General features: G+C 45.7%; 2 protein-coding genes across 2 annotated transcripts; both read left to right on the forward strand.

Moving 5' to 3' along the window:
• Positions 1-2,739: 2,739 nt before the first annotated feature.
• UBE2J2 (ubiquitin conjugating enzyme E2 J2) lies at positions 2,740-25,391 on the forward strand. Its single transcript, XM_032779992.2, has 9 exons — positions 2,740-2,958; positions 6,869-6,999; positions 7,249-7,289; positions 8,288-8,390; positions 8,516-8,654; positions 9,384-9,464; positions 11,118-15,434; positions 20,553-20,672; positions 24,363-25,391. Exons 2-7 carry the CDS (start codon positions 6,869-6,871, stop codon positions 11,400-11,402), a joined length of 780 nt encoding a protein of 259 aa, XP_032635883.1. The 5' UTR covers positions 2,740-2,958; the 3' UTR covers positions 11,403-15,434; positions 20,553-20,672; positions 24,363-25,391.
• A 77-nt stretch (positions 25,392-25,468) lies between these two features.
• C1QTNF12 (C1q and TNF related 12) lies at positions 25,469-64,577 on the forward strand. Its single transcript, XM_032779990.2, has 8 exons — positions 25,469-25,661; positions 41,484-41,603; positions 43,157-43,268; positions 44,762-44,943; positions 50,239-50,347; positions 52,021-52,111; positions 62,775-62,853; positions 64,479-64,577. Exons 1-8 carry the CDS (start codon positions 25,491-25,493, stop codon positions 64,575-64,577), a joined length of 963 nt encoding a protein of 320 aa, XP_032635881.1. The 5' UTR covers positions 25,469-25,490.
• The last annotated feature ends 79,602 nt before the right edge of the window (positions 64,578-144,179 follow it).

The raw sequence follows: 144,179 nt of genomic DNA on the forward strand, positions 1-144,179 counted from the left end.
GTCACAGGAAAAGGATAAATGACTACTACTAAACTGAGCTGTGAAATAAATATACACATTCAAAACATGTCATGCAATATATACTGAGCTGAAATACCTCAAGGCTTGGCAAACCTCACATATTTAGTAACAAAGAACTATCATTCAAGCTACATTTATCTCAGGAAGATGAAAGGAAAGGTAAAGATACAAGAAGTTAATAAGTATACAGTAAAATGGAAAAACAGCTAGCCTGAAGAGCTGAAATGAACTACCAAAATCCTCTCAAATTAAGTAGCTGCTCAGCTTGGGATAAGAATAAATTATTCTCCATTTTTCACTTCACTCTCCTGAATGCAAAAAGCTGCAGAATTGTACTTCTTAGATCCAGAAATATTTAATTGTATTCATATAACAACTCCGGTTTTGCATTTCACTTGGAATTGTATTTACTATGAGAAATACAAAAGATAGCAAACATATCCCATTCTTTCCAGGATTTTCTGTTCTATGGCTTACAGAGGGTGGGACAATACTGTATTTTATTCCTTATGTCTCCTGAAGAATTTACCCAAACAATGGATTCTGTGGCTTTAAACATGTTACTTAGCTCCTTTTCTTAGTCATGTGTTGTGAGACAAGGCACTTTATTCTGAAGAACAAGGAGATTGTTTATTTTCACTACAGGACACAACCTATCTTTGCTCTTCTTTAAATCTTAGGCTTCAACAGGGGAGTGCTGCTGCTTATGTATTTAAAATCTTAATAAAAAGAATGTTTAAAAAATGTAACATTGCTCATTAAAGTTAAGTAGATTTAAGGTTTCTATTATATTTAAACCTTCGGTTAAGTTTAAGCATTTGTTTTTCCTTAAGAAAGCTATTGTTTTATGATTGTAGGCATATTGGATCTCTTTGTGATATTATATATTTGCTCCTAGCAAGGTTCAAGTGCACTGGCATTGGAGGTGTCTGTCATATTGCTGCCTGACAAAATGCAGCATACATGGGAGAAGTTGCATTTGGTTCTTTTCCAGGGTTAGGCTTATTGGTTTTACTCTAGGGAAGAAAACTAGAGTAAGAATGTATATCTGTCCTTGTCTTGGCAGAAATGATGGGTGAAATCCTGGCCCTATTGAAGTCAGTGGCAGTTTTGATATTGATTTCAACAGGAGCATTTCACATGAGAAGTGCCTCTCATGAGGTTATCTGATTGAGCAAAATCTTAAATAAATATTTAAATCTTCCTTGGATTAAGGAAGATTTCAATTCCTGGTTAGCTTGTTTTCCTGTTGACAAAAGAGGAGTTGTTTGTATGTGGTTTATTAAAGCATGTTTTCCTGTTGACAAAAGAGGAGTTGTTTGTATGTGGTTTATTGAACCATTTACATGTTCTAAGAAGTCCAATACTGTGGTTCTTTATATTTCTATCCTTTATTTAGAAATGTGGCTGTCCTGAGAAGTTTTTGCATATCCAAAATAAACTGACACAGTAAAAAATAAAAAGTGTTTTTAAGTGTATTTTCTGCTCTGATGCACTAGTATAAATTATGCCTTGAAGTTATGCATAATTTCAGGTGGTAATTATAAAATAAATGTATTCTAGAAATTATTCAGTCACAGAAGCACTAAAACCTCATCTCTTAAACATCTATATTATCAGATATTGTATTTAGGAAACATATATTCATTCTGTGAAGGTATTAAGTGTGTAAATGGTGATTGTGTTAATTATGTCCTTAAAATACATAAACAGACCAGTATCCTTAGAACTATTGTTTTGTCAATTCATTTTACATTTTTGAAGTCTTTTTGGTTTATATTACATTTTGCCCTATTGATGTGAGCTATTTGCACAAGTATTTTAACTGCTTTTGCTCTATATCCAGGTCAGTAAAACACTTCATCTTGCATCAAGTTTTGTAACAGAGTCCCGGTTACTGCATCAGGTCATGTACAAATGTATCTGTACAATGACAACATAGTGCAACAGCACCACAAATCAGTAGACACTGCATCACCTGAAAATGAAATTACACCAGCCTGCCACAGCAGCATCATGCCAGAGAGCAATTATGGCCATGTAATGCACAATGAGGTAATGGCATCTTTTAACGCTATGATACCAAGGCCAAATTAATGCAACACCACTGGGCCACAGCACAAATGATGCCGCACATAACAATGACATCATCATGGCAAAGGATCATGCAAATATGGCAACGCTGCCAGGATTCTGATTTTCTTGCAAGTCTTGCCACGTATGGAGCTTTCCTTAAAGCCCCAGCCCCTGGAGTCACGTTAAGTGCGATTAGGACCTTTTCTTTAAAAACAGCTAAGACCCTAGTTTTTGTGCTGGCAGATGACAGACGGGGGCCCGGCGGGCTCAGAAACCCGATGGCAAACTAACAAGCGATCCCCCCGCCACGGGGTACTGGTCAGTCCCACTCCTGCTGCGGGGGCCTGGCTCGGGCCCGGAATGGGCAACGCTGCCCTGCGGCAGATCCCTGGCTCGTGAGGAGGAGGAAGCCCGAAGCTGGCGGGCCGGGACAGGCTGCCCGACCCAGGCCGGGCTCCCCGCGCCACGGAGCCTACACCCCCGCCCGACACAGGCCGGCCCCCGCAAACAGCGCCTCAGTTCTAACAGAAGGGGAGCGGAAGCGGACGTAGCTATAGGCCGGAAGCGGAAGTCGCTGGGGCGGAAGTTACAAGGCTTTCTCACCTTTCCCGCCACTGGCAGCACCAGAGGCGCGCTCGGTCCCGCCTCCCGGAAGGGGAAGCCGGCTCTGGCCCGGCTCCGCCTCCCTCTGGCGGCCATCTTGGATAGTAGCGGCGGTGGAGGGGGGCAGCGGACGGACCCGTATCCCGGCGCTTGCTGTGTCCCGCCTGAAGTTCCTTCTCCCGCCTCCCCGGCGTCTGCGGCCGGACGGAGCTTCCCCGAGGGACCGCGCGGCCGAGGCTCCCGCCTGAGCAGCGAGAGGTAGGCGGGCTCCCGGCCGGGCCGAGGGGCCTAGGGCGGCTCGCAGGGGAGGGATCGGGGAGCTGCCGGCGCTTGGCCGGAGTGTGGGGCCGGCCGGGGGGAACGGAGCCCTTCGCGGGGGTGCGGGGGGGAGGTGCCGACACCAGCCAGCTGCGCCCTTCCCCAGCAGAGCCCACTCTGGGCTAGGGGAGGCCCGTTCTCCCAGGGCCTCTCCCGGGGGGTGCGGGGCTGAGCGCCCGCTCCCCGATTCTGCTGGGTCCTTGGTGGGATCGGGGAGCCGGTCCCTGGGAGTGGGCTGTAGGGGAGCAGTCGGTTATTTCCGCTGGCAGGATTTGGCTGGTGGTGACCCCCCCATCGCCGGTCTCTGGGTAGAAGAAGATGAGAGGGGTTAGGCCAGCCGTAGCACGGATGCTCCTCACCGGGATGTGTTCATTTACTTTCCCCTGGTCTTGTGGTGTCATTTCCGCCGGGCTGTTTAATCTTTGTGGGGGAGCGGTTTATTCTCATAGTGAATTTTTTACGGGGATGGGGTAGGAGCTGTTTTTCAAGGAAAACTGTCAGGTTAGAAATAATAATAAAAAAAAGTTGTATCTGTTAGCAAAGATCTTTTAAAGACCCGTTAACTAGCATTAGTCACCCTCTCCTTGGTTATCTGCATTCATCAGGTAAGATCCTGCAGACCCATATCCAAGTGAGTAAGAGTTTTCAGGAGTGGGTCCCGCTTTTGGTGCTTAGGCACACAAATGTCTATGTAAGCTATCTAGAAACGCTACAAAGGAAAATCTGATTCCAAACAAAAGCTATTCCCATTGAATGCGTTTTAAAACATCCCAGATATGTTTCTTTTCAATTTTGTAAATGTTTTCCTTTTAACTTAAGGGAATTACAAGTGTCTCTATTTGCGAGGGAGGACAACAATACTGTATAGAAATATATTTGTTGTTACAATATATTTTTTTTATTTTTCATGCAACCTATAAGCAGTAAGTCACACCATTCTCAAAGATTTCTGACTGCCAGACACAGTACAATTATAATTCCTCACTTAGCCAGCTTCATGCAAGTTCCTCTGTGTGAGTGAACCCCCATTGACTTACACTGGGGCTTCATGGGGGCACAGAGGTCTGCCCATGTAGTGCAGTTTGCAGGAACAGAAATCTCATTTGGTTTCTGGGGGGAAGTTGCAAGAATAAAGACAAAACAAAAATCCACAGTGTGAAAGTCAGTTTTTTAGCAAATATGTTGAATAAGATTTTGAATTAAAGTATGAGATGTTAATTTTTTTATTTTTAATTTCTTCCATCCAAAACTTCATTTGCCTCCCCTTAACGCCTGTCAAAAATAGGGTGTTACCACTTGTTGTATAGTCATAAAATTCATAATTAATATCCATATTAGCTGTCTTCAGACCTGGAGGAAAAATTCTCTGTTTAAAGCTGGGATCTAACTGCTCATTTCATACATGAGGTATAACCCCAAAACAGAAGTTTACTAATTTGACCAGTATTTCTCCCTGGGCTGTACTGTAATTGGCATTCACAGATAAAGAAAGCTTAGTAAAAGCTAACTCTGGTAGCCTGCATCCTTACCAGCAATAACAGTTCTTTAGGTAGAACAGAAATTTTCACAGGCTTTCTTAACCACCCTTGGAATGCAGCCTAAGAGTGATATATCCTTGAGTACTGATTTGTTCATCCTTAGCATCAGTAAATTTCTCTGCTCATTATTTTAATGAGATGTTCCCAAAATCGGGGTTTCATGTCCAACCTATAGTATAACTTTACTCTCCTTTTTAAAAAAGAGACAAACAAAACCCACCATGCCCCACAGTTATTTTCTCTGTATTTCTTTTTTCTTTACCCTAAGGCACATAAAACTGATCTTTTGGGAGAATACATCTATTTGTACACTAGTCAGATTTCAAGGGACACCATGTGATAATATGGTCCTAATAAAATCTGAATGTTGTCTGTGGGATTTTTTTTTACTTCCATGTCTCCTACAGTGTTAAATGAGCTTTGTCTCATACCTTTATAAAAGTTGTCAAACTTCCAAGAATAAGGCCAAGTGACTTCCTTGATTTTGTGATTTATTGTATGAAAAAAGTTGAATGGTAGGCTTTTAATTGGTGTATATTCTAGAGATGTTAATTGAGAAGGGGTGTTGCTTCCCTTCTTCCCAGGAGAGACACAAGACTTCCCTTTGTTACTGACAGCTTTGATTTCAGTAGGAGCTGTGTGTACATCGGAGAGCACATAACTTGATTTGAAAATGCCTTTTCTGTTGATTTAATGGGTCTTAAAGCAGACAACATGATTCTTATATTAGCATCTTTCACCCAAAAGTCAGTATGCTTCATAATGGGTTTCTCAAAGTTTTTAGAGTCATAGCACAGATAAAAAATAATTTTGCTTTGAACACATACTGAATCAAGAAATGAATTCAACTCTTGAGGAATTTAGTTGCTAAAAACCCTGCTCCAGATGGCTGGAGGTTCAACTTTACGCAAACTGTGTTCAATAAAAATGTAGGTTTTGTTTTTCCATTTCCAATTCCAATTTTTAGATAACATTGAATGTGGAGAGAAAATAGGTCTATGTTAATTAATATATTGTCACACTAGTTAGTTTTTATGAAACTTACTAGGATAACCAATTACAAGTAAATGACTGTCTTTTCTCTCCTTTGGGGGGACATTATTTTAAAAATCAAAGTACAAAAAGGTAGGCAAGAGCTTGAGTGCATAACAAATGTCTTAAAATTGATGTGCACAATGTCACTGAGTAGTCTTTCTAGTGGCCCTGCTGTGCGAATCTTCTGCTTAGCGTGTCAAGAGTGTCAGCCATCACAATCTGTTCAGTTGGTGCTCTGGCACAAAACCAGATTGATTTTTCAATTCTGCATAATGCAGAGCCATTCATGTCGTGTATTTTTGTTTGTCTTAACAGTAACTGCTACTCTTGGGTAACAGTCTTCTCTGGTTGATTTTAATGTTTAGAGAAACCTCTGAGCCATGAATGCATTATCTCTGGAAACTGGCTGGCTAACAGGATGTTCTAAATTTGCCATGTGTACATACAGTGTGGCGGTGATATTTAAGAATCCACCATATGTACAGGTTTGAGTGGAACTTCTTTTAAAAAGCTTTTGGGTCTGAAAAGTGGGAAATCACTGGAGAACTAGCTATTCGAAAGGAAGTTGCTTTGAAGTCGGCTGAGTGTTTTCCTACTTGGAAGATGCAAGGAGGACATGATGGACTGTGAGGCAGGTTGACTGGCAGCTGGAAATAAGGAGGGTTTGGAGAGGGAGGTGTTCTGCAAAGGGGAAACTGGGAAGAAAATGTATTGTACTTTTGGAAGGTTACTTTTTTTTATCTATATCTGTCTTGTTTTTGAGTTAGGTACTTTTTGTATTCTATATTTGTGTGGTGCCTAACACTTTTGATGCTACCAGAATATAAATAAAAAATAAAATTAGTTTGTGCAAAGTAGTCCTTGGCTCAGAGTTCAAAAACATTAAGAGGAGTGTTTTTTGTCCTCTTTGAAAAAATAAACATACAAAGCAAATTATTTCTCGGTACTGGAAACAATCAAATGAAATCAGGGTCAGACTTGATGTTCAGGTGTATTTGTTGTAACATAGTGCTCTTGAATTTCTGATACATTGTTCAAACCAGCCTTTGTATCCATTAATCTGTTTAAACAGAGCTAACTGCATTGAGTCCTTGGGATCAGAAAGTCTAGCACTAGTTGACAGAAATTGAGTTTGCTGCCTGCAGTCTGTCTTGTTGGTGGGTCAGCAAGAACAAGTTGTGACCACCATTTATTTGAGGGGGGTTGCTTTCATCAACCATGTTATCGGTAAGATTACATTGCTGTCATGTCTATTTATAATTTTTTTTAAAAACTAGATGAGCAATAACAGTAATAAGAGAGCACCAACAACAGCAACGCAGAGACTTAAGCAGGACTACCTTCGAATTAAAAAAGATCCAGTGCCTTATATCTGTGCTGAACCCCTCCCATCTAATATCCTTGAATGGTAAGAATCCAAATGAATTGTTCTTACGATCATAGAGACCCAGACCATCTGGGTTGTCAAGTCTGAGCTTCATATACACCTTCATTTTTGTATTGGAATCTTTTTTTGATGTGAGGGGTAGTAAAAGGAGATGGATATGAAGCTGTTGAGCTGAGATAACACAAATTATAAATGGGTTTCCCTTTGAAAATTTGATACACAATGTGTTGGGTTTCCCACCTCTAATACAAAATTCCTTTGTTCCTTTAGGCACTATGTTGTCCGAGGACCTGAAATGACTCCATATGAAGGTAAACATTAGCTTGTTGCAAAAGCATGCACATGCTGTATATTGCTATCTGTATTTGATGAGTAGTAGTACATAATTGTGTGAATGGGTCTGTCTTATGTAATAGAAGTGGTTTTCAATGTATGAGCACAACGATTTACTTCAATCATAAAACTGTAATACTTGCCTTTGACTCGTGTAAGCCTCTTGAAATGAGATAGTATTAGCATTGTCCTCTGATTCCCTGTAGCACCAAGTAATTCTAGGAAATCCCTTAGCATTCCTCAGAGTCTTAGCACAGTTCTCTCTGATCTTTTTTATGTGGCACCCTTAGTTCTTTGTTTAAAGAAGTCTGATTTTTAGCGATTGCCACAGATCGTCTGGAAAACAGAAGGAGCCCAGTTGGTTGGTAGCCAAGATGAACAGTGTTAAAAATAGCCAGTTTTGTCAGATTTTACTTTAAAAAACAAACTGAAAGTTCTAATAACTTATTTATGGCTTATCATATACTCTGCTCTTATTAGAGTTGAGTCATGCACGCTTTTTGGTAAAGGACATCCCTGGAGAGGCTGAGTATCATATCTAATTAATTTGCCTAAATATAATAATTCGCTGTATATTCCAGCCTCACCCAAAGGATCTGCTTCTGAAATTGGATTTTTCGGTGGGCTTAAAATGTCCAGCATGATGATAGCGGGCAAGACCCTGCCATTTGTACAGATATGTGTTTAAATATATTTAGGGAGAACCCTGTGTAGATGAAATAAGGACTTGACAATTAGAAAACATAGCTTGCCTTATGCAGATGTCAGAATAATATTACCTCCAAAATATGTCTTTCCCAGAGGTGCTGACCATCATTTGTATCAGTGAAGGGCCTAAGTTGATTCATTTTTAAATGTTTGGAGTGTGTATATAGTAAATGTACCTTTAAATCTTATTTGCTGCAACATTGTAAGTATTTGAGGAAAGCATTTCCTTAGTGCAGAACAAATCTTTCCTTTTTTATATACAATACAGGTGGCTATTATCATGGAAAACTAATTTTCCCCAGAGAATTTCCTTTTAAACCTCCTAGTATTTATATGATAACTCCTAATGGAAGATTTAAATGCAATACAAGGTAAGGATTGTCTTCTAATACTTTTAATTAACATCTGTTTTGAAACTTTGTATCACATGTAGTATTATTTTCCCTTTTTACTAATGGCAAGGAATAAAGTGCACTGCTTCTTTTGCTTTTTGAAGGTTGTGTCTTTCAATCACTGATTTCCACCCTGATACATGGAATCCAGCTTGGTCAGTCTCAACAATCTTGACAGGCCTTCTTAGTTTTATGGTGGAAAAGGGCCCCACATTGGGCAGCATAGAAACCTCAGAATTCACAGTAAGCTTCTAATATATCTTTTATTTAATTTAAATTGTTGTTGTTGAGGTCAGGGTATGTTGAGCACATCACAGTGGTTAGGCACAAGACTGGAATCCAGCAGTCGTGGGTTCTAAACCTGGCCCCTCCTTTGAATTTAGTTGTAGGGCAGATGAGAAAATGAGGATGTTTAAAGGAGCATAGAGTCAAGGGTTTGGATCACAGGTGGGAAATGTAACTTGAGTGCCACAGCTCCTGACTACAAAGCTAATTTTTTACGTTGAAATATTTGTTTTATTAATAGGTTAGCTGGAATTCAACATTGGGCTAAATAGATCGGTCTTTCAGATCCAAGGGAGGAATTTTGTAACCTTTTCTTCTCGCCCTTCTGGACAAGACCTTTTGATTGTTTTGAAGTGAAGGTTCTCCATAAAACGTAGCTACTTTATTGGGCACTTTCTCCCCGCTGCTCCCCCCCTCTTGCCCTCCAATTACCATTGGGCAGACACAGAATGGAAAAGCATTCAAATAAAATGCAGCTAGGAACTTCTGAAGAGTGGGATTTATAGAAAGTCATTACCAATGAGTCTGTATTCACAAATGTGAAGTTGCTACAGATATTATAAAGTAGTAGGTTAGCACCTTTTTAGCATTCTTCTTATGTGAAATATCCTCCAGATGCTTTAATGCTTAATGTATATTTTAAAATTTAATTTTCAAGCTGACGTTCCTTTTTTCTTTCCTTAATAGAAAAGACAGCTTGCTGCAGAAAGCTTAGCATTTAATTTAAAAGATAAAGTCTTCTGTGAGCTGTTCCCTGAAGTGGTGGAGGTAAGAAAGTTCATTTGATTATTTCTGACTTCCATGTTTTATCACTATAAATATGCAGATTATACAAATTAATTGGCCAGGATTTTCAAGAGACTGTTCACTTTTAGGTTCCTCAGTTTTGGGTGTCCAATTTGAAACCCATCTAAAAGCAGCCTGATTTTTCAGTGTGTATAAAAATTAGAAACATGATTCTCTAGATAGAAAAATCTATATTTAAATACCAAGATCTGTTGCTTGGGGAATCAAAAGTTGTACATTTAGGGACAGATTCCAACGGTCCAATATAGATGTGCTAGAGAAGAGAGAGAATCTACAGAAAGCACTTCCTCCCATTGGACTCATACAGGGGAGACAGCCATAATTTGGATGCAAGCCTGGGGAAGAACAGAGCGAGCCTGGCTAATGCTGTTAGCAGTATTCACAGGCACAAAGGGAATTGCTGGGCTGAGTAATCAGTCAGTAGGTCCAGACCTCCCGTCAGGGCTTTTGAAACAGTGCATCAAATCGATCTAGACTTCAGAGTTTGATTACCTACATTCTCCATTACACATCTGTATACATTCCATAGTGTAGTGTGTAGCCTTTTTTTTTTTTTTTTTTTCCTTGGGGCCTTCTGAGCTCTGGGGTCTCATTTTCACTTCCTCCTCCCTTCATAATTAGTCTTGGACTGGAGCATTGGAATCTGCTTTCCCTATAATCAGCTAACAGAGTTACCAGAGAACATGAGATCCTCTGTCCTTCACAGTGCTCTCTTCCCAATAGCCCCAAAATGATTAAGATGTGCAGTTTGATAACCTGTAGTGGTAATGATATTGTTGTCAGAACCTGAGTATCTATACATTTAACTTGTAAGAGATTTACTTGGGGCCTAAACATGAGACAATGCTCTGCGGATTCCTTTTTCTTCCATTTCAGTTCTTTGGGAATTGCTGGGTTATTTGTAACTCTTAAAGTACTTGAATTACATTTTCCCACTCAAGGGTCTTCATAGTGGCAAATATAGAGGCAGTCTTAAAAGACATTTTCTGAATAAAATGTGTCCCAATTATCAGAAAAAATTCAAATTTTAAACCAGGTATAGAAAATGTACAAGTGAACATTTAAAAACTAAACATAGTTTGGCTAAATGACGACCACGAGAAGGTGTCGTAGTTAGTCTTCAAATATTTGAAGGGGTAAACCTCCAAAGAATGTGAAGAATTGTTTTAGGTCTTTTCAAATGGATATAAATAAATAATGGGGTTATATTAAGAGAGAAGCATTTAGGGTGAGTATTATGGAAAGGTTGCTAATAGTGAAGTTCATTACTCTGTGAAATAGTTACCTCGAGAAATTGTGCAATCCCCATTTTTTAGGACATTTAGAGTGATACAGAGCATTCGAAAGTATAGTATACGGAACAACAATCCAGGACTAGATGGGACCTGTAGACTATATGACCTTCCTCTCTTAACTTTTATAACTTCATTATGGATAAAAAATGAACAAGAAGCTGTCTCTGTGGAGCTGCCCCTGGATATACATGAAGAAGGAATATCTTCTGTATCAGTCTCTTTCTTTGCCTGGATAGACTTTTTGATAAGACACAAGGTGACTTGCCAGACAGCTTAATCGACTTCACTTCCAATGATTCCTTTCATTTTTTTCCTCCAGGAGATCAAACAAAAACAGAAAGCACAGGAAGAGCTCAATAACAGACCTCCACCCCTCCCGTTACCAGATGTTGTCCCAGATGGGGAAGCACACCATGGTCAAAATGGGATACCGCTCCTTAATGGGCACGTACCACTGGCAGCTGCCAATCACCCAGGTCTTCAGCAGGCCAATCGTAACCATGGACTCTTAGGAGGAGCACTGGCGAACTTGTTTGTTATAGTTGGTTTTGCAGCCTTTGCCTACACAGTCAAGTATGTACTGAGAAGCATAGCGCAAGAATGAGGAACATAACAGAAGTCCAAGACCAAATTAGTGGTAGTTGCAGAATGAGTGGGACTCTGGTCATCAGACTTTGACACTGGGATAAATATTTGTGCTACCATGATGCAGGTAATATATTGGTTGGCTCATGGGTTTAGTTTGGAAAATGAAGCAGGTCTGATTTGTTAGGGAAGAAAAAGGTGTTCTGCTCACATTTCCTTTGTCCTCACTACAGTTTTAAGTGATTCACTAGCAAGTCAAAGCATTATTGATGTGAAACTGGCATTTTGAATGCTTTGATTTTTATAGCACTTACTCCTTGTTTTCTGAAATTAGAAATCTTTTAAGTAAATGAGGCTTTTTACCAGATTGAACAGTTTTTAAAGTATGACACTTGAAGATGCATATCATATGTTCAGCATACATTTTCAGCTGAGAATTTCATTTGCGAAGAGTCAGTTGTACAAGTTTGGAATGAGTAAAATGCAAGTTTCCTCACTGACTTTACTTCTGAAAGACCTGGTTAATGTGAATGTTGGTGTTACAGAAAGCGGCTAGTTCACTTTATAATAGAGAATGAATGTCATTGCATATGTAGTCAATAACAATGATTAGATGAGTTGGAAAGTAACACAATGTGTGTTGGTTAAATGTTTTGTCTAAATTGTTACAGTAACATTTAAGAAGGTTTAGTTTGGCTACAAGAACTGCAGTTGCAGCCTTTGAAAACCATTTACACGCAAAAAGCATTTAAAATGGGTTTAGTGGCGGTGCTCATGAGCAAATTTTTTTTAAAACTTTTTGGTTTTGTTTGCTTAATTACAATTTTCCATTTTGGAAATTAGTGTGATTTCAAAATGAAACAACTTGTGCTCAAAAAGAAAACATGTTTGCCACTGTTCTGTTTAAAATATCTGCAAAGAACAATGAAGAATTGTAGTCTATATTTCAGATGAAATATCCTTGGATTCTGGGTTTTTCAGTGAGTGAAATGGCATTGCCCCTTCAGGGCCTAATGAGGAAAGAAAAAGGAGACTGAATACTGAGCCAGCTTTTCAGAAGACTAGTGGATTCCTCTGAAGTGCTCTAATTACAGTAAACTTAAACCATTTATTTGTAATCAGTTCTATTTAAATTACTTGACCCTGTTTTCAAACTCCATTACAAAAAGAGCTTATTCTAAGATTTCTTATTTTGCTTGACTTATGGAAGCCCTCTGCTTCTATTAAATTAAATTCTTAGGCATGGTTCCATGCATATGATCACTGAATGAGGATTGCATTCCAGTGGGCGGTGCCAAGGTTATGATAGCATGGATATGCACTAAAACTATTAGCGTAGTTTACGGTCAGAAATGCTACTTTTACAGCTCATACCTTATTACAAATTGTAATTAAGAGAAAATCCTTATGACTTTATTCAAATGCTTTGACTTATCATAAAGGCAATCTTACTGTGTCTTTCATAATTGGCGATGACTTTTAGTCACCCAGCAAATGAAATATTATTCCCTGTCATGATCTAACAAAGACTGTAAAAGAAGTTGGCAGAATGGAAAGCTCTGCACCTAACCACATATTGTGTTAAATGTTCTGAAGAGCCCAATAAATGTTACCTCATGTATTTAAGAATGTGTTTTATTTGGGCTGTTTTGTTTTGTTTTTCTTTGGCAGGTTTTTGATGTTTGATTTTTCTGCTTCTGTTTGGTATTTTGAAATTACTGCATTGCAAAAAAAAAAAAAAAAAAAAATGTTAAACCCATGAGCCATGTAGCTTAGATAATCAGAAAATATGTGCTGTGACCAATTCTCTGAAATAGGTATGGGTTAGCAGAACTAACGGAGTAGCTCCAGACTAAAGACATTTTAAAACAGACCTTATTTGGGGGAGGGCGGGGAGCGTGTGCTGGGTTTGATTTTAAAAGGTATTTATAAACTGTTTCAAACTTGGTTTTGTTTTTGATCAAATTTTATTTATAATTGCTCTTTAATTTGCCTCTTGTTTGTGCTTAATCTGTTCTTGTAAAGAGAAGCCCCAGTTGTAACTTTTGTTTCTAGAAACTGTCCAGTTCTGTCAGTCCTGGGAAAAATAAATGTCTTGTCTGTTTTGCAATTATGGGTTTTAAAGACTGGTTTGGAAAGCATACAGATCTGTAGCAAAGGTTGAGATGCCTCTTCTATCATCATAACACTGAAATGCGTTTCAGGCTTCTCATTATGTCTTCTTTTGCTGCTATTGTCATTCCCTATAGGCAGACGTTTAAGCAGACTGCTACCCAGCATTTTGTATCTTTCTCTCATGAAGGCTCTTTGGGCCACAGGAATGAAGATGAAGGCAAGGAGACCTTGGCTCTGGTACATTCATGCCCTGTGTGAATGTATGTACTGGCGGGGAAAGGATTAATAACCTCAGGAGGACATTGTTCAAAAATCCACCACTTTTATTGCATGGCAGTAAGTTGGCCTTGCAGTTAGTCCTGGGTATCTGAAGGTGGAGTCCTTTTTATTAAAAAAGTGCCTCAATTGAGAATGCAAAATTTATACTATTATAGAATCCTGAATATACTGCATTTTTTTTTAAAGATTAATTGTTGATTTTTTTGTTTAAAAGTGGAACTCATCTTCAGTTAGTGATTTTTCTTTAACGCCCTGAAGAAGGATAAAAAGACTTGGCAGTGATTTGGGGGCCATCCGTGAAAAGCTAGCAGACTTGCTGCACCCTCCCAACATTTTGGTACATGTCTTTGCTCCTTGCCTTTGGTAGCAGAATATTTATCCCTTCCTGTGTATGTTTTAGTAAATTTAAATAGTGTTTACTATGGTATGCAGTATCCGAACTTTGATTTTGTTACCAAAGTCAGTAGATGGAATTAATCATTCTTTGCCATGCAAATATGTTGATATCATGCCCTGAGGCAGTATGTTATCTTAATGACATAATAAACCTGAAAGTTGTCCTTTTGTGCGTCATACTGGAACAAATGATGTCTTGACCCTTCACTTCTATGCTGCATTTCCTTAGTTCTGTAAGATTGCAGTGCACAGTTGGTGGAAAAGATTTGCACCTCTCTTGGATCATGAGACATCTCAACTGTAGCCTTCTTAATTTTTTCAGAATTAGTTTTTGGACTAGTGTGTAGTTAAATTTTTTGCCAATCTTCAGTTCAAGGAAGTTACATCACTGCCTATTCTTGATGTCTCAGCTGCAAACTTTAAACATGTTTTTGAGGAGTAGAAATGACTGCATTGTAAAGTTATCCATTCATAATAAAAACGAAATTACTCATGTTTAAAATGCATGTTTTTTCTATGGGACTTTTTTTGGGAAAGGGAACATTGGGAGAAATCAAAGCTAGAGATGTTGGATGGATAGGAAAACTATTACTAAGGCAAAGACGGCTGACCTTTTGCTACTGAGGAAACAAGTGCTGATGAGAACATCCCCACTTAAATATCATGACAAAACATCTGGCATACTATTTTCAATGATGACTTTGGAGGAGAAGATGTTCAATGAACCAATTTAGAAATGGCAGGTGCTTGGCTTCAATCTGGTGGTTTATTTGACATAGGCTGTTCAGGTGTATTAGTTTCCATGGAAGTAGAGGAATTAATGTTTAGCAGCTACTTTAGTTTGATGAATTACTCTGCCAAAAGTGCATTGGCCTGGTAAACCCAGGGTTGTGAGTTCAGTTCTTGAGGGGGCTATTTAGGGACTTGGGGCAAAAATCTGGGGATTGGTCCTGCTTTGAGCAGGGGGTTGGACTAGATGACCTCCTGAGGTCTCTTCCAACCCTGATATTCTGTGAAAAGTAATGTTTATGGCTAGCATCTCAAATTTATTACTCTCTTCTGTACATTAGGTAAAGCATCTTGTGTTTAGTTACAGTAGAGCATGAAGAACAACGATCTGGTTTTAAAATACAGATGTGCCAGCTTATATTGCTGATGCACATTTAAACCCTGAAGGGGAATAACCACAAATGAACGTAAGATGCGCAAACTGGTGTTGCATCTGCATCTTTGAATGCCAACAGTGTGTCGCTTTGTAAAGGTAAGGAAGAAATGTCTTATTTAGGCTGGGTTTGGGAGAGAAAACAGCATTTCAGCTTTGTGCTTCATTCCTGTTTAGTCAATGTCAGCCTGAACACTTCCATATGAAAACTTCTGATAAACCATATACTTTCCAAGTCCAGTTAATACCTTGTCCTCTAATCCAGTGTTTCCCAAACTTAGGGCGCTACTTGTGTAGGGATAGCCCCTGGCGGGCAAGGCCAGTTTATTTACCTGCCACATCTGCAGGTTTGGCCGATCGCGGCTTCCACTGGCCGTGGTTTGCTGCTTCAGACCAATGGGAGCTGCTGGAAGTGGTGGCCAGTACGTCCCTTGGCCCGTGCCGCTTCCAGCAGCTCCCATTGGCCTGTAGCAACGAACCATGGCCAGTGAGAGCTGCGATCGGCCGAACTTGTGGATGCGGCAGGTAAACCGGCCTGGCCCACCAGGGGCTTTCCCTACACAAGTGGTATCCCAAGTTTGGGAAACAGTGCTCTAGTCCACTTATGCCTGGAGGTGCCTCAATTCCTCTGCAACCTATATATATATCCAGGAGCGACTGGATAGCGTAGTGGTTAAGAGTGCCATAGTGGTTAAGAGCGCCGCCCTTTGATACGGGAGACCGCCCTTTGATACGAGAGACCGGGGTTCAAATCCTGGTTAGTACCCAACTTTCCAGTAGGGGTCCTTGGGCAAAAGACCCCCTAACGCTTCACCTGCCTACCTCAAATATGAGAGTGACACGAACTAGGAGAGTCATGCCGGCTCGGACGTCGCCCGGATTAACAAGGTCCGCGCCAGATGTTGAGGAACCAGGACAATCTGACGATAAGTGGGCTACTGGAACAAACCATTCATGGACGAGACAAGAGAACCTGGAATTGATGGAATGCTACTACAACAGTAGACCTAATGAGAGGGGATATATGAAACGTATGAGGGGACTGTGGATGGACAAAAGACCTACATCCACACTTACTGAGAAACAGCTAGTTACCCAACGCTTCAACATAGTAAAGAGGAAGCTGCTCTCACAGCTTGAGATAGACCAACTCCACATTACATCCCAGACTCAAGAAGACCTGGAAGAACAAGTGGATGTGCAGCCCACACCTGAAGCTGAAACTTCACTGCCACCTCCTCCATTGCAGAGCACAGCAGCTGATATGAGGCATAAGATCATGGAGAAACTAGCTACAGTCAATCCTCGAGACCGATTACCAAGGCTCAGTGGAGAAGTACCATCAGATAGTATGTTAGAAGATGCCAATAGAGCCCTCATGACAATCCCTACTACCACCATAACTCAAACCAATGAACTGGTATATGCTACAGCCTCTGTAATCCTGGAGATGCTTGGCTACACGATCAAGAAGAACAACAGTATGTACCCACCCTGGAAAATGAGGTTGGAGGATAAGATCAAGGCGACTCGGAGAGAAGTTAGTCAGCTGGTGGAACTACAGAAGGGTGTAGAGATTAAGGATAAGACTCGGCTACTGAAAAAATACAAGGGCCTGACTCCATCTGAAGCCCTAGAGACTGCTAAACAAAGGCTCACAGCACTAGCTACCAGGCTAAGGAGATACACTAGAGAAGCAGAGGCCAAAAAAGTAAATGCCCTGTTCTCCAAAGAACCATCCAAGGTGTACTCCCACTTGCAGTGCAACAACACAATAACAGCAGAGCCACCAGCAGCAGAAACTGAACAGTACTGGAAGAACATATGGGAGAAAGAGAAGACTCATAACACCAGTGCAAAGTGGCTGCAGGACCTGAGAACAGAGCACAGCAATCTCCCAGAACAGAAACCAGTCACCATCACAGTAGAAGACATCCAGCAGCGGGTCAAGAACATGAAGAGCTGGACAGCACCTGGACCAGACATGATCCACACCTACTGGCTAAAGAAACTAACAGCAGTGCATGAACGCCTAGCAGCACAGATGAACCAGCTGCTAGCAGCAGGCTCCCACCCAAACTGGCTAACACAAGGAAGGACAGTGCTGATCATGAAAGACCCCTGCAAGGGGACAGAACCGGCCAACTACCGGCCAATAACCTGCCTCCCCACAACATGCAAAGTCTTATCAGGCATCATAGCTGCCAAGCTACAGGACCACATGGGCCAGTACATGAGCACAGCTCAGAAGGGCATTGGGAACAACACCAGAGGCTCAAAACACCAGTTGCTCATAGATAGAGCAGTCGCCCAAGACTCAAGGTCTAGACAGACCAATCTGAGCACAGCCTGGATTGACTACAGGAAAGCCTACGACTCAATGCCGCACACGTGGATCTGTGAATGTCTGGCGCTATACAAAGTCAACAGGACACTAAGGACCTTCCTCAAGAACTCAATGGGACTATGGAAGACAACACTAGAAGTCAACTCAAGGCAACTTGCACAAGTGGCCATCAAGTGCGGCATATACCAAGGTGATGCACTGTCCCCGCTGCTGTTCTGCATAGGCTTAAACCCCCTCAGCCAGATAATCACAAGGACTGGATACGGGTACAGGTTCAGGAGTGGAACTACCATCAGCCACCTCCTCTACATGGATGACATCAAGCTGTATGCTAAGAATGAACGAGACATCGACTCGCTAATCCACCTGACGCGGATCTACAGTGAGGATATCGGGATGTCATTCGGACTGGAGAAGTGTGGCCGGATGGTAGTGAAGAGAGGGAAGGTAGTCAAGACTGATGGGGTGGAACTACCAGCGGGCCACATAGCAGACATACAGACCAGCTACAAGTACCTTGGAGTCCCACAGTCACATGGAAACCACGATGAGGAGGCAAGGAAGACAGCAACATCCAAGTATCACCAAAGGATAAGACAGGTCCTGAAGAGCCAGCTCAGTGGGAAGAACAAGATCCACGCCATCAACAGATACGCCCTGCCGGTCATCAGATACCCTGCCGGTATAGTGAGCTGGCCAAAGGAGGACATGGAGGCTGCCGATGTGAAGACCCGGAAGCTCCTCACAATGCACGGAGGTTTCCACCCCAAGTCCAACACCCAGAGACTGTATACCAGCCGGAAAGAAGGCGGGCGGGGCTTGGTGAGCATCAAGGCCACTGTCCTGGATGAAACCCGGAACATCCAGGAGTACATCAGTAAGATGGCCCCCAAAGATGAGCTGCTGAGAGAATGCCTGAGGCAGCAGCAGACATGGGAGGAAGACCAAGCAGAAGAAGTGCCATGGCAAGACAAGACCCTGCATGGGATGTACCATCGACAGATAGCAGAAGTGGCTGACATTGGGAAATCCTACCAGTGGCTGGAAAGGGCTGGACTAAAAGACAGCACTGAGGCACTGATCATAGCAGCACAGGAACAGGCACTGAGCACCAGATCCATTGAAGCAGGGGTCTACCACACTAGAGAGGACCCAAGGTGCAGACTGTGCAGAGAGGCCTCAGAGACAGTCCAACACATAGTGGCAGGATGTAAGATGCAGGCAGGAACAGCATACACTGAACGGCACAACCAAGTGGCTGGCATTGTGTACAGGAACATCTGCACAGCGTATGGGCTAGACCCTCCCAAGACCAGATGGGAGATTCCACAGAAGGTTGTGGAGAATAGCAGGGCTAAGATTCTGTGGGACTTCCAGATCCAGACGGACAGGCAGGTACTGGCCAATCAACCAGACATCGTGGTAATAGACAAGGACCAGAAGACAGCGGTGGTGATAGATATAGCAGTGCCAAGTGACAGCAACATCAGGAAGAAGGAATATGAGAAGCTGGAGAAGTACCAGGGCCTGAAAGAGGAACTAGAGAGGATGTGGAAAGTGAAGGCCAAAGTGGTCCCAGTGGTGGTAGGAGCACTCGGGGCTGTGACTCCTAAGCTGGGTGAGTGGCTCCAACAGATCCCAGGAACAACATCAGAGCTCTCTGTCCAGAAGAGTGCAGTGCTAGGAACAGCTAAGATACTGCGCAGAACCCTCAAACTCCCAGGCCTCTGGTAGAGGACCCGAGGTTGAGGAAGACACATACCACCCATAGGGGTGAGAGGGGAATTATTATATCTATATATAATCACTATCCTTTCACCACTGTAATGCAGCCACCACTGTGGTTGGAGCACAACATCCAGCTAGACATACCCATCAGTCTTCCATCTGAGAAATTAATCAAATGGTGCACTAAGAAAAAGGACAGTGAGTTCTAATTTGTCTTCTGTCTGAGGCAATTCTTCTGTATAGTGTGGAGTAGCATAGGATTAGATGCTGAGCAGAGTGGTCCTAGGTGTCTAAAAATAAAACTTGAAAGCTTGTCTCTCTCGCCCACAGACGGTGGTCCAATAAAAGATGCTACCTCACCCATCTTGTCTCTCTGAATACACAACTGTCTCAGTCTGAAATAGAAAATATTTCATGTTCCCAGTATTCCCTTCTGCATCTATAGTAGATGGCTATTTCCATCTTTGAGTTGAGTGCTGGATAAAACAGGTTAATGGTATCCTGTCAGTTATCTTTTAATTCTACTCTATAGAATTTAGCCTTTTGTAATAATGGGCTAATTCTAATATGTTACATTTGTGACTTGAGAAAATCCGTGGAAGTCAATACATTTGATCTGGATTCACACCAGCTCTTACTGCAGTCCATTTCTATGTTCCCCAATTTTCTTAAATTAGTTCTTTCCTCTTCAAGATATCTGCATTCCTAACTTTTGTCCAAAGGATTGTGTAAAGAGCACTTCTGAACTTAAGTTGTTTAGAAGGACAAGCATCCATCATTTCAGCTGCCCTAAACAAAGGATCCAGATCCTGACAGTATTTGTGAATTAAATAGATAAATTAATGCATCCAACGGGTCATTAGCCACATGCCAATAGCCACATGCCACATGCCAAAACATGTGGCCTGCTTCTGGGATGAAATGTGTAGTCATAACTATATCACTTGCTGTAGCCTCCCAGAATTTTGTGGTCTTGTGTGAGGGATAACCCCTCATGTCATTCTTCAAAACTGTCCCCCTCCTTGCCACAAATGTGGGGAATAATATTCCTTTGGCTGCAGCTGTATGAATGCTTAGATGTGAATCTAGCCAGTAGGGGGCATTGGTGACACATGACTAGAACATAACAGGGCAAGTTTCAGTTGCAGGAAGAGAGGAAGTAGAGGATGTGAGAAACTGATCTTCACCCACCTGCCTGCTGCAGAGAGGAAGAAAACCGTTAGGATAAGGAAGCTGCAGATGCCACAAACTGTTCCTGCTTGGTAAGGACAGTCTCAGTTTTAAGAAAGAATGGTTTCTTGCAGTGACACTGGAAAATCCATCTATTTCATTGCATTTCAGAGGGGCTAAAAGTGTGGCCATCTTCTACCTTCCAATTATCCCTGCTAATTGCTTTCACCTGTTCGCATCTATGGAACCAAACAACAGCAAAGGAACTGGTATAGAAGGAAAAGTGCCTCACTGTAAATTCCTTGTTTGTAGGTTGTGCGTGCTCCCATCAAAAGGCCGGAATTTAAAAAAAGTCATAAAAAAATCATAAAAATAACATTCACCAAATGCTGAAACTGTTCCTGTTTATCAGAGAAATCTCTGCTTAGGTAATTTTTTTTAATATGTAATACATCCAGGAGATGGGAACAGATCTTTTGATCCTATTCTTGTTTAATGAGTAAATGTTTACACAGGGTTTTTAACCCCCTCCCTTCGTATTACAGGATTGTTCCAGTTTGGTTAATGGTTCAGTGAAGATGGAAAGACTCAGTGGGAGTTGGACTGGGCCCTAAATATCCCTCCCCAATATGTCCCATTTCCATAATGAACCATTCTGACCTGTTGTGTAATGATGTTTTTAGTACGTAATTGGACTATATAAATGAAATTTTTCTTGATCTTACAGTAGCTTTGAAATTGAGAAATTGCCAGATTCTTTCTTTCCTGTAACATGATAAAAGCCATCGGACTATGCTATTCATTAATTGCTTGCAAATGGTCCCTTTATTTCTTTTATTTAAATCAGCTTTTTTTTTAAAGTTACTTGGGAACAAACAAAAGCGATCACAGCCCACCTTTCCCTACTGTTCCTATAACCTTTAAAAACATCCCATCTGATTTTGTTAGCTTCAAAATTGGTAATAAAATAAAAATGTGGAGCCCTTCACTGAGATTCTCTAAGTCAGTCCTTCTCCTTATGCCACATTCCTGATCAGATTTTAAGGGAACAGAATAAGAGAAACTCTAGAGTAATGCCAAATATAAGATCAAGTCTTGGCTTAGATGTGCCTTTTGAATTGTGGTGCTTTGTCATCGGGTGGCGCTGTAACACCATCTAGGCCTTTGTAAATGAGATCTGGAACCGGATGGCTGGAGACTATAAGCGTGTTAATTTAGAAGTGTACAAAGGATCCATGGAAGGAGACTTCCCAAAATACTGAATGTGGCGTATTCTGTCATGTTAAAGTATGTTATGAAAGGCAATTGCAGCAACCCAAACCCTTGACCTTTCTTTAAAACTGCTGTTTGTTTCTGACTTTTATCTATAACCCTTAGACCTAGTTCTGTGAAGCTGTTTGTGTAAGCACACACATTGTGACTGGGTTTAAACAATGGGATATGTCAGTTGGTAAGCCAAAGACCTGAGCACTGCTTTCAGGGCTGATCTAAGTTGTTATCCTCTAGATCTATATAGTCCGTGCAGCAACAGTGTAACCTGGCACCTGCAGAAGTGTATGGATGGGGCCCACTAGCGCATTAGCATATGGAAAACATGATCATTAGCACCCAGGCCTAGGGTCCAGGCCTCATTGTATATCTGGAGCAAGCAGTGCCTGGGGGATTCCAAATGTCTTCATACCTTTTGAGATTTGGAAATTGCCACCCTGTTGTTGCTGGCAATATAAAGTCACTTTGAAAGTAAAGGTGAGTCCCAGAGGTAAAGATTCATATGGTTCAGGGATGGGGGTGTGGTGACCAGAGCACATGACTGTCCGATTTCTGAAGGGGGTAAAGCTGGGGAAAATTCTCCCTCTCAACTAGTTTGCATGGCTTTAATATTCAGTAACCTACTTGTCTGACAGTGCACATTTGTTGCTTGTCACTTGCTAGCTACGTTTAGCTACGCTCTTTCTAAGTTCCCCAACATTTGAGAACCTAATGTGTCTCACTCCAAATCCTCACCATTAGAAATCCCATAGATAATGGCTGGGGACCAGGAGCCAGGACTCCTGGCTTCTACTCCTGGCTCTGCCATTCACTCACTACGTGCCAGGGCATGGCTTCCTTCACTCTTGCGTGTGAGTTTCACCCAGTGTAATGTTGGTATAATGCTGCCTACCTCGTGGGTATGAGACTTTGTGTTTTCAAGTGCTTTGAGATCCTTGGCTGGAAGGTGCTGCGAAATGCAAAGTGGTTCTGTTTGGATGGGTGGCATGGTGCTGTTTTGAGTGGACACTGTCCTGTGTCTGCCTGGGTGTACAAGGTTCATGCGATGGAACTGCTGGGGTGCTCTTATACTGAGTGGGGCAGGCTGCTTGTGTCTCTCTGCAGCAGCAAGAGAGGTTGGTTGTGGGGGTGGGGTCAGTCCATTGTGGAGAAGGGCCCATAGGGGGTTAGGAGCATCTGCTGATGATCTGAGGTGGGAGAGTAGGATTCCTTTTCCAAGCCCTTAGCAGATTTCCTATGGGTATAGGGTGCCCTTGGCATCTGGCTCTTGGGATGAGAAAGGGGACACTGCATGCAGCCCAGCACAGCCTGCACCGGCAGACCAAAGAAGAAATCGCCCCACTCCAGCCTCGAGAATGTCATTTCTTGCCATGGTGTGTAGATCTGTCAGGGCTGTTTAGCTGCAATATGACAGATTGCCCTATTAATGTGTCATCAAGTGCACTTTTACAAATTCATGGCTTGTCTACAACTAACCTGAAAAGGGGGCTTAAGTATGAGAAGGCGCCAAAGAAAGTTAAATATTATTAACAAATAAAGACTGCCACATAGTTTTGATGGAATGTGAGCCCTGGGGTGGGGGGTGTTGAGGGGGATAGGTGATAGGTTGTTAACTGTTTAGCTTCTCTATCTCTGTGTTTCAAAGATCTGGGTTTGTGCTCCCAGCTCTGGCATTGACTCACCATCTGATTTGGGGTGGGGTGAGGTGGGAGGAGAATGTTGCTTTGATGCTCTATGCCTCAGTTTCCCCATCTGCAAAGTGGTGAGTAAGGATCCTGGCCAACCTTTGTAAAGCTTTTTAATATCTGTAATTAAATGTGCTGTATAAGTGCTAAGCAGTGTTACTTGGGGGATAAGCCCAGTCGTGAAAAGCGAGATATACTCAGCAAAATGGAAGTGCCTTATGGTCTAGTGGATAGAGCAGAGGACTGGAAGTCGGGCATCTTGAATTTTATTCTTAGCTCTGCTGCTGCCTCGGTGTCTAACTTTGTGCCACTTTACTGGTCAGTCCCTCAGTTTCCCTATCTGTAAAAAATAGAGTGGTTATTCCCTAGCTCGCACGGCATTGATTAACACAACATGCTCACACATGTATTCCAAGTGCTTTGAGATCTTCCTCAGGAAGGCAATGGGGAATGGTGACACGGCCTTTAATAAAGACACGGTGAATCCAGGGTGGTCTGGAGAAAAATGTTCGCATGGAGTGAAGTTGAATACAGAGTAAAAGAGAAGCCCTGACATCTGGATGTGTGTGTGTTGTGATGCTGAGTGCATATTCAAAGCCACATACTTCTAATGCTGCCGCATTCCCAGGGGCAGTTTTGCGATTCCTCTGAGATAATGAAGGGGAGTGTGGTGGTGGTGGTGGTGGGGGGGTTGGTGCTGATTTAAATCTTCCCTGGCACAAGGGCCAGGTCCACTTACAGGGCGTCTCTAATAGGAATCTGAAGAGAATAGGCTTGACAGCTCATTAGAATGATCCCTCCCCCTTTTTTTTTCTTTCTTTCTTCAAGTTGATGGAAACACTCTCAGGAAAGAAGTACTTATTTGCTGAGGTAGAGCAAAGGCTGAGGAAGGCTTTGCCAATTTGCAGCTGGGAAAAGGAGAAATCCAAGATGATTGAAACTTAGAGAGAGAGACCTGAAGTCTTGCATAGAATGGAAAGGAGCTAGGATGGGAGACACAAGACTCCACATCCTGACAGCTGTTTACAACACAGGAACTGATTGCTCATCCTCTTCTTAAAGCCAAGGAAAGATAAAGCCAGACAGGGTTTGGCTTGGGACAAGTTTGTCTGCTCCTAATAGACCTAAGTACCTCCTCGGATTCCTTGTCTCTCCCAGTTTTAACTCTTGATATGTGCGAGAGATCAATTCTTTCCCTAGAGGACTGAGCCCTTGGTTGGATTCTGCTGCGTTCTGCTTCTCCAGGAGAAGAGCTATTGTAGCAGCTTTGGGTTTTCGTCGTCCAGCATTGATGAAGGAAAAGAGAACTGATGGGGGCTGGTGTTTAAGGAAGGGGTCCCATCACTAAGCTAAGGATGGGCAGACCCCATTGAGCACCCTTTGAGTCGTGCGCAAGGGTTTAAATGATAGAAGGTGAAATCTCCCATTGAAAAGGAACAAACCCACAACCCCCCTCCTGGGCTTATGTGCTGTCAGCTCTGGCCTGATCAGTTGCCCTGAGCCATTTGACTTTCTAGGTTTCATAGCTGAGTGAATTTTGATTGAGATCTGAAGACTTGGTGCAGGTGGGGTAAAATTTTAAAGGCAGAGTTGGGGGGAAAATCTCCTAGTCAGTTTCCATTTATGAAAGCTCTGCGGGGCTGAGCAGACTGACTTCCCTTTCCCCCCACCCTTTGCCTGATCAAACTGCGGCTGTGGATCAGAATTTGCAAACAAATAGATCCATGTCGGTTCAATGTATCCAACTTGAACTGAGGATCTCTCCAGAGACAAGCGCGTTGGCGCGTGCTGATTATTTGACATCGTCTACCAGAGTGGATCATCTTCAACAGCAGTAACTTCAATAAGAAAGAAAGAGAAAGGGAGGAAAAAAGAGCCATCCGTATTTATTATTTTGTTTTGCTCCTGGAGAGTATTCAGCCTCGACTCAACACCCCCTTCTAAAAAGAAGCCAAAATGAGGGGCTGGATCTGGCTACTTGTGGCAACTTTACTGTGTCAGCAGCTCTCTCTCTTTAGAGTGATGGCAGCAAAGAGAGAGAGAAAGAAGATGAAAGAGCCCAATCAGTATACAGAGCCCTTCAATGCAACCCTGTCCAACAGTGAAGAGCTGCACGGGCATCCCAAGGTATGTATTGAAGTAACCTATGTGTAGTCATTGCACTGAGTAGTTTCTGGATATAATGTGTGGTTGGATTATTTTTTCATTGATCCAACCAGTCTTTTAACAAATTTCCTTCCCCTTGTAAGAGAGAGGTGTTAAGCTTCTTTCTGTGGCATGACTTTTCATCCTCCCGCCCCCTGAAATGACCAGAATACTAGGGATGAGGATGAATTATTGTTTTATTTACTTACATTACTAATATGCCCATTCTGGTAGTCTCTGATCATTTATTAAGGCACCTGGTTTGCAGGAAGTTTATGTACAAATTATCCTTGCTCAAAAACAGCTGTTAGCTTCCAAAGCGATATCTGGGTAGCCCCAAGTCAACATTCCAATATCATTAATGTGCGTCTGTTGCACGCACACTTTTTGAGCGTGGGATGCGATACCAAAGCAGGCTTAGATGACACAGTGGTCTGAGCACCTGAGTATGTCTGAGCCCTATTTGCACTACAGCTTCCACTGGGGAAAATGCACACATTGGGAATTACAGGGCAGAAAAGTCCTAGTGTAGCTAGACAATCTCTCTCAGGAGATATGGAATAGCTGTGTGTGTTGTCAGGACAGATTTGAGACTGTTGTAGTAATGCCTGAAGGCAGATGTATATGGTAGGGTCCTTGTGTGAAAGGACAGCATAGACTCTGTCTAATACACTAATGCCTGCTAATGCTGTACCACCAGGCGTAGCAAGTGAACCAGTCCTGCAGGGTAGACCCTTTCCAGTAAGTGTCAGTGAGAATCATTCCAGTCTGAAGGCTGCAAAAAGTTGTAGGTCAATTGTTCAGGGATCCCAGAAACCCTTTAAGATACAGCCACTGAGATTTCACATGGAGTGATGGGGGTGGGAGGGTAGCGGGGTGGAATTAAAAGCAGGCCTTGGGATTAGGAGCAGGACAGAATGAAAGGGAACTGCAGCAGTGAGAAAGGAGGGAGTAACCTCCTCCATCACGCAGCCCCTTTCTCTCTGACACACACAAAAATGTCCCTTGTTTCAAATGTAGATGACCTCTAAAAAGTGACTTCTTTGATCACAAGCATTAGGGGCGGCAGTCACTATAGCAATGGAGGAACAAACCTGTCAAAAACTGGGGGATGGCTAGGAGAGTGAATTAGAACAATCGGGCTGACATTCTAAATATCCCATTCAAAGCCATTGTAAGAATAATTGGTTAAGGTTGGACAAGTCTGGGAAACTGTCTTCTATATTAAAAAGCTGGCGGCTGCTCTTAAGTGATCATTAGGGGAATATAGGCTGTATTTCTTCTGTTAACCTTGCACTGCTTATTGTGGACTTTGTCACCACAAACTGTGTGACTGTGTTAATTCTTGGCAGGCTCATGCTCCTGATCTCACTCACTTCTCCAAATGTGTCCTCTTTCTGCATGCTGGGCAAAATTCATCCCTGGTGTAACTACAGCAGTCCATTCAGGAATGAATTTGGCCTACTGAGTAATTTATGAGACCGTTAGTGTGTGTCTTAATTTCAAACTTAAATAAAATCTAGTCCGGGTCGAAACTGATATAGCAGTGTATGCATTATTGCTAGAAGCAGTGTAGCTGTTTTGAGGCTAACACACATACATAGTAATATACATTGTTTAGAAGCTGCAGCTTCTCAAGTTGAACTACCTTGCTGCTTCCATGGCAAACCTTTTGGCTACTGTAACAGGTTGGTGGTGCAATGAAGACAGAACCTCTGAAATAACGATAGTGCTGAAACAAAATTCAAATGTTCCTGACCTTGTTTGATACCCAGATCCAAAGTTTGCACCTTGAACTTCTCATAGGGTGAGATCTTATAAGGTGAAGAATGCTCAGTTACTAGTTAAGGATTGTTTCGAAATATATCCAGACTGTGGCTAGAGTGTATTGTATTTACATTTATATAGCACCTTCTGAGCCAAGGGGTTTTAGACAAACTATAAACATAGAGCACCACTGAGCTGCAGCCACCTCTGGGCTGAAAGTCAACTGCCATCTATAACAATGAGCACTTTGATCAGGGACACCAGGGCAAGCAATTAAGTAAATTCCTACAGGGCCATACAGGAGCTGGGTTTTTAAGGTCTTATCTGAAAGACCCCAACACAATAAACAGTTTGAACTTTACATATCTACTTCTGAAGCTGACCTTATCAGGCTTTGAATCTGTGGTCCCAAGGAGTCTAGAGGTTTCATACCTGATCTCGAGATCACAAAAATGCTTTACAAGGTGCACTGTGTGTACAGTGCCATTGAAATGAGTATCTCCACCTCTGGAGTAGAAGGCTCTAGCCAACCAGCACACAGCTTGCTGCACAAGGTGTATGATACAGGTATTAATACAGACTGTGAATTAGGCAGCTTAGTACAATTTATGCATGAGCAGCTCAATGCAATTAGGACTAAGTAGCCATTTGTTAAAAATATTATCGTATTTTACAGCCTGGTTAAATTGCCAAAGCTTTTGTTTAAATCTGCCTTTAAAATCTGGTGCTGCCTAAGTGTTTGATCCCAGAAGAAGTTTGCTTTTTATGGAGAATTTGCAAAAGTATACTTTCCCCTTAGCCATGGAAATGCGGATCCCAGCACATGCGCAGCAGAAAATATCAAGATGAAGTAACAGGCCCCTGGTTCTTCTTTCTGTTCAAAGTGATTGACTGTTGAAAGAGAGCTGTTTAAATACTCTCTAAAGAATATATTAGATGAATAGCCAGTACTTGTAATTCATACCTTATAGTGCATGGTAACTGGCATGGTTTGAAGAGGTAACACAGCTACCACTCTGAAACCTGTCTCCTTAGCTAGTTGAGTGTAGAGATCAAGCAGCATGTCAAGGACTGCATGATTTTTCTGTATTGTTTAGAACTCAACATATTAAAACCCACTTCAGAAGTATCCCTTCTCATGCTGGGTGATGATATCACTACCTCCAGGTGTGGGGTGTCAGAAATCAAAGCTTCCAGATCTCACTCATTTAGCTTGATCACTTGCTGCTGGGAGTTGCTTTTCCATGATGACTGACTTAGCCTCTCTGGCCACTACTAGGATTTGAAGATATTACCTCTGAGGAGTCTCATTTGGTAAAGGTGATCTGACAAAGAAAAGAAAAAAATGACTGCTTTTTCCCTTTGGTATTGTGCTTAACTGTTTGTTTTTTGTTGTTGTGTGTTGAAAATCTGCTGTCTTTTTTTACCATACAAATGAAGATCTTGTTTACCCTTGAAGACTCTGTGATCACCTGGAGAAGGCTCAAGGAAGTGAAATCTGATTAGCCGAGAGGGGAAGTGATTTTTATTTAGGCTGCTTAAAACTCAAGTGTTTGTTTTCGTGTGTTTATCTAGATATCTGAGAGGTCCATCTTTGTGGTGAGGCCACACCCTGGCCTTTTCAATTAGGGGCTGAGAGAACCCTGAACATACATGGCTTCTGAACATACACAGCTCTCTTGAGTCATCCAAGGAGACCTCTAACTAAAACTGGGAAGTGGAGCATTTGACACTTCTGATATTCCTAAAGAGGAAAGGTTTGTGCTTCATGGTCTCAGAGAGACAGACAAGGTTTTCATCTCAGGGCCAAAAGACCAAACACATCAGACACTTGATCATAGCCATTATACTGTACATATTAAAAAAAAGGCAAAATCCCATTTTTTCCCCTCGCTAGGTCATTTTTAAAGTGCTTGTCTTGCTCTCCTGGAATTGATACCTCCTCATCTATTATTGGGAGTGGACTACATCCACTCTGATTGAATTGGCCCTGTCAATCCTGGTTCTCCACTTGTGAGGTACTCCCTTCTTTTCATATGTCATTATATTATATGATGCCTGCAGTTGTAACTTTCACTCCATGCATCTGAAGAAGTGAGGTTTTTTACTCACGAAAGCTTATGCCCAAATAAATCTGTTAGTCTAGAGCCTGAGATCAAGGAGCTTTGGCTAACAAAACAGGCTCTTTCAGCTCAGCTAGAAGAGGTTCATGCTTTAAGATCCAGAAGCCCCGGGTTCAATCCCTATTGTTGATCCATCCAAGTTCAGCAATGAAGGGATTCAGGAATAGTCACTTGTCTGATGGGAAGCTAGCCTGGCAATGCCAAAACAGACATCAAGAGGTAGTTTATTGACCAGTGCTGCTCTGGGCTGGATCTGAACTGGCTGCCAAGGGGAGTTAATGCTTTTTATCCTATTACCATGCCATTGAAACTTCTAGTGTCCCTCTCCTAGCTCCTGTCCCAAGAGAACGGCTTTACATTAGAACAAGTAACTGATCTATTATTTTCCCCAGAAGGAATCTGTTATTAAATCCTTTATTTTAGGCAGGATCTATTGTAAAAGGTTTTTTTTAAAAAATACTTGAATGCAGCTAGTTCTGTAATTAGATTCAACTGCTGGAAACCAGAATTGTAGCTATATTGCAGCACTCGGGTATAACTGGGCTTGAAATCACAACCTCCTGGCTAGGCTTGTTGTCCTGTCTGACGGTTTTAAAAATTTCCTTTGGCAATTGGGCTAGGTGCAATGGAAGCCTTTTGTGAGCTAATTTCTGCCTACTCTGACCACCTCAAGAGTAACAGGTTATACTAAAAGCAGACTGTTATTTTCACACACAACGCATGTGAATAGTAATGACATGTTACCTGACAGAGTTTAGTGTTCAATCAGTCATCTTCTTTTTGCCCTCATTGGCATCCAGCTAAAGCGCTGCCCTGGGAGTGCATGAAGCAAGCTGGCTAGGAAAGGGGTCATTTCTAATAGGGCATTTCAGATGGGAGTGCTTTACAGATTTGGCCCATGCAGGAGTCACATTCTTCTCATCACTGTGAAGCATCCACCTCGGGGGTTGAACACCTCAGCTGTTCAGCAGCAGCAATGTAGGATGAGGAGAATATTGTGTGTCACACTTAAATTGTGGGAAGGATTTGAGGTAAGCAGAATTTTACCCTGGTTAGAGTTGGTACCAGAAGTGTCCATGTATCTTTTTAGTAGTCATGAAGTGCTCAGGAGGTACCTGGTTTTGCATCTCCCCTGAGTGCTATTTTGGGGCACTCATTCAACACCACCAGCACCACTTTCTTCATCATTTTGGTCTTTCCCTGGCAGTCCCCCAAAGAGGTAGCGCCTAGGTGTGAACCTGCTTATCTTGTGAGATCTGATAAGATCAGAGCTGCAGGCAGAAAGCTGATTATCGTTGCACTCAGCTCCCCTTAAAGGATGTTTGGGAAGCCAAGAGTGGGAAAAGGATGGAGGTTGGAGCTAATGGAGTTTGTTTTCTTCCATCAGCCGTAGGAATCGGAACTGACTGCATCCTAAGGTTAAAGGGCAGATGTAAGCTGAAGGGCAGGTGTGTTACTTTGCTCAGCTTCCTAGTAGTCTTTGGAGCTTAGTTTGTCCATGACAAATTAATAGGATTCACATGGATGGTAATTCCAAAGGTCTGAGGAGTTTGTGTGTAAAGGGTCATTCTCCCCCATCCCCTGCATTGGTTCATGAACAACGTAAAGGCATGTCTGCGAGAAACTAGACCTTGATCCTTCCCATGGACACTATTAGCTACTGGAGCCTCATTTTGATCCACCTGAAGAAGAGAATCCAGGGGAGCCTTTTGATGGCAGAACCAAGTCAGGCTTTCACAGCAGCCAGCAAAACGCAAATGTAGCGACCAACATCGTGGGGCCACTAGCAGGGTCTGAACTTGGGATTTCCGACGTTAGACTCACCAAATTTATATTTTTTAATGTTTCTGGTTAAAGGTTTGATTCAGTTCTTGTCTTAGCTGAACAGATTCACCCATTCCTGAAAAATAACTAGGGCCAGATCTACCCGGGCTTTATCTCATTTAATCTCCCCCTCCAAACTTCTTCTATGCCACTTTTTTTTCCATTTGAATCCTGACCAAAAACCAACAGTCCTTCCAGTTAGCCAGTCCATTGGGGTAGCACAAAGCACATACCACCTCTGTTCATGAGATCTTCATGTTTGCCTCACTTGGGAGACTGTGCACTCAATTCAAATTCAATTCAAGGAGACTTCATTGGCATGACATGCTCTACGGGTATAACCAAAGCTGTCTGTCAGAGATGGGTAGAATCCACTCATTATCGTCCATGTCTGACCGAGTGTGCTGGGAGCTGCGACAGAGACGAGGGTACATGCTGTTCTTCACCCATTCAGGTCAGCTTAGAATGGTGTTACCAGCATAGCATAGCCCAGCCCTCAGCAAGTAATTCAGAGCAATGAAATAGTTTGATGTACTTGGTCTTTCGGTCTGCAAGCAGCCTGCAAGATTTTCTTGAACTAATATGATTTATTTCCCAACGGGCCTCACTTGGATTTCTATTCAGGAGCTGGAATCCTATGAGCACAGTGTGGTAAGGCTCTGTCAAAATTGTCTAATGCTTCCCTTTCTACAGTGCCTTGCTCAACGCATACTCTGCCTGCAAGTTCAGGGATTGCTTCACCTGCCAGTTCACTACAGTTAGCTCAGAGTCCATCTAAGCCACCTTTTTTCACCTGGAGTAGCACTTTCTCCTGCAAATAGGCTACTGACTTCAGTGGGATTCCTTGTGGGTGTAATGGTGACAGGTGCATGCCCTCGCAGTGGATTAAGGCAACTTTCTGAGTGACACAACAGTTTTGGAGCAGGGGGAATGAAGAATTCCTCCAATTAAAAGCAGAGGGCCATTTTAGAGAGGAATTTCAGTTGGGATTTGTCTAGGAGGCTGATCTTAACACCTCTGCTGTAGTGAAAATTCTCATGCGATCCTTAAAAACCACATGTGGTCAGGTCCTTGGTTTTACATCTCGTTAATAACCAAGTGTGTGTGTAACCATGAGTTATTAGTAGCTGCCATGGGATTTTTCAGGCTAAAACATAGTGATATGTCATTTCTAACAGTTCCAGACAAAATACATTTTTGGGGTAAGTCATTTGTTACGAATTATACAATGGGCCTGATTACACTTTTGCTAGTGTAAATCGGGAGTAACTCCACTGATGTCCAGGGGCTTCACACTGCTGTAAAACTGGTGTCATCAACAGCAGGATCAGGCCCAATTTGTGGCTTGTCAAAGCTTAGTTAATTTATTAAAAGAGCAGGGGTTGTTTTCCTAAACCAAGAATGTTAAATGTACTTCAATTTATCACAAGAGTGACACAAACTATAGATACAGGGGACTGCGCAGGCTAGATACAGAGGGGAGGGATAGCTCAGTGGTTTGAGCACTGGCTTGCTAAACCCAGGGTTATGAGTTCAATCCTTAAAAGGGCCATTCAGGGATCTGGGGCAAAAATCTGTCTGAGGATTGGTCCTGCTTTGAGCAGGGGGTTGGACTAGATGATCTCCTGAGGTCCTTTTCAACCCTGATATTCTACGTTACTGTGGTTCTTCATTGAGCAAAATGCTTGACTGCAGTGAAGAGTAGGACAAAGGTGGCCAGTGTGATTTCTGGTGGGAGATAAGTTCATTAGCCTGTTCAAATAGGAAGGGGCACTGCCACTGTACAAACATTGTCTCTCCCTCCCCTCACAACCCTTTCCTGTGCTACTGATGATACATGATGTTATTAAGAGTGGGAATGTATTCAATGCCATTGACTTGTCTACCATGTAAAGTACTTGGTTTACTTATTTTCATTTCACTCACTCAGCACAGATGCTGAAATGACACTAGTCGGTTTCATTTTGGTTTCCAATAGAGTTGCACCAACCAGCTGGATCCCAAATGCACTTTGGCTTCCAGGAAGTTCATATCTTGCTCAGGATACAACCTTTGCCGCTGTGAGGTCCCTTCCAGTCCTACATTTCTATGATTCTGTGATTCAACCTGCAGTGCTAACGACAGTTCATTCCATGATGGGTGAGGCCAGACCAGATTTTAAGGCCTATGTGGTAAGAAGGGCTGCTCAGGTTATATTAGTCAGTCCCAGAGGTAGAGAGCCAGGGGAATCCCGTCACCCAATTACAGCCCAGTCTGTTTGTTATCAACCATGAGGGACACAAGGGAGCTTTAGTTTCTTGTCTGTTTCACAGGCTGGTTCTCATGCACTAGCAGAAACGCTTTTGTATCTGGGTTGCAAGGTAATGTTAAAAGGTCTGATGCAAAGTCCACTAAACACTTCCACAGACCTTTTGGATCAGGCCCCTAGAACCTGATTTTCATCCAAGTCAATAAAAAAACTCCCACCACCTCCAGTGGGGCAGCTTTGGGCCTATAAACAGCAAACCATGATGCAGGAGCCATGTCTTGCAGCAGCCTTTGCTTTGCCTGGATTTTGAGAGAGAGCGCTCTCAGTCCTGGGCGATACCTGAGTTGGCTGCAAGCTCTTTCTGGCTGCTGGAGCCTGCCTCTGCCAAGAAAAATAAAGAGGCTTGCATGCTTATTCTGAGGATTGCTCATGCATGCCATAGTAATTAAATAATAATACCACAAGGATGGAACATTCATTTTAACCGTCAATCACCCTCACGCTGGAAAAATTGGGGAGTGCCATGGCTGCCTCGCAGAGGGATTTGTAATTCAAGGAAGCTGCTGGAGTTTTTTACTTCAGGAGGGTTTCTTTGTCATTTCTTTTGCTGGGATGTGCCATCTGGGCTTTTTTTCTGGTAGGGTGTCTGCTTTCTGGCTGACTTCCATTCAGCACATGGAGGGCTGAAGACAGTCATCCATCTTCTCTGTAAATGGATGGGTTAATTCAGGACCACCTGCCTGTCTGTTGATTATTTAAGCAGCAGGGAGAGGGCTTTGCCCCTGATCTGCAGCCCAATGAAGTTAATGGGCATCCTTGGGTCAGTCCCTTATTTGCTAGCATAGCCCAGTGTATTCTGATCCCGAGGGATCAAGCCTGTAGATGACATGATTGAGCTTCTGCCGCATGAGCCAGCCCTTTCCACCAGGGACCAAATAATCCTGCCATCCTTTCAACTGGAATCCAGTCGTTCTCTTGTTTTATTCTGATGCGGGCTTGAGGGAATGTACCACATCCCCTGAGCCAGGCGCAATTATTAATAGGCCATTTCCTTCTGCTGCATGAGCTGCACCACAGATCCACAAATCCCACTCACTGGGGGAAGAAAGGCACCAGTTTCCCTTGGCCGAATGTCAGGCAGACACTTGCCAGCCCTTTCATAGGGAGACTTTAACCTCCAGAAAATCAATAAACACACAACAGCTGGGCACAGCCTTGAGTAAGATGCAGAGATGCTGCATCCACTCAGTTCTGAGATGGGCTTGAACTGGAATCTCAGCTCTGAACCCCCTTCCACGCCATGAAGTTCAGATACAACCTTTGTCCCTATTCTTAGACGAGAAGGAAGCACAAGCTCTGTTCTAAACCCTGCCCCCAAACGTTAGGGAAATTTGCATCTGGATCTTTGCAGCTTGGGCTGACCCATGGTTTTAGTGGGCCTGATTCGTTCCTGAAAGGAGCTGAGCACCAGCCAAGAACCTGCAATACCCAGCAAAGTCAGTGGAAATTGCAGCTGCTCCCTTGTACAATTGCGAATTTTTTGTTTGGTGATGGTCTCAGAAAGTTAAAATTTGGCAAATACTTGTGCAGATAGAAGTTGGTGAAAAGATATAGACCAGAAGTTTTCACAGGGCCTTTCTGCCTTTGTTCCTCCTGTTTCAAAAGGGGCTACACAATGTAACTACTCAGCTCCCATTGACTTTCAGTGGCCTATTTGTGCCTAAATCCCTTGGGCTTCTTTGACCATTCCAGCCACGATAGCAAATAGTCGAAGGCATAGCTGGAATTAACAGTTTGCTAGGAGCTGATAGGCTTAAAATACAGCATGCCACTGAACTGCAAGCCAGGTTGAAAAATCAGAGTCTGCTCATATATAATTTGCGAACAGAGAAAAGTACTAAGTTCACTGAATAAACAAGCTCTTATGAATAGTGAGTCCTGCTCTCATTTCAAAGATGGCTGCTAAACCCGAGTATGTGGGAGAGTGTACCTGGCAGCTGTGACTCTGACACTAATTATCTGATGACTGTGGAATTCATGAACAATATGGAAAAATGATGCCGGATGCCCACACTTTGGCTGAGAGTACAGGCACCAGCTATTTTACAAGTGTCTACCTGGAGGGAAGGTGGGCTGCCGGAATATAGCAATTCTGTGGGAGTGAATTCTCATGCCCCAACAGACAATCACCTGCAATCGTTTGTTGAGAAGACAGAAACATGGATTTGGTGCCAAGGTTTTCTGAGACACTGCCTCTCCCCCTCCTCCCCCAATTCCACAAAACATTTGTCACTTTCTGATTGATTGCTGTCTAGCAGTTTGTAAATCTTCTGTTGACTCATGATGTTGAAATAAAAAGAGTGACATCATCCCTCTGATCAATGGATGGATGCACCCAGGTGCCAGGATTCCTGCCTGGGGGCAATAGCTTTCTGGATATGCATCAGGTTTGAAACACCATTCGTAATAACCACAAGATGAAATTCCATCAAGCTCGACTCAACCTGTCATCCTTCTGAAGGAGATGAATTGAGTTCCAGACAGTTTACTTTTCAGGGGTCTTTCAGATGAGATCTTACAAAATGTGGTCTTCTCTCAGGGTGGATATAAAGATAGGATTTTCCCTGATGTCTTTAGTCAAAAAGTTCCATCCTCTACTTCCCTCTTCTACTGCTGTTGTGGAGCGTGCTGGATTCCAGTTATCTTATACTGTCCTCCTCAGAGGTGGCCAGGGCTGGCTCCAGGCACCAGCACAGCAAGCAGGTGCTTGGGGTGGCCAAGGGGAAGCGGCAGCATGTCCAACTCTTCAGCGGCAATTCAGCGGCAGGTCCCTGGGCTTGGTCCCTCCTGGAGGGAAGGGCCTGCCATCGAATTGCCACCGAAGAAGAATGCGGCATGGTGGAACTGCCATCAATCACGATGGTGGCGCTTTTTTTTTTTTTTTTTTTTGCCTCTTGGGGCGGCAAAAACCCTAGCGCTGGCCCTGGATGTGGCTGCATTCTTGGCAATGTGTTTCTGGATTCTTCAGGGTGAAAAACAATCTGTACATGTAAGACAATTATGTACCGTCTCAGGTTAGTACTCCAGAAAGTGCTTGTTGTGTTAGACAAGGCAGGCGAGGTAATATCTTTTATTGCACCAACATCTGTTGGTGAAAGGACAAGGTTTTGAGCTCCACAGAGCTCTTCTTCAGGTTTTAGGTAGCTAAATAAGATGACGAACTGAGCAAATGGATGTTTTGCCAATGTCAAGCTATTTCCTATAGAGAGCAAGAATACTGCAGATATTGAAGCACCCATATCTATTAACCCTCGGTAAAGCTGGCATATCTGATCAGTACCACCCCTGCATATAGCATCACAAATGTACACAGTGCTTAGCAGACATTGACCGAGCGCTGGTCCACACTACAAAATTACTTCAGTGTAACTATGTTGCTCAGGGGTGTGAATAATCAATAATATACTCACCTACACACCCGTGTTGGCAGGACAGCTTCTCCCAACGACATCGCTACTGCTTCTGATGGATGTGGCGTTGTTAAGTCAATTAGAGAGTTGTCTCCCATCAGCTTAGAGCGTCTTCACTAGACAAATAAAGTGTTGCAGTTGCATCGGTGCAACTCCGCTGATGTACATTTCTAGTGTAGACCTGCCCTAAGCAACATTTCCTGAATGGAAGATTTTAACTCTGAAACGTTGAGACACTTCTGCTTTCCTCTCCCCTACCCCCGTTCCCAGTTCCCATTTGTCCCTTCCCACTCTCCGTTATGTTGTCCGATCTGCTACTAGATACAGTAAATAGCTATTTACTTGTTTCAAACTCAAATGGACTTTTAGTGGTCTAGGAGTTCTGTCTAATATCTTTTAAATTCACTGCTGTGTTTTACTGGTTTCCTTGTCCACACCCTGGCTTCCACCTCGTTGGGAGGGGGAAGCAAAGCGCGAAACCACTTACTTCTTGGATGAATTCCCAGGATTGACAATACGCATTTTTTTTTCAGATTTGATGCATTCTTTCCAGTACTTCCTCTCTTCAGCTCTTTCATTAAGAAGTCAAAATGCCAAGGCATGATTCATTAATCTCTGGGCTGTCAGTTTGCTCTAATGGGGGCTGAAAATATTGGGGCTCAAGATGGACTTGTATGTTCTCCTCCTCACTGTGATGGAAATTTGCCAGACTGATATGCGAAGGGATTGGGACCTCGAAAGTCAACGTCCAGTTGTTCTGGACGGGATTGGGCAGTGTAGAAAACTTGTAACAAATGGGCCACCGGGCCAGCCTTTCACAATGCAGCTAAAAATTCAATCCCAAGTCAGCTGAGTGTCAACCAACAAGTGAGGCCATCTGAGGGCTGTTGGGCAGGCAGCCTTTGCAAGATGAAAGCGAAAGTCTTACTCTAGCTCCCAGGAGACAAGGGCCCAAATTGCAAAACCCTCCACCAGGATAGATCCCATTTCCTAGACTACAGAGGATCCAGGATTGGAACTGGCAATGGATATGATCCCTTTTAGCCTCTCAAAGTGATCCCTCACATTCATGACTGAAGCCCGTTGGCAGGGAGGTTTATGTTGCTGAGAAGTCTTATGTCACTTCCCATAGTGTATATGTTGTGTGCTGTATAAACGGGCTTCATTGTTCTTGGCTCTCAGTCCTAGCATCTTTCCTTACAAAACACCATTGCTGGGGGGGGTTTAAGTTAAAAAAGACGATGGACCATTTCAAATAAGGCCATAGAATCTACCTCTCCATAATTCTGCATGGAACCAACCAGGCCGAGTAGGGTACCATCCTGGGGCTCAGAACCATAGCACAGAGGTCAACCATCCTGGGGGGCTCCTCGGAATTTTCACATAGTAACCTCATCCTCATCAGCATGACATTTATAGCTTGTGAGGCTGATTTTTAGCCCAGGATCAAAATACCAACCGTGGCCCAGAAGGTGGAAACTGTATCCGCCGCTTGTTAAGAGCGCTATGTAAACAGCTGCTTGGTGGAACTCAGTTTGCAATGCGCGACTGATTTTATTGGTCCTATAAAACCCAGGAACTGAGCTACACGTTCTTAGTATCAGAGGGGTAGCCGTGTTAGTCTGCATCATCATCTTCTCCATGCATCTGAAGAAGTGGGTTTTTTACTCATGAAAGCTTATGCCCAAATAAATCTTAGTCTTTAAGGTGCCACTGGACTCCTCGTTGTTTTTCTGCATGTTCTTGAGCTCCATCTACTGGCACTGTATGTGGTAACTAATTATATGCCTATATAAAGACACAGAGCCACTCCTGTAATGCGACTGACGTGTCAGGCATCAATGAATCCTCTAGTGATATGGCTAGAATGAGACTTGTCCAGTAGGTCTTTGATTGCTTTTTATTTGTATTGGACTCTCAGAAATGTTGTGTGTGTTCTTGGAAGCCTGCTGTTCGCTTTCTGTCCCAAACAGTTGGGTGAGTCCCTTTCCCCCACTCCAGCCAGATTAGTAAGGGATCTAGACGTTAACACATCCCAATCAGTTTACCCTCTCCTTTTTGACACTGCCTTATTTTCCCCTTGAATTGACATTTGCACCTGGGCAAAGTGGCTGCTAAATCAGAGGAGTAGCATTTCACACCTACTTCATACTCACTCGGGTGCAGGTGTCAGTGGTGTCACAAGGCAGATGGCAGTGGAGGATCAGAGACCAAGGATTATTAATGGCTTGCTGCAGAGGTAGCACAAAACGTTGTTTCAGTGTAGCTCCTGTCTGAACAGTGGCAAGGTTGAAAAAATTTCCCAGTGACAGAATGATAAATATATATGTATATGCATATGCTATTTGGAATCCAGAAGACATTCTGCACCAGGACAATTTTGTAGTCAGATTATAGGCCTGACCCTGTCTCTTTAAATTCAGCCTTGTTAGCACTAAAAGAATGCACATGTGTAATTGGGCTTGCCTGGGGGTGGACAGTAGCAGTGATTTTCCCCAAACCCATTTACTTATCAGCACCAGGTAAAGCCATAAACATTCAGCTTTGTCCACTTGGTGCTAAGTACAAATGATCTGCATATTGCTGAAATCTCTGCAGCTCATGGCATTACTGCAGTGCCACAGCTTCCCAGCCAGATGAGGGAGGGAGGAGTGACGCAGCTGGCTGTACATGGCCCTATGTGCTGTTGTGTTTCTTTGAAGCCAATCCATAGAGGCCATCTTTGACTCCGTGAAATAAAGCAAAACCAACGGACTGGTAAAACACGGGTGGAAACTGGGGTCAGGTCAGTCATTCTCGAATAAACCTGTGGGCTTTTATTGGACTCCTGTCTGGCTACTTGACTGGCAAGGGGCTAGGTCTAGTCAGCTCTATTGCTGGTTGGAAAGTTTAGGGAGAAGATCCTGTGATGGCACCAGTGAACATTCAATTTGAATGTGAAATGTCATTTGTATTGTATTGAGTGTGTGCGCATTACATGTATATGAATATTCCTCTGCATATATGTGTCCATATACATATATGTGCAGGCATATATATCACATGCATGTATGTACATTTGTGCATGTGTGTATGTGTCCATGTGAACAGGCGACATGGCTATTGTATCCATGCACATGTGGATTACTTAGGTGTTGGTCACAAGGGGATTGGCAGTGAGTGTTTTATTTCTGGCAGTTACTGTGGGGCAGAAGGATGTTGTTGTTCCATCACCATCACTGACTGGTGGGTGACATTTGTCAGGCCAGCTAACCTCTCTCTCCCAGTGTTTGGAGACTGGTGGGTGAAATGCCCTTGTGAACCCAAACTATCGTTGCTATTTTAAATAGCAAGGGGTTCTGGCTCTGGCTTTGGGATTTTATCTTTTCCGAGGTCCAGTGTTTACTTTTAGACACATTATGGCCCAGGGGGAGTTGATCCTGATATGGGAAACTCTATGCGGATTCCACAGTGGATCTGCATGAGTGTAAAGGGATGTTGAGCCAGGTCTAGAAGGGAGAGTGTCTTGCAGGCCAGTGCTATGCAGACTCTGCTCCTCATTTCCAGCTCTGCCAATACAGTTTGCTCCTGACATTGCTATTGTGGCAATGGACCTTCCCTGAGTTGCTTCCTTGTGCAGTGCGTGTGAGGTGTAGACAGCAGAGAAGCTCCGTCTCCAGAGGTTAAGAGAGAAGCCAATGTTAGAGATTCACTACACCACATGGAGTCCCCGCAAGTGCAAGTTCAGTAGGAAATGTTCATGCCTGGCTTGGTGGTCAGAATTATTTCAAGTATCCAAATGGACTCTTCTTCATATCTCTATCCTAGAAGGACCCAGCCAAAGGTCAGCACCCTCTCCTGCTAACCCAGGGTTCCTGAGACTCAGTCCAGCCTTAACCACTGGACCACACTGCCTCTTAAACTCTGTACCTTCCTCCCACGTTGTTCTTTGCATTAAAGCAAGGAATTTCTTGTGTTTAACAATTTTTTTTTTATTCCAACACTTTGTAATGCAGCTTTTGCAAGCTGCAGCCTGCAGGCTCCCTCTCTGCTCTTATGATCTGGTCTGGAGCCTTTCCCCACCCTCCCTCTTGACCTCTGCAGCCAGCCCTACATCCTTCCGCAACCAAAACTACCTCCTCACCCATCCCAGCTTCAAGTTCTGACTTGCTCTTTACTGGAGCTATGCCTTGAACTGCCAAGTTCAGCTCCATCTCTGAAATAAATGTCCTGCAAAGTTCAGAGTGTTTGGATCCTGGGGGTTGGTTCAGGCCCCCTTTACTCATTAGGGCCCCTATTGGATACCAGCCAGTAGCGCAGTATGAGTTTGGGATTCGTGTCAGTGGATGAAGACGCACAATGACTTCCAATCTTTGTTCTCATTTCTCTTTAGATTCTAGAATCTCCAGATCCTCGAATCACAGATCCACGGCGCACCTGGATCTCATTTGTACATCGCCCGGACGATGGCAACAACTCCAAAAGGAAATGCAAAGGGAGAGACAAGAAATTAGTAGGTTACTGCTAGATATAACACCAGATCACAAATATTTGTGTCCTGGGCCCCAAATTTCCCCTCCTGGGCTGTTGTAAAAGGTGCTGTCTGTGTGCCTTCCCACCCCAGAGATGGCTGAATTTTAGTGGTGCTATATGTATTTATAGTTTATAAAGCGTTTTGGGAAACTAGGACAAAATGTGCTATATAAATGTAAAGTGATAGTTGTGTCTGTATGCATGAGCGTGTGTTTGTGTATCCATATATGTGTTCTGCTATTCTCAACAAATCTTTTAAAATCACCTATGTCTTGTGCTGAGACTTTCCCTTTAACTGACAGATATTAAGGATCCATAACAAAGCGTTTTAGCCTCCACAGGTGCAAGATATAGCAGTATGGCCTAGTGGATAGAGCACCGGACTGGCAGTCAGGAGGCCTAGGTTCTATTCCTGGTTTGACCACTGCTGCTCTTGGGAGCTTGGGCAAGTCTCTTTACTGTTCAGTGCCTCAGTTTACCCATCTGTAAAAAGGGGATAACGATCCTGACCTCCTTGGTAAAGTGTTTTGAGATCTACTGATGAAAAGCGCTGGACAAGAGATGGATATTATTATTATTTCGGAAGGTTGTTGTGTTAATCAGTTTAGGACCCAGGTCTCACATGGAGACCCTCTCTGGGGTACAGAATAGCTATTTCTCCTTTCCAGGAGCCCTAGCTAACATCCTCAACAGTCACACCAAACGCACAGCCTCACGTACTTATGCCATCCTCATGTCACTGCAATATTCTTAGGCTTGGAAGGATTTGATTTGTATCAGTAAATGCCAGTAAATGTCAACTTCACCATCCACACACAGATCGAGGAAAAAATATTTGCATCGATAGTGACTAAGATTTACAGATAGGCACCGTCAGAAAAATGCCACTTGAGAACTAGTCCCACCTTAACGTGTATGAAACGTATCGTAGTGCTGGTGTTAGTGGAGCTGGAGCAGGGGTGCCCGTTAGGTAGCTTTGACTTTTTGATCTCAACATCTCCTGCCGTTAAATAATTATGGTCGGACCCTCTCCATAATTTCCCACAACCGTAAAAATTGAAATAGATTAAAAATTCTGCCACGTCTAATTGCTTTTATTTAGCTATGTAATAGGGTGGCTCTGCTGCTGCCCCAGGGAGCCAGCAGGTGGCACACATGGAAATTAACAAAGCCAGCCCCCAAAAGTCTGATGACATGCTACCATCAGTGATGCTCGAAGGTAAAAACAGAAGCAGCAAACCCAAGTTCCCCTCAGTCTCCAGAGACCCAAAGTAAGGGCCTGGCCTTGCAACCTCTTACTCGCATTGCTAGTCAGGTGAATAGATCCCTGGGTGGCATTACCTGCTGGGCAGAAAGCCAGCACAAGATCGTGGTGCCACACCAGACCTTTAGTTGAACCTGTGGTGAAGGTCTATTCAGGTGACTGATAGCTTTGCAGGATGCAGCTCTTCATTTCAAGGGGGCCTTTGGTGTGTTGCTGAGAGTTACTGCCTGGATCTGATTCCCATTGTCTTCTTTTGGCTCCTTTCTTAGCGTGGCCTTGTTGGGCCCCCAGGGCCGCCGGGCCCCCAGGGACCTCCAGGAGCACCAGGGGCCGAAGTCACCCAGGAAGTCCTGCTGCAGGAGTTCAAGGAGATACTAAAAGGTAAAAGCGATTGGAGCCGCATGTCTGTCTCTCCTTCTTGCCCGCAAATGTGGCACCTACAGCCGAGTCCCAGGTTAGCGGGAGCTCCTCTCGTAAGGCCCCGTTTCAGCACAGTGCTTAAGCGTGTGCTTAAATACCGCTAACATGAGTTCACAAAGCCAGTGGGGCTCTGGGCAGGTGCTCAGCTCAGCTTGTGTGCAGAAGGTTGCAGGATCTGGGCCTAAGTCGCTCAGCCTTTTCCCCTCTTCCCATCAATGTTACTGGGGAGAGGAATGGGTTAGGATGGTCCAGTTAAATCAGGGGTTCTCAAACTTGGGGTCGAGACCCCTCAGGGGGTCATGAGGTTATTATATGGGAAGTCATGAGCTGTCAGCCTCCACCCCATACCCCGCTTTGCCTCCAGCATTTATAATGGTGTTAAATATGTAAAAAAGTGTTTTTAATTTATAAGGGGGTTGTACACAGAGGCTTGCTGTGTGAAAGGGGTCACCAGTATGAAAGTTTGAGAACCACTGAGTTAAGTGTAACAGCACGGAATGAACAATATTGCCAATGACAAGTATTCAGAAATCAGGAGACAGGTGTAAACATCATAAGGCTGGGGGTGGGGGCAGGGGGAAGATTGTGGACTTTGTTTATTCACCTTCTGGATTTGGAAGCATCAGGGTACAGTTGGGTCACATTTTCAAGTTTTAGCCCTGCAACCATGAGGGCTAGAAACATACTTATTTGTCAAAAAGGAAGGTGAAGATTTTTCCATGGTCCCAAGTAGGCCAGAAACTGGTGCTTCAGGAACAACCCCTAACATTGTGAGATTAGCGATAGACTCATGAGAGTTGCAACACAGAGCTAAGCCATGTACCTTCTTAGGCAGAGCAACTGCAATAAGGTTCTAGAGTGAAATGGTCTGTTTCAAGGAGAGTGGTGAGAGTTCCTTCACCTGGATCATTTAAATTAGGACTGGAGAAAGTTTTGGAGAACACGTGTAGGGAACGATGTATAGACTAGAGGATGTAGCAGGTCTGTTTATACCGACCACGTTAAGGCCTCTTCTTATTATTTATTATTTGTATTGCGATAACACATAGGATCCCATTGTGGTAGATGCTGTACAGAACAAAAAAATGGTCCCTGCCCCAAAGACTTTATAACAGAAGTATAAGACAGGCTTGGTGGAGGAGCACAAGGAAATAAGACCATCCCAGGCAGTGGTCTCAGCAAACCAGCTTCCTAGCCATTGTCAATTTTTTTTTGTAGGCATCATGATAAAGGAGAGTTTTGAGGGAGGATTTGAAGGAGGGACAATGAGATGGCTTTGGAGATATGTCTGAATATCATTGGCTGCCAGCATAAAAGTGCTTCAGTGTAAAGAAATATTAAAAAAACAAGTTTTTATTCAGATTGTGTAAATTAGAAAAATCGTCCCCTGCTGCTGCTCGGATTGCTCCATCCAAATCCAAGTTGGCCTCCCATGTGATCTCTTTTCTCTTCAGAAACCATTGAACGGCGGGCATCTCTGGCTATCTCAGCCCACCCCAGCCAACTGCCCCCGCTCCTGCTGTCACTGGAGGAGACCTCGCCCTACAAACGGGTGGAGGAAGCGTTCCACTGCAAACTGAAAGGGCAGGTCATTGTGGACAAGAAGACTCTGGTCGAACTTCAGAACTTCCAGTCGGTGAGCCAATGTCACAGCCTGCACTTGCACTGTCCTGCTGAGCTCTTCTGTGATTCCTTTTATCCATAGGGCTCTTATGGAGAAAGGGAGAGCTGATCCCAGGAACCCATCTCCAGCCTGGCTGCTGGAAGTGAGCACTTGCCTTAACAGCTGGTCATGGTTGGGAGAAGTGGCATCTTCTCACCCACCATGGCCGATTCTACCCCCGTTGAAATTAATGGGGAGTTTTGTCATTGACTTCATAGCGAACAAGAGTGAGCACTATATCTGCTTCCCGAGTGCCTACTTTGATCCTAAAACTCCTCCCCTTCCTCACCTCTTACGTCCAAACAATTGTCAGTTAAGTCCCCATTGTCGAATCTTTATTACAGCTGATTCTGTTCTGTTCTGTTGTATCTAGGTTCTTATACCATGCTCATCTCTCTAGTCTTTGGTTGCCTTCCAGTAGTTGTTATAAGGGTTTGTCTGCACATGGAGTTAGTCTGGAATAGCTAGTCTTAAATAACTCCATGTGTGGACACTCTTATTCTAGAATGAAAGTGCCTTTTTCCAAATGAGTTAATCAGGAATATCTGTTCCATTTTATATTCACATTTTACCCTATCCTGGAATAATTTTCATGTGTAGGCAAGCCCGAAAATGGCAGCAAGGACCCTCCTGGGCCTTCCAGGCCCCTGGTGTGAATATATGGCTCCCACTGTTACAAAAATCAGCATTTGACGTTGTCTTTTAGATAGGACGCACTTTAGACTAAGCTCCCATTTATAAATGGCTTAGAAAGGGTCATTAAAGGTTAATCAATGTTATAGGGATAGTACAGATAGGAGCAGCATGTTATCGATGGTTACAAAGCCGTCAGTAGGAGGTGCTATTGATGGTTTTAAACCACGGTTATAAGCAACCTGTTGGCAATGATTACCCATGTATTAAAACATCTATGAATCCTTTATAAATGATTTGTAAATGGAAGGGTTATGTAAAGCGTGCGTGTTCGCTGCAAAGGCAGGAGTGAGTGCTAATTATTCTCATTTTACTATTGCGCAAACTTGATGCAGGCACAATGGACATGCAATTCCATGATGCCATTTTTAGAGTCATTTTCCAGAGCCCGACCGAGATCTTAAAGTGTCTTATCTGGCACCAAGTAGGGCTGTTGGTTGCCATCAGTCACTCAGTCAACAGTCAGGTGTGTTCATGCTGTTAATTAGTGACTCTGCTGCACTCTAGAAATGGCTGAATTTTCATGGCAGCTATACAGACTCCGGTCTATGAAGGAGCCTATCCAACAGATCTTATTAGTTTGAGTAGTCCCATAGCTAATGGGACTCTTCAGGGCTGCAGGGTTAGGGACACAGTTTGCAGACCTGCAGTGGTGATTTCTGAGGCAGAGTGAGACAGCTGCCCAGATTTTCTGCAGGTGCTGGCACAGGAGCAAGGTTGTACTTGAAGCAGTGAGACAGATGTGCTGCCTCGTGAATTAGGAGTGAGAATGTGAATAGACCTCTTAGCAATCAGTATGTGGGCTGGGGCTTCCCAAGCCTTATTATCATCAAGTCTGGTTACTCCTGGCCCTGGAGCTGATGTGGGAGGGCTGGCAGGTCAGATGGGCCTCTGTGTGCCAACGCTTCATTTCAGCTTCTGGACAAGAAGCGCCTGGGTTTAGCTTGTGCTCTAAGACCATGTCTCTCAACCAGGGGTACGTGCATCCTAGAGGTATGCAGAGGTCTTCCAGGGGTACATCAACCCGTGTAGATATTCGTCAAGTTTTACAACAGGCTACATAAAATGCCCTAGCAAAGTTAATACAAACTACAATTTCATACAGACAATGGCTTGTTTATATGGCTCTATAGACTATACACCGAGATGTAAGTACAATATTTATATTTCAGTTGATCTATTTTAAATTATATGGTCAAATGAGAAAGGGGGCAATTTGTGAGGAACAGTGTGGCCATGACACTTTTTGTATTTTTATGTCTGATTTTTGCAAGCAAGTGGTTTTTAAATGAGATGAAACTTGGGGGTACGCAAGACAAATCAGACTCCTGAAAGGGGTACAGCTGTCTGGAAAGGCTGCGAGCCACGGCTGTAAGGTACTGCTCTTGGTGGTGGTGGACGCTCCTGCTGTGAGGAGAGCATCATCTCTGGGGCAATCGGGGTGAGAAGAAGGAAGCCCATTGTCACCGATTTCGTAGAGCTAAGAACTCAAGCTTCCCCAATTAAAGTGGGGAGGGAGCAACTCAGCTCCTGCCCCAAAGCCCTTTGAAGGTCATGGAAAGACTCCCATTGGTTTCACTGGGCTTTGGATCAGGACTTAGCTGTTCTAAAGTCTTCGAGACTGGAGCCTCCATTCTCCTGACCTGGGGTGCATTCAAAGGGCAGCAGAGCTTTCTTCTCCCTGAGGCAGAGACTTCCTAAGTCCCATCCCTTTGTATTGTAATTATTCCCCAGTGATATTCCCTGGTCTTACACACACACCTGCTGGTGCTCTTACAGTGCCCTCAGTCCTACAGCATCTGAGATGAGTGCGTGGTATTTCTTCCCCTCCCTCTGAGCATCCTGTCTACAATGCTCCAAGCACTCTGCTCTCCCAAGACTATTGCCTCCCCTGGATGCGTTGCTGGGTAATGTATTTTGCACAGGGAAGCTTAGATCAGACACAGCTTGTAGTGTGCAGTGAAATTTTGGCTTTACATCTGGATTGACTGAGGTTCAGGGAACATTGCTGGAGTGATGCCAGACTCACCAAGGCTAAGAGGGTGCCCCTTGTGATAAGAAGCCTTGGGTAGATCCAGGAGTAATCCTGCTATCTTTCAAGTTTTGCAGTCAGGCTAAACTCGTTCTGACAGCTGAATCTTTACACTGGCTAGGCAGACAGAGGGCTCGCAGTGCTTTGCTGTGTCTGCTTCACAGACTAGTTTCTGTGTTCTTATTCTAAATATCTGTCAATTTAATTTTTAAAAAGAAAATCTTTCCATTGGGCAGCACCCAGCCTATGTCTTAATCCTACAATGCTTGATTCCCTATTCTCACCAGCAAGTAAATTACACAGTGGGTGTGGGCAGGGGGAAAGAGAACCTGAGTTTGGATTGCAGAGGAGGACTGGCACTAGCTTGTTATTTACATGCTTTGGGGCTGCTTGTTGAAATTAACTGAGAGCAAGTTGCAAATTTCTCGGGGATTACTCCCTGCAGCAATTATGGCAGCTGTGAAATGAGTCGTGCTAATGTCAGGCAGCGAACTCAGCAGGGAGTTATAATTGGTGTGGCGTTTGCTGAAGCATACTGTCCAATGAGTCCTCTTCCTTCCCAACATTCCATATTGTCTGTTTCCCCTCACAAAGAGTAACAAAGCCACAGAGGACTTGAAGAAACAGGAATGTTTTAACAGCAGTAATTTACTGGTGCCTACAATTGCCTTCCAAATTCAGCCAGTGGTTTTGGAATTAAGTTGCTTCTTCTGTTAGTTTAATTGCTTTAATGAGAAAGGAATGGAGAAACTCCCAGGCTCAGTTCTACCTACACACACAGGGCCTGATTCTCCTCTCACTTACAGCAGTATAGTTCAGGCATCACTCTGTCAAAGACTACGGGGCAACGTTGATATAAAACCAGCACCAGAGAGAGTAAAGCGCTTTGAGATCTAGGAAATACAAGTGACTCGCACTAGAGAAATGCAGTGAATGATTTTTATTTCAATCGGTTTTTATTTTTTTTTCTGTTTAGAAACAATAAGAAGACTTTGCGGGCTCTGTATGCTCCGCCAGGGATTTAAAATGACCAACTCCAATGCATGTTTCATTCGGGTCAACCCTTCTACCACACGGCAGCTCTTCATACAAATACCAGCATGCCTATCCATTCTGTCGCCTCAAAGATGAGGCCAAACAAACAGGCCTTGTAGTCCGCTGGGAAAGCTGGCGTTCCTTTCCCGGCTATTTTGGTTGGGGGCGGGAGGGCATTTGAGGTCCCTGGGGTGTTTACAGCTCTGTTGGACAGTTCTTCCTTGTTATACTGAAAGGGATCTGGAATCAGTGCTGTGATGGCAACTCTGGCAGTGTATGTTGGGGAGAGATCTACTAGTGTAAAGTCATAAGCACAAACACCAGGCAATTCAGTTCTGTCAGGGTTCCTTAGTTCTCTGGGTCCGGATGTGTGTACAGATAACTCAGTGCATGTATTTACATATATAAGCACCAGGACACCCCAGCAGCTGTTCTGCCAGCTAGAATGGGGTTATATAAACCTTGCAGAGGCAATGGTGATAGTGCTTGTCCCGACGCGTTTAAGTTTCACATAATGCCCTTGTGGTAGAGGCAGAGTCTCTGAGTAATTTGCTTTGTTGGCTCTTCAAAGCTGTTTCTGATTCTCCCTGATTCCAGCCAAACTGATCTTGAGTGGGCCAAAACTAACAATAAACACGTCGCATTGAGTTTATTTTAGCTTAAATCAGATAATTCACTGTGAGTCTGACTTGAGACCACTTCCTTGCGCCGGGAGACGCTGTGCTTTGCTGGAGTTTGCCTGCTATTTTCCTCTCGGATCCAAACTCAGAAGAAAATGAAGCTAAATATAGATTCCGTAAGAACTCAGCAAGGCTGTGCAGGGCTGATGGCATGAGAGAATCAGTCCTGTCTTATCAAAGCCTAGAGTGGTAGGAAACCTCTGGAGTGCCCTGTGTTATTGTCTCCTCTGTGTCTGCTTCACAAAACCCACACACACAGCTTGACACTGCAGAGACCCAGGACTGCTGTAGCAGTGGTAAGGCTGATCAGGAGACTTGGGAGAACAAGGGAGTCCCAGGACTGGAATAGTAGGGGTGCTACAAGTTCAAGACGTCAGTCCTTGGCAGAGGGAAGGGGCCTCAAGGACTGGAATGGGGGGTGGCAGTAGGTAAGGACTGAGATGCATTGGCAAAGCTGGTGTTGGAAGGCAGGATACAGTACTAGAGTAGCAGGTGTTTTGAGAGTCTGGGCCAAGGTGCATTAACAGAGCTGCATGGGGGAAACCTGCACAGAGCTCAGCCACCCTACACCTGATACTGACTGGTTCTGCTAAATCCTCCCCTTTCCTGGGTGTTAAATCCACATGGAGGGAGAGCCCTGCTCATGATAGGATAAGTCTCTAGGGAAGGAGAGGCCTGGCAAACCCTTCCCAACCTTCATGCTCACCTGCTCCTCGCTCACACACTCTTTTTCTCCCTGCGATGGGTAGAGATAATGATGGTTCAGATTGCTGGGGGGTTTTCTTCAACAGTTGAAGGTTTGCTGTTCTTTTTTCCCCCACCCCATAGCCTTTGGCAAAAGGAGCTTTCCTCCGGGGATCAGGCTTGAACCTGGTGACTGGGCGCTTCACAGCAACTGTGTCTGGCATCTACCAGTTTTCAGCCAACGTCCACATCGGTGAGTGTTGTCCACTGGAGCCTCTTCCAGTTTAGCATGGTGAGGGACTCTGGAACTCCACTGACTGCCTCATGGAGGCTATTCAGTCTGAAACATGTGTAACGACCACCCATTGGCATGAGTCGTCAGTATCATACAGACCTCTACCACTTGAGCTAGCAGAGTAACTCCATTAGGTGGCAGCAGCAGTAGGGTGTTATCCTCTAGCGCAGGAGTGGGCAAACTTTTCGGCCTGAGGGCCACATCGGGGTTCTGAAACTCTATGGAGGGAAGGCTGTGCCTCCCCAAACAGCCTGACTCCCGCCCCCATCTGTCCCCTCCCACTTACCACCCCCTGACTGCCCCCCTCAGAACTCCCAATCCATCCAATCCCCCCTGCTCCTTGTCCCCTGACTGCTCCCTTCCAGGACCCTCCCCAACTGCCCNCAACCCCGGGTTCTGCCAGACTCCCTGCCCCCGACTGCCCCCCGGGACCACCTGCCCATAATCCAACCCTCCTCCCCCGCTCCCATCCCTTTACCATGCTGCTTAGAGCACCACGATTGGCAGCTGCACCACCTGGCCAGAGCCAGCCACACCGGTGCGCTGCCTGCCAGGAGCTTGCAGCCCCACCACCCAGAGCGCTGACGGCAAGGTGAGCTGAGGCTGCAGGGGATGGGGGACAGCAGGGGAGGGGCCGGGGCTAACCTCCCCGGCCGGGAGCTCAAGGGCTGGGCAGGACTGTCCCGCAATCCGGATGTGGCCCGTGGACTGTAGTTTGCCCACCTCTTCTCTAGCAGACCAACCACTAATGGGGGCATGGCACGCAGTTTGCCACTGTATTACACAGGGGTTACAGACAGTCCTCTCTGCTACTATAGGATGGTGCAGTCTGATAAAGGGTTGGCATTTTATAACTCTACAGACATTTCATTGCTTTTTCTGCCTCTCTATAGATAACAGTGCATCAGACCTTTACGTGGGTTTTGGTGCTGGCTAGAGCTGGATGAATTATTCATAGTGAACGATTTTCCAGTTAAGAGTGACAAAGTCCTGTGGCACCTTATAGACTAACAGACGTATTGGAGCATGAGCTGTTGTGGGTGAATACCTACTTCGTCAGATTTCCCAGTTGACTCTCCAGAAAGCACAGTGTCCATGGGCAGCAGATCACGACTTTGATTCATTTGTTTGCCAGTTGGAATTTGCTGGCAGGGCTTTTGTATGAATGTGTTTTGCTCAGAGAACTCTTCTCTGAGAATAGCTGTGTGAATTCACTGTCTGAATGGCACAGTATGTTCTCGGCCTGGGCGGCTCGGATTCTTTATCAGCTGTTCTGCTGCTGCCCAAAATACATCTTGTTTCTTAATCAGCCAAATCTCTGTTACAGGCCCTAAATTCACTTTCATATGAAGAAAACTTGCCCTCCACGTGGAAAGCACGGGGTGGGCATGTGGAAATGGAGGCAAATACAGCTAAATTGAAAGGACGTTCAGAACCCACCAAAATGTTCACTGATGCTTTTTCCTCCTATTCACTCAACAGTGGTAAAGGGTATTTCAATGAGAAACCAGCGGGGTACTTCTCTTATGGAGCCATGACGTGCTGCTTACAGCCTAACGTGGTTGATGATTTGTCCTGTTGTAGAGGGAGTTTTCTTCTTTCTTTATTTTCATGGTTTGCTTCTTTCCAAGACCACAGTGAGCTAAAGAGCAAAGTGCAGCTGCGGGCCAGAGACAACGTCCGTGTGCTGATCTGCATCGAATCCCTCTGTCATCGATACACGTGAGTCACTGCAATGCAGTTCTTAACCTGTCACAAACTGCTCCTTTCTCAGCTATTTTTGGCAAATGCCACGGATACCCTCTGGGAATGAGGGACAGATCAAAAACCTACTGGACCAAGCATCTTGAAAGGTGTTCATCCTTTCAAATTCAATAAACAGAATGGCTATTACCCCTGGATCTCCTAACCAATAAAGCACTCATCCCTCCTCCGTGCTGTCAGGGTTCAAGGCTATCCTGAGCTATGACAGTGTTGTCTAGTGGCAGGGGAGGGGACTCCAAATCAGGATTCCTGAGGTCAAATTTATCCCTAGTGTAACACTGCTGAAGTCAATAGAATCACACCTGGGTTGAATTTAATCCCTGGCTTTTCTCCTGGGTATGCTACTGATGTGCTACCTGGCCCTGGGCAAGTCACTCCAATTCCCTGTGCCCAGAAGGGTGTAACTATCTTTCCCTTTCTCACAGCAACACTGGGAGCCTTTGTGGGCTAGTTAATGAATTTGAATGCATGGACTCTATGAGCAATGGGGCCAGGATTTTGAAGTCGGTGGGAATTTTGCCAAAATTTTGCAAAATTTCCATATTGCTGCTGAGTGAGACGAGACAAAGGAAACTGACCTTCTCCATAGCCCTAGAGCTTTTCACTCCTCTTCAAGGCTGAGGTAAATCCATCCATGTGGCAGTTTTCACTGGAGCGGCCCGACGTATTACCTGATCTGCTCGTTAGACAATAGAGGCTTTTGCTTTTCATCACTGCCCATGTGGGACCTTTACAAGCCCTCAAGAAATTCACCAAAAGACATTTCAGACTTTGATGAAAACGAGCGTGAGATGGGTTTATTGAATCGGCCCTAATAAAAGCAGTGACAGGAAATTTAACAGGGAACTTTGGCCCAGGTAAACTTGGCAGGTGGACACTGTAATATATTTTGTTCTTGCCTGTAAGGAGCAGCAGCCTTGCTGTCCTACCAAATGAGCTGATAGACATAACATGTTGCCTCTGTTACTGAATGGCACTCTCTCTTGGGATGGCTGAGGGATGTGTTATTAAAGCCGTGGGATACTGCTCACCAACCTCTCACTCAGTCAAAAGGACAGCATTCCAGCAGTGACCTGGGGCTGCAGAACCCTGCTACGCAAAGCGAGGTCGCTGGTAATTTTATAATGCTATGGTTGCCCTTCTATGGAAGTTCTGAATCCAAGGTCACCTGGGAATTCATGAGTATCTCTAGGCTGTACGTTATAGTCACTCAGAACTTCTCAGCAAGGTTAGAACTCAAATCCTCCTGCTCCAAATATCGAGTCCCCTACTACATCAGGAAGCATAGAACCTCTGTTAGTAACATAAGGGCTGAAGCACAGGCAAGTGGTACTAAGTCCATGCAGTAGAGGAGCTTCCCCCTTCAGCTTTAAAAACATGATTTTCTACCACTTGAGCCACTAGCTGGCAGCGCTAGTAGACTCTTTTCATCTTCTATGGACCAGTCACTAAAGAAGGACAAAGATCCGTGATCTTCTAGTGGGGGTTATATAAGCACATACGCAAAAACATGCCCCAGTCAGTACATTCATGAGTGTTGTTTGTTGTGGCAGAGAGAGAGCTGGTTTTTGTTGCCTCAGAACTGAGAGAGAATTACTGGGCTGGTGCCTTTTCCCAAAGATTCTCAGCTTTGCTAGCTCCAGGAAGGCTTTTTGCCATTCCATAATTGCTGAAAAAATGAATGCTCCACCCTAGGAGAAAGCCTTACCAAAAAAAACCTCAAATAAACTTTTTTCCTATTGGATTGAGGTGCCCGGCACCAATCAGAAGCTTGTGATCTTCAGCCGAGAAAAAGTGGCTTTGATCTTTAAGACTAATCGCTTGGGGTGAAATTCATCCCTGGGCAGGTCAGCACAAGGGCTATGCCCCACTTAAGTCCTATTTTGAGGACTGATCCTCTGCGGAGGGGTACATTTCATATGAATTAGAGAAGCTTTAGTTCAGCCAGAAGCCATGCCCTTGATGTAGGAATTACTTGGTGATGTTGTCGGCCTGTGTTACAGAGGATGTCAGACTAGATAATCAACATGTTTCCTTCTGGCCTTAAAATCGATGAATCTTGGATGATTAGCTGACATGAAAGCATGTTTCCTCTTTCCCCGCCGTGCACATGGAGATGTCCATTCATCTTCATCTGTATCCTTGGGCACAGGACACTCCTGGAGGCAGGATAATGGATTTGATGGACTAATGATCTGACCTGGTCTGGAAATCCTTGTGAACTAGACTTCACCAGGGATGAATTCTATGCCCAAAGAATCCCCTGGGAAATAGGATCCATCCTTGAACAGAAGATTTGTCAGAATCTTGAGCTTTGTGTAAATTTTCCCATGAGCTCTCACTGCTTTTCAATGGATGGCGCTAACCACGATGTATCCCTAAATAAATATTCAAAGCATCATAGACAAAATGGGCTAGAATTGAATTTGGCCAAGGGTGCTGAGTAGAGAGAATGATATAAAAGTGTCAGAAAGACAGTGTTTCCAGCAGGCAGGAATGAGATTATGGGTCTGAAATACAGGCACTGCTGTGACTTTTACAAGTTTTATTAGCTGTGAACAGAGTTCCTTTCCTGCCCTGCCATCAGACAACCCACACCCATGAACTACTTCATAAACGTAATAACATAAGTGCCCTGCTAAACCCTGGGGATGTACAAGTTATCATTATAACCAACCCGACCCGACTCACGACCCTATCAATCTGCCCGAGGAAAGCCTCCCACAGACTCATCCCTCAGACTTCACTGCACACGCACCTAGTGGTGCTAGCATGTTAATTCAGGGTCAGGGAGACTATGATAGCAAGGTTTTTGTTATTTCACCTGTATCCCATCTGCAGAGAGCTTAGCATCTCAATGACGCTGTCCTTCAAAATGCTGGACCGATCAGGAGGGTGGGTGAGTGTAGAACGGAAGGTGATAGTTCCTGATGCTAAATGTGCCAGGACCTATATAAAAGCATGTCCCCGCCCCAGGCATCCATGGTCACTGGGATAAAGACACAGAGAGACCCCATCACCCATAACTCAGAGTGAGCATTAAGTCTTGGTGTGGTGCCAAGGATTGTTAAATTCAGCAGCCCCTTGGTATATACCAGACCAGGGAGGACTTAGGAGAGATGTCATATTGTTCCTCAGCGACAGAAATAAAAAGCCATACAATAAAAAGATTTGGGAGTAGAATTTTCTAACATGCCTGAGTGATTTAGGAGTCCAAGTCCCATTGTCAAGTGACTTAGGAGCCCACGTCTCTCAGAAAGTCAATGGACTCCTAAGAGCCTACATCGCTAGTAGGCCTAGATCGCCCCTAATGAAGAGCATCGGAAAAACAATTAATTGAATCTAGGGGGTGCGGGGAAGCGCATCTGCACCATTCTCTTTGCAGGATCAGGGCCGTAAGGAAGGGCACCCAAAGCGTGCGCCCAGAAACGGGCACCACTTTCACCAGCTTAACGAGTCACCAAGGCCCTGACAACCTTTGTCTCTGAAAAGGCAGGCTTCTCTCCAGAGAACTTGGCAGAAGGACCTGACAAACATACGGGTAGGCCTGGCATTTCGCCCAACAGATGGCAGTGCTTCTCCCCTAGGGCAGCCAGCCCCCTTCAGGGCTCATTGAGGTCACTTTTCATCGCTGGAGGATTCCTATTTAGAGCTCTCCAGGGTTGAGAGACCCACCCCAGCTCACCTGCACTATTCACCCAAATTGTAGCAAGACTTGAGCAATTAGAGCACTGAAAATGTGTCAATAAAACAACTTTACGGGCGTGACTTTAAAGCCACTAATGCCGTTAAACGTGTTGCCGAGGTGGAACCTCCACTTTCCCTGCTGTGTGCCTGGAATGGTCGTAAATGGGATCGACCTCACCTCAGCTTTACTAGAGAATTAAATTGAAATGAAGCCTCATATCATAAATACCAGGTCTCACTCCTGTGTTTCACTGGCCTGTGGAAAAGACTCGGTTGGTGCCCAAGTACCCATTAATAATCAAGGTAACGATGAGTGCAGAACACCCGCTGGCCTGTTGGGAAGGCGAGGATCTTGCTAACCAGGGCAACGTTATTCTGCAGTCTGCTTTAGAGTGGTTCCTCTTGATTTCAGGGCTCAGAAAAGTGAGGAGCTGACGGGGCCTAAATGTGGGATTAGGGAAAATGTCTCCTCCAAATGTTTTATTGGCCCACTCTGGGCAGCTGCAAGACTCAGAGCCTCCCACTCCTGGACCCACATCCCACACCTTTTTGTATGTATGTGCGTGACTGGCACCAGCTAGAATCAGGCATCTGAACAAGCTTCCTTCATACAGCTCTGCTAAGTGCATCTCTCTCCCAGCCTGCAGCTTGGCTGATCCTTGCTGTCTTATTACAGTCCCCTCCCTACTGATCATATTGGAAGCAGGACTGATCCCTTTAGCCCTGAGACTCTTATGCACAGTGACTGCCCATCACGCTGTATCTCACATATTTTTATTAGGTGGGAAAATGTCCCTGATGGATGGACCAGAGTGGTGGCCAAGGTATTTTTCAAGTGTGTGTCAATGGCTGGAATTTCAGAGATTTGAAACTCTTAGCCTATTTGTGTTGCTTTCTGAGGGGGAAAAACTTATTTTTACTTCCACTACAATGCTGGGGTGCCAGTTGTTCCCATGAGTTGCTTTCTTAATAGTGCTGAAGATGGAGCTAAGGACTTTATCCGGCGCCCTGTTTTCATGGTACCTGAGCCTCGCAATTTTTCTTGTGTTTACCCTCACGGCACCTTGGGGTAAGGCATGGAAATAGGACTATCTCCGTTTTTTCATCTCCGGCGCAGTGGTTTGCTCTAGGCAGGATGTCTGTAGTAGAGCAGGAAATTGAACCCACGTCTCCTGAGCCCCACATCAGCACCCTGATCACTGGACCATCCTGCTTCTCTTGGAACAGCTGAGTTCCGTTTCCAGTTCCAGTTCCTAGTGCACATGGGGCTGTCCTGGATTTCCCAAGTCATGTGTTCAGTTGTTTTTAAACTAGAGTGACCAGACAGCAAGTGTGAAAAATCAGGAGAGGGGGTGGGGGGTATTAGGCACCTCTATAAGACAAAGTACCAAATATCGGGACTGTCCCTATAAAATCAGGACCTCTGGTCACCCTATTTTAAACTGAGCTTTCCTTACTCAATGTCCCTTTTGGATTTATTAGGCCCATGACGCAGTTATCCTTGTTTATTCAAAAGGCTTGATAGTTTCAGAGCCATGGGCATTTGGGCCTGATTGTCACTGATGCCTTTTAGAGAGGGGAAGACAGATAACCATTTGTAAAAATAAAGAGGGGTGGGGAGCTCTCCTCCCTTATCAGGTTCTCCATACTTCTGACTGCTTTGATGAAGGCACTTGTCTTGAGGGAAAACAAAGTGCTTTTCATCAGGGAGGCTCACTCACCTCCTTCAAGGACCTTGTCTGTCTGTCTCTCCGCACTACAGCGTCAGCTATGCGAGGAGCAATCGAGTATTGAAAATGTCTGTCAACAGCAGATCTTTTCTAACATGGCTGTAGCTAGCAAAGCTAGTGCATGGCTGCCTTGTTTTCGTGGGTGTTTTTTTTTTCTGAGAACTTAGCCAAAGCATGCCACAGACTAATCCTTCCCCCAACTAGGAAACTAGGCCAGATGTCATTGAGAGCACTGCAACTTTCTAGGATATATCACAGGCTGTCTTCAGATGTAATTTATGGCCACAAGCCCTGATTCTGCAAAGAGGAGCCACACAAGGCAAGAAGACCCACCCACACTCACAGTCCCACTGAGGCTGGTGGGATGCCTTGCTTAGCATAAGGGTCCTTTTTACAAGAGTGGGGTCATAACATGCTGAGGGCCTTTGGCTCTAAGGAGCAGCTGCCATGACTGCTGCCTTGTTCTTGCTTAATCAGAACTAATCAAAGGCTTAATCACCACTCAGTAGATTAGATTAAGCTCCTGTAGGGCCATGTCCCGTAGGAGACAGAGCTGTGTTTCCACTGAGCGTCTACTGGGGCCCTCTTCAAATGGTGTCGAAAATGGTTGTCCCCTCAGGGTAGTTCTACAGCCATGGTGACAAAGCCTGGCAAACATCAGGTTCTAGCAGTGGCTGTTCTCGCTTTCTGACAATGGGTGAGAACCTGACTGTCCCTTGAAGTGGTGAGAGAATAGGCGGAGGGGTACGGGAACGTTTCTGTCATTATGGGACCTGTTCGGACGAGCATTCTGCTGGTACTGGCTGAACTGCTACCGGAGCCAGCCCGTGGAATTTGCCAGGGATGTCTGCTTATGCAGTCATTTGTTTTAGGGAGCTGAAAGAACCTGGGGGCTTCCAGCTGTGACTGGGAGAGAGAGAGAGGGAGGCAGACACTTGGAGGGGAGGAGAGAGGGAGTGTGAGACAGATTAATTAAGGAAAGTTCCCGCCCAGGTTTGGTATTTGGTAGTATATGACACACAGAAGTAATTCCCTAGTTGGCTCTTGGTGCCAAGCGATTTGTGCTGTTTGGGCCAAATAGTTCCCCTATGCAGGTTATCTCCATATCAGGCGGCTGGAAAAGCCACGTGTTGGCAATCACTGTGTTTCTTCACCTCACTGTGGAAAGAAGCTAGGTGGTGTTGGCCTCCTGGGGGAAGAAGCCGGAGGTGCTACCCACTGAACAGGGCATATCTAGGAGGATCCAGTCAGGCGGAGGCCATGTGCTTCTGTCCTGCTTCCTACCTCCGTGACATGCCGTTGGGATGGAGCTGTGCTCCCATGGGTTGACCTGTTATCCCTGTAACCTCCTCTTAGGGAGAGTTTTACAGCATGCAGGGTGACATGGAAGGACAATGCTGGCTAGGTGATAGAGTTTTCCAAACAGTCTCTGACGTATTGGCACTCAGAGGATGGTCTGGCCCTTGAAAATGATTTGCTGTCCATAACGTATGGGCCTGATTAAACCCCAGGCCAACACACTCCTCCCATCCAAAGAACAGCCTCCCATACAGAACACTGTCTTTTCCATGGACATACTTTCTTTGTGACCTTCACACCTACAAAGCCATTAATAAACAATGAGAAATAAAAGGATGCTAGAGAACCTCCCACCCATAGTGCTTGGCAAACTTGACAAGCCCATTGGAAGCAGAGTCATTTCACTCATCACTGAAATGCAGCTGGTTCTTGGGCGGAAGGAGGCAGCGATTTAAGAGCAAATAGCAACACAGCATGATGGTTCAAGAGAGGAACAATAGTGTTTCCAGTGGAAACCACAGGGTGTATTTTCAGATTTCATCTGGAGGATGGCACTGCAGCTCACGCCTTTCTCTGCTGCTGTAACACTATACTTAGGTATTGGTTCAGCTCTGAACTGGGAGAGACAGTGCAGTCCTGGACAGGGATTCAGGAGATCTGGGTTGTTTATTCCTGGCTGTGGTGCTGACCTGCTTTGTAATCTTGAACAAGTAATGCCCTATACAATGGAGAGATTGATACTTACCTTTTTTGGAAAGCACTTTGAGTTGTACAGCTGCTATATAGAAACTAGTTGTTATTTCTGAGTCACCCCTTCAATGGAGCATTTGGTCATATGGGTAGGGCACGGAAGTGGGACTCCGGAGATCAGGGGTCTGTTCCTAGCACTGCCACTAACCTACTGAGTGACCTTGAGCAAATCACTTTCCTTCTCCGGGCCTCACTTTCCTCAGCTATAAAACAGCTGCTTGCTGTGAGATCAATGGACCTCCATGAGTATGTGAATACTAGAACAGTACTAGCAATGTGTCCCATAGCAAGCAGTAAATTTTTCCTTGCTACCTACAGCAGTCAGAATTCCATTGCAATATCCTTGTGTCATTTGTGAAATGTTCAAATTTTTTTTTACACCCTGAAAATAAATGTGCACTTAGTGCAAGGAGTCATGTAGGCATGGCTATTAAGAGAGTAGCTATTGTACTGACTGCTGCAGAAAGCCCCCTTCAGGACAGAATTGGACATTTTTGAGAGTCATTTAGAGGGCCAGAAATAGTGATTGCAATCAAATTTGCTTTGCAGTTATAGAGCAAGGGCCTGTATAGGGCTGCTGACCTAACTCCCTAGCCCAGGAAGAAGGAACGCTGTGCCTCAAGTCTGTTCAGGCACTTCCATCAGGGCACAGTTGGATTCTTTAAACACAGAACTCACAACGCAATGCCAAAACAAAGCTATACCCCTGAGCAAATCAAGCTGCAGGGCCCAGAGGCCCTTCCCCACTGCTCCAGGGCCAGCTACTGATACCAGATTCCCAACTCCTGCTCCCCAAATGTTGTTTTCTACTTCTCATACCCTAGGGTGAAGCAGAATCATCTACTAAGTCTGTAACTGCCACCAAATAATATATTCCTCAGACATTCATGCCACTGCACTCTTACCCTCCTCTATACCCTTAAAAACACCATAGTCTAGCTTTCTAATGTTACCTCACTTTCCAGATACTCTTCTGAAGCCTCAGACAGTATGTTCTATCACCTTAAAAGTGTCTCCATTCTTCCTAAAGAGACTTTCCTGGAAACACTCCCTGCATTCAGGAGATCAGCTGCTTCTTAACCTTACACATGTTCCATCAGCCAACTTTGAGTCTAGTTGATAAATATAAATGATCATTCAGACCATCATGACCAGTTAGTCTAAATATGAGCATGTCACAGATCCTTTCTGAACTTTGGAGTTGCACATTATCCTCTATCATCTTCCTCTCATCTCCTTGGTCCACAATTCATGTCATTCCTTCTTGTTAGCTTTTTTTTTTTTTTTAATTTTTTTTTAAACTAAGCTTCTAAATTCCTGCTTGGTCAAAGGAATCTTTTTATATCAGCGTCTCCATGTTTTAAAGCATTTTTCACTTCTTTATCTGCCGTTTTTTTGCAAGGATCCCTACACGTGCTGGAATCCTTGGTAGTAATATGTTCACTCGGTTCACATGATAGTCAGCTATCATAATGGCTACAAAATTAGATATTCTTTTAGATTTCTTAACTCCAGTCTCAGGGATGCAAAAGGCTGCTCCCGTTCAATTTATTTTTTTCAACTTAAGATTCGTCTGTATATATAATATTTAGCAATGGTGACTTCATTTACCATATATAAATGGATAAACTTTACCTGTCATATAGAATGGCTCTCTTTCCCTTTATTATAGCATATGATTCTAAACTCACGTCCGGAAAGACAATTTTCCAGGTATAATTTACTGCCCCATAATTATAGATTTCAATCTCTTCTAGTCTTTCCTTTTCACATAACTGTTTTACCTACATTTTAACCCTCTGAGCATGAAGGAGTTTACTACGTTAGGCTACATTTCATCTGCTTTATTCCCAGCATTCCTCCTATATTTGTCCAATATTCTTATCTGCACTGTTTCCCTTAACTTGAGCCCAAAATGTCAGCTGTAACTTTTTCACTCTCACATTGGTAGGCATTTCTCCAGTAGCTACCTGCATTGCACACAGTGGTGTTATAAGAAACGCACCGCATACAATTTGTAGCATTTCCTGAATTGACTCTAACTTTTTAAGCTCCGCTCTGGTCACAGAACTAAAGGCTTGACACCATAATCTATGATTGATCTTATTAATGCTCTGTGTTTGCACTTTCTTATCTGTTTCCCAATTAATCCCAGCAATACTTTTAAGCGGATGAATCCTACCTTTACATTTGTTTGTAATACTTTTATATAGCCCTTCCAAGTGAGTTTATTATCAAACACTATACCCAGAAACTAAAACTGTTAACTACACTTGCCTGTTCTCCATAAAGAGATCAATTACGCTCATCTTTAGTCTTTTTCCTAGTGAAGATCGTTCCATTTGTTTTAGATCCTCGATCAGCTCCCCAGTATGAGACCTCCCTGAATACTTCATTGCTTCTTTCTCCAGCCCCTTTAATTCTCCTGTGTTTGACCCATATTGCAACTAAGGTGATACCTATGGCTGCTGTGACACTTTTTGGGGCGATTGTTTATCATAATATTAAATGTGGTTGGGCGGATAACACTCCCCTGTGGCGTGCCATAGGCAATATTACAGACTTTCCGTACTCTAACCTGTTTAGTCCTCAAAAAAATCTCTTGTCACACACATTTTTCCTTTTATCCCTATCTTGGCTGACATATAGATCAAACCCTCCCACTGCACCAGATCATATGCTTTTTAACTGGCTTTCTGGACATTGATCTGCTCCCCAAGCTGAGCCACTTGCTGGCTTTTTAATGGCTTGGTAGGTCTCAGCTGGGAGGTAGCTAATCAGTTCCTCTTCTCCTGCTGCTACTTTTCACACCTGTGTAGGGCTCCTCAAGTGGCCTGTTGTAGATGTCTGCCACTAACTAATCGGGTTGGCGGGGTTGGAGGTGATTTTCCTGGGAGCAGGTTATCACCTAACTGTCACTCCAGGATTTCTTGCACCTCCCTCTGAGGCACCTGGCCTAGATGGACCACAGGTTTGATCCAACATAGCAATACTTATGCCAACACTGGTGTCCCCCCCAGGAGTGTGGAAGCTCTATGAGAAGAGGAGGACTGTGACTTAATCTGGATGTCTTTGTTTCTGCTTAGGTGTTTAGCTGATGTGACTAACTGGCTGAGTTAATGTGCATATTCTGTTTTTCTTTGGCTGCTGTTTAGATCTTTGGAAGTTATTGCTGGTCTGGAAAGTAACAGCAAGATCTTCACTGTTTATGTGCATGGGTTGCTACAGCTGCAGGTAAGGGGGCATGATAATACGGTCTGCACTCATTCAGTACCCAATGCAGTTGTAGCTGTGTTGGTCCCAGGATATTAGAGGGACAAGGTGGGGGAGGTGATATCTTCTACTGGGCCATCTTCTGTTGGTGAGAGAGACAAGCTTTCAAGCTTATATGAAGCTTATTTCACACACACACGCACACACATTTTTCTCTCTCACAGAGTTTGGTGGGATCACAGAGACCCAAACCCACAAAGGTATTTAGGCTCCTAGCTTCCTTTGTGGGGTTGGGCAAGAGTGCTTTATAGTGTAGGCAATGACTTCATTTCTACCCCCCATCCGCTCAACCCCCCATCCGCCCCAGGCTCATCCCCACTCCACTCCTTCCTCCAAGCCCCCACTTCCTCCCCACCTCTTCCCACCCCGGTTCTGTACCAGCCAGCCCCTCCACCTCTTCCCGGTCCCCCACCCCACACTCTGGCCCCTTCCTGCCCTGCTCCTCCCTCCAGCCCTGGCCACCCCTTCCCCCAACGTCCCACCCCCACCTCGCCTCTTCAGTTCTGCCCCCTCCTCTAAGTGTGCGCTGTCTCCTCTCCTCCCCCTCCCTCCCAGCACCTCCTGCACATTGCGGAACAGGGAGGGGGAGGAGTTGGTGAGAGGTGCTGAGAGGAGGTGAGGGGAGCTCAGATGACAGTGGGTGCTAAGCACCCACTAATTTTTTTCCCCCGTGGGTGCTCCAGTCCTGGAGCACCCACAGAGTTGGCATCTATGCTTTATAGGCATTATTGAATTAAGATTCTCAGCCCAGCTCCCTTCCCCTCCCTTCCACCAATACGTTGTAGGGAAGTGTTATTAACTTCATTTTAGGATTAAGGTACCATGGAATTAAATGGTCACCCAGGGACTCTGTGTCAGGGCTAGAAACAGAAACCTATTCTCCTGGGTCCAAGTTCCCAACTTTAACCACACAATTAATCTTAAATTAAATTAATGAGATAGGTATATCTCCATATATATAAACTGTGATATTAATAATAGTAAGTACATAAACTCTTCATCCAGCCATCTCCCTGGGCTTTACCAATGTGGGTAAGTATCGTCATCCTAATTTCACAGAAGGGAGACTGAGGCAGAGAGCACCAACTGCCCCAGGTCACCCACCAAGACAGTAGCAGAGTAAGGAATAGTCATCTGATATATATATGGAGATATACCTATCTCATAGAGCCGGAAGGGACCCCAAAAGGTCATCGAGTCCAGCCTCCTGCCTTCACTAGCAGGACCAAGTACTGATTTTGCCCCAGATCCCTAAGTAGCCCGCTCAAGGATTGAGCTCACAACCCTGGGTTTAGCAAGCCAATTCTCAAATCACTGAGCTATCTCTCCTTGGCTGTGCTAATTGCTAGACCATACTACTTCCACACTCTAATCATGTCAAGCCCAGACACGTGTATAAATAGAACTGAATAGTAACAAGCTAGAAATCCAATACTGCAGTGAAAATATTTGAGCAGCTCCCTGAAACCACCATGTTCTGGTGTCCCGAGTCCACCCTCGCAATAGCCTTTGCTGCTTTTCGCTTTCCCTTACACACTGGATAGCTGTATCTGATTCCTTTCCCCCCTTTTGTTTTGAACATACAGGCTGGGCAATACACCTCCATATTTGTCGACAACAGTGCAGGAGCCCCCATCACCATTCAGAATGGATCAGATTTCATGGGCATGTTTATGGGCGTCTAACCTGAATCCCCACCACAGGTTGGGTGAGGAAGGACATGACTCAAGGAGCCTTGCAACATATATCTGACTGAAGAACCCTTTACTCTGACCCTAGAGGACTTCTTCGTTACCTATTGGCGTCTATTTTTAATACAGTGAAGTAAAGAGCCTTTCCTTCTGCAGACACTCAACTTGCTTTTCAAAGGCTGCTGCTTTTAAATGTCTACATCAGTTCTGCCTACAAATATATTTTAAATAATAATAATAATAATAATTAAAAAAATAACTATATTATTTAAATTGTCTGTGCTTCACTAAAAGCTCACAGCACAATATACCAATGTCTGGAAGGGTTACATTGTAACTATCTGTATAACACAATAGAGCTTGTATCCGGTGCGCTTGGGGATCGATGAGTTTTGTTTGAGTTTCTTTGCAAACTCGCTAACAAAGCAACCAACCAAACAAACAAACAGGATGGATTCTGTGTTTTTGGGGGGAAGAAGATAGGGATTTGCCAGCAAACTCTGCTGATGTCACGCTCTGGACAAGTTGAAAGCCCCCTCTTTGTGTCCTGACTCCTGGATGACTGATACACAGCATGCTGACTGCTTTATCTAACATCAGACCTGAGTGTTGCCCAGTGTAATTCTGGGGGCCCAAGGACTGAAACGACCTTGTTACTTTATTTCCAAATAGTTCCTGAATCTTGTGACAAAGGCGAGCATTTCATGTTGGCTGCGTGGTTACTTTTTTATGTTAGGATCAGACAAACAAGCAAGGGCAACAGTTCTAGCCAACTCTCCGCTTCCCTTATATTCTTATGTTTTAGTAAGATATATATGTATTTTTAGTCACATCCATACATGCAGCATCCCCCGGGCCCCATGTATTAAATTGTAAACATGTCAGGAGCACAGTTGCTGGTTGCCAACAGGCCTGGGAAAGGCTGGGGGCCAGAGGCCCCAGACTGGCAATGTGAAAGTTGTCTTTTTGTATGGTGCTAATTTGGTGATGGAACTGATGAAAGTATCTGAGCAACAAGGAGGAGTGCAACTCCCTTCCCTATAGAAGGCATCATTTAGGACCCACCTATTCTGTACTTTTAGGTATTAAGTGCTTCAAAGGCCTTGTAAATGTCACCTGGAAGGCACCAAACGAGAAGGTCACAGGATCGGGGCTTGTCCACACCCCAGTTTGGAAAGGTAGGTGCCTTAATCAGTCTTGCTCCTCCCAAATTCCGGTGTTCCCTGGTGCTAAGGTGTGAAATCCTGATGCACGTGATAGGAGTTTTGACTTCAGTGGGGCCAGGATTTCACCCATGATCTGGAGACTTGGATAACCTCTGAAGCACATAAAAGTTCATTGGATGCACCTGGATGTTGATTCCAGCATCAGTAGATGGGATTTGGATGTTTTGCTAATGCAAACTCCATAGAAAAATGGCCCTGCCAGATGACACTAAAAAGACACTGGCAAGGCAAAGAATGAGATCGATGGGCCTTTTAACATTGATCTGAACTGATAGGAAAATAAATTAGAGATTCCAAATACCTAGTCTGGGGGTCTTGTACTTGTCTAATCTACCACCGTCTTTACCAAGCAATGAACGCAAAGAACCCACGGATGCCATTTTTTGATACCTACAGAAACACTGTCCACTCCTCCCTCTGCTGGCTCTATGGGAGGAGATAATCAATGAGCCTCCATGCTCCAGTGAGGCTGCAGCACACAGCTGATCGATTTAAGGCACTGTGGGAAAAGTTGCGGTAGAACAGAAATTGGTTCTTTTGTATCAACTACTTTCTAATCCCAGGGAAAAAAATATCCAGCACAAAGGCGTTGGGGAGGAGTTTGCTATGAGCATATTAAAAAGCAGTAAAGAATTGGAAAACCCGGCCTGTCATAGCAAACTCCTCCCCAACGCCTTTAGTCAGCAGAGTTCCATATGGGGAGGAGGGGGGTAGTCTGTCCCAGGCCTGTCTACAGACGTATGAGACTGTCTCTGTGACAGATATCAGCTGCCAATGCATGTTGTACACTGTTATCCTCTCAGTGCACGTTAATACGCTGGTCCCTGGGACCAGGCCTTGATGGAAATGAATCAGTCAAGCGGTGAAGACAGAGTACAGGTAGCCCAGACGAGTAGCCTATAAGCAAGCATATATCCATATACCATATTTTATATTGTGTGAATACTTGTACTCAACAGGGCTTTTTCATGCGTGTCTTGCTGCAGCATACTCACTGAGTGTGGTGCCGTACAAAGTGGTGTTATACATATGAACCATCTCACTGATCGTGGCAAATTGGAGTTGAAATATTTATTTTGTCATAGAACTAAAAGGCTTGTTTGACTTGGCTTTTTGTTTGTTTGTTTTATTGAGTTGGTGGTTCCCCCCCGATATTCACCCTTGGTTGGATTTTACCTACTTGCAGTGCCTGGAAGGGAACACCCTGTCTGTGTTATTTATTGGTATTATGACAAGACCTGAAGGACCTACCTGAGATCTGGGCCCATTATAGTGGGCACTGTACAAACACATAGCAAGAGACAGTCTCTGTCCCCCAGGAGCTTACAGTCTAAATATACTAAGGGTTGAAAGTGTGAAGGGAGAAGAAAGTGACTTGTCACACAGCAAAGCCAGGAACAGAACCATGGTCTTGTCTCCCAGGCTGACGTGCCATCTACTAGATCAGTGTTTCTTAACCTCTTTGGTACCAGGGACTTGCTTGCTGCCTCCCTAGACTGTGTCAGGCAGATGTCCGGGACCAGAGCCGGGCCACGGACCAGTCGTTGAGAAATGCTGCGCTCTCCAATGAGTAAATAATGTGTGGTATGAATTTAGTGCTGGTGAAATGGCTCCAACTGGCAGCCCCAGGGAGATTAAAGTTCTCTCCGGGAGCCTGATCCCTAAGGCCACTGAAGTCAATGGGAACCTTTCTCCTTGACTTCAGTGGGCTTTGGTTTGAGTCCTTTACCTACAGGACAAGCCACGGAGGAAGCTTCCCCATGCGTTGCCCTATTGGTGTGTCAGCCCTGAATGTCACTGGAAGGCGGCTACTCTGTGCCTCAAGGGCCTTGGCCATCAATCAGATTAGACACGTGTCAGTCCAATGGGAAGACGAAAGGGGACAGGCTGTGAGGCATGTTGGTGACGAAGAGCCAATACACAAGGGGACTAGCAGTGAGCTGGGCGTGTACCAGGCTCCGGAATAATAGCCACTTAAGTGAAAACAGAAGACTCCAAAGCAGAACGTGGCTTGGGGGGACGAATGCGTTGAATGGCCTGACCGCTGTTTGGATGTTGTGGAGATTGATGGTGTGCGAAGCAAAGTCTGTGTTTCTCTGTCTGTAGCCACAAAATTTATAGTCCAAGGAGAAATGCGAGCGCTTGGGAGAACCCGAGTTCAGTGCGAAGGAGAAGTTGTTTATAACAAAACCTGAGCGCCTGAGCCTTTGGCCAAGAGTTTAAATCCCACCCAAAGGGCCCCCGAGGGGAGTAGAATCATGGCAAGACCAAAGGAAAAACTGAAACAGGCACAGCCGAACGGGCTTTGTTTTTCTCCTCAGACCTGTGAAGATGTCAACATTTGCAGGCTGTCCCTTATGTGTGGGACTCATTGAAAGCTCCTTAGAGAGGAGAGGCTTAAACCACTGGATTGAGTGGATGTGGAGATTTATCAACGCAAAGGAACAGCTGTATTCCAGTGATGGAACATAGGACAGGAAGGGGGCTGCTAGGTCGTTGAGACGACCTATGGCAGGCAGCCTCATGAACTCATCCCATTCAGACACTTTGACAGTCAGTTGAATGGCAGAGCAAAGTTGTGCGAAGCATAAAGTCACCAGTGAATTATGCCACTTACTGCTCTTTGTATCAGGGTAGCACCCAGAGACCCCAACCCAGATCTGGGCCCCGTTATGCTGGGGCCATGTAGATGGACCGGAAGAGCTCACCGAACGAATAGACAGGACTGACAGAGGAATCGTCATCCCCATTTCAGAGCTGGGAATCTGAGCTACAGCAAGATTAAGTGGTTTGTCCAGCATCACACTGGAAGCCTCAGTCCCTTTGCCCCAAGCTCACCTGTGAATGCTTTCCTCTCTCACTACCACTGGCACCACAGCAGCAAATGTGCTGTGCAGTTGCTCCCCACATTCCTGGGACACACGTATCTATCCCTCTCAAAGGGTCTTCATTTTAGACATCCATTTACCTGCATATCGCACACAGCTGGTTTGAATGCTTCTGTTGTTTTATGCAAAGCATATTCTGCATTTAACAGTGGGCCATGCTGTGTTACCAGTGTTTGAGGTCATTACTGGAGGTTACTCTAATGTGTGTTGCGCTATGTGTGGTGCGGGGTTGTTATAAGCAGACACTTGGGCAAAAACTTGTCCTTTCAGCTAAAGTCATTGCGCCCAGCTCTGAACATCCCAGATCCTGTCATTAGAGAGCCCCTGAAACTTGCCATATGAATAAAGGTTTGTCCTAATATGTCTGTGGGTAACGTTTCCCCACACTGCATTGCACTGGTACTGTATGCTATGGGAGCCTACAAGACGAGAGGCCCTATATAAAATCTGATATATAATTATTTAAACTCCCTGCTCTGGTCTGTTTCTTATGCCCCTTCCTTTTTCTGTAGCTTTGCTCTGTATTCTGTATATTTTACATTCAAGCTGTGGCAGATTGAAAGAGAGGTGCTTGCTGCATGACCATCCCAGCTAGGAGGCATTAGCAGAATGAGGGAGGTTGGGAACCATTCATTGTATATTTTGAAACCTGTGAAAAGTCTTGGGTTGAGTTCTGGATAAAATTTCAGGGAAGTGGCAGGGGATGTGTGTGCTCTTCCTGCATGAGTTTACCTTTTCCTAGTAGCAAGGCCTCCTGAGGGTGTACTGTCCCTTGAGACAGACATGGTCTCAAGCCCAGCTCTTACACTGGCTCGCCCTATGCCCTTAGTCAAATCACTGGAATGGCCTGTGCCTCCGTTTCCCCATCTGTAAAATGGTGGTGGGGAGAGTTACTTACTTGCTTCACAGAGGAGCTTGAGAGAATGAATTGGTTAATGCTTTTAAAATGTTTTGAAGATTAAATGCTCTATCTAGCTATCTATCCTACCCAGCACCAATTACAATAGTATCTAGGCTCCAGACGCTAGTCTAAGAAACGTTCCGTAAAGGACTCCCCTATCTCCTACATGGTTTAGCTATTACTTAAAGAGATTTTCTTTCTTTTTTTCTTTCTTTTTCATGCCCTCCTGTAAGGCTAATCTTCTGCCCCTGCCTTTGCAATAAAATGCACCATGCATTGTGCTCTAAAGACAATTAACATATCAATGCTAATGGATCACACACCCAAGGGGCAGCATACATAACTCCACTGAATTCAATGGCTCTATCACCACCACTGCACTCTTGAGGCTCTCCGCCTTCTGCAGGAGTGAGTCAGTGGCTCCCTACAGCAGGGGTACTCCCCAGCGGGTGTGTATGGGGGTGGGCTGGTAACCCCTGCCTTGCTGTCCCTTTGCATTGGGCCCGCAATGCTGAATCAAGCCCCTTGCAATGGAGGAGCTGCACTGAGCCCCTTCAGCTAATTTGACACAGAGCAGCCCTTGGATGCTAACCCCACCAGCCTGAACTGTGTTAGAACTGACAGTGTAACCCCTGGGCTGTCCGGTCCCCATCCCCCTCCCTTGCTAGCTACTTAGAAGGAGAAGGGAAAAAAGCAATCTCCCTGGCACCTAGACAGTACAAGACTCCAATTTCGGGCAGGCTGTGAATATTTTCCCTGGCTGGGAGCTGACAGGTTATGGGGTTTTAAGCCCTATTCAAATTTCAGGTTTTGTAAATGATTTTGATGCCACACTTCAGACTGACTCCACGGGTATTTATGTTGGATTAGCAGCAGATTGCCTGCCTTTCCTCACTCGAGAGAAGAAAGCCCAGCGTATGTAAACTCCCCTTGAATGGTGTGCTATTAACCTTCAAGCAAAATGATTCGTTTGTCTTATAAAACTCTGGTATAAATAGGGATGGACTATAAATCACTCCCGGGGCCCATGATGAAATCGCACTGCAATGGAGCGCGTACCGGGGGGGGAAGGCGACACACAGGAGAAGGGGGAGATGGTTAGTGAAAGGGTTAGCTAGGGAGTCTGCTGGGAAATACGAAAGCTCTCCTGAGTCTGTGACGTGAATGAAGAAGTGGGGTAAATCACCCCGAGACATCTCATCTTGTGTGACATTTAAGAATGACTTGGGGAATATAATAGAATGAATGTACTTTGGTATTGTCATGCTCTTCACGGACAAGTCCTATGGAAAGGATAGGATAGGATTTCTATAGACATTAAAGACAGGGGATGGATTCTATACAAATAGCTTAAAAAACCTAGCTGGCCTGTTTTGTTCCATCCTTTACACCAGTCCAAAGGAAGTGCTGATAGCATTTTGTTGATGTTGTTTGTTAAACACTCATACAACACAGATGGAACGGACAACACAAGGCACAAGTCAAGGGTGTAGAATTCAATGGAGAATCAGATCCTGGACAAGTTCCATCAAGGAAGGGGTTAAGATCCTTCCCCAATAAGCCAGCATCCTGGGCTGGCTGGCTGTGCAGGAGGTTCCCAACAGGAATGCTGATGAGTGGGCAGCAGAGGCCCTGGGGGAGGGATGTTTAAATCTGCAGGGTGCTGGGTGCCTGGGGAAATGTGTATGCCCCTTCAGCCTGCTTGGTGTCTGAAGGAGCCATGTCCTGCGGCTCAGTGAGTGGTCTGCCTTTGTTACGGCCTTAAAAGGGCAAAACATTTTCCCTTTCTCCTCTGCAGCCAACTGTTGTAAAATAACCTGCACCGATGCCCGTGTGCCCCCAGGTAGCTAGAGAGGGCAGGGAGAGGCAGATATGAGTCGTCCCCTGTGCCTTCCCTGGGAAGCTCTGTTTTAACAAGCTCAGATTCCTATAGGGGGTGGGGGGAAACCCCTAGCCCCCAGCTCAGGGTAATGCCCTCTCTTTACCTTCTGTCCTTCTCCAGGGCTCTGGGAGCTGGCTGAGGGAGAGGAGGTGGTTTTCCAGCTGGGTGAACAATTTTGGTCCCCATTCACTAATGGCAAGATTTTTCTAAAGTGCGGAGTGATTTTTGGAGCCCAGCCTGAGGTACCTTGAAGAGGTGCCTGGTTTTCAGAGGGCAGGTACTCAGCACTTCCTAGGATCTAGGCCCCAGAGACACGAGTCATTTTAGGAAATCTTGGCCTATATGAGGTTTGAGCTCAGATAGGGTTATTTCTCCTAGCGCCAGCACCGCGTTCCCGGTTGTGACAGGCCAGCCCCAATGACAAACAATTATCCTGGGGAAAGGGAGGAAAAATGTAGACCTCTCTTGTTACTGCAGCCCATCACAGGGACCATGAAACGGGAGGCTAGCAATGCTGAGAGATTAACCTCTTGGGGTCACCCAATCTGCTTGTCAAACCATTTTTGTGTCTGAAACGATTTCTGTCTAGTGTCCCCTCCCCAGCTTCTTGCTGCTGTGTGATTGCAGAGTGAAAATGCTTTTACCCAGGCCCTTTCATCTGACTGTCCTTATGAATTATGCCAATCCGGCCAGCTCCTCTGCTCTGGATGGCAGAACACGGCTTTGCTCTGCCCCCATAAATAACGAATATATCTGTAATTGTTTAGTTAAGTAACAATCCCTGGAGAAATTCCAACTGACATATTTGTGTGGCTGTATGGGTGTGGGTGGGTGTGCATGCCATGAATGTAAGTGTGTTTGTGCATCTGTGTAGCTGTCTACAAGAACATGTGTATGCGTGCACTTTTATTCAGGCATATGTGTGTAACTGAGATCCTGCTATGGGCGTCTGTCTGAGGTTTTGGGTGAGCAGGTGACTGTGTGTGTGTCATAGAGGCATGTGGTTCTATGTCACTGTGGGGACTGTGAGTGTGTGTCATGGATGTGTGTGGTTCTGCGTGACTGGGTGTGAGCACCTGCAGGTATGTGCGGCTGCATCACTGCGTGTGTCTGCTGCACGGGTCTCTGTAATTGTGAGGGTGCGTGGGGGCAGGGAGGCAGTCACTCACTCACTGTTTATAAGGAAAGGAAAATTCCTGACATAAGTAGAATAAAACCAGCATAAATCTCAGAACAAAGCAACCAAAAAGGCAATTTGGAACATGCTGGGATAAACAATGTGGAAGCAAAGCCCAGGCTGTATTTATCTCTGTCCCGCTCGTCTGCTCGAGCACCAAGCATTCTCCGCTTTAAAAGGCTTCAACATCATATGTTCTTCCCTAACTCTTCTTCCCCGACATGACTCCCCCGAAAGTAGCCCCCTTGAGCTTTACCCCCTTTCTTCAGCCTCGTTAGGGTGATCAGATGTCCTGATTTTATAGGGACAGTCCCAATATTTGGGGCTTTTTCTTATACAGGCTCCTATTCCCTCCTATCCCTTGTCCTGATTTTTCACACTTTCTATCTGGTCACTCTAGCCTCTGCAGATTTGGACAGTGACTGGATGCAACTATTTTGCATGTGAGCTTGCCAGGTTGACACTTGATAGGAATCCCAAAAGCTTGATGTTATTTTTCCTCAGTTCCCCAAAGCTCTTGTGTGTCCCAGGGGACAATGCAGTGAGCCATGGAGATCGGGATCTCCTTTTGCTAAGGAGTTGAGGTCCATGGGAGGGATTCTCTACACTGCAGTGTAAATCTGGGTCTGGGGGACCTGTGCTTGTGGATCTGGATTTTCCAAGTCTTAGTCTTCACTTGAACGTCCACACTGCATACAGTCGCTGGACCCAGGGCTTATAGCCGTGCTAATTCATCCACATTGCACTATGAAGACTTTCTGACTCAGGTCTGTGGCTTGAGCTGCATCCACACTGCAAAATGACAGGGCTTGGACCCCAGTCTCAGCAGGACTCAGGCTCTGACCCACCCCCCCAGCAGAGTCCTAGGACACAGGTCCTGAGTGCTTGCTAATCCAAATCAAACTGATTTGTGTGTTAACGGAATGGGGGCTTGGGCCCAAACCTGAGTCAAAGCCCCGGCGCAGGGTGCAGCGTTGACATACTCAGTCTGGCCTGATACTATTATGGAAGTGCCAGTGACAGTTCCATAGTTAAGGCTGAACTGAGCTTTGCACTTAGGGCAGCTATTTAATCACTTGGGTACATATAAAGGACGCAAGGTCCCTTCCCCAGATGTAACAGCATTTCTACTTTGAGTGCACAATAGATTTTCTGAGGTTACTAGCTGTGCCCTGTAACTTAAAGTTAAAATAATTGGTTACTGCCAACCCAGTGCTGCCTTTGGGTTTTAACTAACTACTTGTGTCTCCCACATAGTAGTGAGACGAATTATCTCCCCCATTCCCTCAGTCAAATATGACCCTAAATGGACCCCACACCCAGAAGATTTTATGGAGACATCTGTGCAGAAGTGGATGCATTTGGTGTTCGGACAGCCTCCCTAAGAGAGCCTCCAGTCTCCCACCAGGGAGGCCCTTTTAGAAGCTTGTTTCGTTTTTCTCCGCATTGATATGAATGGAAACCTTAGTAAAACAAACAAAATATTCCAGCTACTACTGGGTTTTGGTTTAACATAAGAATATTTTTGTCCTTGTGATAACCAGTCTGGCTATTTGCTTCTGGGGCTCTTGCTTGCCTAAATAACTTGTGTGCTTAGCTTCAAGTTAGCACAAAAGCCTAGAAAATAGTCAACTACCATGAAGGCAAGAAAGAAAAAAAATCATAGATATTTAAAATACATGGGCGTGACTTATAGCTTCAAAAGCAAGGGACCTTGCAGCAAGGAGTAGCAAACTTGGATTGTAAACTCTCTGGGAGACAGAACCCTCTTTTGGTTCTTTGTACATACACTATCTAGCAAAGGGGGCTCCTGGTCTGTGATGGGGGCTCCTAGGCACTGCCGTCATGTAAATAATAAGGACTGTCTCGCACTGTGTCACTATGCAATGCCTTGCATGACGGGGCCCTGATCTCTGTAGCACAGATAAATAATAATAAAATTCAGCTTCAGATCAGCTTGGGCTTTAGCTCATACTCCTGTGGAAAACAAGAAAAAAATCGCACCACGTCTTCAGCCAAGCACAGAGCATTGGCTTGTATTTCCAGGCATTGCCACAAATTTTCTTGCTGCTTTTGTTGGGCAATAAATCTGGCTGTTAAACTCTTTTACAAGGCACCTGTTTATTTATTAGGCACATTTATTTTTTATTTTAATTCATTACTGTGGAGCGTGTTTCTGGCAAATAAAATGTGCTGCTTTGTTTTTGTTTTTGTAACAGCAGGTCCAGCATTCTGTCTTTGTTTCTTGTCTATCTGACATTTGCTCTCCACCCCAGAGGTGGCTGCATGCAGCATATGTAGCCTGGAAAGTTCTTTGGATAGAAAAGTTCTATAAAAAGGTAAAATATTAGCATTATGATGACCCTGGTTTACTGGGAAATACATGATGCTTATAACCGGAGCAGAATCTGACCCTACAAATCAGGACAAGAAATTATTGTCTCTCTCTCTCTCTCTCTTGCTCATTTTCATGGATGTTCTTCGCAGTTCACGCTCTTGGAACTAGTTTTCCTGAAAGAGAGGAGAAGAAACATTTAGGACGCTAGCACTGGTGAGCTGGATCCATACTAGGTTATTGGAAGGTAATAAAATAAATGAAGCATTCAGCAGGGAGGAAGGGATGTTAAGTCAATGCTCATGGCTGAAAGAAAGAAAGAAAAGAACTCAGTCCTAAATTCCAGGTAATGGCAAGGTCTCTCACTCCGTGGCCAATGACACCCCATTTGTTTATAAACGCATCGTAACACCTTCTAGCACTTTTCTTAAAGGCCAGCCGTGACACTCTCCATCTGAAAGGTACAAGGAAAACTGAGGAAAATGTCTCAATCCAGCCAAACCAACATATCTACCTGCATCTAAAGCAGATGGGAGAAAGCTCCCGGCCTCCTACACTGAGGCAGTATAGCCTAGTGCTCAGAGTAAGGATCTGAAAGTTGGAACTCTATCTAGGATTGTAGTGCCACCTGTGCCATCAGTTAGCTTGCTGAACATGTCTGCCTCAGTTTACCCACTGCAAAATGGGTGTAACAATGCCCACCTGCCTCATGGAAGTGTTTTGAGGCTTTATTAATTAATGTTTGTAGGGCACTTTCTGTAGGATCCTTGGCTGGACCGTGCTACAAGTTTCAATACAAGAGAGAACATCCTTTATCTGGGGTAAATCAGTGTAGCCCCATTGGCTTGTGTGGTAGAATGGCCAAGTTACAGCAGCTGAGGATCAGGCTCCCCACGCTGTCTCAGGTGTCCCCTTTGACAGACAGGCCACGGCAGGGTTGGTGGAGAGGTGTGCGTTTTGGACTTGGAATCTAATAAAACTGTACAGCCCGACGGAATAATTTTTTTTAAAATCAAAGTTCTCGTGGGCTGTTGTAATTCTCAAAGCCTCGCTTTCCCAGCAAAGGGTACGGCACACTGCCAGTAATCTAAAAACCAGGAGCAACCATCAATCTCGGGGAAATGATCTCAAATAGTATAAATATCCCCCAACTGGTTTTAGTCTTGCAGCTTCACAAAGAGTAATGGAAATTCTAAAGATGTTTTCAGCTCGGGGGAGAGGGGGAAGGGAGTATGGCGGCTGGGCTACGAACCTTTGGGGTGGAAGCCTGAAGGGCAGAGGTAATGCCATGGATAGAACATCCTTATAGGGCACCCTGGTGATTAGGTGAAATCCCGGCAGTGTGGCTCACTAGCACAGGACTGGGAGCCAGGAGACCAGTGTTCTGTTTGCAGCTCTGCCGCTGACCTGCTGTAGCATCTTAAAAGTCATGTCACGTCTGTTTTCCTTCCCACTCTTTGTCTATATCAGGCCCCATAGATCTTGAACCCAGCCCTATGGGGTTCTGGAAGCCAGCACACAGCAGTCCTCCACGCAGCAGCTCCCAGACTGTCACCAGGGGTGGCTCCAGGCACCAGCATGCCAAGCGCATGCCTGGGGCGGCAAGCCACGGGAGCGCACTGCCGGTCGCCGCGAGGGCGGCAGGCAGGTTGCCTTCGGCGGCATGCCTGCAGAGGGTCCACTGGTCCTGCGGCTTTGGCGGACCTCCTGCAGGTGTGCCGCCGAATCCATGGGACTGGGGACCTCCCGCAGGCAAGCCGCCAAAGGCAGCCTGCCTGCCATGCTTGGGGCGGCAAAATACCTACAGCTGCCCTTGACTGTCACTGGGACCTAGATCCATGAAGCCCATCTGGGGCACAAGCCCCACCCCTATGCCATGACTAGGAGACCTCCAAGGCTTCTGATTGGGCTGCAGCCTCTATTTAACCCAGAGGAGGCCAGAAGAAGTTGTCTCTACAAGTGGGTTTCATCTTGCTGGTCTGTTGCTAACCTGGTCCTGCCTTCTGATATCCTGATGCTTGGTAACTGGTTCCTGCCCTCCGGTCTGTGTCTCGATTCTGATCTCACATTCCAATCCGGCCTGGTAACTGGCCCTCGGTCCATACCTGATGCTAACACCTTGTCCAGGAACACTCATGCCCCGGTCCTGACAGCCTGTCTCGTGTCCTTAGCCTGTAACCTCTTTGGGGCAGGGGCTGTCTGCACACAGGGCCTGACATGAGGGCCCACAGTCTCACTTGGAGTGTCTCGGTATTATCGAAATCAGTTCAAGATGTGTGTCCATAACAGCCAGGTGCCCGTGTGTGTGACATGCAGAGGCTCATGCTAATGTTGGTGGAGTTTATGAAACCGTAACACACCACCACATAACTCACTATCGCTTTGGGGCATCATTCTGTCTCACTCACACCACTGTCGCTCTGTTCGCCTGGCTGGAGTTCCTCGCTGACAATGGGCTGAGACACAATCAGTCCTTGTATCTCAAAGGTCTCTCACTCCCAAAAAACAATGGTGGGCTGCTTAGCTAGCCTAAAGTTCTGAACCGTGTGCTGTTCAGCTGGGCCTATCATTCATTTCTACTCCTGTCGTCCCCTTTAACCGCAATGAATCTAGATCCAAAGCCAGGATGTTCAGACTTCTGACTTCTGAGTCTTTTATGATCTTATTTTTGCCCTTTTATATTTGCGTGATTAAAGGTAAATGCTACTTCAAAAAGGTGATGGTGTCTGACTAATGAAATCCGAGAGGCAAGCATAGCTGCTTATTCTCTCCCTCTTCTTCCCCTCCGATGGCTGGATGGTTTTATTGTCATCCAATTTTGTCAGGGCGCCCAGGTGCCTGAGGCAAAGAGGGGTTAATATTTTATGCTGTGTTGAAAGCAATTAGTTTTACCAATCAGTTTAATTTCTTCCCTGAGCAAAAAGTGCCTGACACCCGAATTCTGCACATTAAATCCCATCTCATGGTAACTGACTATCTTAGGTTATTTTTCTGGAGGCTAGTCCATCCGCAATACTAAAGCACCTTAATTAGCTAGTGTCTCAACTTCTTAGCATACAGCTTGGTGGGTGTGAGTTGGCCAGATCTGAAATGATATAAAAGAAAGCCATAAGCTGTGAGGTCTTCACCCTTCAAAGTGTATTCTCACAGGGGCACTTAAAACCAGTTGCAAACATGGTGTGAAGAGAGATGGGCAGTGGAGTTATTTAACAAAGTGAATGCAAGAAACCTGTTGAATTTTCCATGGTAGACTCACAAGATGGTGGTTTTTGTTTCTCTCTCTTGGTAGCCTCCATGGGGCATTGGCGTCTTGCAATGTGAAAGTTCCTTCACAGTCAGCAGACATAGGAACTTACTGACAGAGATGCTGATGTTCTGCAGAAACCAGCAAAACCTACAAGAAGAACCGTAATCCTTTGGCATTTGTCCATATCCTCAAAGCTCTCCTATCTCTCCTGAGGTGTGGTAAGTATTTGTCAAAGAAGTTCATTTGGAATGAGAGAGAAAATAGCAAGCCAATTCTACAAGTGGGCCTCCGATCTACTCCCTAAAAAGTGGTGCAGTGTTATACCCACACCAAGGAAGAACTAAGGATGTCTTATGGTTAAGAAACTGGCCTGGGACCCATCCATATATTGACCTGACATTGCTTAGCTTATGAGACAGGATCACAGGAGGGAGGCTTACAGGTGTAATCAGTGGTGGATGGGCCAATGGCACCTGTGCCCAGGGGCCCTGGCCATTTGGGAGGGCCCTGAAAATGGGCACCCCAAACCCTGACCTTCTCCTACCGGGGAGCATGGGAAGGTCCCATACCTCAACCCCACTCCCCATCAGGAGCATCAGGTGGGCAGGGGAAGCCTTTGCACCCCAACCCTGCTTCCTGGCAGGAGTGGGAGGGGGGGAGGAATTGCAGGCAGAAGGGATAGGAAGAGGCCCTCACTTGCTGTGGCCCAGGGCCCCACAAACCCCTAATCTGCCTCTGGGTGTGATGACTTCAGGTTCCTTTTACCTTAATCACTGTTGCTAAACAATGCACATGCCCTGGCCAGTAAGGGTGCTTGAAATGGGTGGAAGGGAACAAATGGGTCTATCTGGTATACCCAGAAACACTAAAGGGATTCTCAGTGGAAGGGTTTTGGTCTCCTCTGGTGTGGGTCTGCCTTTTAATCATGCAATGTTGATACCCACTGGCTCATTAATTGAATCACAGGTGTGAACAGCATGTCTGCCTGCCTCACAGGGGGAGTGCCCCGCTGAACCAGATAGCTAATTTAAGGTGGCAGCTGTCCAACTGACCTTTTTAAAGCTTGCTAAAGCCTTGACCTGCCTAATGCCTTGTTGAGAGAATTTTATGGGCTAATTCCACACTCACAAATGTATCCTAGTTGTTCATCTCACAGCAGTAGTTGCTGCTTAGTTCTGCTACAGGGAATTCTTTGGCAGGGTGTTTTTGTAATAGACAGACACACCAACCTCGCCTTCCTCCAGAGAACGGAAGCGCAGGTGTATTGGAGTCTTCTCTTTCTACAGTGGTGGATCTCAATTGAAGTAAATGGTTAAGCACCAGAAATAAAGTGAGACTCACTTCCATAAAGCCGGGTGAGCTTTTTGGAAAAGATTTCTCTCAGGCATATTGAGGAAGGGGGCAGGGTGATTCACCCCCGTGCAAAGGGGCTAGGCAAGCCCCTCTTCAGAGGGGCCTGCACCTTGCGCAGGCTCTGTGCATGGGGTGACTGTTGCCCTCGGAAAACCTGCTGCTGCTGTTTATTATCACTGGGTCTCTGGCAGCAGAAGAGCCAGTGTGGAAGGCCAAGACTAACAGCAAGAGAGGACTGCAGCCAGGCTGGCTCCCTGAGAGCAGGTATTTGTGGAATTGATTTGTACTTAGGCACAAACTCCGTTTCTTTTCTTTCTTTCCAAAGAAAAATGCCACTGAGACACTGTCCTGCTAGACATCTCAATGCTCGATCTCCAGCTGTTCCCCTCCGTCTCAATGATTTACATTCTTCTGCCCCTTCCTGCCTACTTTAACAAATAGGAGCTGGAGCCTTAAGGCATATTAAGGAGTGATAGAGATCTTTACTGATAATGCTGTGCTGGGCTTTGCACGAGGAAGCCATTAGCTTAAACCTCACAATGAACAAAATCGGATGGGTCAGGAGGGATGGGAGGGAGGAGAGAAGAGTTGATTTAGGGCTGTGCCAGGTTCCACATCAAAGCCCCATAGAGCGAGGGGGTCCCTCAGGTCTGGGCATGAGGGGATGGCAGCAGTGAGAACATGTGCCCAGCTGGCCAGCAGCTGCCTGAAGCAGGTGTGCGCACGCACAAGAGGGACACTCACCCTAATGTCTGTTGGACTTTGTGGGCTTGTCTTTGCTACAGCATTTACTCAAGTCTGATCCCTAACTCTAATCCTGTCCACACACAAAGCCCTGTGACTGGAATGCCTGGGTGCTTTTAATGCAGGTTGCCTGGCCTGTCGGGCTATGTCCAGGCCGCGGCTGGGAGGGGCGAGTCCCACCAGGGCAGGAGCGGTGCCAGGGTTTTTGGCGCCCTAGGCGGGGGTCCTTCCGGGCTCCCGGTCGTTGGCGGCAATTCTGCGGTGGGGGGGTCCTTCCGCACTCCCGGTCTTCGGGGCACTTCTGCGGCGGGTCCCAGAGCGAGTGAAGAACCCACCACGGAATTGCCGACGACGACCCAGAGCGTGGAAGGACCCCCCGCCACCGCCCTTTCAAATCCTGGTGCCCTAATAGGCGGTCACCTAAATGGAAGCGCTGGCCCTGCATCAGGGAGTGGCAGTGGCTAGGGCTAGCCCCCAGAGTGCAAGCCTCCCTGGTTCTGATGGCCACACAGCTATTTTTAGCACTAGCTCAGGTGAAAGTAGCACAAGTCTACCTGGGAATTCGACCTCCCAGCTGCAGTGTAGACACACACTCAGCACTAGCCCCTACCGCTCCAAGGAGCACAGCTCATCAGCTGCTCGTGTGAGCACTCTGCAGTGTGATGGTTATTTCACAGTGTAGGTGCTCTCACCTGGATCTAGGCCAGTGGTTCTCAAACTTTTGTACGGGTGACCCCTTTTACATAGCAAGCCTTAGAGTGCGACCCCCCCTTATACATTAAAAACACTTTTTAATACATTTAACACCATTATAAATGCTGGAGGAAAAGCGGGGTTTAGGGTGGAGGCTGACAGCTCATGACTCCCCGTGTCATAGGCTCCCAACCCCCAGTCTGAGAACCACTGATCTAGGCTAACGTTAGGGGCGTTAACTCAAGCGTAGAAAACTTGTGTTAACTCTGCAGTGAAATGAGCATTGTGGGTGTGAGAGAGAGACAGCTGGAATGGTTTTGTGGCTCACTCTTAACACACATTGAACTGTGTATCTGTGTCTCTTGCTGTCTCTCACCCCACCAGAGTCCAGTGCATGTAAGGTTCTCATGTAAGGTGGAACCTCTTTAGGCTTGTTCATGCTTGACTTGTCGGGGGAGACTTACAGACTAATTAAAAAGCATGAGCTCACTTAGCGAACAGGTGGGGATTTCAAACCTTTAGGCGTTTGAAGAAAAGCAGCCAATGCAAACCTTCCCATGGCCAGGGCCCTGGCTAGATCCTCCTCTTCTCCGTTCTCCCCTTCTCCTTTGTGGGCGGAGAGAGGAATCTGTCTCTGCTCTCAGTATTCTTTACATTACAGTCATACGTGGAGCTTCCCACCACACTCAGGGCCCCACTCTGCTAGTTGCTGTACATACACATAGTGGGAGGCAGTCCCTGCCCCGAAGAACTAACGCTCTAGACAAGACAGACAAAGGGGAAGTGACTTCTTCAAGGTCCCAGCAACTTAGCTGGGAATAGAACCAGGTCCTCTCACTCCCAGGGCAATGCCCCAGTCCTTAGGCCCCACAACCTCTCCTAAAAATGAACCTCTCCCATAATGATTTGTGCTAACGATGGGAACAGCGGTGCATTATTTTAGGGAGTGCATTTCATAGTCGCCTCTCAAAAAGCTTTACAATGAACACAGCAAATGGCCCTGTAGTCTGGATCCAGCTCAAACGAATATGATTGTTCTTATGTCTCTTACCCTTGCACAATAATAATTGGCTGAAGAAACCACCCAGGCAGGGTTAGGTTTCCTGAATAGACACACCACACAAGGTTGCTACAGTTGACTTCTAAAAGCTAGAACAGGGTGAGTGCTATAAGAAGACTCACAAGCTATTTAAAGGGCTGGTGCCCTGTTCCTATACCCTGCAACTGTATTTGAAATACTCGAATGCTTCACACTTCTCTGGTACCTCTCGCTTACGTAGCTCAAAAGCACTTTTCACAAATACATGGAGGCTGACTAACTGTGGGAGGTGGGTCAGTATTATTGCTGTTCAGAGTTGGGGAAGCGGAGGTGTGCAGACCTGATCTATGCACAATTTGCATACAGCTTTAATTATTTTGGCTTAGAAATCAAAATACTGTAGTTCAATTGGTACAACTGATGCAGTTATACCAGGATTGACCGGTTTATATTGGTATGGTTTATTCCTGTAAGTTTCCTCTGTCAGTCGTCTCAGTAGGCATTCCCTGAACATGTGCATATAGGAGGTGCATCTGCCAATCTGAACAGGTAGCATGGGCGGAGCTTTGCTGTAGTGTTGGGGTGTTTTTTTGACACCCTACTCAGAAACATTGACTCCATGAACCCCTGAAAGGAGCCAGAAACACCAGCTGACTAGGGTACTCACGCCAATCTCAGTATGGGGGTGGATGAAGGCTGCTAAGCTATGCATGGGTAGATGGGCAACCAGTGGTGATGGGAGCCTTCTTCATCGCTGCCCAGGCTCACCCTTACAAACAGCACGCGGGGCTTGTCTACATTTGGAAATTTACCAAGTGGCTATTCCAGAATCATTGTCCACACGGGGGTTTGTACCAAAATAACTACTCCAGACTACTGACAAACTCCTTCCTAGTGTTTGCCCATGAAAACGAATGCACCCCAACGTCAGGACTCCTCAGGCAGAGACGGGAATCTTCAGAGACCATTTCTCTTCTCCAGTCTTGACGATACTACACAGCTGGTTTATCATATTCTTCCGAAAGAGTCCAACACTCCTTTGCTTTCTCTCTCTCCTCTCCTCTTTTCCAAGCCACTGCTGATCAGATTAAATCTGTCCAAACATTTGTTTTGTTTCTTGTCGCTTTCATTGTTAGTGGAAAAAACAGAGAGCCAAGTATTTCTCGAGCTGACACGATGAACTCCCCCTACAAAAACAAGATGCCATCCAAAAACCAACCCCCTTGCTGAGTCTGGTCGATCTGCAAAGTTTAAAAACTGAACATGCAAGACATTCGCGTGTGATGCCTAGAAGAAATGGAGGAAGAGGAAGAATTAGTTCCTGCTGGAACCCCAGCACTTGCCTGATAGAATCAGCCAGTTGACAGTGAGAGGAAGCTACTGTACTTCACGTGCTACACAAGCAATGCTCAGGATTGTGGTTTCCAGTACTGACAGGTTGGAAGCTGTTGTCAGGATCATCTCCAAGACAAAGAGTTCCAAGCTGGCTCTGATTCCAGCGGACTATCGAGACAACTTCCTCCCGTCAGCTGTCCTAGCTAACCTTAAGGATTAGTCTCTTCCCCTTCCTCCTCCCATAGTCCTCCTTTATTGCCCAGTAGAATCACACAGACATTTGGGGTCGCAAGGAATGTTCTGTTTTGACTCCGATAGCCGGTGGGAGGGAGTGGAGAATGACTGTGGGAGCTTTTTTAAAGCTGCAGCATCACAGTTCTCAGCATAAGTTGTACAAGAACCAAAAAAAAAAAAAAAAAAGAGAGAGAGAAAAAAAAAAAGTCAATGGAAACCCCCCCACAAATTTGCTGTTTCCAGTTATGAGCAGATTCCTGCTTGCGGTAACCCAGGATTGCAGGCTGGCTCAGTGAACACCACCAAGGGTTAATCATGATGATGAACTAGCTTTCGTGTGTGTGTGTGTGTCTCACTGACCTTTACTGGATTGAATCTCAATCCCTCAGACGTGTGTCATAGACACTATATTCTTACTAGCTAACAGAGATTATTTTTTTTAGCTCAAGGGACAGGCTTCTTAGCTTTGGGAGCAAGAAGTCTTTGAGTTCCCTCCCTTCTGTTGCTGTGACACTTGCCCCTGGAAATGGAGCACATGGCTCTGCAGACGGGAGCTCCTGATGTCCACTGAGGTTTGCGGGAAGCCTGCTTTCTCATTTCACTTTGTGTGGAGGGTTAACACTTGAATTAGGGGATTCAATAAAATCCTCAGACATTCATCCTCATCTGGACTCTGGATGTCTGGGTTCTTTTCCCGGCCAGCTGGCTTAGTTTGTTTAGTTTTTACCTTCTCTGTGCCTCACTTTCCTCATGGGGTCAATAAACCCTTTAAATGGCTGAACATTTTGTGTCAAAACTTTTTTTTTTTGACCAGAAATGAATTTTGACTCAACTGTTTTATTGGGGTGGGTCTATCTTCATGGTAAAATGGGAGAGCATGTGTGTGAAAACTTGAAAAATTTAAATGAATTTTTTAAACAAAAATGGAAAAATTTGATTTTGTCTAAAATATCAATGGGACAAAAATATTTTCCAACAAGCTCTGCCTTATGCTCCCCGGTGACTTTGGTGTCTCTTATCTCTGTTCCCAGGTGTGAATTGCCTGGGGATGGGTAAAATGGTCTTTGGCCTCCATGAAATACTTTTCAGATGATTAAGCCCCACAGTCCCCAGGGAATTATTTGAATTCTACGTCTAGAAACCCCAATCCTGCAAGAGGCCAGCACTCTTTGCTTCCATGGGAACTGAGGGCCTGATTCACAGTAAAGATGGAAAGACTTGAAGGGAAAAACTACTCATTGACTTCAACGGAGTTTGGATTAGGCTCTGAACTGACCTATGAACGCTTAGGCCAAAAGTATTATACAAACAAGTCAGCTATTACCTAACATAACGAGTTCCTTCATTGTCTCCTGGACTTGATGGGGGTGGCTAAGGGATGGAAAGAATTTTCCCAGACTATTCAAAGGTAAAAATGATTCTGAGGATGCAGAGAGATAGGAGGAGCAGAGAATCCTGTGGCACCTTATAGACTAACAGACATTTTGGAGCATGAGCTTTCGTGGGTGAATACCCACTTCGTCAGACGCAGGTAGTGGAAATTTCCAGGGGCAGGTATATATATGCTAGCAAGCAAGCTAGAGATAACGAGGTTAGTTCAATCAGGGAGGATGAGGCCCTGTTCTAGCAGTAGAGGTGTGAAAACCAAGGGAGGAGAAACTGGTTCTGTAATTGGCAAGCCATTCACAGTCTTTGTTTAGTCCAGAGCTGATGGTGTCAAATTTGCAGATGAACTGAAGCTCAGCAGTTTCTCTTTGAAGTCTGGTCCTGAAGTTTTTTTGCTGCAGGATGGCCACCTTAAGGTCTGCTATAGTGTGGCCAGGGAGGTTGAAGTGCTCTCCTACAGGTTTTTGTATATTGCCATTCCTGATATCTGATTTGTGTCCATTTATCCTTTTCCGTAGTGACTGTCCAGTTTGGCCGATGTACATAGCAGAGGGGCATTGCTGGCATATGATGGCGTATATTACATTGGTGGACGTGCAGGTGAATGAACCAGTGATGGTGTGGCTGATCTGGTTAGGTCCTGTGATGGTGTCGCTGGTGTAGATATGTGGGCAGAGTTGGCATCGAGGTTTGTTGCATGGATTGGTTCCTGAGCTGGAGTTACTATGGTGCGGTGTGCAGTTGCTGGTGAGAATACGTTTCAGGTTGGCAGGTTGTCTGTGGGCGAGGATTGGCCTGCCACCCAAGGCCTGTGAAAGTGTGGGATCATTGTCCAGGATGGGTTGTAGATCCCTGATGATGTGTTGGAGGAGTTTTAGCTGGGGGCTGTATGTGATGGCCAGTGGAGTCTTGTTGGTTTCTTTCTTGGGTTTGTCTTGCAGTAGGAGGCTTCTGGGTACATGTCTCTGCCTCTCCAGGGGTGACAATCAGCCATCTGATTTCTTGAGTGGAGTGTCTCCACCTCTCTTGGCTTCTTGGCATGAGTCATCACTCACTTCATAACCACCAGCCAAAAAAAGCACACTGACCTTCCATTTTATTTCCTAGCCAGTTTCTGTAGCACACTTTTGTGGGGGGGGGGAGGGGGGCGCAAATCTTGGCCGTAGGCGAGAGGCTCATAGATGTGTGGAAATAAAATGCCAACCAAATGGAACGTGCTTTTCTGCAGCACTTTCCAGCCTCAAATATCAAAGGGCAATGAACTGGCTGCTGGAAGAGCAGGGCCTGTGCAGGCAAATGAAGCAACCTCTCTGCTCTCAGCAGGGTTCACGAGCAGTTTGGTCTTTAAATGTAAGATGTTGCATAAAGAGAGAATACACAGCCCTTTGCCTATATAAAAAGAGACGTGTGCTCTGCCCAGCATTCCAGCTCCTCAGCTGATGCACATCGGCCTAGCTTTCCAATTAACACCAATGAGAGATCTGGCCCAACCACTTCAGTCAGTGGAGCTGTGAAGAGGTGGCCTAGTGATCTTACTGGAGTTAAGCTGGGGGGATCTGTCCCAGCCAAGGAGCAGGTGAATTTAGTTCAATGGTGCTACAGCAAATCCCCAGCTGAGGATCTAGTCTCCCATCTGAGGGAAAAAGAGAGAGAAAAGAGGGGATGTGTGTGTGTAGGAAGGGTGAGGCCTGGCTTAAACAGATGTGTTTTAAGAAGGGATTTGGTGGAGGAGAAAGAAGACACGAGGGGAATGAGGAGAGCAGGCATTGTAGGGGGCTCTGTGAGAGGAAGCACAAAGCCAAGAGGCAAAGAAAGTGACAAAAACAGCGCTAAATGTGAGCAGAGCAGCATGGGGTTGTAGCAAGAAACTGTGTGGGGACTAAGATACCAGAGCTCAGATGAAGAGAGAGATCCCAAAGGCCGGGTAGTGAGAAGGAATGCTGGCTACCACCTACCCTGGCTGATAATGGGGATCTTTACTGATCAAATTCCGAAGAGCCCATCAGCCCAAAGGGAGTTTGCCTTCTCTCTTGTGATTTAGCATGGCCAAGCCAGCGCTGCACTCACTGACTAAACCATGCTGTGACTCAGTACAGAGCATAGTAATACAGCACTTTTCAGCCACAGATCCCCAGGCCCTTTACAAAGGAGGGCAGCATCAATAGCCCTATTTTCACAGATGGGGGGGCGGGGTAACTTGCCCAAGATCACTCTGTAGACAAGCTAGGACTAGAACCAAGGTCACCCGAGTCCCAGGCCAGTTCTAGCCTCAAGGCCATGCGGCATAAACTCGGTTTCCAATGTGAGGATTAGTTCCACAAACTCTGAGTTTCGGAGCTCAGATGTATTGACTTCCGTGTAAAAAAAAAATGCCTATGAAAAACCCCATCAAAAATCAAGGGAATGCCATGGTTATTTTCCTTTAGAAATGCTTAATCTCTGCTGAAAGGAGCTGTGGATCGAGACTTATTTGTGCTATCAGTTTACCAGCAACGATGGAGGAGATTATAGATTAGTAACTACAGGGCTATGCAGTGGTGTAGCATTCAGGGCCATAGCATATAGTTACCAGCACAGGGCCAGATCTGGATACAGTGCTGTTCCTCAGGTTGGCTAGTGCCTGGCTTCACAAGTTGTCCCACTGAAATCAGTGCAGTTACTCATGAGCAAAGGTATCAGAGACAGGCGTACAGTGAGGGTCATATTATAGCCACAGAAACAGGCCTGAGAGATGCAGTGCCGGCCCAAGCAAGACACACGTTTTGCAATCCATCTCCAGATCTGTGCTGTCTCAAAGTTGGGCACTTAGGATTCCCTTTCCGGCTCATTGCACAGAGAAGGACCTGAGTTATGCTGCTCCGAGCCAGCTCTGAACTTCCCCCAAAGGGCCAGGGGTGAGAAAAATCCCCATGTCTAGCTCAGGGTCAGGACCCATCTCTTATTACCTCATGACTGCCAGGTTTGTTCTCAGATATTTCAACCTTCTTATTTTGTGGCTGAGTCCCAGGCCCTGGGACTCTGGCATGTGACAAATCCACCTGCTTTTTTTTTTAAGAACCCTTATCATTTTTCAGTTAATTGGGCATTTGGCTACATTTCGATTCCTGCCCAACTTCTAAGAAGCCAATGTTTCCCCAGCGTGATTCCTTTCTTCACAATCACTTTCTTTTATGCATTCCTCAGTGATGCCTCTGACAATCCATGTGAGTTGCTTGGATTCACTTCAAGCCAAGATGCGGTTGACAGGTTGGGGGTGCTGGGCATCAAACCTTTTATTCTGCAGGTCAGGCCCAGGCGCTGAAAAGTGTGATCCACTTAGAGCACAGAAGAAATCCTCCAGGCATTGTGATTTTGTGCAGTCTTCAAAGTGGCTGATGTTTTACCGTCCATCAGTGGTGATTGTTAGAACACATAAAGTTGTTTTTACAATAGATGGGGCATGTCTCCTTAGGATACTTGCAGGGTGTCATATTTGCACACAGTCCAGCATGTGGTCATGGAACTAATGTATGCGTGCAAATAAGTGGTGGGGCACATTTAGTTACCCATTTAGTATGCACATGCACTGCCTTGTAAGTGTTCTGCTGGTTCATCTGGTGTATGTGTATTTTGTAGGTGTGCCAGCACTGAAAACTACCTTCAATTTCTGCAAATCTCGATGTTTTTGTTTGTTCTAAACCATTTCCCATGGCTTTTCAGTTAGTGTTTTAATTGGTTCTTCCCTTCTGTCCCATCAGCCCCCAATGCACCCCACATAACAGTGCCTACGCTTAACTGCACGAGGGTACGGTGTGTGTTTACCCTATGCCTCTATGAAGGTGTTAAGTGTTTCTGTGTCAATCAGACATACAGGACATCATGTGCTCTAAATTGCACAAACATACACACACACAGACACTTTTCTTTTGCTTTCCAGCAGTAAGTCGACACTTTCTGGAATAAGCTGTTACATAATGAAATGCTGCTTTTTGATATATGCCGTGAGCGCTTGGGCTGCGTCCCAAGGTTGTACCTTTTTCTCCATCAACTTTATTGCAACACACACACTTGCAAATCCTTTTTGGAATTTGTGAGCACTTCAATGGGAAATATAATATGTGCTGGAATCAGAATGCTGAGCTGCAGAGTAAAGCCCCCTGTGTCACAATATGGAGAAATCAATCAGTAGAGAAATGGATCAGAAAAATCAGAAAAGGTTTTTGGTGTCTGGGGACTAAAGGAGAGGAAATAGACTGCAACAGCTATAGGCTGAAAGAGTTTGGCATAGAAGGAAAAAAATATCCCTGGTTCCAAATACCCGTGGTGTTATACACTAACAGGAACATACTCAGAGAACCACAAAAGAACCCACAATGCTATGGAAATGTAGTGCTGTGAAAATACCAGTCGTATCATAAAACTACCCCATAGAATTACTCCCACAGCATTCTCACCATATTTTGAAAATACAGTACCAGGAAAATCTTCAAAGTATTGTGCGAATACTCTGCCTGTTCGAAAAGTACTCACACTACTGTGAAAACACTCACTGTTGTGAAAATACTATCTTGTCAAAACATTCACATTGGCATAAAAACACTCACATTTCCATGAAAATATCCACGGTGCCGTGAAAACAGCCACAATAATCCCAGTGCCCTGAAAATACCAGGAATATCCAACCTTAAAGTATTGAGAACTTGTCATTAGTATCATCACAGAGCTAAAGACAAGGATATCATCTGCAATATGTCATCTCTTCTCTTCTCCCCTCAGCAGATATTCCAGCTTCCTCTCAGTTTTTCTGGGTTCATTCATTCACTCACCGCTAAAATGCAGCCACCTCTGGGGTGTAACACAGCCAGCTGGTAACTGCTTACAAGGCAAGGTAGAAGAGGAAGTGAAGAGAGCACTATATCCACTTCAAAGTGCTGGAAAATGTAGGGAATGAGAGTGCAGTTAGCTGGTTTGGGAATGTCAAGGACCCAGCATCAGCACCGCTGTTCTTACAATAAGTGTCATGGGGCCATTAATATGCAGCAGGGGTCAGAAATGTTTTTGTACCTTTCTTTCAAAACATGGCCCCTGCTGCAGCACAGCAGCCCCCAGCTCTGCAAAAGCCCTAGGGTTTATAATTTAGAGGTAACGGCACCTCTTGATGTATCTCCTCCACCACTTCCAGCAGTGTGTTGGCTGTTCCCTCAGAGGTGCTTCGTTCTGATAGGTTTATCACAGCTCACAGTGGTATTAGCTTCATGCCAGATGGAGAGGGTCAAGGCGGCCATAGAATCATAGAACTGGAAGGGACCTCGAGAGGTCATCTAGTCCAGTCCCCTGCCTTCAAATGTCCCCATGTCCTCAAAGAGGGCTGGAGCAGCAGCAGAGGAGAAGGAAAGAGCATTTTGCTGGCCTTGGTGAGCCATAGAGAAATGCAGGTGTCTGTCTGCAGGGGAACCTAGCTACTATGTGATGCAATCCAAGAAGGACTCCAGGGAAAGAGCTGCCAGGAAAAGTCACTGAAGGGAGGAAGTGAAGCATCATTACTCAGCCAGCTCTGAGCCTAGAGGTTTATCACACCTTTCCTGATCTTTGAACTTGGCAGCATGAAGATTAGTGGGGTGTGTGTAAACCCGCGAGCCTTCCCTCACAGCGAAGAAGGCGAGGGCTGAAAGAGGATACTGTACGTCCCCCAAAAGGTCACGCAGTGGGCACTGGCGTCTGGGGCTCAGAGCTACAATAAAGAGCAAGGGGGCCTGAAGATGACCTGATTTTATCGAGGCAAAGATACTTCCACGCCAGAGAGAACATTGCCCTGTTCCTTTGGGGGACAAACAACTAGCCGCTGTAAATCTCCATCTGAAAGGATGCTTGCTCTGATGGCCTGAAAAGGGATGGGGAGGGAAGAGGGACTGCTGGGGTCCCGTGAGTGGGAACAGCTAGCTCAAAGGGAGTGTCGGAGACTCATGGACAGAGGCAAGAGGGAAGTAATCTCTCAGTGCTAATATCTAAGTTATTGCTGACCCTAGGAGGGCTTGGGGTTGACCTGAGAGAAATATAGGTAAAATGATCCTTTCTGTTCATGGTCCTTTGATGAGGCCTTGAAAATGGGGGTTGGGGACAGCCGGGGAATCCCGTTATCGAAGCTGATATTTACCTAGAGCTGCTTTCCCATTTTGCTGTGGGGCATCCTTGTACCCCCTCAAATCCAACCTTCCTGAAAAGAGAGTTCTTAAAAAGCAACACCCTAAATCTCCCCTGCAGCTGTTTGTCAAGAGTTAGCTCTGGGCTCTTCCAATGAGGTGTGAATGAGAACGATTTGTCAGAGTAGGGCTGAAGAAAGATGAGTCTGAAATGCAGGAAGGACCCAGGCTCCCTCCTTTTATTTAGATTCAATGTGAGAGGAGAACATCGCTAAAGAGAAGAGATGCCTGCTGTAATTATCTGGGGGATTGGCTTGTGCTAGACAGGAATTCAGCCTGGATGATCACGGCAGTCGCTTCTGGCCTTGGAACCTAGGAGTCTAAAATTCTGCAGGACAGGACTGAGCTGGAGAGCAGAGAATGGGGGCAGATGGGCACGGTGAGCTGCAGGCCAGGGCTGTATCAAGGATCTGGCTGCAGTGGGGAGATGGAAATGCAAGGAGGCCCCTGTGATGCTGGGCCGGGCCAGGGAACGTAGTTCTTTTCCTTTTATGCCAAAGTTGAGCTCCTTTGAGCTAGGAGCCCTCGATGAGGTCTCACTCCCTCTAAGCGGCATGCTGGTGTTCACCTCCTGTGAGCGGTGGCCCTTCTCAAAACCCTGCTTTTGCGAACTCTTTCTGCCTCTGAGCGCCAGAACTAAATGCCGTTCATTTGGCAATTATTCAAGGCACCGGGGCTCCCGGCACACTAGTTGGATACACAAGTCACACGAGAGAGCACAGGCATAAAAGAAACTCCTGTTAAGCTCCAGGGTTACGATGTTTCTTAACAAAACACATCTTTCTTTTTTTGGCGGCGCTTGTTCAGTCTTCAGGTTTATTTACTACTAATCCCGAGAGCCAGTTGTTTTTAAACTGTGACTAAGGAGCAGAATAAAGAATAAGAACCTTGGAATCTCCAGACACGACAGGAGAACTAAAATGATTCCTCCTCATGTTGTATTTTCTCTCTGTTCGGTGCCTTTTTCTTTCAGGCCTGTGTTTTATTGGCTGTCAGACTCTCAAGCCTGGCTGACATCAGCAAAAATAAAATGGGTCTCATTTACTGGGTTGCTTTTGTTGCTTTTAAAAAGGCACTTAAGAAATCCAACTGCACATAAAGATTAGCATGAGGCTAGGCATAGCACTTCTAGAAATAGGCCTTTCCACTATAAAAGTGATCTCGAGTTATAGCTGGAGCATTGCCCCCGCCCCAACTCATAATATTATGTTCTCGAGTGCTGCTGGTCCTCCAATGCCTTTATGTGCACAGAAAGGACAGACACTTTCTCCCACGTTTCACTGGGACAGCATTCATAGAGTGACTCTGCATACTGCAGTCCAAAGAACCATGGGATGTGCCTCTGGAAGTCTTAGTGACACATGGGTAAATGCAGCACCAGTGTGGACACAGCAAGTTGAGGTTTATTCTCTAAGCTAACTTCAAGATTTAGTTGGGGATTTAGTTGAGGATTGATTGATTTAGTTGGGGATTGGTCCTGCTTTGAGCAGAGCGTTGGAAGAGATGAACTCCTGAGGTCCCTTCCAACCCTGATATTCCATGATTCTACGATTCTAAGAAGAATCACTTGAGTGGGGATAACTCAAGTTAACTCTGCAGTGAAGAGAGACCCTCAGAGTGTTAACAAGAGCATTAACATCCTGAAATCCCAACCAAACAAATCTAAAATCCTGCCCCAAGAAGAATGTTTACCCCTCAAAAGAAGGACCGGAGGTTCCATGAAGTCTACAGAGAGTTCTTTATTGCCACTGATTTCTATTGCCATTGCATGGTGAAGAGATACTGTGGTGATGGGTGGCAGTACAAAACACTAAAACAGAGAGAGATACAAAGGCAGTAAATCAAACATGAGCTGTTTATTCACCAACAGATTTGCAATTGTTTTCAGTACTCGGCTTCCTCAGGCATTGTCACTGTGCAACGCGAGCAAAATGCAGAAATCAGGCTCCAAGCCTGTAAACAATTCAGCCAGTGGCAGCATCATGTGCTGAAAGGTAAGGAGCAAATCACAGTATATATTTTTTGTTAAAATAGCCTTTTCAGTGTTAATAATCTCAAGTTTTATTACTAATACAGATGATACCATTTAAAAAAATAAAACACTGCAAACCATGATTGTTACCTTGACTTCTATTTACCTGAAAAGCTTGGGCACGTTTACTTTGGACAGAAACTACAGTAGACAAGGAGGAACTTTTTCTAAACTAAATTTCATGAGGCTCTTTTTGGCTTATTCGAACTCCAATAAAAACAGAAGTCTGATTTCTTAAGCACCTTTTTAAAAGCTTATACAACTCCCAAAGAGCAGAATAGATTAGGAGTGTTATGGCTGGGTATGGGTGGAATCCAGTAGCTGTAACACTCAGAATAAATATAAGATGCTATTAAGCTCACTGAAGTAATGAGGTAGCTGAAACAACAGCAGCCACAAAAACACAAGCCTCACGCAAGGCCTGATCAGGGCTGAGCTATATGGGCAGAATGCAAATGCTGGGAAGTGGATGCACGTCTACACTTTAAACCCCGTGTCAGCGCATTAATGAAGACGCCCTACGCCACCGGGAGGGAGCTTTCCTATCAGTCTGGCTGATCCACCTCCCCAAGAGGCAGTGGGCCTGTCAGTGGGCTCTCTCGCTGTCTACACAGGACGCTAGGCTGATATAACCATGCTAGTCAACAGTGCGGATTTTTCACACCCCTGAGCGACGTAGTTATATCAATACAGATCTGCAGTACCTGGGGAAGCTTGGGGCTGTTTCCATGTGTGTTAAAGTAGCTGGAGTGAGTCAGCAGAAGAGGGAGAGAAGCTGAAGCAGACAGTTTTGGCTTGGGGTCTTTGTGGGTTCCTCAGAGAGAGAAGGGCACCAGAGCTGTGTTTTGGGACAAAGCAGTGGTGCTGTGCTGTGCCTGAGGTTTCTTCCAAAAGGGCTTGCCTGTGTGCTGTTTATTACCTCTCCTGGGGCAGAAAACAGAAAGCAAATGTGTGACTAGATATATTTCACCAATAAGGACCCCAACAGGGCCAGTGCAACCATTTAGGCAACCTAGGTGGTCGCCTAGGCACTGGCATTTGGGGGGTAGCATTTTCTTCAGCAGCGACCACGGCGGCCAGATCTTCGGCTGCCCCAGTCGCTGCCGGCATTTAGGCGGAGGGAACTGGGGCAGGGGAGTGTGGGGAGGACCGCCTGCAGCAAGTAAGGGTGGGAGGGCAGCATGCAGGGGAACTCCCCGCCCCAGCTCACCCCTGCCTCACCTCCTCCCCGAGCACGTCATGGCCTCTTCACTTCTCCTGCCTCCCAAGCTTGCAGCGCCTAAGCTGATTGGCGCCGCAAGCCTGGGAGGCGGAAGAAGTGAAGCAACGACGGCATGCTTGGGGTGCTCGTGCTCATGCACGGAGCAGGGGTGAGCTGGGGCAAGCGGGTGCCTCAGGGAGGACAGTGGGGGGTGGGGAGCTCCCTCAGGGCAGAGGGGGGGAGCTGTTACGGAGAGCCTCAGGGCAGGGGGGTGGGGTGGGGCACAAGGTGGAAGTTTCGCCGAGGGTGCGAAACTTCCTTGCACCGGCCCTGGACCCCAATGACGTGTCACCGATTTCAGCTCCAATCTGGAAACTGACTTGGGTAGCCCTGAAAATCTGTTACTGATCAGCAAAGGGGCAATTTATGAGTTCAATGTTCAAGCCATAATGGGGTTTGAGAGCAGGTCACAGACTAAAGACACACTGGACCTGATTCTCCATTGCAGGGCACCCCAGCTAGTTAATTACACCTGGATAACAGGGGTGCAGAATGCTGCCAAATCACTTACAGAAGTGGGAGCATTTTGCACAGGTCTGAATTGTAACACAAGGTATAAGACTCTGTCTTGCTCTGGGTTCTGGGCCTCCCAGAGGCTGTTCCACCAGCAACCATCAGAGCAGAGGGTTATAATGGGACAGCTCGAAGCAACCGGTTTGTTCTGTGTGATCACTGGGAGGGAATCTCGGTGGGTGTAAATCATTGCAGCGCCATTGAATTGAACGGAATGCCGCCAGTTTCCTCCAGCTGGGGACCTAGCATGGCCTACTCTGTGCGTGTTCTTTAGCAGCAGTTAGGAAGGGAGGGAAAGGAGGGATGGGAAAGAGACTCCCTTTTCCAAACCGACGTTGTTATGAGAAGAGCAAATCATAGTGTCTGAGAAGAAACCTTTCAGGACAAAGATGGAAATAAGATTGGGCAACATAGCAACTAGAGCCACTTTTCATCACCATCTCATAACTGCCGTCTTGCACCCGTCCTGAGATACTTTGCAAAACCCACTAGGGATCCATCCAGGATACAGCACTGGGAGCCAGAACATCATTTTAACTTAATGCCAGTGAGACTGCGCTAGGCGATCTGGAGCCACAAAGTCAGATTTGGATCCAAGGAACATTTTTTTTGGCTCCAGAAATCCAGAGCAAGGAATGTAAATTGGCTTTGCAGAAGTATGTCAATTTTGGTGCCAAAGTTTCATTCGATATCATCTCTGTCTGGCACCTCAACAGCAGGTGTTTCCGGTGATGATCAGAGGCACGTAGGCATAACACAAACACACATCTGCTGGGGCGATATGGACTAGACACACGGCTTGCATGTTGTTCGTACCAACACCTCTCAGCTAGCCTGGACACAGTCCTCAAATACCGCTCCTCTGCTGCCGGGGCTGGAAATGTCTGTTGTAGCAAAAGCAGGTATGTTCCCTACCCCAGTCTCAGCCACTCAGATCTGAATAAATCAATATTTATAAATTATTATTATTTATTAAGGGCCGATTCTGGAACTCCTCCACGCATTAAGTAGCAACCATTCTTGTGAGTAATCACATTGACTTTGGTGGGATTATGCAAATGAGTAAATGCTACTCAGGTGAGTAGGAGTTGCAGAATCAAGCACTAAACATTTAACAGCAGCACTAGTCTTATCTGTGGGGGTGTAGCGCTTTTCTCCATTAGGTGAGGAAGGTGTAACAGAGATAGGGAGTAGAGCTCCTGGGGAATTTCCCACCTAAATGTTTTTTTTAATCAGAAAATGCCATTTCCTCAACTTTGAAGCTGTTTGTGGGAATGGGTCGGTTTTGATGAACTTTTTGATTTGAAAAAGTTTTGTAAGGAACAAAAACAAGTCTTGAAATTGTCAAAACGTCTCATTTTGACATTTTCTAACCCAACACTTTCATTTTCGGGTTCAAAATGACTGTCTGTTTTGAAAGCTTAGCTAATTTAGACTAAAAAGTAGGTTAACATTTTTTTTAAAAAAGTCAAAATTAAAGCAAAATGTTTTGATTGACAGAATTCAGTGTTGGAGAGACAAGATGGGTGAGGTAATAGCTTTTTGGCTACAACTACACAGAATCCAGTGCTGGTTATTTTGTTATCGGGCCGTGAACATTTTTGAGATTTCGACTTTTTATCCCTATTCTGGAAGGGGAAAAAATGTGAAACCTCAAAAACTTTTGCAGGATGGGAAAAACGCCTCCTGCCCACCTCTGGTAAGGCTCTGGGGATCTGCCCTTACATGGATGACACCTTGCATGGAGCTTGCAGAGATTAAAGAAGACAATCATTCCCATATTACTGTGATCAGGGTCCACTTGAGACAAGCACTGGTCAAACCTCAGAAGGTTCAGTGGTTCCCTTTGGATAAATTCATTGAGTTCAAGGCAGGAAGGGACCATGAGATCATTTCATCTGACCACAGGCGCTGACTTCTTTACCTGAGGGGGTGTTCAACCTACTTTCCACCCCAGGCCCCACCCTGACTCCATGCCTTCCCCACTCAGGGGACTCTTTTGGGGTGTTTTTCTGAACTGACGCCTTAAAATGGTTTAGATTACTCAGTAATTATCAGTGAGGGGTCAGAATTGAAACAACTCCTCAGACTGTGGAGAGAAGTTTGTGTCTGATTCCTGACCCAAATGCTCTGGCTCAAGCCTACCTCTACTCATTAATAGTTGAGAGATTAAATTAAAATTCTTTTCACTCTAGAGTAAGGATCTTGTCTCACTGCCAGGCTCCCACTTCATGCTCTTCTCCCACAGATAAAGAGGGGTTGAAAAAAACATCCCTGCATGAACATCTGGTTCAACCTGGACTGGCACCAGTGCAGCAAACTGGTGTTTGGGGTGGCCCATGGAAGGGGGCGGCAAGTCCGGGTCTTCGGCAGCAATTCAGCAGCGGGTCCCTCAGTCCCTCTCAAAGAGAAGGAAGAATGAAGTAGCATGGTAGAGCAGCCGCCAAAGTGCTGCTGATCGTGGCTTTTTTTTTTTGTTCTCTCTCTCTCTTCACCACTTGGGGCAGCAAAAAAGCTGGAGCCAGCCCTGGGTTCAACAGTGGCCTTATGCTGAGGTAACAGCTGGATCACCAGCCTGATTCAACTCAGTGTGAGCTGATGCAACCCGCGCACCAATTAATTCAAGGTGACAGTATTTGACACCCTTTTATAAGGAGGATTTTTCTGTGCGGATCAGAGATGCCCTTTCAAATTCCTTTGCAAATGAAGTAGGAAGTTTGAAAAGAGGGAGAAAAACACATCTCAGATTGTGTAAATCAATGGTATTTAGCGGCAAACTCTGGTAATACAATAACCTTTTAACACAGCTGGATTAAATAATTAGACCACAAGCAGCTGCTCAGGGGCTGTTTGTTTTTCACACCACAACTTCCCAGTGCGCACACCCCTGTTTTTATTGCTGGCTAGCTCTCCTGTCTCTGTTTTTGACACTCTCCTTTTAGAATGTGATCCTTGATTAGGAAGGATCCATTTCCAGGCCATTAGAGTGAATGGCTCTGGATCGCACCCTGGCTTGAGGGGGTGTAACTTTTGTCTCAAAGTTTCTCCACAAGGGCTGTGTTTCTTTCCTCATTCGGAGTCTACCTCTGGGTGAAGGCCTCTGCAGAGCCAACTCCATTCTCCCATCCAAAAATCCACTGCAGCACAAAGGCCTCGTTAACAGGGCTCTAGCCTTTGTCCTTGTCTGTTGCCTGCTCCAGGATAATTGCCCCTGTAACTGTGATATCCAAACATCTATCCCCCACTCCAAAGTGAGCCTTTCTTAGTGCTGAGCCTGTCCAAATGCCCAACTGCCAGGCAAAGGCTCCCACCAAAAAACTATACAAAGCTGCTGCAGCTAAAGGTAGTGAAGATAGGGTGCTGCACTGGAAGTTGGGAGATTTGCGGTCTATATCTGGCTCTGCCATTCATTTCTTGGGCAAGTCACCTCCTTTCTTTGTCCTTCTGTTTCCCCTCCCACCCTTTGTCTGTCTTGTCTATTTGAACCACAAGCACTTGTAGGGCAGGGACTTTCTCTCATTATAGGTTTGTAAAATGCCCAGCACTAGGAGCTCCAACTCAGGTTTGGGCCCTTAGGTCCTGCTGTAGAATAACTGAAAATAAATAAATCCATCTCTAGGCACCTAAATAAGTGGCCTCTTTTCAAAGGGCACTGACCACCAAGCAGCTTCCAGTGAAGACAAACTGGAGCTGTGGATGCATTCCCATCGGAAGCTGATTGGTGCCAAACACTCAGCACCTTTCAATGTCTGGCTACTTTTATTTAAGATTTCATGCTACCAATTGGTGTTTGATGAATTGACTGTAGGAAAGCGTAGCATCACAGCATCTCCTCCTTGACCATTGGGATCTACCTGATACTACCACCCCTCCCCGTAGTATCTGAATTCTTTCCACATCAAATCAGTAGCAAAGTAATGAAAGAAATAGAGCTGGTGGGAAAATGGTGGGTTTTTTACTTTTTTTTTTCAGGGGGGAGGAGAAGAGGTAGAAAATTTTGGAAAAAATGGTTTTAAAATTTCTCGTGAACAAAGTTCTTTTGTGGCTTAACAAAAATTCAGTTTTCTTTTTTTTCATTGGTTGAAAAACTGGAAAACCTCAAGGGGAAACTAAACATTTCCAGGAACATTTTTGTTTTGGTTGAAAAGCGCAGTTTTTGTTTGGGGAAAAAAAGAAGTTTTGATGAAAAAAAAATCCACCGAGTCTAGAAACAAGCTTCCTTGCTGTAATAGTTGTTGTGACATCCCTTTCTAATGAAGATGTGTCCACACTGCGGTCGGGACACATGTGTAGGCATATCTGAGCTAGCCTTGGCTGAAATTTGCAGAGTTGCTGTGGTGGTGTAGGGGTGACGCAGGCGAGCTGATTGAGAACATACCTAGGGTCTCAAGCAGGTTGGTGTGTGGGTCATAAGCCTGTGTCACCTCTCATGCTGCCATGGCCACACTGGTAGTTTTTAGGAAGCTAGCTCACGTATTCCTACATGTGCTGCCATCTCATCTCCCAATTGCAGTGTAGACATACCCTGGGGCGACATCTGCATTTGGAGCTAGGGGAGAGATTCCCAGCTTGTGTTAGCTCGCATCAAGCAAGCTAAAACTAGTAGCGTAGCTGTGCTAGCATGAGCTAGCTGCCCCAAGTACATACCCATGGCTCCAGGTGAGTTTGCACTCCAGGCAGCTAGCCTTTGCCGCTGCCCATGCTAAGAGTACAAGGCACTTGTAGTAGAAGCACTAAGTTAAGCTGATTAATCGTGTAATAAGAATGACGTGCAATAAATCCATTATACTGCTGCAGTAAAGCATTTTCTTCTATGAAATGGTGCATGTCCATTATGTTAATGATGTACCGACATCTCAAGGGAAAGTTACAGCTAGTCATCTCCACCTGAACACATTCCTTCTGCCCCACTTAATGGTAAGTCCACTCCAGACTGAGAGTACGTATGAGCACGTGGAAAAACCAGGTTATCATTCTCTTACTTAAAGGTCCAGGGTGTTCGTATTCAGTGCCTTGGAAGCATGATTTTAGATGTGATGGAATGATATGAATTATAAAATGTTACAGGAATGTTTCTTTAAGCCAGGAGCAATTTTTGTTTTGCTTTGTGTTAACCAGACACAGCATTGCATAAACCCCTTGATGTGTTGAGCACACAGAATTAGACCTTGATGTTATTAAGCAGGATGTTGTTTAGCTACAAATACAGTGAGGCTTATATGGAGATCACTGCATGGAATACAGAGAGGCAGGTGAATTATTGCGCTAGGGTAATGTTGCCTATAGTACTGTAACAATTCTGTGACTAACGAGAACTTCACAGTTGTCACGAGGATACACATAATGACCACACAGAGTGTCGTGATGACAATGGAGAGACCCGTCAGATTTGCAACCTCCAAAACCACAGTCCCCACCCACTTGAGTTAAAGGTGAACGCCCATTCGTTGTCAGCAAGTACAGGGTTTTTGACACGCACAAGAGCTCTCCACAAAGCCCACGAGCCTCCCTGGGCTGCACCACTGTCTTAAAGTTGAGGATGGGTCATACAAATCCTCCATGCTATGGTTGAACTTTGGCTTATTGCTGATCCGGTGATTACAGGAAAGAACTGAAGATTCCTGTTGGTCTTGGGTTCAAATCCTACCTGGGCATGTCTCTTTGTCATTGTGAGGCAAGTCATGTGATCATTTTGTGCCTTGGTCAGTCCAGGTGGAAACCTGAATGGAAAGCAGCAGCCTCAGGGAACAAAACAGAGGGTGAGGCCGAGGCAAGCTTTGCTGGGCTGTTGTTATATAAAGCCAGATAGAAAGAAAGATGTGTGACACTGCTGGGGTTACGCGGTAACACTAATGAGGTGTTAGGGCGCCTGGGGCCTTGTATACACACCAAATAAAATAACAAGCCCAGTGTCTAGTGGTGTTCTCAAGCAGAATCTTTGCAGCAGAGAACCTAAGGCATTATGGGCAGGTGTGGGCCATTATGCAGCCAAGACTCAGCCAGGAGAGCAGTATGCTCTGTCCCTGCTCCCTGCTGCTCATGTTATGTTCCCTACATTACTGAGGAGGTTGCCGGTGGTAGACTGCAGTCTATTTCTGTTCATGCTATTTGGGGATCGCCGTACACCCCCACTGCTTCTTTCCACTGTGGGATCCAAAGATCTGGCCCATGGTTTTATGTCAAAATCGGAACTTAGGACAATGAATTCCAGACAGGCTGAGTTAACTTGCTCTTGAGCCTGATTAGGCTATTAAAGTAACCATTTAAAAAGAAAATGAAGTAAAACGGCGCATTGTCAAGGACTTTTAACATGACCCTGTTCTGCCTCTGTAGCATATGCTGACTTTAGACACGTTGGTTCAGATCCTCAGCTGGGTAGATCAGCGGTGATTTAGTGGAACCGGTGAAGTCAATGGAAGTCGTTTTACACCAGATAAGCCTGGCTGAACTCCCTGGGCCAAATGAATCCCCTTTGTACCCTAGGATGACCAGATGTCCCAATTTTATAGGGACAATCCCGATATTTGGGCTTTTCTTATATAGGCTCCTATTACTCCCCATCCCCTGTCCTGATTTTTTACACTTGCTGTCTGGTCATCCTATTGCAGAGATACATCCCATTGGCAGAGTGTATCTCCACTGACTGCCGTGGAGTTCACGGCTGGGTTGCATTTGCCCTGTTGTGCTTGATTGTGGAAGCACTTGAATGTTGTGGCTCACTGTCTGCTTAAGGGAGAGAGGGAGCCGAGAAAGGGGTTGAGGAAAGACCCAACGAAAATCAGGCTAAGCAATGAAGCCGCTGGAGGTTCAGAGCGAGAAGCAGAGCAAGATGATGAGTCAATGAGCAGAGAGTAAAGAACGGAGGAAAACCCAGTGAAAAAAGGCATCCTGTGGATATCCCATAAAAAGCCTACTTATGCCAGGCCAGCTTTAGGGGCTTTTCCCCCCCATAATACATTGCACAGAGTAAAGGGTCCCCATCCTGCTAACCACTAGTGATCAAGAAGCGAGGAGAGATTCTGGACACTCTCCCACCCAGCTCTGCTCCTTTGTGGTGTGCGGTGCCTCTGGGAGGGCAAGCACCAGTCAAATGGTAGCTTCCTTCATGGCAGGGGTAGGTGGGGAACAAGAGGCGAGGAGACAGCTCCTGATGGTGCCCCGCTATTTCCGTGTGCATATGGGCAAGCTTCCCCCTGACCTGGAGGCACCAGATAGCCATGCTTAGCACACAGGGAGGCTGCTCCTAGCAAAGGTGGAAAAAAGGCATCAAGGAAGGAGTTAGACGGCTGTGGAAGGGCGAATGGAAATAGAAAGGCCTGTATCTAATGAATGGCTTATACAATATGGGTAAATATTTATTTGCTCCAGCCCATAGGATCTTCCATCTTGTCCCAAAACTCTTCCTTCAAGCTCTGGGTTCTCCTTCAGACACGATCCCTCAGTTTCTTCTCCCTTGTGCAGCCAGACAAATTGGACCTTGTTAAGCATCCTCTCCCTGTTGCCTAGACGCCAGGGCAGACAGTGTTGTGACGGGTAAAGAGGGTGCTGACAAGACATCTGTCTGATGCTGAGTGACAGCCCTGGCCCTCTGCCAGCCAGGTGCTGGGCGGAGCAGGGTGAGAGCTGAAGGGGGCTGCTGCTGCAGGCGGTAGGGGAAGGCAGCTCTGAAACGGCAAGCTGTGAGGGGTGATTGTTTTGTAAATGAAATTCCTAATACTAACTAACAAAGTCACAGCTGCTCCGTAGCCAAGGGAGCAGGGGCAGGCAAACAGCTTGATTTGCAACCTATACCTGCATGCAGCACAATATCCTGACTCCTTTCATACTCTAGGGTCAGAGAGAAGGTCCGTCTTTTTCCCCCACTACACCTCCTCATTCTTTGCCAGAGTCGGGGGGTGGTAGAGAGAATGGAGGGTGCATCACGGAGACCCTCATGACATGGTGCTGCAACAGTGAGCTGGGATGTTTGCAATGCAGCATGGCATCTCAGCCACATGGCGTTGTGATACAAACACCCTAGTGCAGGCTCTGGGGCGTAGCTCCAGGGTGTCTTTGGGATTTTCTGTGACTTTGCTGCATGACGTGCTTCTTCAGCTCTGCAAGGTGGAGAATAGGGTGACCAGACAGGAAGTGTGAAATATTGGGACATTTTCTTTTTCAGGGGAGGGAATAGTTACATATATGAGTCAAAGCCCCTAATAGGGATGGTCCTGATAATATCTGGTCACCCTAGCTGAGAATCTCTGTGTTACAGGATAATTTAACCCCAGGCTTGCTCTAGATTGACTGAATATTGTATAATAATAATTAACCCTTTGGTTCCATGTGATTTACCAGTGCCTGACTATCTGCTTTCCCATGATGAGTGACAGGCTGACAGCCATAGGCAGTTACCACTCCTGGGCGTTGAAGGGGATTTGTTTTGTCCTAATTTTTCATTATGTCTTATCCAGCCCTTCTACAACTTGTGTTATATTTCTAAGCAAGATGCTGGGCTGCCCACCCTTGGAGACCCAGGTCTCCCTGCTTATCTGCTGAGCGGCGTCTGAGCAGCAGGAATGCAGGCTTCACCTGCAGCCCTCTCCAGCATGTCTCACCCCTCACCTGGAGTGAGGAACATCTAGGGATTGGCCTGGAGGACAGTCGCTGACCCATTCAGTCTTTGGCCTCCCTGTTGAAACAGACAATTGTACACCTTAGTGCCAACGGTGGTACCTTGGGGATAGGGACTAGCACTCTCTGGAGACTGGGAGGTGAGACCACCAGCCCTACACACATCAGCCATCAGGAAGGTAACTGCTTTCAGTCACTACTGGCCTGCATTGATCTCTATGAACTAAGAGGACGCAGCTATGCCACCTCAAGCTATGACTTTTTTTGTCCTCCTATGCTAAGCAAAGTGAGGCCTGGTTAGTAGTTTGATGATACACTTCCAAGGGAAAAAACCCAGATGGCTGAAGAAGGTGTTTTGGGTTGGTGATTTAGCCTGTAGCGCCCTTCCCTTCTAAATCCGCGCTCCCTCAGTGACCCAGTGTGGTATTAGGGGCTGCTGGAGGTCTCTTGGGTGTGATGGAAAGCTGATCTCATATCCCTGAGATGTGATTAGGTACTAGGATGCTAGAGGTAGCTGACAGAACTGGAGCCCTGCAGCAGAGCTGGGATTTTGTATATGGGGAAGGTAGAAAATGGCTGGTAATTTGCATCCAGGAATTTCCCAAATGAAGCACCTCAAAGGTTGTGTGATATCCTTGGCCAATGGCATTTGTCAGTCTGTTTTGTTTTTGTTCTCTTGGGCAGTTTGTTGGAGAAATCTAATATTCTGTGACCAGCTCTTCCTCCGCCCCCACCCTGCTCTTTGATCTGGAGATCAAAGTGCAAAAATTGCTCAGGCTAATGACAGTGGAGAAACCAACACACGCCTCAGAGGGAAAAGAAAACACCTCGTTATTACGAATGAATAATAATCACCATGGCTCCTCGCCTGACCTACCTCCAGCTCCAGCTCTGTTTGTTCCTCAGATTTCCTGAACTTGTCAGACCAATTAATCAGCACATGGACCTACTGTGGCAAAAGACTGGCTGGGTCCTTCTGGTACTTATTAGGCACTTGCAAGGTTAAGGGATGTACATTGTGCAGCGTGTCCCCAAGTGCCATTAAAAATGAGGGAAATACCTTGGGAATGAGACTTGTGAACATGCCAAATGTTTTTGAGTCACGGGTGAGTGGGTGTCTCTGCACAGACAGGTTCTTTTAACAGTTTGCTGTTATTGTTAGTAACTTGGAAGCAAGTAACTTGCTCTGAGCAATTTTTCTATGCAGACAATATACAACCAGTGCAGCTGGGAACTTTTCAGAATCAGGGTAGTGATGTTATTAGACAACTGTATTGTGATTTCCAGTGAGTCATCTGTAGACGCGCACATGCTTGGACATCTAAACTCCGTGGGCTCAGTTTATCATATGCAAACTCCATTGATCGGCTGCCATTCTGTTTTCCATTCCTGGGGACGGCAGAGGAGAGGGCTTCAAATGAGGGTTGTCTGAACAATCAACCCTTCCTTCTCTCCTCTTACAATCTGCCTGGGGTGTGCTGGATCAGTTTCCACTGTTGTGTTTTGTCCCGTGGAGCCCAGGCTTCAGAAACGAGGAGTGAAGTGGTCTGGGCTGCTCAGATGGGAGGCTGTTTTAAATGACAGAAGAAAAAAAGAGAGAGACTTGCAAAGAAGGTAGAGAGACTGATAACACCTCACCCCGCCTCAGTGTCTCTGTGCTCCGCTCAACCTGGGGAGGCTAACAGGCCTGTCATGGTCACTGAACTGGTGCTGGTTCCAGTTGGCTGCATGTAATTCATCCAGAGCCCCCATCACAGTCAGTGCTGCATCAGGGTCAGAGGGGGTCAAGCCGGTCACATGGGAGAGGGCTGTAGCTCATATGGCATGCAGCACCCATCCTGGCATGTGACCAAATCCCCAGGATCAGTAACTCAGCTTAGAGGAAATAAAACAAGCGTCTCACAAGCAGGGCTCTGAACAATGAGACCTGGCAGAAGTATCAATGAATTTATTGCTAGTGTTATTTATGGCGGCACACAATGGTGACAAGAGAGGTAACAAGCGGTGGGAAAGGCTTCTCGCTAGACCTCCCAAGGGGCTGTCCGGCCAGTCTCTTTTGAAGGGGCAATTCCCTTTTGTAGCTTTCCCATCGGCTGAGTGTTCCTGACTTAGATACTTGGAAACTGCCCCAGTGCCTGAACAGTGACCTCCCTTCACCTCAGGGAGCTGAGTTCCAATCCCAGTCTGCCAGATCACCTTGCCCGCTCTCTGCCTCAGTTTTCCCACTGTAAAATGAGGATAGTGTGCTTTATCTTCCTCCTGGGGGTCTTGGCTGGATTCATCAGTTACTGTTTGCAAGGAACAAGCCTGTCCTTTAACAGTCCCCAGCCCCGATGGGTAAAGCTGGGATGAAATTAAGGAAAGGATGATCTGAAGATCAGACAGACCAGCCCGATGGCCAGCTCTGAGCTGTGGAAAGGTCTCGCAAGGAAGATGGTAAAAGCCCTATTTAATGGGTGATTTAACAGTGGATTGGACAAATGGCAACTGGAGCCAATGTCCAATCCAGAGCACCAGCGGCCTTCGGCCAAAGAGAGGTGGACTAGACAACCCCATGGGTCACTTCCATCTCAAAGGTCTCTGATTCTGGGCCTGAGGCGGCTGCTGCTGCTGTCTAGGAGTGACTCTCATTCACGTCAATAGGATTTCTAGAAGTGGGTGTGAGAGTTAGTCCTTTACTTCAAGCAAAGGCCTTACAACCCAGGGACTGATGAGCCTCTTTCGCAAGCGCCAGACCTCCCCTGCCCTCAGGCCCAGTTTTTGAAATGAAATATTGGGAAGGCTCGGCAGTGATCAGTTACACTCTTGCCATGGCTTTTTATTTACGTGGCAGCCTCGTGCGGGACAAGGCCAGAACTGACCACACGGAAGTACTGTGAGAGATGCTGCAGCAGCCCAAACAGTGGCTGGAGAGGTCCGAAATCTCACAAGAGAAGACGTCTCTGCAGCTCTTCCAGCCTAGTTTTTGCTCACTCAGGAGGTTTGGAAGCATCTGAATTTTTGGATGCTTTTCTGTGGCAAACCCTAACTCTGCACCACCTATGATTCACTCATCGCAACTTGTGAAATGACTTTTAGTTCTACTTACGCAACAGCAGCACGTGGGTACCCTGGTTTGCCCATGCAGTCCAGGGGCTCACAGGCTGGGTATGAAGAGAGGCAATGTAGTGCAGGAGACCTGAGTCCTCTTCCTAGCTCAGCTAGTGACCTACTGTGTAACCGTGAGGACTTGAGTTGACTTCATGTCTCTCTGCCTTAGATTTATCCTTTGGCCTTTCAGGGCAAGGAAGATCTCTTACTACTGTATGTGTTTGCAGAGCACTACCACAATGAGGCTATGTTCTTGTCTGGGGCCCACTACTCTGACACAATTATGTACCAAGGAACTGCCCGTTGGATTTATTCCTGTCCTCTGTGAGTTGGAGGTGAGGCCTCAGGGTCCAGAACCCTGGGCTGCTCTGAAAGGGCACAAATACAAGGCAGTCCCTTATCCACCAGTCCAGTTTTGACGCTTTCATCACAAAGAGCGGGGATGTGTGTGTCCATTCAGTTCTCTCCATTATTTGCTGAAATGCCTTGTTCTCTAGTGAGAGTCCATAGCATGAGAGTCAGGTGAGCTTGGCCAGGCTGTCATGAAGCAGCACTGAGAATTTTTTTGTGCGTATTTTATTATCCTTTAATAACGACAGCGCCCTTCCTAAACCTGATTAATGGCACCACACCAGGACATATCATGAATTAAAAAAAAAAATCCCCACTCTGAGAGTTTATTCCCCTTCTTAAAGTCCTATAAATCCCTCTCTCTGCTTGTAAATAGCTTTAATACACTTGAGGCGCCAAATCACTTGACCTAGGTTAGCCTGTGAGCTAGGATGCTTTCTGCTCGGCTGAGTAGGCCGGAGCCAGGATTTTCCCTCCCATTCTCTGGCTGTCAATCCAGGTAATAGTCAAAGGCCTTATCTGAAACACATTAGACTTTCAGCTCATTGTCTGGGCTCCAGGCCCTTGCTGCTGAAGGCACTCGTGCGTGTAATGTGTATGAAGAGGCGAGACAGTAGCTTTTAACACCGCCTGCCTCTTCTCTTTCTTGGCTCGAGTTCAGCAAATCTCTGCAGCCTGCCAGAGAGAAACATACCCCTTTTGGTTCCAGGATATGTGCAATGTTAACCAATTGGCCGCAAGAAGCTGCATCAGGGGCTACCACCAGACAACAGCCACCAGGTTTCTGGGGTGTGTTTTACCTTCCAGAGGAAAACCCATGCATGGCTTCAGGGCAGGGCAGGGAAGCAGAGGGAATGGGCCGCCAAACAGGTGCACCAGGCACTGTACAAACTGCTGGCGGGAAGAATCTTGGTCTGTAGATTTTAAAATATGCTCAGGGATCCGTGCTTTGGAGGGTGGATCATAGAGTCGCATGATCCTGATGATTGTTGTTACTTATTTGTATTATAGTAGCACCTAGGAGCCCCAGTCATGGAGCAGGACCCCCTTGTGCTAGTGGTGTACAAATACAGAACAAAGAGACAGTTTCTGCCCTAATGAGCTTACAACATAAGTGTAAGACAAGAGACAACAGATGGATACAGACAGATGAGGGGCTACAAGGAAACAATGCAACAATATTGGTCAGCACGCGGTTCTGGTCTCAGCACCCCAGCCGCCACGCTGTTGTCAAAAATTTTTGGAGGCATAAAGTTTGCTGCCAGAAGGCATCATTAGCTCATCTAATCTGACTTCTTGTATATTACAGGCCCTGTTACCCTACACTGAGCCCAATAACTTATGTTTGACCAAAGCATATCTTCCAAAGGCAACCAGTCTTGATCTGCCCCTTCCTTTGGCAGTTGGTTCCAATGATGAATCACTGTCGCTGTTGATTGGCTAATGTGGGCAACGAATCAGGTTCACACTTTTCATCAGAAGCTCTCAAAGCTCAGTAGTTCCACCTCATTGCTGGTTGGAGTGCTTCCTCCTTAGCTACAGTTAGTAAAATAGAGTTCAGCAGAACCAAGTGAAGCAAAGGAACAGCCTGTTACCCAATGGTCCCCTTCTTTCTGAAATGTCAAATTTCAAAAATTCAGAATTTGAAGCATTTTTAGCCCACTCCTCAGTGGATCAAAAATGGGAGTGGGGTAGGAAACTTGTGAAATTTCACTTTAAACAATTCTGAATTTCTCTTCAATTTTCAAACGTTGGAATTTTGAAAAGTGGAAAATTTGCACCAATTCTGTTTTTAGTTACTTTAGAGGTGAATGGCACTGTAGAAATGTAAGTGATCAGGATTATTATATGCCATTCAGCAGTGTTGCACAGAGTTAAGTTAAATTTAGTAGTGCTGCTGACATTTTTTTTCATTTTAACAATTTTTTGACAAAATGGCTTTCCAACCAAAACAAATGTTTTTACAGAAAATGTTTTTGGATCAAAATTTTCTGGATGTTTGACAAAAACACAAATTCCCTCCTTTCTGTAAAAATCTAGGATTATTTTGCAGCAACGGAAAGATTTTTTTAACAAAAATTGAAAGATGTTATCATTAATGTTCATAAACATTCAAACAATTAAATTTTGCCATCAAAAATATTCAGGAGGAAACAGTTTGAAATCCCATATGTGAATATGCATGACAACCAACATTAAATTTGCATGCATAAATATTCACAAACTTGCGCATTCATTCAATCTGGGAACAGAAGTCATAGCATGTGACTGATTTAGCCAATCACAGTTAGGCTACATCTGGAATATTGACTGTCAGTCTATATAGTAAAATATATTAATCAAATAAATACAAATAATGACCAAGTTTGAGGAATTCATGATCTGGTCTTTTATAAGGAAATTCACCTCTATGCATTGTGCCAACATACTTCCTGTGCTATGCTTAATATTCAATTAAGCCCTCAAAATAGAGTATAAATGGGATTTAAATAATGCATAAGCATTGTGTTAGTCCTCTGCAAATGGGTGATTTTCATTGTCATTGAAAATGTTTTTCATTGCAAATGATTTACTCAATTGTAATTAGAAAGAAAGACTCTCTGGCCACCGTAGAGGATAAATTTTATACATACATCTCACACACAGAACTCAGAAGACCTAGCTTCTACTGCCAGCTCTGCTGCTGGCCTGCTGGATGACTTTGCACAAGTCACTTCATCTACCTGTGCTTTAGTTTCCCCAGTTGTGAAATGGGGATAATGATACTAGTTTCCATGGTAAAGTACTTTAAGATCTAGTGATGAGAAGTACTATATAAGAGCTAGTGTTTATTAATTATTAATTATTTTATCATATTATCTGTTGTTATTTTATTATCTCCAAAATCTTACAAAAAGAAATAACCTTGGAAAACCCTGTCCCTCTTGCCCCTACTCACTCCAAATTCTTCCAAATTTAAATGTTATTTTCAAAAGGAGAAATGTACCTTCAGATCTTAAAAGACCACAATGGGGAAATGTGTACGCTCTGGAATATAACATTTGATGGGTTACAATTTAATCCGCTCTAGCTAAATCTCACATGCCTAGCTGAATAAGAGCTGTCCAGTGCTACAGTCTACTCTAAGTAGTGGTATTCTGAAAAGTATTTTCTACTGCTTTTTTTTAATCAATAGATGTTTATTTATTGGCAAGTTCAACATTTCTTAGGCTGAATGGGTCAGGTGATAGGATTACAGTATAATCTGATTGTAGGTCATAACACTTGTCTCTTAGAATCCATGGCGATGGGTGAAACTTATAATAGGAGAAATACCTATCTCCTAGAGCTGGAAGGGAACTTGAAAGGTCATTGAGTGCAGCTGCCTTCACTAGAAGGACCAAGTACTGATTTTAGCCCCTGCTCCCTAAGTGGCCCTTTCAAGGATTGAACTTGCAACCCTGGATTTAGCAGGCCAATGCGCAAACCACTGAACTATCCCTCCCCCTCAAACTTGTTGGGAGCCTACAGTAAGTTGGTGGTTCCCAGTGAATTGGTATCTTCATCACAATGAAAATTCCATCATAATTAGTCCCCATGTTGTTTTCCATGGTGAGTACAAGAAGTGAATAATCTAGACAGACTGAACTGCTTATCACCTCCAGGGCAGAGTTAAGGCTCATCTGCAGAGCAGGGTGGAAGAAGCTTGCCCTGCCACTACTACCCCTGCTATGTTTTCTCCATGGATAAACAGAGGCCTTGAGTCTGCAGGGGGTTTGCTCTTACACCTTTCCCAAGCAATAACTTTGCCAAAAAATTGTAAAAATAAAATATAAGCCCTTTATACAACTAACTGCACACTGGGTTTGGGAATATACAGGAGAAAGAGAGAGACAAAAGGCAGGTTTCCTGGAGTCTAGCTATCATTTCTCTGTACTATGTCTGATCAGACCCTTGAAACTTACCAACATCGCTGTACTGAAAAATCTGCCACAGACTGTCTCTAATTCTGCATTAACACTCTGTAGCCAGTGCTTTGTGTGTATGTAGGGGATGTCTCCTTAGCCAGCGCAAGACAGGGGCTAAGAGATGATAGAAAATCACTTTAATCTTGTTGCCAATGGTTGGAGGTATCCTAGCTCCATCTACTGGCCAGCAGGCCCCTGGTGCCAAATTTCAGTAGAGTAAACATTACATTTAAAGAATATAATTTATTTTTTAACCACTTACCCTCCTGTTACAAATGGCACCCAGCAAACGGTCCCCAGAACTGAAGAGCTGCGTGGAGCTGGAAAGCTCGTCTCTCTCACCAACAGAAGTTGGTCCAATAACAGATATTAATTACCTCACCCACCTTATCTCTCTAATATCCTGGGATCAACATGATTATAACAATGCTGCACCCAGCAAAGTGATATGTTAGTAATACCTTCTGGTCACTATGCACATGCATAGTAGAAATGTGATAGGTTTTAACTAAAATGCCATATATGGCACTGCAGCTTGGAATGTAAACTCTTGGGGTTTGATACTGCTGAAACTTAAAATGCTTTTACATCACTCTCATTCTATGGGCTTCCTTGGAACTGATCCTAATTTACACCAGGGTGAGAGACACATGATTTAGGTTTAGTCTTGGGTTTTCAAGGCTGCCTACAGGATTTGGATACACAATTTGTGTGTGTGTGTGTGTGAGAGAGAGAGAGAGAGAGAGAAAGAGACACAGAGAAGGGAGAGGGAAGGGAAGGCATGAGAAAGATGTGACGCTCAATACAATGCACAGGCCTGTGCTCTGCAAACCATGTTGTCTGGCAGCACTTGATGTTAAAAAGAAGCCATTATCAAGGCTATCCAGGTAGCAGTGTAAACAGAGAGGGTGTAGCGGTAGATGGGGCCTGAAAGATTACAAATGTTTTGCGTATCAGTTTGAGAGCCTCTCCCCATTCCTGCACGCTAGGGCTAGTAGGGGGAGAAGTGCTGTGTGGAAATCAGTCTGCGGAGAGCCGTGTGATTGACCAAACACATACATGAATGCAAGAGATAGAGATGGTGGTCTCCTCCTCACAAGGGAAACGGAACATACACATGATACGTCCGCTCACTCTCGGGCATACCCGTCACACTCTTGCTGGTACAGACAACAGCAGAACTGCCCTGCCTGCTCTCAGACCAGAGGCGAGGCACAAGGAGAGAGCAGTTCTGATGAATCCTACTTATCCCTGGCCAAGGCAAGAGAAGTGGGTCTCTGAATAGACTACTCACACAGGGCCAGATTGTGGTGCATTTACTCTCATTATGTAGCATCTTATTCCATGAGTAGTATACCACTGACATCAGTGGAGTAAGATAGTACTTAATGTGAGTAAAGATACCCAGAGTCTGGCTCATAGATTGTTTAAATGTTGTGGAGTCCTCATGGTGATGGGCAAAGAATAAAAATCTAGGCAGATAAATAGACTCATGTAGTGGTAAAAAAGGAAGAGGGTAACCTAACCTATTATAAGCTCCATATTCCACAAATAGGACATGAGTAAATTCAGTTCACCCAAGTTAACCCTTGGCTACACTGCTGGATCAGTGGATGGATGGATAGATGTGGATTTTCAGATTTGCTGCAAACTGAATGACTTTGCTCTTAGCAGGAGGTAATCTGCCCAAGCTAGGATGCCAACACATGTTGAAAAGTCATGGAGTTTGTTAGTTTGGCTTTCCTATCTCTTATTAGAACCCTACAGTGATGGCCCAACACACTGCATGCACTGCACAGTTAGATGTAGTGTTTTGGATGCTGAATGTAGCACATGGAAATATTCTCTCTGGTTTTTTTAAATAAAGGGTAGACTCATTAACTGCTGCTGGTGCTGTCCCGGCCCAGGCTAAACCATTCATTGAAACCAAATGAGATCTATCAATCTGACATGTGCTGTTTACCTCCTTATGACGCTGGCAAACCAGGGGCCAGCTCATGCCAAAGCTCCTAGGGCCCAAGTGAACACTGACAAATGCAGAGCGGGACCCAGTCTAGTTCCCATGCGTTGGTACTGTTAAAATTGATATTCAAATGCTAAGAGTGTGTGTGTGGTGTTTTGACTTTATGAAATGCTTGCACATTTCTGCAGGCATTAATCTCATGTATATCTGTATCCCATGTTATAAGGTAGTAGTGTTTGCTCTGTAACTGTGAATCACCAGACAGAAGAGAAGCATTAACAAGTGTTAATAACAGGAGGTGTTATCTCCTGCCCAACAAAGAAGGTCCATCACCACCAGAAGAACTATTGTGGAACATCAGAGGACAAAATACTGTGTTGGTTGCTCTCGTTGTCCCCTCCATTCCCCCTCATGAAGAGGAGATGTGCAAGTGAATTTGCAACTTCAAGCAGAAGAAGGGAAGACATACAAAGCCCTAACAAGGAAGAACTGTATCTTTTACGCTGTTTGGACTCCAAGGGGCAAGGATTACTAAGGCCATGGCTACACTTACAGCTGTACAGCGCTGGGAGTTACAGCTGTCTTCGTACAGCTGTGTAGGGAAAGCGCTGCAGTGTGGCCACACTGACAGCTACCAGCGGTGCAGTGTGCCCACATTTGCCAGCTTTGCAGAGCTGTTGGGAGTGGTGCATTGTGGGCAGCTATCCCACAGAGCACTCCGTCCCATTTTGGCACCATGGTTGTGGGGAAGGGGACGAAGGGTGTGGGTCATTCCGCTTCCTGTCGCAACGCCCCAGGTGATCGCTTCACATCCGAGTCACTCACAGTTTTTCCGTCCACGTTTGGCGGCCATTGTGAGTATTCTGTGCAGCGCGATTTTTGTGGGAATGGACCCCGAGCTGCTGAGGACTTTGTGATGACTGTCGCCAGCACATCCGTTTGGCAATTGAGCTATTTCCTTCAGCTCCAAAGTGACGGTGAGGAGCCGATGATGATATCGAGTCGCCTGACACGTGTGACACTAAATGCTTATGGCATTCACAGAAATGCTTAGCACCGTGGAATGCCACTTTTGGGCTTGGGAACAAGCACTGAGGTGGGGATCACTATCATGGAATCTGGGATGACGCAGTATGGCTGCAGGAACTTTTGGATGAGGAAAGCACTTTCATGGGACTGTGTGTGAGGAGCTCGTCCCACCCTGCGGCGCCAAGGACACAGATTGAGAGCTGCCCTGCCGTGGAGAAGTGGGTGGCTATTCTATCTGGAAGCTGGCAACTTCAGACAGCTACACTGATTGGGTCGCGAACAGTTTGACATGGGAAGTCGACTGATTGGAATCGTGTTGGATTGCAAGTTTTGCAGGGCCATGATTCGCATCCTGCTACAAGAACGTAACTCTGGGGAACGTTGGGCAGACACATTCTGGTGGCTTTTGCCACAAATGGTTTCCCTAACTGTGGAGGTGCGATAGATGGCACCGATGATTCCCTATCTGGCATCCGAGTAAATTAAATCGGAAGGGTATTTTCTCTATGGTTTCTCTCAGAGGCTTGTGGGATCACCGTGGGTATTTCATCTACATTAAACACAGGCCTGGCCTGAAAGGTTGCATGATGACGCAATCTTATCAGACACAGTGGCTTGTTTCTGGAAAGATCGGCTGGCGACTTTTATTTTCCCAGACCAGGAGAGACACAGTTAGCGACGTCGAATGCCCATTGTGATCCGGTTGGAGACCCTGCTTTACATTAATGTCTTGCTTGCTGAAACACGTATACAGGGAGCGTGACAGGAGCCAGGACCGGTTCAACTACAGCTGGTTGGTGCAGGAATGACTGTGGATGGTCGCTTTTGGCCGGTTTAAAAGGGCGCTGCGGATTCTTTATGGGCAAGCTAGACTTTGGGGGAAGCTAGCATCCTGCCGGTTATATCCGCAGCTGTAATCTCCATAACATATTTGGTGAAGGGGAAGGGTGAAATATTCAGTACCAGAATGGACCTCTGAGTTCAACGCCTGGAGCTGAATTTGTGTACAGCCAGAGAGCAGGCTACAGAGAAAGGCCAGCAAAGGGCTAACAAGGATTAGGCGATGCTTGGAGGAAGGAATTTGAAGTCTGAAAAACCAAACGGTAAATATTGTGGGTGCCTTGCACGGAACGTGAGAATGGCAGTGGTTTACAATCAGTAAGATTCTGTTTTTCCTAAAATTGATTTGCATGCCCATGTTGTTCTTCCCTGGCGTTTATGGTAAATCTTTCATTTCTGCAACATAAAGATGTTTCAAAGACAAGAATTCATTTATTTTGAAAAAAATAACTTTCTTGGACAGAACAACACATTTTTGGGAACCTAAGAAGGGCAGGGGCGGGTGGTGAATGTTGAAAACTGTTACAGTCATGAGGTTTGAAAATATATCCTGTCCCCTGGAAGCTGTCTGTGCAATACTGCTTGCAACTTAGGATGAAAATAACTGCAATGGTTGGTGAATTGGGGTTGAGGTGGCAAGGGTAAGAGGGTTCGTAGTCCAGGGCCTGGTGTTGGTGAACGTACAAGGTGTGGGGCAGCTGGTGGTGGTAGAAGACCTGAATGCTGGGGAAAGGGGGTTTGGAGCTGAAAACAATGGGCACAAGAAAGAGCTTTGGGGGAAGGGTGGGAGGGCCATCTCTCTCTTGCTCTGCCCAGTGGATGATATGGGCAGTCCAGTAGTCAAGGACACTGTTCGAAAGACAAAAATGGCAACAGTTAAAACAGGACACAGGCTGCATTGTTTATAATCTCACCCAGACAGTTATTCCCACACAGTGAAGGAGTTTACAGTGTTCTCTTTAGCATACTTTTGCCATACCAAACAGAGCTCACCTAACCCACAGGAGGCAGGAAATGGTGAGTAAGGAGGAATGATTGCTTCAGGGGTGTGCAGTGGTTTCTGTATATTGGGGAGAGCAAAATGCGGCAGGGGGCACCTACACTGAACACTCTCCCAACATTTTCCACAGGAGTTAATCCTGGAAGCTATCTCGCTGCTGCAGGTAACCTGGGAAGGGGGAATGATTGCTTCAGGGCTGTGCAGGGGTTTCTGTGCATGGGGAAGAGCAAAATCCTACAGGGGGCACCTACACTGAATACTCTCCCAACAGTTTCCACAGGAGTTAATCCTGGAAGATATCTCGCTGCTGTGGGTCACCTGGGAAGAGCGGGAGGGTCTTCTACAGCAATGCGGATTCCGCCCTGGCCCCTATGCAGCTTGCCTGTGTGCAGCAATGGTCCCTCCACCCCTCGCGGCACAGTGGTGCAGACACGTTAGCCTGACTGGGGCAAGGACCACAGTGACTCTCCCTATAAACTTGGGCAAGCGCATTGCCCATGCTCTGGCTGAAACTTTTGAAGAGATTACCGAGGCCGATTACCGTGATGTGATAGACCACATCAATGGGCTATTCCATATCTAGGCAAGCATGCATGCAGCCCAACCCCCCCCCCCCTCCCAAAATATTTGCATCCTGAAACTAAAAGCTGCTTACCGGGAACCTGCTCCTCTGCTTGTCCTTCTCCAACTAGTTCCAGCTGCTGCGACTGGTTGCCTTCCTCCTGGCTTGAGAAGAGCTCCTGGCTGCATGCCTCCTGGGGCTCCGGGGTGTCTCCCCCCACCACAGTACCCTCACTCTCGGTTCCCCCCCTCCTTCCACCTCCTCTAACCCACCCTCCCCCCCTGCTCTGAAGTGTCCATCGTGGTCGTTGGATTGGCGGTGGGGTCACCCCCAAGTACTGCGTCCAGCTCCCTGTAAAAACGGCAGGTCGTGGGGGCAGCACCTGAGCGGCAGTTTCCCTCGCGGGCTTTGCAATAGGCACTCCGCAGCTCCTTTACTTTAACCCTGCACTGCACCGCATCCCGGTCATGGCCCCTTTCCAGCGTGGCCCTTGAGATCTATTCCTACAGCTGGAGCGCACCTGTGACTGCACAGCTTCCGCCCCCCAAACACTGATGAGGTCCATCAACTTGCCATTACTCCATGCTGGGGCTCGTTTGGTGCGTGGAGGCATGGTCACTGATTGATTGCACTCCACACCTGGCTGAGCAAACAGGAAGGGGGTTTTTAAAATTCCCGGGGCATTTAAAGAGCGGGTCACCTGAGGCCAGGGCAATAGAGTGCGAACTGATGAGCAGAATGGCTGAACAGGCATTCTGGGATACCTCCTAATATCCTGGAGGCCAATTACAGCACTTTTGGTGCCCACACTTGTGGAGCAGCGCTGCATCACCAGCGCTGCAATTCTTATACCCCAAGCAGAGCAGGAGTACAGCCAGCGCTGCAATCAGGGAGATGCAGCGCTGTATGTGCCTTGCAAGTGTGGACGGTGAGTAAGTTGCAGCGCTGGTGGTGGGTTTACAGCGCTGCAACTCTCCAGTGTAGCCAAGGCCTAAGCATAAGCAAAAGATACCCAGTGCTTGGCCTGGGTTAACCCTAAAGGATATTTAGAGCTTGCTTATTATAAAAGCTTTTATTGCCTTTCGAAACTTAAGACTGTAACTCATTTGTGTGAGTATATTTACCTGCTTTAACCTTGCAAATAATTCGCTTACTTCCTTTCCCTTGTCAATAAATTTTTAGGTAGCTTATTAGACAATTGGCTACAAGCGTTGTCTTTGGTTTGAGATTTGAGGTGCATTTGACCTGGGGTAAGTGACCTTTCCTTTGGGTCTGGGAGTAATCTGAATATTGTGATTTTTGGTGTAAGGGACCATCTATCACAGGGGTCAGCAACCTATGGCACACGTGCCAGTTTTTAATGGCATGCTGCAGCCACTGCTGGTCCTGCTCAGCCCACCAAACCCCGGCAGCAGGCTGAATGGGGCTGACGGCCAGCACCCGGGCAAGCAGCAGCGTGCCATTAAAAATCCTGCCCGGCCTGCTCTTCTCTGCCCCCTGCCTACCGCTCTCTCTGGCGGGAGCAGGGGGCAGAAGCAAACTTGGTCCTGCCAGATGCTGCTGTGGGGCAGGCTCCACTGGCAGCCATGCTTCCCCCTCCCCTGCCTCTTCCCCCAGCGTGCCCTGCATCCTTTCCCTTCCTGCTGCCAATGGCCCTTGCGAGGGAGGGGAGAAGAGGAGCCCCAGTGCCCTTGCTGCCCAGACCGGGAAGGAGGCAGAGAAGAGGCAGAAGCGGGACCTTGGGGAAGGGGGGTGGAATCAGGGCATATCTCTCCAGCCCCCTGCCATGCGCCGCTCAGCAGTGGTCTGGGAACACCCCCTAATCCCAGCCCACCCCCCAGCCCTCTGCCCTGACCCCTGCACTCCCCTCACACCCCAGCCCCCCGCACACACACACCAAGACCCCAGCCCTGACTCTGACACTCCCCACACATACCCAGCCCCCCCACCCCATGCCCTGACTCCTGCACCCCCAACTCCTGCCTCCAGCCCTCTGCCCTGACTCCTGTGCTCCCCACACATACCCAGCCCCCCCACACCCCATGCCCTGACTCTTTGCACCCCGGACATCCCCACTCGCACCTGACGAGGCCACCAAAAACATGCAGCTCCTGTACCCCCTCCCCCCACATTCCACCCTGCACCCTCGTCACCAAAATGAGTGCTCAGTAAGCGCTTTCACACCCGAGACCATCCTGCCCCACCTTGAGCCCCTCCCCTATTCTTGTTTCCTAGGCCCAGACCCTGCACCCCAACCCTAGCCTGCTCCTTCACTGTCCTAGCCCTGTGCTCAGTGCACCCCCCACCCTCAGCCTAGTGCATTAGAGAAAGGAGGAGAATGGGCCAGAACCAGGAGGCAAGGTGATACCCACTCTCTATATGGTCCAGACTTGGGGATCTCAGACGGCCAGCAGGCTGAGTGGGGCTGGCCACCAGAACCCTGGCGGCAGAAGGCAGCAGATGGACCTAGACCGGCCCCGCCCTCAGCCACACTGCTGATTCTGTCGGGTTCTAGCTGCACGCCCTGTGTGGTAAACTCTGTTCTCAAATCGGAACTTAGCATCAAAATCTGATTGGTTGTTTACCTGTAAACCTCCCTCCAAAGCTTATATCACAGCTGGATCATGGATTATCGTGCCCACCAACCAGTGGAATTTTATTTACGGGTTCCTTGGGTTACCCCAAGTTCACCCCACCTTCTTCCCTGGGACCCCCCAAGACGCCAAACCCTCCTGGTCTCCCCTATCTCATCCCAGCTCCCCCCCCTTTTCCTGGGTGAGCGCTGGGGCCGATGCTTGACTTCTTGAATCGCAAAACAAGAGAGCTATTTTCACCTTCCCTCGAGGGCTATGCATTCACAAGCTAGTACAGCTAACACACCAGGAGTTTTCACCTCTCCTTGGTCTTAGTGAAGCAAGTAATAGAAGAAAACCTCAAACAGCAAGAGACAGCGATGTTTGATTCTTTCTGCCTTTCCCCGTATGCTGTTGCCTGCGCGGGACGAGTAGGAAAGTCCACACAGATAATGTAATGCTTCCCTCCCCCACCCCTCACCATCTTCCCGTCAGGGAGACACAATACTGGTACAGAATTCTATCTTTGCTTCACTCAAGGGAGAAACTCCCACAAGTTTTAAAAAGAAACTTTATATAAAAAAAAAGAAAGAAGACTTACATATACTACACTCTGCATTAAGAAATTCAATACAGGGAATATGGCTTATAAGAAAATAAGGAATAAACAGCCTGATTTAAAAGATAGCCCAATTAAACCAGTCCAGCAGATCAAACACCCATGTAAATACAAATCAAAGCACATCAAGCCGATTCTTTATTTCTTTGTATCACACTTGAGTTAGAATATTGAAAGAAGATGGAGTTAGAAGAAAAGCTTGTTTACTCACAGCCGAGGAAAACAAAAAGACCCAGAACAAAGCCAAAAACCTCCAGAGGTTCCCACCCTTACTTTTGAAAATCCGGTTTCCTGATTGGTCCTCTGGTCAGGTGTTTGGTTCCCTTTGTAAACCCTTTACAGTAAAAGAAAATTAACCCTTACCTTACCTATCTACTTATGACAGCCCCTTACTAGTTGGGGTCCCAGCCGCTGGCCCCATTCAGCCTGCTGCCAGCCTGGGGTTCCGGCTGCCGGCCCCTTGCCAGCCGGGGTCCCGGCCACAGGCCCTGCTCAGCCCACTGCCAGTCTGGGGTTCTGGCTGCTGAAAGGTTGCCGACTTCTGAAAGGTTGCCGACCCCTGATCTATCACAAAAGCCAGCTTACCGGGGAGGCAAGATAGATCAGAGTACTTGAGGGGACTTGTGATCAAGATACTGCCATGGGCTGGGGAGAACTGGATTTAGTTCTCAGCTCTGGCACAGACCTCATATGCGGCATTGGACGAATCACTTAATCTCTGAGTTCCCATCTGTAAAACAGGGCCCAAACCTAGCTGGTCTTTAGGCATAATAATAACAATAACACCTATCATCAGGGAGGGACTGGCTTCAACTGTATATCTGTACAGCGCCTAACAAAATGGGCCCCCAAACTTGGTTGCCAACTGATGAGAGAACCAGTGGGTCAAACCCCAGAAGTGGGAAGCCATGATTCAGTGCTGAGTAAAAACTGGGGTTGGAGGAAGGGAATTAAATGGATTGAAAGGAAAGAACATCAAAATATCAATGCAGTGGGATCTGGGCCAGCTAAGCAAGTGTGGTTTGGGCAGCAAATTCCTAATTTGCAACAGCGTGCTGAGGAATTTGAGAGGAATCTGGAGGCTTGTCACTCGAATCCCATTTCAGCCTTTTGGAAAATGCCTTAAAAGAGCTGTCAAAATTGTTTATGCAATTTTTTTTAACATGCCTTTTTTTTTTATAAACCTTCAAAGTATTCCTCCTCCCCCACTCTTCACCTAGCTTTGCTTTTTATTGTTGTTTTTATTATTTATAATCTTTCATTCATAAAAGGTGCTTTGGAAAGGGCTAATGGGCTTAATCTGCAGCAAGGGAGTTTTAGGTAAGATATTAGGAAAAACTTTCTAACTCTAAGTGTAGTTAAAACTCTCTTATATGACAGTCTGGAGATTTCCATCTTATCTGTATGAGATCCACCACTGAGCTGATGATGTGTCTATGAGAGAGAAACTGAAGGAGCCCAGCCTGTTTCCCTACCTTATCCACTCCTACTCCACACAACTGGAACTTTATACAGCCTTGGGAGCAGAGGTAAAAGTAAGCAACAGCTGGCTCCATGACATTAAAGGGTGAAAAAAACAGAGGGGTTTGGCTGTTGTTAATAACTTATGAAGTTATTTATTATATTTGCCACACAGAAAGATACTGCATATTTCCAACCTGAAAGATGTATTAATTTAGCAAAAGGGAAATAAAACAAGAAGGAACAAATATAAAGTCCCTGTGACAGAGCATAGCATGGGTGTTCGTGTGCGTGCTTTTTAACAGGCAGCAGCAGTTCTGCATCACTGCTTAATCTGCCCAAATCTTTTCTATCTCTAAGGATCATTAAGCTCCGCAATAGGCTTCCAGAGGAGGTGGTGAAATCTCCATCATTACAGATTTTTCAGAGCAAGTTGAACAAACACAGGTCAGGGATGTTTAGGTTTATCTGACCCTGCCTCAGTGCAGGAGGCTGGACTAGATGACCTCTCAAGGGCTCTTTCAGCCCTTCAGTTCTGTGATTCAGTATAATTTCTGCTTATTCCCAATCACTGGAGTTCTGTGATAGACACGTTCTCACTTTCTGTCAGTCTCATTACCGGAAGAGGCATAGCACATCGGAGAGGAACTTTCCCAGTTTTGGAGAAGCTCATGAAGCTCATGTTAGCACAAATGTTCCTTTTCAATCCTGGCACAGGTCTGCAAATTTTACCTACCTTTTATTTGCCATCTGCACTGATGGCATGTGAGCTTCTCGTGGTCATTTACACAGCACAGGAGCTGTACAATTATGACTGTGTATTGCAGTAGAGCTTAGGAGTCGCAGTTATGAACCAGGACCCCGTTGTGCTCAATGCTGTACATAAACAGAACATAAAGATGGTCTTTGCTTCAAAGAGCTTCCAATCAAGGTGCTGTATCGACAGGTAGGGCCTGATTTTCAGAGGTGCTGAACACCCCCAAGGAGAGCTGGTTGGAAAATGCTGCTACTTTTATGTGGGAAATTTTGGGGAAAAAAATTTTTTTGTTTTATTTTCATTGACCTTTCCCATACAAATATTTCGTTTTTATTTATTTGTTTGAAATATTGATTTGAAAATTTATTTGAAAAACTGAAAACTTTTCATGGAAGAGCCAAATCTGAAAACTGGGGCTTGCTTTGGTTTGTATTGTATTGTTTTGGGGCTTTGTTAGTTTTCAAAAACTGGTTTTGGCAATAAAAAAAAACAACTCAGTAAAACTTTTCTGTTTCTAACTGGATATGTTTACTGGGAAAAAATGATTCACTGAGGGAAAAAAAAACAGAAAATGATCATTTTGGACCCCTACAAAAAGCCTTTTTGTCTAAATTATAGAATCATAGGGCTGGAGGGACCTTGAGAAGTCTCAAAGCTCCCTGCGCTGAGGCAGGAAGAAGTATGTTGGGGCAGCTAACTCATGCTAATCCCAGGAGCCGCATAGGTCTGCCCAGATGATCACAGCTGGAAGTGTCTCTCTGACATCCCTGCTGGGAACAGGGGAGAATCTACTCCAATGGGAGCTACAGGTGCTCAGCAGATTTGAAAATCAACCCGTTCCCATGATCTCTGCTTGGAAGATTTTCCAATTCAGGGCTGAAATTCTGCTTGCCTTCTGGGATCAGCCATGATGAAATTGATACTATCTGTGTCAGGGGTTTGGGCCTGTCTTCTGCGTAGATGCCATCTTAAAGCTGGTCAAAACCTAGGCAAATGATTGTGTGAAAAATGCCAAATCTGTTTTCTGTTTAGCAGATTTTGAAAGGCAGCAGGCCATTTTGTCCACAATAAATAACGTGAGAAAAATGTCAACCATTTCTTCTCAATACCATATTGATTATGAATCATGTATAGTGTGTAGCAATGAGCACTCTGGTCATGGATAAGGGCCCCACTGTGCCAGGTGCTGCACAAACCATGATTTAAAGACAGTTCCTGCCCCAAAGAGCTTACAATTGAAGTACAGGACAAGAGACAAGAAGTGGATGCCACAGATAGATGGGGGAGTGCAGGGACGCCAATGACTCAGCACACCAGCTCTCTAACGATGGTCATTTTTTTGTAGGCATCATGGCAACGGAGATGTACACCACAAAGATAAGTAAAACCATTGCAGGATGGGAGACAGAGGTCTATAGGCCAGCGCCACATCCGTGTGGTAATGTTAAGAGGTGGTTGCTCTTGGGTGTCTGAATGGATGTAAAGGGTTGTGAGTGTGTCCTAATGGAGTGACCATTAGTGGTGGCAGCGAGCAGCTCTGGGTGTGAAAGAGTTAAAGAGCAGTCTCCATTCTGCAGCTACCCTTCCTCCTCAGAAAGAACAGAACAGCATTTGCGACCTGTGGGAGCCAACTGGCCCACGCAGCAGCCATATGTACGTCCAAGGCCAGTGGCATCTGGCCATCTTGCCTTGCTGTTCTTTTAACAGGAACATATCCTGGAGCTGGGCCAATGCACATTCATCCTGATTGGGAATTTATGCCCGGCTGGCACTGGCAAGATGTCCTGGCCATCTCAGGTAGGTAGATGACTCCCTCACCCAATGAAGGAAGAAGCTGGGCTGGATTTCAGAGCTTGTGCCCTGGAGGAGAGGGGCAGCTCAGATGGCAATAAAGGAGTTAGAAATACTAGTTAGTGTCTAAAATGAACCCATAACCCTTGGCCTTAAAGTGACTGGAAAATGCAGGAAGCTTGAACCATTTTTGCAGCCTGTCGGCCTGCTGAGTACTCATGGCTGTTCAGCAGCAGATGCTGTATGATCACGGCACTAGTGCCTGCAAGTCTTTTCCCCTTCCCCCTCCAGACTGTAACCATCCTAATCACGGGTTATTAACCACTTAGCTGTAATGCCGCTGGAATGTCCCTGTCTCCAGAACAAGTCCCCTGACAGGCTACAAGATCTGAATCTTAAATCATTAATTTATTCAACAGCATTTGATATCCAGCGAGCTGAGCTGCAGCGAGAGAGGCTGTATGGGGTTTGCGGTATTTTTCGGCTCACCCGGACAGGCCTATGCTACAAGGGCATTTGGAGGCACAAGTTATTTATGAGCAGGAGACGCTAACAGGCGCAATTAATACTTGGCCACAAGCATGGCACTGTGTGTACGTTATTTAATGTGAGGGTTTCAAAGGAAGGTTTGGGGGATAGGAAATGGAAAAGTTCTGTTGTGATGGGAGAACGGGGGCTCTGACATGCTTTGGGGATTTGTTACAAAGAAACGTTTTTCTTTCCCAATGTCTCTTTGTTTTAGCTCTTTGTTATGCAAATTAGTGTGCAAGGATTTCAGCCTGGAGACTGGTTGCAGCGGGACTTCAAAAGCGGGCACAGGAGCCAAGGGCCAAGAGCTAGGCGTTGACCCTTGTGTTTGTAGGAACCCGGGGAGGCCTGCCAACCCTGAGTCACGCAGGGCCCAGACTCAAAGGGGGTTGAGAGAAGGGCAATGAAAATGATCAAAAGGGGCTGGAGGGAGGGGCTGATTTATGAGGGGGAAATGAAAAGAACATGTCTAGCTAGCGGCGATGGCAGAGGGAGAGAGACGTCAAAGCAGGCACAATGGAGGCAGATGAGTTGTCAAGGGTGGCAGCAAGGGGGTATAACGAGGACAACTGAGGCACCATTTCCAGGAGAATTGCCTCACGGGGTGGGGGTGAGGAGTGATGATATTATGGAATGGTTTCCCCAGGGAAGCAGAGGAAGCTCCATTTCTCAAGGCACTTAAAGCTGTAGACGAGAGATTACACTTCCTGGAACTAGCTTGGCTGGGCTGGAGAATGGGTCACAGGCCCAACATATCTATTCTGTCCCTGATTTCTCGGACTCTCCATTTGTACACATGTGCAAAAAATTACAAGTTTAGCCATAATCTCCTGGATTATACCCTCCCATGGGTGAAGTCCTCAAGAGAAAATCATGAGTTAGAATCTCTGCAAGGCATTTCTCACCGAGGCCCTGAACCAAGCCCACTGAAGCCAATGCAAGTTTTTCCATTGACTTTGGATCAGACCCTGAGGCTTACTGAAATTTTCTCTGGTGCCACTACAGCTTACCTCCCTCAACCCTGGGAGAAGTAGGAAATCCAACTCTAAAACCTTGTGGACCCCCTGAGCCCTGTGCTAATCTCAAGGGATCTAGCGGGGAGAGGAGGGGGGGCACAGAGCCAATGCATGCACACAAATCCCGCATTGAATTGAACTGTGGATTCTCCCACCAGCCTAGAGGCAGAGGTAAGAAGTCCCGAGTGGTTTTGTTTCTATGGTGGGTAGGATAATTAAGCAGGTTTAGGAGCCAGATCCTGGCTATTTTGCATGTGACCATCTTAAACCCTCTCTCTCTGACGAGCCACATTTGCAGGTTATTTTGCATGTGGTATCCAATAATTCAGAGGTTCCGATTTCTGATCAATAAGGAAGGGCTTTAATCCAGGTGCCAACAGATGTAGTGTTGCATTTCTACATGCTGGGGAGGGGGAAAACTGTTACACCAAATAAGGAATCCAGATTCTCTGATCACATAAAATAAAACAACCCTACTTGGGGTGCTCTGCTAAAAGGATTTCATACCCGCAAACATGACAGGGTATTTATAGCAGGAAATTGGTTAAACATTCCTGCTCTGGTTTGGTGGCTATTGGGAAGGCGTAGTGCTATTAGCTACATGTAACTGCAGCTGGCCAGGGCTTGAGTTAATCACAGCGCTGTATATGTGAGCTTTGTCTCAGAGGTTTCTTTGTTTTACTTTTTCACAGCTACTTTGGCCACTGGTGGGTGAGCTGGCTGGAGCGAAAGAGCATCAGCAGAACCATTGCTTTGCTTCTGAGGCAGATTGTGGGACAAATGTAGTTTCCGGCTTTTTATTCTGTTCTGGCCCCACAACCAGATGATCCCAAATCCTACTGCAAAGGGCAACTGAGCCATCTGCAAATGTCCCAAGCCTGAGCGTTGAGGTCTGGCATTCGAAGAGATCCTGTTGCAGCAATATACCCATAGGCTGAGCTGTCATGGAATGGGCTAAGGGTGGCTTGGAAAATGGACAGGTGGTCTGAGCCAGCCATAGGACCTTTAAGGGGATCAAGGGAGAAAACAGGAAAATCAGAGTTTCACAATGTCTGGATTGAAAGAAATAAGAGCCTGGGGCAGCAAGTCCAAGCCCCTGACTGGAAATCCAGAGCAGGACTAATTTATGGCTTGCTAGGTGATCTTTATGAGAGTGCAGTAATAAAATGACATCAACTGACAGGTTCTCAGACTGTTCTCTATGCATTTAGCCCCAGTACTTGGCCCATAAGGAAGCCAGGGCCTGCTATTAACAAGACTCATGCCTGGAAGCTTGGGTTCAAACCCAGCTCTGGCTAAAAGCAAAATGAGCCTGTTGATCTCAGTTACTAGGCACAATCTGGTGCCACCAGCAATCTCTGCCTATGCCTGAAATAGCAGAGGGTGTTGGATGTCCTCAGAGAGGTGCAGGTATGGGGCTGCCAGGGCACTTGGCATGTTGGCAGTTCTGAACATAGGAACCTTGCATAGCACCTGCCAGCAGGATGCCTGGCTCAAGTCAGTGCTATTCAACCCACAAATAGTCACCACATATTTAGCTATGAAATATGGGAATTTACTCTTAGCCCTTTCAGGGAACAGCCCACATAACGTGCCGTGCTTTAAAAAGGCAACCTAGCACTTGGCTAATGCAGGGAAGGCAGGAAAACACCCAACTGATTTGTTGATATTCTTGTTATTTATGTGGCACAACAGGAGTGTAGATGTGACAGCTTTAGTCCAAGCTTGGACTCTGGGAGAGCCCGCATGGTGATGGCTGTGTTTGGGTTTGTCTACACACATGAAAATTAATCTGAAATAAAGTAGAAAGTGAATTTAAAGTGGGTTAACTCTTCTTAATTAACTCCATGTGTGGACACTCTTGTTCTGAAATAATACTGCCTTATTCTGAATTTAGTTTGTCACAGCCAAGGTGGATTACATTTATTTGGGGTAAGGCAGTCTTATTCTGGAATAAGGGCATCTTTGGGGGTAATGTGGTCCAGTGGCTAGGGCTTTGGTCTGAGACTCTAAAGACCCAGATTTGGGCAAGTCACTTTCACTCCTTATATTATCTATTTAGACTGTAATCTCCTTGGGGCAGGGACACTGTCCTACTATTTGCACAGCACCTAGAACAATGGGAACCAGACCTCAGTTGGGCACTACTGCAATGCTGCTCCTAATAATCTCTCTTCTGAGGAGATACAGAGGATTTACCATCTGCAGGATTCAGCGCAGCAGCTTTAAAAACTACCTAAGCCAAAACCAAGCACAGGAAGTGATTTCCCCCCCACACCAAATGCTTCCTTCAAAGGAGACTGCATGGTAGGCCATAGAATAGCATATCAGGGTTGGAAGGGACCTCAGGAGGTCATCTAGTCCAACCCCCTGCTCAAAGCAGGACCAATCCGCAACTAAATCAGGAACAAAACAGCTCCCATTGGAGTGATGGGGAACAGCTTCACGTCACTTCCATTTACTGGAGGCTCATCACTGTGGTAATTGACCCTAGGTATCCCCATCCAAAGAGGGTCAGCTGAACTTGCAAACAGACCTTTGGCTGCTCTAAATAACAAACATGCATCTGCAGCTATACATTCAACACTCCCTTGACACCAGTAGCTGCTCTTTCTGCAGGTGGGCTTTTTTAAAAAATGCACCTGTTTCCTTTCATGGCTTTCTGTTTGTCTCCAGCACTGGCACTGACAGCCTTTCTGTGCCTGGTGTGTCTCAAAGGTAGAGGTGCCAAATTAGGGAAGCTGTCATCAAGATTTTTTTCCCCCTCTCTCCCTTTTTAATTTTCCTGAACAGCAGGATCCGGTTTGGAAGCTCGGCCATCCTGGCACCTGCCAAAGAGACTTGCTACTGGCACTGGGGTAGCAGAAGTCAGTTGGCTTGTGCCAAGCGTTTTTGAGTCTCTCTTCACATTGGTTCTGAATCTGGACTTCTCTCTTTTACTTCCTTGTGATAAGTATGCATGCCAGAAATGGATCAAAACTAGGACCTTGGCTCCACACACCTTTGGATTGCAAGGGGTGTCCAGATTTGATAGCCCATATCAGAGCTTGTCCCCAAAGTTTTGCTTCTAAGTTGGAGCCAAACCTACTAATGCCAGTCTCTGTTTGGATGTTGCTGTATGAGGATTGCAGATCAAGGTGCTTGAAATGTCTTGTAACCAGTGCATAGCATTTCATTGCTGCTGAATGCCAATCTGTAACCTACCTTAACCTGAGTTTCCTCCTGACTTAAACTCAAACTCTGCCTTGCTGGACCAGGTTTGGGAGCAGAAGACCTGAGTTCTAATCCTAACTCTGCCACTGAGTTATTTTGGGCAAGTCACTTTGTCTGTCTTGTTTATTTATTGTGCAAGTTTTTTGAGGCAGGGGCTGTCTCACTATGAGTGTATGGAGTGCTAGCACAATTGGGCCCCTATCATGCCACAGCCTCTCAGCACAACTGCAATACATGTATAAAGAAATAACAGTACATGTCTGTACATAAATGGACCAGGCCCAGAGTTTGGCAGAGAAGGGGTTAAACCCTCTCCTTCACCCTGCAAGAAGGAGCATGGTTGCTAGCCATGAGGGCAGCAGGGACTGGACCAGCTGTGGGAAATTTGTTAATTTGCCTCCTCCCTCCCACCCCCAGTGCCCAGTACAAGATAAGAGGAGGTGAGGTGGCATTAGCAGCTGGTTGGGAGGGAGGGATTGATTGATTAGTGTGGCTAGAAGTGAGGCTGAGGCTGAGGCTGAGGCTGAGGCTGGAGCAGGAGCAGGAGCAGGAGCAGGAGCAGGAGCAGGCTGAGGCTGAGGCTGAGGCTGAGGCTGGCTGGGTTTCTTCTTTGGGAATCTGGCTGAAAGGAGTCACATGTTAGGTCTTTGTTTGGCTGAGACAGGCTGTGCATTGTCCCTTCACTTTGGGCTTAGGCTAAAAGAAGTCCCAGTGTGTTTATGGTTGGTCCTTAATAAACCCTTTGGGCCAGGTTCTCTGCTGCCTTTACATTCTGCCACTGTTTTCACTTGGGCAAAATGCATGCAATAGGAGTATGTATTAGTTGGATTGTGGTAGCACATAGGGACCCCCAGTCATAGCCCAGGATCCTGCGGTGCTAGGAGCTGTACAAACAGAACAAAAGACACCACTGCTCTCACAAGGGAGTATCCTGAGCACTCACTTTATGCAGGTGTGAATGACACTGCAAAGCTTGTCAGATTTACCCTTCCATTCCCTAATGAGTCCACTGGCAAAAGGTCTCCACTCTCTGCAGGTGTGCGGGAACTTTTCCTGCTGCAGTCAGCCTAGAACAGTCCTTCTGACTGTGGGAGGCACCCAGCTCCTCTTTAGGAGGAATCCCCATTACCCACGGGGAAGAAAGAGTAGTAAACACACAGTGAATTGTACCTTGATAAAATTGGAAGTGACCCTCTGAAAAAAGGCATGTGTTGGGAACCCGTGTGGGGAACCCGTGTGGGGGAGTGAATGCTCTTTGGACTCATTAGCAATATATGGAATACTCCTGTGTGTCCAGGCAGCATGGGCTAAACAGGGGATATGAACCCAGGCACCAATCCTGACTGCTGTTTGATTTGGGGGTAAGACACTTGATCTCCCCGTGCCTCAGTTTACTCATCTGCAAAATGGGGAAAATAACGATGATGTCCCACTTCAGAGTGAGGAGATCGTGAGGGCTAGTTAGGGAATGTTTGTAATGCACTTTGATGATGAAAGCACAGGCTTTTACACATGGGAGGTGTTTAATCCGCAGTTAGTTCGGAGTGAAAATGCCTAAGGGCCCACAGCACAATTCATTAGAGCGCAGTAACTCTGCATTTAACGTGAACTCTGGACTCCTCTATGACAGAAGCCTCTAAGTATTATTATGCCCCCAGCCTATTTTTTTCCATAGTCCCTTCTTTCTTTGAAAGCCCACTGCTGCCCCGTGCTGTAAGACAGATGGAAACCCTAGAGCAGAGCTCCCGCTCAGACAACAAATCTTCCAGAGGATTAGGGTTTTACTTCAAATAGAGGAATGTAAATGTGTCTGGCTCCATCGTGGCTGGAAATTTCTTGCCGGAGCCAAGGTTGGTCCATACTTGGCGGTGACAAGCCGTTTGTTTGCCCACCCCAGTTGGACGACAGCTCTCGGACTGGAAAATGTTAAAATGGGCTGTGCACGCATGCAGCATCATAAAGCAGAATCAGACACACTGAGGAGGGAGAACTTCACAAAGAGACCTGGATTTAGGTGATTAGTCTCCGGCGCTCGATGGGGTGACGTAAGCCTTGGAGTCTAGGGCAGGTTGGTTCTTTCGAAGTTACACTGCAAAGCCAGGAGTTTTAGTTCACAAATTCTCTCTTTCAGCCATCAGTGGCAGCTGGCATTAATTTTTGTCAGGTCACCAAAGGCTTACAAATAAAGGATGTACCCTGCCCACAGGGTATATCACCTGCCCACAGGTGAAACAGTAAGTGGAAGTGGCAAAAAGATCTTCACACATGTTGTATGAGTGAGCAGAAGCCACTGAGCCATTGTGTATCTGCACCTAAGGTCTGTGCTAGCCTAATGCTGGCGGGCTGGGTATCCAGATCCCAGAGAGGCGTGGTTAGGTCAGGATCTGGCTACGTGGCCTAGCAGACCCATTGTGAAGATCTACTAGCCCAGCTACGAAATTTCCCAGCCCTCCCTTTATTGCAGTGCTTCCCAATAATGGGAATAAACCCACAGAGATTTTTCTCCCTGTCAGATAAATAGCTCACCCTGGGAAAGTCATTAGGGTGACCAAACAGCAAGTGTGAAAAATCAGGACAGGGGCTGGGGGGTAATAGGACCCTATATAAGAAAGACACAAAATTTGGGACTGTCCCTATAAAACCGGGACATGTGGTCACTCTAGAAGTTGGTGAGTAGAATTTTTGCAAGCCTGGGCTAGCGCTCTGCTGCCAAGCCATCCTCAGCACATGGCATCTGAAAAGCCAGTGCAGAGGCACAGGGGCCCACGCGTAGAGGCTGCCAGGAAGCTCAGAACTTTGCTGCAGGTTTGTCTCAGTTTGAAAAATGTCACGGACAACGTTTGTCTGGGACTTTTTTCTGTGTCAGTGGTTCACCCCTGAAGCGGTAATTCTGGCAGCTCCTGTGCGCTACAGTGCGCCCGCTCCAGGTGCTGCAACCTGGTGAGCAGAGTTGCTTGTACCGGATGCTCTGCATGCTTTGTCCGGGGCCATGCAGAGGCTTGTGCTGGCTGAGCATTTGCCCATATTTCCAGGATTTGGTGCTAATTCTCTTTTCTTTTAGAAAACCTTATAGAGATGCTCTAGCTGTGCTACCATGCAAAGGGGAGAGGACACCTCTCAGGGCAGTGGGAGTCAAAGCCACATTCAGGCTAGGTAATAAACTGCATTTTGATCTCTGACATCCCCTGCTGGATAACACCGGAGGAACAGAATTGCTGATGGAAATCCTTGTGTTAAACAGAGCCATGCAAAATGTTTGCTAAAACCTCCTCCAAAACCAGCTCCAAATTCAGGCCAGGTTCAAAGAAATGTTCACAAACCCAAGCAAATCTGGGAAGGTTGAAGGTTTTGCTTCAGAATCCCTGTGAAATTTGCTCTTTCACATAGTTTTGGTCTCCAAAACACCCTAATGCATTTAGGACTTGGACTGCAAGCTCTCTGGGGGCGGGGACTGCCTGTTTGTTCTGTGTTCATACAGCATGGGTACCTGGTCCAGGACTAGAGCTCCCCCAGGCACCACGGCAACAGAATAAATACGTGACATTCACTGAGTTTCGCTCTGAGGCGTTTGAACCTGCAACCCGCAGCAAAACTCAGAGGAGGGGATGTGAGCTTGGTGGAGACTGACGCCAAAGGCGATAGTCACACAAATCCTTGAAAAGCAAAGCCTTTAAGTCCTTCCCGATTCTAGTAATAAATACACGGCTCCTCCCTGGGTCTGCCCCAATGAGCAGTGGGGTGCTGAAGTCATGTTCCTGCTAGAGGTAAAGAAGGGGGAAGCCGGGAGCTAAGAATTCTCTCCTCTTACCTATAGGTCTTGGGTATAATTTAGCTACATTTAAACTGGAGATTGCCCCCAAATCAAAACTGCTAACCAAACCGAACTTTGGGGATACAACTCACCCAGGGAATGATGCAGCCTGACCCTCTTGGCACGTGATACAATGTGCAGCGGGAGATGCACAAGGAGGCCACGGTTTTGGTTTTGCTTGGTTTAGGGTTTATAAAGCCCGAACCAGGTGGCAGAGATCAAGATTCCATTTTATTCCAACCCTTAAAGTTCTGAGAGCTGGGGGAACTCAGCAGATCCCATCTCTGGTGCATATTATTAATCATTAGAGTCCCTAGCTGAGACCAGAGCCCCTTTGGGCTAGGCACTGTACCACTATATAATAAAGAGAGTCTTTTCCCCCAAGGAACTGCTGCTAACCATCATCCTCCAGGGCAGAGATATCAAACACGCACTCACTTTCTTTTTCTGATGCCAGCTATGAGCAGAAATGGGTTTTGACAAAGCTCCCCTCTTACAATTAATGTCAGCATCAAAGGCGTGGCAGTTGTAAAACACATGGGACTCTGGCTCAGAGCAGGAGAGAGGAACATAGGGCACCAGACAAAGGAAAGAGTGTGAAATTTATGTTAGAAGAAAGTAATCAGAGAGGAAAATTCAGACAGATGATGAATGTAGAAGGACTCTCATGCTTTAATGACTAAAAAAAACAGCTACATTTATCTAGAGTGAAATATATATATATATATATATATATATATATATATATAAGTGAGAGGGTGAATGGGTCGTTTGCTGGTCTCTGAATGGAGCCGAACAGCTTAACAATCTCTGGAAATTTTACATTAATTAATTAAGGATGAGATTTTCAAAAGCAGCATGCGCTGCACTGAAAGCCAAAGGGACTTGTGCTCCTAAAGCATGTTAAAATGTTTTTGAAAATCCCACCAAAAAAAGGGTCTTTCTGGGATGCCTCCTTAGCTGTGTCAGGGCCCCTTGCCCTGCCCCAGTTACCAACACAGGGCGGCTCCAGGCTCCAGCCTCTTAGCCCTGAAAGCGGGTCCCACCCTTGCAGCCGTTTTCCTTTGTTTACAGGTGGGGAAAAGCAAAAGTTCAAACTCAGAAGAGAACAAGCCCTTCCCGGGTTCCGCACAAAGGGAAAAGTGGCACCACTGATTTCAGGGGTCGCTTTACTGGAGTGCTTCCAGCCAGGCAGCTGAATCAGTCTCTCCTTTCTGGGCTTGCCCCGGGGTTCGCTGGACTCTTTCCATAGCTGGCGAGTCTCTGGCATGGAGGATTCCTCTTGCTGCCTCACCGGCCACTCCCTCCTCAGGGCTTCTCCCTGGCTGACCACAGCGTTCTTCTTTTATAGCCCTTCTCCCTACCGTGCATGACTGTCAGGGCCAGAGGGGCAGGTCTGCCTTGTGCACAGTCCCTGCCAGTGTTATGCACCCTGTCACACCCACCCTAAATTAATCAGTTGAAATGAGCTTACCTAGGGCAACCAGATGAGATGAAAAAAAAGTTGAGCGCTGCTGGCAGAGCAAAAAAAAAAAAAAAACAACAGTGCTGCCAGCGGAGTGAAATGTCGGGACAAATTGCGTCCTGACCAAAGATCGGTCAGGGCGTGGGACAACCACCCAAATATCAGGACGGTCCCAATTTTATCAGGACATCTGGTCACCCTAAGCTTACTGCTCGTAAAAGGCACTAGATTTAAGGTGCCGGAGAACGAAGCCTTCTAGGTAAGGTGCCAGCTCTCCGCACACCTACCAATTGGAGCCTCTCAGGGGCATTATGAGGTGGTTCTTTGCTGCGCCTGCTGACGGAGCTTCCAAATGGCACGAGGCTTGTTTCCAGGTGCTTGATTATCTCTTAGGACCCAGACTGAGGCTGCTCACTTGTTCCACTGGAGCGCCCATCCTGTGAGAACTATTATCAGCAACTGCCCTGTAAAGGATTCAAGCTGGCAAACCGTATGCCATTGTCATGCCTCATGAGTCATGTGTGCTTTCTCTGTAGCATTTTGTGCCCTAGCCTTTCTGCCTGGCCACTTTTAGGGGTACCCCTCTGTTTGAAGAGGACAAGCGCATAAGGGGAGGTGCAGGCAATGAGCTGCTTGCCTCTCTCATTAATATTAGGCATGGGTTCCAGGAACAGGTCTTCTGCTCCAGCAGTGACTCTGTCTTTCTAGAAGTGGGTGGGCACTTGACAAGGGACATCAGGCTGTGGGTGTGTAGCAAAAAATACACAGCCTAGCTATGGGTGTGAGTATTGCCCAGGCATTGGAGATACCTGAGTATGCCTGATACAGGGCTAATGCCACCTGCACCCCAAGTCCTAAATCAAGCCCAGTTTTCCTCCTTGCTATAGCAGCCCCATCTCTGCCCCACCTTACTGACCTGCTTCCAATGGGGAATTACCTTTCCAGCTGGGGAGAGCAAACAGTATTTGAGCAGGGCTTGATCTGGCTTGCTTTCGGCCATACAAATGTTCAGAGACCACCCAATTCATTGTCATGTGTGACCTTAACTGCATGTTATTCTTCTGTTGAGAGCATTTATCCAAATAGCTGTAAATACTTTCGGGGGGAAGAGAGAGAGAGGAATGATGTCTCTCTCTGGTGGCTGCACCAAGTAACTATGACATCCTGCTACTTTGTCATAGCTAGAGGGGTTCTTCCTTTGTTCAATTTGTACCGAGTGTTGAAGGTCATGAGTTCAATCCCCACACCACTGATAACAATGGTGCTGGGGGGTAAGCCATCGTGGTTTGTTACATAATCACGCCCAGTAGCCAACAATAAATGGGGCAGGTCACTGGGAAATTTATTCAGGAGCAAGACAAGAAAGCTTCATTCAATGCAGTCTCACATTTTCCAAGCTCTTCATGGTGCAGGTCTTGCTCATTCCTTGCATTCTCAAGCACAACTCTCCCCCTAATTTAATCGCAAACATCAAAATATCTTTCACTCCTGACCTTTACTGTCCTTTCCAAAGAAATATTTTCAGCCAGGGGTTTTGAAAAGGCTCAGTGCTCCAGCCCTCAACTTTAGTTTGTATTTACGTAAGTGGAACGTTAATATTTACTTAAGATTATATTGTATTTTTCATGACTGAAGGGAAGATTATGCTGCATGTTTTTTATATTTAAAAGATGGGAGGAGGGAGTGATCCCATCAGCTCCCCGAAAGGAGCGTGAGACTGGTCTGCTTTGCATTAAGGATGAAAATTGGAGTAGAACAGCGCAGTAGGGCTAAAAGGAAAGTCATGTGAATGAGGTGCAAACACGCACATTAACAGGATTTCTCAAGAAAGGGGGTGGGGAGCTGAGGAGAGGAAATGTCTGGTTAACCAAGAGCTGTTAATTTGGTACAATGTATCAGAGAGGAGACCGTGTTAATCTGTATCCACAAAGACAATGAGGCATCCGGTGGCATCTTAAAGACCAACAGATTTATTTGGGCATAAGCTTACATGGGCAAACCCCACCCCACTTCTTCAGATGCACGCAGAGATAAAGCTGTTAGTCTTTAAGGTGCCATTGGACTCCTCGTTGTTTTAATTTGGTACAGAGGCCCAGTTTAGATTAGCATTAGTGGCTACTCTTGCACAGGGAGAGATTTCTAGTAAGTCCTTCCCTGAGTCCTCCTCCTCCTTTTCGCTGCTTGTTAATTTCCTGCTGAGCCAGGTGAATCTCCTCTCATGTTCAGATGCTTATTTCTACAGATGTTCCCCCTCGGGTGTTTTAGGAATGCTTGTGGATTTCTCCAGGGAGACGAAGGGTCTGAGTCAAACACTGCTGAAATCAGTGGGAGTCATTCTTGCTATTAACTTGGAAAAGACCTTGTTGGAAGGAGAGGGGGGTATGATGACTTTTTCCCTCTTGTCATGCCCAGTTTCCAAATTTGGGTGCCTAACTTAGACATATTTGTGGTGCTTAAAGGTACGTGGACATTTACAGCAATACATGGAGAACAGACACAGCATGCCCACCTATCATGGGTATAAATAGCTGTGTAGATGGAGAGGCACAGCTTCAGTGAGTACAATGCCCTATGCCTGAACCCCCAGGCTCTCTACAGGCCAAGCAGTGCCTCCCATATCTACACTGCTAATTTTAGCACTGTAATGTCCTGCTGCCTTCCCCCTTGCCAGAGCCTTTCACTGTGGCATGTAGCACCTGTATTAGATGCCACTGTAAGTGTAGATATAGCATTAGTTGCTTATCTGGCCCTCATCACCATGGCATCCGAGTGCCTCACAACTTGTCCCCACAACACTTTTGCAAAATAGGGCAGTGCTGTTGTCTCCAGTAACAGAATGGGGAACTGAGACCCAGACAGGCTAAGTGACTTTCCCAAGGTCACACAGAGACTCTGTGGTAGAGCAGGGACTTGAACCAAGATATCACAAGTCATAGACTAGTTCCCTAACCACTGAGCCATCCTTCAGCACCCCAGTGCCTTTGGTGTTATCTGCTGTTCAGTGTATATTATGTGTGTCCCTCTTTCTCTGATCCACAGAGGCTATGAGTCTGTTATTGCTCTTTGCTAGGGTCTGAGGACCCACTCCAGTGCCAAATGAAGTCAATGGGAGTCTTCCCATTAATTTCAAGGACTGTAGCACCAAACCCTCAGACTTTTATTTCAAACGGTAGAGGGTCAGGCTCTTAGCTCTGCAGATCCTCAGTTCAATCACTGATGATGATCGCGAGGATGGTTGTTACACAGACACAACATCTGAGATCATGATGCATAGCATTGCATTCCCTTGTGATTGCTGTTTTCCAGTACAGAACCCAGCGAGTCTGATTTTTAATTATCTCACACTTTTGCACCCACGATTAACCGCCAGGGCCAACACTGGCATAAAAGCATAGAATGTCTTCACCGCTCACCAATCAGCTAGCTGGAGATTTCAAAGTTAGCATTGATGCCTGCAAATTTAACTGCAGGCCCAAAACTGCTGGCACAAATATATGTGGCTGCAAAAACAACAACAAGAAGAAACTCTGGGTTGGTATGCCTTGAAAGCTGAGGCCTTTAATGTCATTCCATATGGAGTGGGGTTTTGGTTTTTTGTTTTGCCTGCATAAATACATTAACTAAATTATTAGCAGGTATTAGAGTTGCTTGACAGCGGTTCAGAAGAAAGCAGGAGATGTTAGAGAACAGGCGCGTTTGTTCCTTTGGAGACCACCCACGGGCTCTATTTATTCACTAAAGAAACAAAAATGAAGTTGTCTCTCTTTCTAAAAAATACCTGACTAACAGAACTGTGTGGTCTGGTGGAGCCTCTCCAGCCGTGTGTAACTTATTGGAGAAACAAACACAGCCTTCGTTCAGTTTTATCGCTCTGCTCAGGTTTCCGTCGGATCTGAGCCGTCCCGTGAAATGTCCATTGTAAGCCCTCGAAGGAAGGCCTCCTGTGCCAGTCAAGGTTCAGATGGAGCTGAGACTGGGCGGTGTATGGCACTGACACGTCTTCCCCTCCATTTCTGCAGAATTTAAGATTTTGTTAAAAAAAATATTAAATTTCTAGCCCTTGTATTTATGATTATGTATTGTTTATATTATCATGGTGCATGGGAGACCTAGTCATAGACCACGACTCCATTATGCCAGGCGCTGTATAAAACCCAGAACAAAAAGATGGTGCCTGCCCTAAGAAATGAAGGGAACTGTTCTGATTGTGACCCAGGGCAGCGCTGTTTTCGGCCAGGTTTACACTAAAAAGTTCAGTTGACCCAGCCACGTTGCTCAGGGGTGTGAAAAATCCACCCCCCTGAGTGATATCATTAAGATGACCTAAACCTATGGCACGGCAAGGGAGCTGATTTTCAGTGGCCCTCACACTGCTTGGGTCCTGGCCACTGGTCCGGGGGGCTCTTCATTTTAATTTAATTTTAAATGAAGCTTCTTACACATTAAAAAAACCTTCTTTACTTTACATACAACAATAGTTTAGTTATATATTAGGAACTTATAGAAAGAGACCTTCCAAAAATGTTAAAATGTATGACTGGCGCGCAAAACCGTAAATTAGAGTGAATAAATGAAGACTCGGCACAGCACTTCTGCTGCCGACCCCTGACCTAAATCCTGGTGTAGACAGTGTAGTGGCAACGGAAGAATTCCATCAGGGAGGTGGGTTCATTACAGGGTCGGGGGAACCCCTCCTGTCAGGGTAGTGAGTGGCCACACACCAGCACTGCAGCTGGGCTGCTGCAGCGGTTTAAGTTACTCAGTCTGCTGCTAAGCCTGCCTGAAATGACACTTCCAGGCAGGGCCGGCCCTACACCAAATGGTGCCCCAGGTGAGGAGCCTTTTGAGTGCCCCCCCCCCCCCCATTGGTTAAACTTTTGAATACCTTACGGCACCTCCAAGTCTGGCACCCCAGGCAGTCATCTGACTCACCTGCCCCTAAATCTGACCCTGCTTCTAGGAGAGGTGTGAAGTGTCCCCGTTCCCCTCAGTGGGGCATTGGTTCTGAAGCATAACCATGATGGTTTAACTATCATGATTAACTATTTTGCTATTGATCATTTTTAACATCCAGTTACTGTTGCTACGTGGCCAGAGCTTGAGTAAATTGCTCACACACTTCAGGTCAGATGCTCAAGGCAAACCAGCCTTACTAAAGGATTGACACCTTCCCAGTCCTCAGCCGTCCCCGCAGTCTGGATTCATGTCTTCTCTTTGGTATTGGTTCCAGCTCACTTACGGTCCACTACTGGGAAATGTGCTTTGAGTTTGGGGCTTTGCTTTCATTATTGTTGATCTTGCAGGAACAACTGGAGGCTGCAACCTGGATCAGGGCCTTGTGTATGTCCTACCCCATAATGAGAGACAGTCGCTTCCCTGAACTTCGTACAGCAGAAACAAAGGGTGGGGAGGGGAGAGACACTGGCAAAATGACTTGCTCCAGATGACACAGCAGGTCAGTGGGAAATCTGGGAAGAGAACCCATGCCTGCTGCGTTCCAGCCTGCTCCCGTGAACCACCCCCCCTCAACCCCAGCCAGGCCCCAAGAAATGCACTTAGAAGACACAGTTTATAGATCTGTGTCTGACCTTCCTTCCTTGCCCAGCCCCTTGGTATATTCCTGTCTTACTAGTGGTAAGTCCCATAGTTTTGGGCCCCAGCCAGCGAAGCAGTTGAGTTCTGATGCTGGCAGCCATGTAAACATTTCTTGAAACAGCCAGTGGTTTGTGTTTATTTTTTGTATGGCTGCGTCAGGCAGGCATGGAGCATCCCTGTACCTAGGGTGGGGAAATCACCCTAGGGAAGAGGGAACCAAGCCAAATCTCAGCATCCAAAGTTGATGAATCTCTCTTCCCGGGCTGCATGTCCTTAGAGCAGAGAGAATATTAAAGTACCTTCCCCTGCTTGGGGCTCAGAGGCAGAACCTGGACTTCCCCAAATCTGTGCACCCTGCAGTGCCCCCGAGGGACATTTATCAATGTGTCATCCTGGCCTTTTCCACGCTTCGCACAGGTGGTTTTAATTATGGCTGCTGAGCTAACGAGCACCTGGGTAAACTGAATTTGGCTTTAGAGGCACAAGTTAATGAACCTGGGCCTGTGAGGTTCCAGCCAACTCACTGCTCGTGAAATGAGCACCAAGAGCCAGCACTGGCACAGCTACAAAGCAAACCTGCTCCCTCTGAGATCCAGATCTATCTGCTTTTATCACTTTGCAGATGCTTGAGTCTAACTCCCTGGCAGATGGCTACTCTCACATCCAGGATGGATGGAGGTGGAGCTCTCTTCTCCCAGGCCAGTTGGGTCAGAAGGTGCTGAACTTTGGAGCTAGAGATGGGAGAACTGCAAGATGTTTGGGGCTTAGGGAAGCACCCCAGAAACGTGGCTTTGTAAAATTGGGCTGCAATTATCTCAAGAAAAGTCTTTGCTGCAAGATTTCCAGTATTTCTCCTTTCTGCTCCAACTGGAAATACCAGGCAGGGACCATTTTTTTTTTGTTCTGTGTTTGTATGGCACCAGTTTGTGACTGGGGTTTCTTGGCACTACAGATAATACGTAATACCACAAGCAGCAACTTTCCATCTCTAGCATGCTGGAGTGCATAGGTCTCCAGAACAATAAGAGAAAGTGTGGCTGAAAGTGTCAGAGTCTTCAAAAGGGCATTGTTTCTAAAAATGAGTAAAGATATTATGGGAGTTGGGGTAGGAAGAGACTGGAGGATTAACAGCCTTTTCAGACTCATTTTCGCCATCCCCACTGGAGACAGCCATGTAGAGAGGGCCTACATTTTAAGAAGCTTCTGCCTGATACTTGCCTCACAGCCGAATAAATCGAGAGAGGAGATCCTTTGAATTCACTAGCTTCCATCTGTATAAAAAGGGCATAAGCAAGAGGGAAAACATGCCCAAAGTGGGCAAAACTGTGTCTGCCCTTTTGTGCATGGCTGAGATGTGTGCTCCAAATGGCCACTCTGCATATGTGTGTGCAAATTAGGGATGCACATGCTCAAAAAAACCAGTGTGTGCAAATCTCTGACTCACCTGGCCTGTCTCTTCAAAGTAGAGTGTGTGCTATGATCTTTCTACTGTATCTCATCCTTCCCTCTGCCCTCATATCAGAATTCTATGGGAAACCCGACAGCAGCATCAGAGCTCTCCTTTACCCCACGAGACTGAACGAATCCTGCAACGTATTAGAAACACTTCAAACACTCTGTGAAGTTCACAATTTGATACCTGGGGGATTTACCAGCTTTACCAGTTTAACGCGTCTCTGCTGCAGTTTAATTTTATGCTGTTTTCGTTGACAGAAGGTTTAATATTAAAAGAAAATGAAAAAACAGTTTTAAAGTTTAGAAGATTTTCCATGGAGATAACCACTCAGACTCCACTGGGATTTGGCCAGGAGCTGATTTCTGAACTGCTATGATTATTTTCCTATTAAAACACACCCTTAGCTGCTATGTGGCAAAATATAGCAGGATGACCTTGTGGACAGAGCACTGGACTGGAACTCAGAAGACCTGCGTTCCTGGCTTTGCCATTGCACTACACAGTCACAACACCCCTCTGTGCCTCAGTTTCCCCATCTTTAAAATGGAGCTAACAATATTGACATGCCTTTTTAAAATGCTCTGAGATCCATGGATGAACAGTGCTATGTAAGAGCTAGGTATTATTATTGTAAACTAATAGTTGAAAGCCTGTGCTGCTGCAGGGTGTGGTGGTTGGAGCAAATAATCATCCGCCATCTGCGGAGTCTCCCTCATACAACCAATGAAACTGTTGTATGCAAATTAGCTGTAGAGTCAGGGTGTTGAGTGGTTGAGTTACCTCTGATATCACAATGGTCTAGGACTCTTGACACGGCATCAGTGCGTCCCTTACCGTAGCTGTACGTTGCACCAGTGTAATTCATAAAGTCAAAACAGCTGTCAACTTTAAAATTGGCTAGCAACAGGCTGTGAATCCCAGTGATCACTGAACCTGGTGATAGTCTAAACAAAACGAGCTCATAACCATGGTCAGAACTGTTTCCATCGCTTCACACAGACTCAGCAGACATTCTAGGCTTCAGAATGATACACACAGAGCCTGATAATCCTGCAATCTTATACAGATACAGTCACCCACCCATTCATTCACAGCTTGGTCTGAGGAGGGATGGGATGAGCACAAGCCTCCTGGTTAATAACAAGTGGATTGGTTTACTATAAATGAGAAGACAGAAGGAAGGTCACAGCCAGCACTAAATGTTTGTGGCTCACTCGAGTCTTCAGCAGATCCCCAGTCCACAAGGGCTTACCTTACGCTGACAGTTTTTATCTTCATTTTGCGTCAGTTCCGCTCCCTCAGGAGAAACAATCTCACAGTGAAACTCAGCCAGAAATACCAAGTTGTGTCCAAAGCTGGGGTGCAATCATGAGGCTTCTCAGATCCAGATGATGCCCGGCGTGCTGGGATCTGCAGTCTCAATAGACTGCACCTGCCATGTTGGAAATAAGACTGTCTGTCTAGCTCAGTACCTAGATGGCCCCCATCACCTTGACATCTGGGCCTCACTCAGCTGGGATCTACTCTTACAACACTGTGATGTGGCCAGGGAGTGCCATTATTCCCTTTTTACAGATGGGCAATTGGGGCACACAGCGATCAAGTGATAGACCCAAGGTCACGCAGCCAATCTGTGGCAAAGTCAAGAACTGACTCTAGAGTTTGTGTCTCACTCCAGTGCCGTAACCACAAGAGGAGCTTTCCTCCCCATGAGTGCTCTGTTAAAGCTCTGTGAGCAACATTTGGCCTGTGGGCTTTACCTGCTAACCCAGAGGTACTATTTTCATTGGCGGTGGGACATTGTTATACATTTAAATAACTAAATATTGCACCTATGCCGAGGAGAAACAATGATTTCAGGCGGGGAGGCAGTGCTCACCTTTCTGTTATTTGTTTCTTCCGCTGACTTCTGCCAATACACACAAAGCTCTGTGCCACTAAGTGTTGGAGCAAGATGGGGTGCCAGCGTATCACAGAAAGGTCTTCTGCTTAATCTTTCTCTTGGCAGGATGTGGGCAGTGTATCAGCCCAATAAATTGCTTTATGGCCTTGTTTGCTGCAGGCAATGTGGCCAAGGTATTGGTAAGCTTTTTTCCCCCTCTCTTTAGTTCAGATGGTGGCACGGTTCCCTTATTTATTTATTTTTAATGTCGTTCTTTAAAGGGACACTGTTGAGTTACATTTGACCCCCTCTGATTTAGTTTTTCTAAGCCTGAACTTATAAATGTGGCAGAATGTTAAAAAATATTGAACACAAAGGAGTTTTAAATAACAAAAATAAACAAACACTCCCCTAGTGTTTCTGCAATTCAAGTATGACAGCATTTTGGTAGTTCCAAGGAACCTACACATTTCCTGTCTATTCTATAGAGATTTTCATATTGCCTCATCGTGGTAGAATCTGATCACCTTCCAAGATTGCATTAAATGGCATTACTAACATCTGTCACTTGCGGCTCATTCTTTCTCTGATCTCCAGGAGGAGAATTCTGTGCAATGGTTTGTTTTGTTTAGATAGGATTTCATTTGGGGCAATTTTTTTATACGTACATGCTGCTAATGTGTTTATATCGGAGAAGGCAGGTCAGAGAAGCGCACCTTGCATTTAAAGTGGAAGATGGTGAGGTTTGTGATGGTCATTGGTTCTTATCGGAGTTTGTTCAACAGTCTTGGACCTGTAAAGCTCTGTCTCCTGCAGAGACAGCTTTGGGCATGTTCCACACTGCCCACCACAATGAGTCCCTGATCTCAGTCCGACATCTATGTGCTACCATAGGGGCTGGACGTAGTGGTACTGGGGCAATTGCTGCAGCCCCTGGTCTGAAGTGGACTCCAATCTATAGAGGGTTTATAGTTTGGACAACGGCTCTCAGCATCCCTACTATACAAATTGTACAAGCACCCCTGGGTGCTACTGTAATGCAAATGAAACAAATAATTAATAACAATGAAAGTGAAATTAACCATACACAGAAGAGGAACTGGCTTGTCTGTTTCATTGCTTACCTTATGAGAGAGAAAAAAAAAACATAAAAAGCAAACTGACATCATGAAAAAGAAAATGTACACGAAACTTTTCAGCTTTAATAAGGTAAGGTATTATGAGCACAGCTGATCTGAAACTGGACAGTATTTCTGTGAGAAAAATTGAAAAGAAACAAAAAAAATTCTGTTTTTTCAGCAAAAAGCAAAAACCTGCACACTTTTCAGTCGTGTCGTTCTTTCAAACAATGGAAAATTTAGAAAATAACCCACTGGAAAGGATTGTTTAGAAAAAGAGCCATTTTTCATCAAAATAAATTTAAAACAAAAATTTCTTCCACCAATTCTATGTGTGAGTAACATAATGAGGAAAGTTGCTTATGGAAAAATATGTGATTTGTATCTTGACAGTTTCTCTTTAAGGAGAGGTGCCAAACTGCCAATGTCCAATCATAATATTTTGCAAGTATTTAGCAACTTTTATCTAAAGATCTTAAAGCACTTAAAAA

This window comes from Chelonoidis abingdonii, chromosome 23 (genome assembly GCF_003597395.2).
Source record: "Chelonoidis abingdonii isolate Lonesome George chromosome 23, CheloAbing_2.0, whole genome shotgun sequence".
NCBI classification, from domain to species: Eukaryota; Metazoa; Chordata; order Testudines; family Testudinidae; genus Chelonoidis; species Chelonoidis abingdonii.

What these genes read in the sequence shown, in the direction of transcription:
- UBE2J2 (XM_032779992.2), top strand. Translation starts at nt 6,869, where the DNA reads ATGAGCAATAACAGTAATAAGAGAGCACCAACAACAGCAACGCAGAGA. An exon ending in TGAAATGACTCCATATGAAG is followed by an intron (nt 7,290 to 8,287) that starts GTAAACATTAGC and finishes TATACAATACAG; the next exon opens with GTGGCTATTATCATGGAAAA. An exon ending in TAGAAACCTCAGAATTCACA is followed by an intron (nt 8,655 to 9,383) that starts GTAAGCTTCTAA and finishes TTTCCTTAATAG; the next exon opens with AAAAGACAGCTTGCTGCAGA.
- C1QTNF12 (XM_032779990.2), top strand. Translation starts at nt 25,491, where the DNA reads ATGAGGGGCTGGATCTGGCTACTTGTGGCAACTTTACTGTGTCAGCAG. An exon ending in AAGGGAGAGACAAGAAATTA is followed by an intron (nt 41,604 to 43,156) that starts GTAGGTTACTGC and finishes CTCCTTTCTTAG; the next exon opens with CGTGGCCTTGTTGGGCCCCC. An exon ending in ATGGGTTGCTACAGCTGCAG is followed by an intron (nt 62,854 to 64,478) that starts GTAAGGGGGCAT and finishes TTGAACATACAG; the next exon opens with GCTGGGCAATACACCTCCAT.